General features: G+C 43.0%; 15 protein-coding genes across 18 annotated transcripts in view; 9 read left to right on the forward strand and 6 right to left on the reverse strand.

Moving 5' to 3' along the window:
- The window catches only part of LOC308174525 (thiosulfate:glutathione sulfurtransferase), a 3,050-nt gene extending 1,707 nt beyond the window's left edge, over nt 1-1,343 (reverse strand). Inside the window, exon 1 of the mRNA XM_080549614.1 lies at nt 1,136-1,343. Coding sequence (XP_080405740.1) covers nt 1,136-1,286 — 151 coding nt within the window. The 5' untranslated portion in view covers nt 1,287-1,343. The remainder of the gene's footprint in view (nt 1-1,135) is intronic.
- Nucleotides 1,344-6,752: 5,409 nt separating this feature from the next.
- LOC308174929 (lipocalin) lies at nt 6,753-11,683 on the forward strand (the record flags this gene model as incomplete). The annotated part of the gene is made up of 6 exons (XM_080550040.1): nt 6,753-6,848; nt 8,081-8,220; nt 8,324-8,403; nt 8,741-8,854; nt 9,754-9,855; nt 11,619-11,683. The coding sequence occupies 6 exons, from the start codon at nt 6,753-6,755 to the stop codon at nt 11,681-11,683; spliced, it is 597 nt and encodes a 198-aa protein (XP_080406166.1).
- On the reverse strand, nt 11,265-18,639 carry LOC308174599 (zinc finger X-chromosomal protein). 2 transcript variants are annotated; one of them, XR_013937925.1, is made up of 9 exons: nt 18,478-18,639; nt 16,487-16,583; nt 15,928-16,296; nt 15,594-15,743; nt 14,867-14,995; nt 14,522-14,656; nt 14,127-14,270; nt 11,765-13,943; nt 11,265-11,647 (listed from the first exon to the last, which is right to left on the reverse strand). XR_013937925.1 is itself a non-coding variant. In XM_080549699.1 (8 exons), the coding sequence occupies exons 2-8, from the start codon at nt 16,551-16,553 to the stop codon at nt 12,619-12,621; spliced, it is 2,319 nt and encodes a 772-aa protein (XP_080405825.1). In that variant the 5' UTR covers nt 16,554-16,583; nt 18,478-18,639; the 3' UTR covers nt 11,265-12,618. The 2 variants fall into 2 exon arrangements, 1 of the variants encoding a protein (XP_080405825.1); XM_080549699.1 differs by having other exon boundaries at nt 11,265-13,943.
- Nucleotides 18,428-22,714, reverse strand: cUnhxorf58 (chromosome Un CXorf58 homolog; the record flags this gene model as incomplete). The annotated part of the gene is made up of 9 exons (XM_080550041.1): nt 18,428-18,433; nt 18,521-18,706; nt 20,317-20,419; nt 20,612-20,832; nt 20,947-21,078; nt 21,262-21,367; nt 21,780-21,874; nt 22,371-22,485; nt 22,704-22,714. The coding sequence occupies 9 exons, from the start codon at nt 22,712-22,714 to the stop codon at nt 18,428-18,430; spliced, it is 975 nt and encodes a 324-aa protein (XP_080406167.1).
- A 423-nt stretch (nt 22,715-23,137) lies between these two features.
- Nucleotides 23,138-28,651, forward strand: apooa (apolipoprotein O, a). 2 transcript variants are annotated; one of them, XM_080549816.1, is made up of 10 exons: nt 23,138-23,199; nt 23,879-23,980; nt 24,074-24,193; nt 24,751-24,783; nt 26,117-26,171; nt 26,318-26,413; nt 26,981-27,072; nt 27,225-27,320; nt 27,479-27,544; nt 28,413-28,651. In XM_080549816.1, the coding sequence occupies exons 1-9, from the start codon at nt 23,191-23,193 to the stop codon at nt 27,533-27,535; spliced, it is 660 nt and encodes a 219-aa protein (XP_080405942.1). In that variant the 5' UTR covers nt 23,138-23,190; the 3' UTR covers nt 27,536-27,544; nt 28,413-28,651. The 2 variants fall into 2 exon arrangements, with proteins under 2 accessions (XP_080405942.1, XP_080405943.1); XM_080549817.1 differs by lacking the exon at nt 24,751-24,783.
- Nucleotides 28,652-29,318: 667 nt separating this feature from the next.
- On the reverse strand, nt 29,319-31,950 carry LOC308174571 (diamine acetyltransferase 1-like). The gene is made up of 6 exons (XM_080549667.1): nt 31,725-31,950; nt 31,528-31,579; nt 31,278-31,361; nt 30,207-30,308; nt 29,710-29,750; nt 29,319-29,588 (listed from the first exon to the last, which is right to left on the reverse strand). The coding sequence occupies exons 1-6, from the start codon at nt 31,788-31,790 to the stop codon at nt 29,421-29,423; spliced, it is 513 nt and encodes a 170-aa protein (XP_080405793.1). The 5' UTR covers nt 31,791-31,950; the 3' UTR covers nt 29,319-29,420.
- Nucleotides 31,951-34,059: 2,109 nt separating this feature from the next.
- On the reverse strand, nt 34,060-37,501 carry prdx4 (peroxiredoxin 4). The gene is made up of 7 exons (XM_080549803.1): nt 37,252-37,501; nt 35,558-35,675; nt 35,147-35,263; nt 34,903-35,025; nt 34,545-34,675; nt 34,273-34,307; nt 34,060-34,190 (listed from the first exon to the last, which is right to left on the reverse strand). Exons 1-7 carry the CDS (start codon nt 37,460-37,462, stop codon nt 34,140-34,142), a joined length of 786 nt encoding a protein of 261 aa, XP_080405929.1. The 5' UTR covers nt 37,463-37,501; the 3' UTR covers nt 34,060-34,139.
- A 1,901-nt stretch (nt 37,502-39,402) lies between these two features.
- pdha1a (pyruvate dehydrogenase E1 subunit alpha 1a) lies at nt 39,403-48,158 on the forward strand. 2 transcript variants are annotated; one of them, XM_080549635.1, is made up of 12 exons: nt 39,405-39,512; nt 40,495-40,515; nt 43,034-43,102; nt 43,455-43,628; nt 44,321-44,447; nt 44,988-45,079; nt 45,194-45,286; nt 45,487-45,642; nt 45,855-45,926; nt 46,414-46,481; nt 46,798-46,906; nt 47,028-48,158. In XM_080549635.1, the coding sequence occupies exons 1-12, from the start codon at nt 39,456-39,458 to the stop codon at nt 47,190-47,192; spliced, it is 1,203 nt and encodes a 400-aa protein (XP_080405761.1). In that variant the 5' UTR covers nt 39,405-39,455; the 3' UTR covers nt 47,193-48,158. The 2 variants fall into 2 exon arrangements, with proteins under 2 accessions (XP_080405762.1, XP_080405761.1); XM_080549636.1 differs by lacking the exon at nt 40,495-40,515 and having other exon boundaries at nt 39,403-39,512.
- Nucleotides 48,159-48,727: 569 nt separating this feature from the next.
- rps6ka3a (ribosomal protein S6 kinase a, polypeptide 3a) lies at nt 48,728-58,523 on the forward strand. The gene is made up of 22 exons (XM_080549721.1): nt 48,728-48,993; nt 49,394-49,435; nt 50,357-50,476; nt 50,673-50,754; nt 50,910-50,990; nt 51,332-51,411; nt 51,538-51,644; nt 52,072-52,109; nt 52,319-52,461; nt 53,035-53,105; nt 53,201-53,289; nt 53,642-53,706; nt 53,946-54,048; nt 54,158-54,282; nt 54,426-54,551; nt 54,642-54,731; nt 55,150-55,308; nt 55,525-55,686; nt 56,016-56,092; nt 56,260-56,377; nt 56,872-57,012; nt 57,397-58,523. Exons 1-22 carry the CDS (start codon nt 48,931-48,933, stop codon nt 57,517-57,519), a joined length of 2,205 nt encoding a protein of 734 aa, XP_080405847.1. The 5' UTR covers nt 48,728-48,930; the 3' UTR covers nt 57,520-58,523.
- Nucleotides 58,524-59,499: 976 nt separating this feature from the next.
- LOC308174714 (eukaryotic translation initiation factor 1A, X-chromosomal) lies at nt 59,500-63,373 on the forward strand. Its single transcript, XM_080549818.1, has 7 exons — nt 59,500-59,646; nt 60,948-61,031; nt 61,266-61,369; nt 61,684-61,734; nt 62,232-62,313; nt 62,502-62,593; nt 62,910-63,373. Exons 1-7 carry the CDS (start codon nt 59,631-59,633, stop codon nt 62,913-62,915), a joined length of 435 nt encoding a protein of 144 aa, XP_080405944.1. The 5' UTR covers nt 59,500-59,630; the 3' UTR covers nt 62,916-63,373.
- A 1,348-nt stretch (nt 63,374-64,721) lies between these two features.
- On the forward strand, nt 64,722-79,084 carry map7d2a (MAP7 domain containing 2a; the record flags this gene model as incomplete). Its single annotated transcript, XM_080550042.1, has 16 exons — nt 64,722-64,764; nt 66,588-66,698; nt 66,940-67,017; nt 67,479-67,642; nt 69,136-69,235; nt 70,493-70,582; nt 72,988-73,121; nt 73,222-73,337; nt 73,672-74,057; nt 74,238-74,388; nt 75,404-75,584; nt 75,772-75,876; nt 76,415-76,465; nt 76,796-76,844; nt 77,657-78,338; nt 78,829-79,084. 16 exons carry the CDS (start codon nt 64,722-64,724, stop codon nt 79,082-79,084), a joined length of 2,697 nt encoding a protein of 898 aa, XP_080406168.1.
- Nucleotides 79,085-81,527: 2,443 nt separating this feature from the next.
- LOC308174637 (uncharacterized protein) lies at nt 81,528-94,260 on the forward strand. Its single transcript, XM_080549741.1, has 9 exons — nt 81,528-81,603; nt 83,007-83,075; nt 87,563-88,297; nt 88,606-89,289; nt 91,846-91,970; nt 92,112-92,229; nt 92,791-92,860; nt 92,999-93,091; nt 93,363-94,260. The coding sequence occupies exons 2-9, from the start codon at nt 83,023-83,025 to the stop codon at nt 93,567-93,569; spliced, it is 2,085 nt and encodes a 694-aa protein (XP_080405867.1). The 5' UTR covers nt 81,528-81,603; nt 83,007-83,022; the 3' UTR covers nt 93,570-94,260.
- Nucleotides 94,261-100,205: 5,945 nt separating this feature from the next.
- On the reverse strand, nt 100,206-104,923 carry lipia (lipase, member Ia; the record flags this gene model as incomplete). Its single annotated transcript, XM_080549863.1, has 11 exons — nt 104,871-104,923; nt 104,022-104,091; nt 103,266-103,636; nt 102,973-103,081; nt 102,766-102,867; nt 102,569-102,658; nt 101,925-102,092; nt 101,589-101,678; nt 101,328-101,436; nt 100,938-101,111; nt 100,206-100,290 (listed from the first exon to the last, which is right to left on the reverse strand). The coding sequence occupies exons 2-11, from the start codon at nt 104,071-104,073 to the stop codon at nt 100,206-100,208; spliced, it is 1,350 nt and encodes a 449-aa protein (XP_080405989.1). The 5' UTR covers nt 104,074-104,091; nt 104,871-104,923.
- A 15,391-nt stretch (nt 104,924-120,314) lies between these two features.
- Nucleotides 120,315-123,126, forward strand: rbm11 (RNA binding motif protein 11; the record flags this gene model as incomplete). Its single annotated transcript, XM_080550043.1, has 5 exons — nt 120,315-120,407; nt 121,116-121,278; nt 122,143-122,215; nt 122,324-122,420; nt 122,806-123,126. 5 exons carry the CDS (start codon nt 120,315-120,317, stop codon nt 123,124-123,126), a joined length of 747 nt encoding a protein of 248 aa, XP_080406169.1.
- A 1,763-nt stretch (nt 123,127-124,889) lies between these two features.
- On the forward strand, nt 124,890-133,810 carry tmprss15 (transmembrane serine protease 15; the record flags this gene model as incomplete). The annotated part of the gene is made up of 24 exons (XM_080550044.1): nt 124,890-125,007; nt 125,362-125,501; nt 125,614-125,681; nt 125,763-125,899; nt 126,331-126,450; nt 126,636-126,744; nt 126,886-126,995; nt 127,340-127,477; nt 127,949-128,098; nt 128,201-128,306; nt 128,553-128,724; nt 128,840-128,984; nt 129,206-129,295; nt 129,600-129,725; nt 129,925-130,068; nt 130,374-130,484; nt 130,748-130,883; nt 130,990-131,085; nt 131,267-131,316; nt 131,458-131,683; nt 132,213-132,394; nt 132,506-132,601; nt 132,888-133,027; nt 133,649-133,810. The coding sequence occupies 24 exons, from the start codon at nt 124,890-124,892 to the stop codon at nt 133,808-133,810; spliced, it is 3,072 nt and encodes a 1,023-aa protein (XP_080406170.1).
- Nucleotides 133,811-135,000: the final 1,190 nt, after the last annotated feature.

Consider the following 135,000-nt stretch of genomic DNA (forward strand, 5'->3'; position numbering starts at 1 on the left):
ACACAGAAAAGACTTTCATTTTACTGTTGGGAGTTTTAAGTCTTTCTACTTAAATGTAGAAAAATGTCTTATTGAAATAATACTTTTCTCCTACACACAGCAATGTCAGTAAGGACAATATGTAGGATGAACATTCGAGAACATAGTGTTTCTTCTAACATAGGGTTTCTTCTAATATAGGGTTTCTTCTAATAATAAGTATACCGTATCGGACCTCTATTTAGGCCTATATCTCTACTGTCTACATATGACTGTAAACTCTGTCTAAACCCTACGTGTGCATCCACTGCTTGTAGGACATTACAATAAGATCTATTTCAAGTTAGCTATTCAAGTTAATGATCGGAATAAAGATCTAGTGGTTTTAACAGCATATAGTAGGCCTTCTGTGTGTCTGTAAAAGTGGGTAGGTAGAAAGCACCTTTGGTACAGTTAACAGTCAATCATAATCATCATCAACCATAAACTAAGGAATAACTAACTATGGAATATTGCGGTAAGAAAGTGTGCATCAATCTTGTTGGGGATTATGGGATGTACAGTGTCAGTGCCCATGTTTCAAAGTAGATTCGACTGTGTTGAAACCTTGAGCTAAAGTCACTGACTGCTGTGGGTCTTTACTTTGTTAAACATTGACTGAACGGTCGATGACCTACCGTAACAACATCTATAAACTAAGATTGCTCTCCGCCACTTTAACGGACTAGTATAGTAGGCATAGCACCATCTATGAGCACGAATTCATTTCATATTTTTTGTTATATTATTATATAATCACAACATAACACCCCAATGAAAAAACAACGTTATTACGATATGAGTTAAGGCGATGGTAATTAACATTTTATTTATTTTTTAACAAGTCGTGAGCTTAATGATAAGGTTCTATCTCCGTTTAGGGCAGTTCAGAGATATTGAGCGTCAAAGTTTTTACATTCCATTATGTTCTGTGAGATGGAACCTTTGTATTTTATGAATTACTAACTCAAAAATGTCAACATTGAAAAAAATAACACCACACAGGCATTAATAAACACCTAATGGATCAGATTATGTAAAAAAACTCAATTTTGACAAAAATTGAGATAGAACCTTATAATTCTAACATCAGCGAACTGTGTGCTGAATCAGCTACCTGTGGTCCAAGGCTCCTTGTAAACTTCCTCAGAAGTCAAAGTACACGCGTGGTCAGGCGCGCCGGAACAGTAAGAACTCGCGTCCCGTGTCTCCGCGGCCAGTGGCACCAGCAGCGACAGCGCACAGACCCTGAACAGTGTCGCCTGCATCCTCAAACCTGAACAGTGAACACTACTAAACGGTACATTGTCCAGAGGTTTGTAGTCAGCCACAAGCGTACGTGTCGAAGTGCATGTCCCTCTCTCTCTCCGCCCTACCTAAGTGGGAAAGGAAATCATTGATGACTCAATTTAAGTATCATTTCCTCTATTTCTTTTCATTTCATTTCAAACCTTTATTTATTCTCGAGGTCACCCTCATGTCCAATGTCGCCGAGACATAGGCCGACAGATTATTCAACAAGTTATTCAACATTAAACATTGATCAATCAAAGAATCAGTTTACACGGTAAACATTTCAGTGTAATATTGGAGCGACTAGATTTAGCCAAAAATCCAAAGTTGCTGAGAGACGCGAGCAGGGTTTGGGTGAAGTTGTGTGACGCGCTAAAACAATTCGCTTGAGATAAAAAGGTACGTTTAAGGCATTTATTGAATATAAAACAATCAAGCTCGATGACGTAGGCTACATAAATCCATAAGCGATCAAAAACAAAGAATATCAAACAAATCGTAAATGAAATGCGGTCAACAAAAATACAGCGACCCTGTCCCCCCTCTCTCTCCACTCCCGCCATACAGGTAAACAGGTGCTTAAACTAACCTCAGGTAGGCCCGCCCATAATCATGTGACTTCCGGAAGGGTTATCAAACAATAAACAAACAAATCAAATAACTCCCAAATCTTTTTTTTTAATGATTAATAGTTTTTTGTTATTTTCAATAACCAGACAATGAACAGACATCCATCACAAGTAACAGTTGACATCCATCACAAGTAACAGTTGACATTGACAATAACTCACAAATCATAATAAACCCATTAGCTTTTGTACTAAATACTAAATACCCAACCCAATACATATTCATGGCTCCTACAGCAATATTAAGGAAGGAGATATATTACTGTACACTCAGATAGAAATGTGCCGCACAGAACAGACATTATTCTCTTTCGTATAGAATAGGGAAAAATCTCAGCCCTATACTACTGTACATTTCTATACTGCAACATTTAAAAATGATAACCCAACCAAATGAAGGAGCATCAGGTTGTACCTCTTCTTTTGGAAAACATCTTCCCACATTTGGTGCCCAGTTCTTATGTCACCCAAAATAGGGGGCCACACCCAGTGATGAGAGGTGGTTGCCACCTGTAATGATAGCACAAGATAGGCTAATGGCAGCTTTTACCTGTGAATACCACATATTTTAAACCGAAACACAGATAGTTATCTCTCCCTCTTTGGCCTTGATGAGGGGAATACATAAGAAAGGAGAGGTTCTGTCTGGAGGAGGGAGGAAAGAATCAGTCGAGGAGAAGGTGAGCAAGAGATCAGGACTCCAGGATGAGGTCACCGCTGTTAGTTATGGTTTTGGTGGTTTGTCTGCTCATCATAGAAGTTGGTGAGTATGGTGGATGATATATCGGTATTCCATAGTATTTATGATATGTAAAGGTGCATATTGTGTACAGTACACTTATTATATAGCCTACATGGCATGACACATGTCAGGGCCTTGGTGTAAATGGGCACAGAGGAGCATAATCAGATGATAAAGGTGACCGTTTTTTTAATGTAAAGTGGCATTGTGAGACACAATCAGAATCAGAATTCTGTGTAGAAGTATATTTGCACATACAGGAAATTGACTTGGTGAGGTTGGTGCATAGTATAAAACAATAAGCAAAAAACGAAGATGAATAAATTATGTAGTCTGTAAATTAGAATACTGTACATTTAAAATAATATTAATTACACTGTCAGTGTTTGTTGACAATTGACAGTGACCCCCTTCCCCTGTGTTGTATCCTCAGATGGAAAACGCAGAGGAAGCAGAAACAAGAAAAAGGAGATTTCAGCGCCCAGAGGAGTAAATGGGATTCAAAAGGCTTTCGGTGAGTCAAACACCTCATCAAATACCTACAGTACAGTCCATACCTCTTTTAACCTCTTTCTGTCTATGTGACTCCATGTGATTGCATGTGGCACTGGGTTAGGATTTGAACTAGTTTGAGAGCCTCTATTACGTTTTTATGTCCGTCTTATAAAGTTTCCTTCATGTTTGTGTCTGTTACAGAGTTTGCTGGCAACATAAATACAGAAAACAGTGGGCTGATAGATTTGGGTGAGGATAGTGCCCCATATTACACAACATGTACTGTATCTCTGTCCATTAAACCGTGATTAACCTGTTTTTAGGACTTTAAAGCGATACTCAACATTAGAGTGGACCCCACCCATCTATTACGTCCTTCTTAATAATCTCTAGATATTTGTATACCATGATGCTCAACTGGTATACCTGAATTAAATGATATTATATTAACCACACATTCACTACTGTTCTTTCCCCAGCGACAATAACAGAGAACACTATTGTGAATGAACATTTGAGATGTAAGTAACACAATGTTGCATTGCATAATGTAATGAAAAGCATATGATAGAGAGCACAATTATTATGATGCTATTGATCCGACTATTAATAGCGTTTCTTTATTTTCTTTGTTCTAGTGTCTACCCAAGGTGAGTTGTGTCACTGTAATGGAAACCATACATACATGCAGTACAGTGTTTTGTTTTTACATTTATTTGATGTATTTTCTGTAGTGATGAATTGGCTGCACAAAGTGGTTGACGTAGGTGAGTGATCTCTATTGTGTGTTTGTCTCTCTGTCTATACTGTGTTTCTGTCCATCCATCAGCGAGTAACACAATTATCTCTGTTAGGTAAAGGCATTGCTAACGGGGTCTGCAGGACAGGTGAGCATTGTGTAGTTGCAAAAGACCTGCTATTAATACTCCATCAAATACAAACTAAATACTTCATAGCTAAGGGATTCTTGTTATTATCCTATGAGGCCAGAGTGCAATACACATACTGTTCTCTCGTTTATCTCTTTCATGTCCTTTATCTCCACAGTCAGACATTTCTGAAGGATCTAAAGCAGGTGTCATGGCTGTGGGATGAGTAAGCAAAGAACGCCCTCCTCATCCATCCATTAAATATACTGTACAACCCTCAATCAGTCTGGAATTTTCTTATATGCTCTAGTAGTATAAAACACATTTTTAAGGCACTTGAAGTATAGCACTAGAGTATCTATGAGTATGTAGAATAACGTATAGGCCCTTTTCCAAGTGTGAATAATAAAAACTCATACTCTTATTCTCTCTATAATTTAGGAACACAGTGTCAATACTGTAGATGGACAGCAGAGGGCACCATTCCTATGAAATATGCTACGGTGCATCTGGGATAGCATTAGAGCTTGAGAGAAAAGTAGATAGGTACTTTATTGATCCCGAGGGGAAATTAGGGTGTTACAGCAGCATCACAAACAACAACAACAACAACAAAATAAAGTGATAGAATAAAATAAAACGAAAATAAAATAGACATCTGAACAAATATGGAACATTATATAAAGTAAGAACAGTCCAGTATGATTTAACATCCTCCGGCCTGACTCTGATCACCCCAATCGAGCCAGCCGGAGTTGTACAGTCTTATTGTGGCAGGCTGGAAAGGACATTTCAAGAACTGGAAAGAATATTTCTGAATGTAATTAATGAGTCTGCTATCTAACAATATGAACATTGTGGCACTTTTACCTACCATAACTGATGACTGTCAGCTCTCCTACATTACCTACCATAACTGATGACTGTCAGCTCTCCTACTCAAAGCATAATCTATCTAGAGAAAGTATAAGGACAGAAATGTATCATGGCATTGATAAACGTGTGAAGTGGTTCAGTTGATACAATGCTTTGAGCTCCATTTGAAATGTTGAATGGAACATGTGTTCATTCCTAACTGAGAAGTAACCTTGTCAAGATCATTAAAAGCTCTTTCCTGTCTCTGTTATTTTTATAGAATGTTCTGAATGTGAGAAACTATGTTGTCTATTATCCTCAATCATGTCTTTGTTTTGATCCATTTTGGGGAAATTAACCCACAGATGTGTAATCAGTTTGTGCAAATCTTCCATAGTCGTATTTCTCAATATGCAGATTGATATTGATCTGTCTCAATACCACCTACCTGTTTAAACTGGCAAGGTATGCGGGCTGCAGGCGAGTCTGTGACATGGACCTGCCCACACCTGTCTCAGGTGGTCTACCTCCAAGTGTCTGCTCTATTCCACTGTAGTAAATCAAATCAATGCTCAAGGCATTTCATCATTTTCAAATAAAGTTTCAGTAAACTCTGTTTGCCAGTGGTTAACATTCTGCTCTTACTGCAGTTGGATGTGTGTATTGGTATGTTAGTTGTGTGTTGCCATGAATGAGATAAAAGCAGACAGCGAACCGAAATTCGTCTGGAAACTCATAATGAGGTGCCCCTTTTACTTATCAAGCGAGGGTTTATTATTATACAAAATACAAGATACAAGATCATTTAGGCACATAACTGAAGTTGGTTGAATTCCTATACAGCATGGCAATGAGACAAGACAATACATAGCCTACAGTATGATATAACATTATGCACAATGATGCAATAATATGCCCAAGATGTGCAAGATTATCAAACAGAATTCAACCCCACTCAAACACACACTCACACTCACACACCCACACACACACACACGCACCAGGGAAAGACAAGCGTGTGTGTATTAGTGAAAGCTCTGTTTACTATCTAAAGTGCTGACAGTTGAATTTGATTCACCAGTTTTCAGCCCACAGAAATCACTGGAGGGGTAGCCACAGCTTTGTTTATGACTGTCTGTTTGTTCTTTTTGCTGTGGTTATTTCATTTTCTAAATTGATTGGCTGATGCTCACAAGAGCTTTCAGGCGACGTTTCATGCAGACTGCCACACACTCTTACACAAATGACATATGTACACATACAGACTCATGATAAATATAAGATCTGTATCGCATATCATTCAAGTGAATGTGAGCTTTACTCACTTACTCAAACTATGTGGTTTTAAAGGATTTCATGGTCCTGCGTAACAAAGTAAGATTCTGAGGTCTTGGGGACGCCCTCTCCTGTTGAAACCTGCCCCAGTCCAAACACCAAGTTTTTTTTTTGGGAGGGGTCGATATTAAGAAGCAATTTTACGAAGCCCTCTTTCTACCCATGGGTCTTTTGTAACTTGATGGGTGTTCGTGTGACGTGGGGCCATGGTGGGGGGGGGGGGGGGGGGGAATGACTGAGGGGTAGGTACCTGGCTGTGTGTGTATGCGTGTGTGTGTATATGTGTGTGTGTGTGTGTGTGTGTGTGTGTGTGTGTGTGTGCGCGTGCGTGCATGTGTATGTGTGAGTGTGCGTGCATGTGTGAGTGGGAGGGGTATGACTTTATGTAACCCCATGCTCTGGTATATATAGGGGTGATAGGTGTTAAAGAAAAGCAGATATCCAGGTCGGCTCTCTTCTCCCATCAGCTTCTTCTCCTTTCCAGTTGTTAGAGATTGACCCTGCTCTGCTGAGGCCATGACGGGCATGCTATTGGGAGTGCTAGGAGCACTGCTCTGCTCCTCGGTCGTCACCGCGGAGGTCATGCCCCAAGGAGACTTCAATCTACCGGGGGTAAGAGAGAGAGAATGAAGAGATAAACAGATGGAAGGAGGATGGAGACATAGAGGAATCAGGGATCAAACAAAACCAGAGAAATCAGGGATGAAGGGATGAAAATAGAATAATGGTTCAAAACGATGGTTAAAGAGAAAAAAAAGAGACTGAAAGAGAAATTTGATAAATGAGAAAATAAAGTTAAAACAAGAAATTAAGAAGAAGGAGAGAAGGGTAATTTAGTGATGATGTTTTCAGATGGGCTACTAGGGAATGGGTGGATGGCAGTGCAACATTTAATTAGGAAATAATTCAGATGAGAGGCAAAAAAGGGTTAACAAAAGGTATGTGAAAATATTACTGGAACTTGAACTTAAACCTGGAGCCTAACCTTGAAAATATGGAGCTTAACATGACATAGTAGTAGTATGTAAGGAATGCATGTTAACATTTTGTTCATGGTTATAATGACATTCATTTTCATTATTCCTTTACAAGTATATGTTTTGGAGGTTTCATATTTACAAGGGGTTGTAGGTTTTGACAAATTATGTTTTATAATACAATATAATACATATCTGGAAACTTTTTAATTTTGATATGTATATCAATATTTACAAGCAATGCTGACCTAAATTATTTTACTTCTGATCACATGAACAGTGTTTATATCATGTGTGATTTACGAAGTATATATTGGATATGGTCTTTTGCTGATTACATCACATGTATTAATTAATTAATGTTGTTCTTACTCAGTTTGTCATGGTAACTGTAACATAGCAATTGTATCATAGCAATTGTATCTGCGTCTCATAGCCCAACAGAGACATGAATGTGGAGGTGAGGGTTCAAGGGTACTTTATTTGTCACATGCACAGAAATACAAAGTAAAACATGCAGTGAAATGAAATGGCACTTATCACTCAACACTGTGCCAGAGAAGAAAAGACAATAGTAACAATAAAAGACACAGGACATAAGGGACATAAAGTGCTGAACATAGAGTGCTGTGCAGTAACAACAGTATCCTGCACTAAATAAATAAACCAAATTCTAAAAAGGCAGTAGCCTAGTGCAAGTAACAAAAGGAACCAATTAAAAGAATCTAGAATAATTTGAGAAATAAAAAGGTGTGATGCGGTCCTTCTGCTTCTAATGGCTTGCGTTTAGCATGCGGACGGCCTGGGGGAAGAAACTTTTGAAGCCTTTCTGTTTTTGCCTGTGATGTGGTTCATGTACGCCCACAGGTGGCAGGAAAGTGGTATCTGATCGGCTTTGCCACTAACGCCCAGTGGTTCGTCAGCCACAGGAGTAACATGAAGATGGGCACTGCCATGCTGACACCAACTGGCGACGGAAACCTGGACATGGCGTACGCTAGCCTGAAGTGAGTGTGATCAGGAGAGACAAGACAGAAGACACTCTCAGAGAGATATGGGGTGAGGGGAGAGATGTTGATGTCTCATACTGTCGACTGTGTTTCTCTGTAGCCCTGACGGCTCCTGCTGGAGGATGAACCACCTGGCGCAGAAGACAGATCTTCCTGGGAAATTCATCTTCAAGAGCGAGCGTAAGTGTAGAGCACACATTCGAGCATGGACACACACACACACACACACACACAGAGACACAGACACACACACACACACACACAGAGACACACACACACACAGACACACACACACACAGACACACACACACACACACACACACACACAGACACAGACACACACACACACACACACACACAGACACACAGACACACACACACACAGACACACACACACACACAGACACAGACACACACACACACACGAACGCACCCACGCATGCACACATATAGAGTACATAGTGTTAGTGTAAGTGTTATATTGTAAATTCTCATCATATCTCTCTCATCTCTCCAGGCTGGAATAATGAGAACGATATGCGCGTGGTTGATGTTAAGTATGACGAGTACGCCCTTATCCACACCATCAAGACCAAAGGAGGGGTTTCAACTGTGCTCAATAAACTATATGGTAAGATCCTTTCCCCTCCTCCATCATATCGTCCCAGTGTAGGGGATAACTGTAGTGATAGAGCCTTCCTGAGAACTGAAGTGTGGTCGTCCTGGACCCAGGAATCCGTTGGATTTTCTTGGTCAACATACACTCACTGAACACTTTATTAGGAACACTATACTAATACTGGGTAGTGCCTCCCTTTGCTCTCAAAACAGCCTCAATTCTTCCATTCCAAAGATGTTGGAAAATGTTAGACTCATTCCTTCGAGATTCTGGTACAGGATGACATGATTGCAACATGCACATTTTTTATTATTATTTTGGAAATATTGATTTTTCAGGTGTACTTTCAAGCTGTAAATCTCCCTTTCTACCACCTCCCAAAGGATCAGATCCGGTGACTGGGAAGGACACTGAAGAACACTGAACTCATTGTCATGTTCATGATACCAGTTTGAGACGACTTTGCTTTGTGACATGGTGCATTATCATGCTGGAAGTAGCATTCAGCATAGTGGCATTCAAGCAATGATTAATTGGTAATAACGTTACCCGTTACCCGTGATTGGTAATAATAACGTTAACACCCAAAGTGTGCCAAGAAAACATTCCCCACACCATTAGACCACCTCCACCATATTGAACTGTAGACAGGTATACAGGTGTTCCTAATAAAGTGTTCGGTGAGTGTATATGGTGCTTTGAGGTGTGTGTTGTATCATTGTGACCTTCATAACCTGGGTCTTCTAATAAGTTTACAGTGGCAGAAATAGACTGAATAACATTAACACAGTAACGATGGCACCATCCCCACACTTTATTCTTTGATCTCTTCCTCCCTTTGAACGTTAATTGTATTGTCAGCCATGAACGCATTGCATATTCTTATGGACTTGTCTGTGTTGTGTCCACAGGCCGTGGAACAGACCTGACCAACGGTGTGCTGGAGAAGTTTAAGCAGTTCTCCATAGACACAGGGATTCTGCCTGACAACATTGCTGTCCTCCCTAAGAATGGTATACCCATCTGTTTATTTTTTCTTGACTTTTTTTTCCTGAAGAGCATCAATCGTGAATACAGCATTTATAAAAAAGTAAAAAGGTACATATATCCTCTATAGAAAAGACTTTTGATAAATGCTAATACTAAACACCAAAACAGCATACAAAGACTAAAAGAACTAAAATGGCACGACCATAAATAGACATAAATAAAATTAAAACAACCAAACAAAACCAAAAAAACATCAGTCAGGTAATCTATAACCGTGTCAGTAATGGATACTAATAGAGTACAGTATAACACCCACACCACAACCAGCACAATATTGCTACCCCCTCTAAACCGTAGGAGCTACTTCAGTCCGTGGGAATCAGTGGGCAATGTATCCTCTGAATGAATATAATAGGAAGAAAGGACCCCATCATTTCTCTCATTTATTGGAGGAACCACTTTTCTAACTTAAGGAAATGAAGGATGTCTTTTATCCAGTGGGTATGCGAGGATGTACCCGTCTGTTTCTGTGGCGCATGTTTGAGTTGGACAGTATCTCTTGATAAGACTTAAGGGCTCTGCACACAGCGTGCGATTTCTGTTGCGCGTCAACGTTCCATTTTGAAGTTTGAATGGAAGTCTATGAGAACATCGCATCGCAATGCACACGGCCCCGCACGGCGAAAATTCGATTCCATTCATAACAATGGAAATTATGGAACGTTGACGCGCAACAGAAATCGCACGCTGTGTGCAGAGCCCTTTATGGTGTGTTCGTTGGAGGTCTCATATGAACCCTTTCCTCTACTCCAGATGAGTGCCCCGCTGCTTAATTGCAGCTCTGGTCTTCCACCTCCAAACCAACGCTCTCCTGATCCTTCATGGCTTTGCAACGTGATGGACAGGCCCCATGACACCTGTGGCAACCAGACACCACCTTTAACTGCAGCGACCCCATCAGCCGACACCTCCATCTGCAGCGACATTACTTTAACCCTGTGTTGTCAACAAGATTAGCTAGCTAGGCAATCTTCTACCCTCTGCGTGTTTCCCTTCCCTGATTTGTTGCAATAAAACCCTGCGTGGTGCTTTCAGTTGGTCAGTCATTCCACACTTCAGCTGACTCCAGTATGAGCAGAGTTAAAACACCTTTGGTCCTAACCTAGCTCCACAGAAGGCCTGAATAAATGAGATGCCATGTGAACCCAACATTCTAAAATATAAATGTTCCCTCACGTTCACCACCTCCCCCACTATGTCTACGATGGGTAACAGTTCAATAGTGATCAGTTGAGCTACTTGACATTACCCCATTACATCCGAGACAATGAATAAAGAGACACACATGCAGGTAAAATACTTTGCTTTTATTATCGTTTTCTTCTCCTTTTTAACAAATACGTCAAGTACATCCATTACAACACAGTTCAGTTTTCTCCTTTTCTTTGTCAAGTGTTTACATCTACACACTTTTTACAGATTTGTGTACAAAACAATAATTTACGTCCCATAGAATTCTAGTTACACTGAACTATACAACAAATTTCAAAATGATAATGAAATAAATATAAAAACAGAACTGATCACAGGGGGGGGAACTGTCAGAGCCAGAGTACAATTCACACCACCAATCCATGTTATTTCTTGCATCTCTACAATACCTTCCTCTTTCCACTGGCATAAGTTGATCTGTGTGAGTACAGGAGAGTTCAGTATTCTCTGTTCATGAGCCATAATGTCAGTGGTACCAGATATACCCTCTACTTCGTGCATCCTCTCTCTGAAGGCCTGGTGCTGCACACTACCATAGACATCCTCGCTCTGAAGGCCTGGTGCTGCACACTACCATAGTCCTCACTCTGAAGGCCTGGTGCTGCACACTACCATAGACATCCTCACTCTGAAGGCCTGGTGCTGCACACTACCATAGACATCGATCTGGTGTCTGATGATACAGGTTTATGAGGAGTACCATGACACAGGGGGGCGGGGTCAGAGCACCAGGAAGCACAATAGATACATTGCTATAGTGTCCAAACTGACATATCCCTCTTAACACATAAACAGGCACTCAAACACATTCAACAACACGCACACATACTCTCAGTCTCTGCGTTAAAAAAAAACGTAATGACGATTCACAAGCTCATTACTGCATTCATAATCCTCAAGAATAAATTGGCAAGTGCTATTAAAAATTGAATTCATGATCTTCAAACTCTCTCGCTCAGTGGGTCATGACCATGATCATTTTTCATTTTTTCAGCATGTACATTACAAACATTTTTGTAAATCACATTTTCGTCTTTGTTGTACGACCAAAACAAAAGAAAGGGTAGGACTAAAGGATCGAAAGAATTTCATAACAACTGATTGTTGGCTGTGAAGTAACAAAGAAATGATGTACTACTATCTACAAATACTTGAGACTCTTTGCACATTCTGCCATGCACACTGACACCAGCAGGGGAACATGCAGATAAAGTGCAAAGTCTGTACAGGGTGTCATCACCTGACTCCATAGGCCTTTACGTATGTATAGAAAAAGAAAAATGTCTGTTGCAAAATTAAAAAGGTGGAAAAGAACAGAATCGGCTCCCTGTTACTGCTACAAACACACACACGCATCTCTCTATTCTCTCTCTCTCTCTCTCTCTCATACATGTTATGTGACCAGTCTCCATATATGAGGTTGCAGTGATTATGGTGTGATCGTGGCTGCCTTAGTGTGGTTGTTGTGGTGGTGGTGGTGGTGGTGGTGGTATGAGGTTTGGCCCCAGTCAGGGTCACTCTGCCTCCACCAAGTCCTTGTGGTGGCGTACAATATGCTGGTTCTTCTCTGAAGGCCGGCGGAAGCCCTTCGAGCAGATCTCACAGCGGTGTGGATAGTCTTTCGTGTGGATGGAGATCACGTGCCGCTTGAATCCCGAGGCGTCCCCAGTGCTATAGTCACAGTACTGACACTGGTACACCCGCCTCTCTCTGGGCCCTCCTCCTCCTCCTCCTCCTCCTCCTCCCCCTCCTCCTCCTCCTCCTCCTCCTCCTCCTCCTCCTCCTCCTCCTCCCTTGGCTATGGCCAAAGTAGGCGAGGCCTTCTTTTCCACCGGGTCAGGGGTGGGCACCCCTACAGTCCGACCGACCTCACTCTTTTCAGGAGAGTTGGCCTGCTGTTGCTCCTTGGTGTGGACAGACAAGATATGGCGACTGAGCACAAAAGGATCCCCGTTCTTGAAGTCGCAGTGCCGGCATTGGTGCAGTTTCTTGGCGCGGTGGGACGCCGAGTGCTTCTTCAGTTCCGACGGCCGGTGAAAGCCTTTGCCACAGACGGCACATTTGTGCGGGTAGTCCTTGGTGTGTACCGAGATGATGTGGCGTTTCAGGTCGCTGGAGTTGGAGCTCTTGTGGTCACAGTGGGCACAATGGTGGGTCTTGATCTCCTCGTGCGTCGTCGCGTGCTGCAGCAACTCCTCCTCATCCGCGAACGTCTGGAAGCAGCGCTCGCACTTGTAGGGCATCTCTTTGCTGTGCTTGGTCTTCACGTGCGTCTTCAGGTTGGAGGAATCGGCCGACTTGTAGTCGCAGTAGAGGCAGGAGTAAGGCTTCTCTCCTGTGTGCGTGCGCATGTGTTTCTTCAGCTCAGAGGGGTGCCGGAAGCCCTTACCACACTCCACGCAGATGTGAGGAAAGCTCTTACTGTGGACGGCCAGCAGGTGGCGATTGAGCAGACCTTGTTCGGCCGTCTCATAGTCGCAGAATTTGCACTTGTGCATCTTGTTGGCTTGGGGAGACACGGGGGGGTTCTTGGGCTCGCGGTGGTGGTGCTGCAGTCGATGGGAGAACAGCGCAGCCTGCTGGTGGAACTCTTTCCCGCACATCTCGCATTCGAACGGGGCCTTGTTGCTCAGCGTGTGCACCTCCATGTGGTTATGAAAGCTGGCCTTCTTGTTGGTGGTGAAGTCACAGTCGGTGCACTGGTACTTCTTCCTGGTCAGGACCTCTTGGTGGTGGTTTTTGGTGTGGCGCTTCAGGAAGCCTCGCGACTTGAACTTTTTCCCACAGAGCATACAGGGGTACACTGTCAGAGGTTGACCATATGGCCCAATAATGATGGCTAGAACAGGAAACAGAAAGAGGGAGAAAGCCCAAAATGAGGAAATAGACCAAATCAAAACACAACAAAAAATAATAATACAGGATTTGTAATTCTGCAATAAAAATACATGTGAAGACTTGTGTGCTGGATAAATTTGACCATTTTCCAAAACCAGTTCTGTGCTATTGAACAATTCTGTACCTGTCTGGACCTGCCGAGGTTCAGCCCTTCTCTTGTTCTTGTTCCGCTGCCTGTTGATCTTGTCGACTCCGTCGGATTCGTCGATGTGCAGCAGAGCGCTGGCTGCGCCGTTCCTATTCTCACAACTCTCACTGTCTTCAGCACCTGTGAGTGACATGACATTCACACCGTCTTAGACCCTCATCACCACGGCAGAGCAGCATGGCACTCTCCACCATGTCAATATCGTCATATCATCAAGTATAGGTATATCAATAATAAACAACCATTCGGGGCTGAAAACAATCGATTTTGTAAAAAAAAAAAAAAAAAAAAAAAAGAAGGTATTTCTATTTAGACCCAAAGTCAAAATTATGTTAGTGTGTGGTAGGGTTAGGGTGTGTGGTAGTACTGACCATATGCAGCCGCCCAGGCCACAGGCATGAAGTCCTTGCTGAGAGCAGTGCTGTCATACGACCGCTCGTGACTCACTGGCTCCTCCCCCCCGACCACCACCTCCATGTAAACCTCATCAGATATCTTTGATGTAGCTGCAGAGACACACAGCACAGGTTACAGCACAACATTGGAACAATGCACGTACACACACACAAGCATGTGCCCGCCAATACACACAAAGATGATAGACAGAACAATGTAGCTTCATTCCCGCCTAAACTAAGTATACTTGCTTTTCCTTACATTGAGTGCAGAAAAAAATAAAACAAGGGGTCAAGTGCCTTTGTGTTTTAACTACTTACCATGGTCCCCTTGAGTGTGGTGTGAATCCCCTACTGACATGTAGACCATCTTCTCTCTGAGGGCCCGGCCATTGGAGTCCGTCAGTGCGACACCCTCGTTGTCACCGTCACTGATGTCCACCGTCTCTCCTACAAAGACGACCACACTGAGTTGATGCTAAATGGACTGACCTTTTCATAGCGCCTTATTCCAAAGCGCTTTACAATGGCCTCTCATTCACCCATTCACACACGCATTCACACACCAATGGCGGCAAGGTACCATGCAAGGCGCCGGCCCGCTCATTGGGAGCGATTAGGGGTTCAGTGTCTGGCCCAAGGACACCTCGACATATGGCCAGCCGGGGGTTCGAACCGCCGATCTGCCGACCTTGCGATCATTAGACGGCTCTACCTCCTGCGCCACAGCCGCCCCTACTGATGCTACTATCAGTCACCAACAAACGGTCAAAGAATGGGCTGCCAACTGAATTTCTAAGTACAGGCTTTCTTCTTTATACGGTATTCATTCAAAAGGACCATAAGGTCATCACTACCTAATTGGCCCAACTCAATACAAGTCAGAATAGTCAATAAATATACCTTTCTCACGCTTTCTCTCTCAGAACAAAGATAACAATGTATAAAGCATTATCAAAATGTGAAGATATACAAACGCTTTCTCGTTACTGATCGTTTACAGTGGCAGAATCGTTCCGGAAGGGTCTAGTTGGAACTTTGCTCTCACCCATGTCATCCTCCCCCGAGTCGGCCTTGAAGATGTACACCTTGATCACCTCCTGCCCATCCTCGTCCTTCTCCACCTCCTGGTCCTCCGCACCCCCGTCCACAGTCACCTCCGTCCCGTCGTCTGACACCATCTTACCCGCCTCATCCACTGGAGGAAGATAGGGAGAGAGAGACAGAAAGAAACAGAGAGAGTGGGTTACTACTAATCATCACAAGTCTGTCTGCGATTTTCGAGGTGATTTCAGTAACATGAGGAGAGTTCTATACAAGAGTGCGGAAGAGCCAGGGGAGCGAGGAGTGAGGAGGCGGAGAGAGTGGCAGCTGGTACTCACAGGATATCATCAGATAGTCTCCGCAGGCGTCTGTGTCCTCCTCCTCCTGCTCTGGGTCCAGTCCATCCTGAGCAGGCCCATCTGCCTCGAGCACATCCTCAGGGATGTCCCCCATGGCAACGCCTTCCTCATCCCCCTCCAGTGACATCACACAGGTCTCCACGGCAACCTCCTCTTCATCATCCTCCTCCTCCTCCTCCTCCTCATCGCAGTGCACATACTCCGAAACCACGTCCTCAACAGCATCCTGGATCACCAGTTCTTCTGGAGCGAATCTGTGCACCGCCATCCTCTCCCCTTCCACCCCTGACACCAGCACTGTCTCCTGCAGCTCTACCACAAACTCCTCCCCTCCAGAACCCCCCTCATCTGGGACACAACAGGAAGTGAAGGATTTACTATGGAAACCCCTGCTGCTGGCATTCATTAATACATTTAACACAAATCTAACGTACAAAAATTTAAAAATAGAAATAATATGTTTGTATCTCCCTGCATAGATAAAATACAACATACTAGTACAACAGAACACAGAACACACACACAAAGTGTAAATTACCTGATCCGTGTAATATGATTTTAGGCTCTTGAGAACGCAGTGCAACCCTTGTCTCGTCCTCATCCATTTTCCTTACACTGCATTTGTCACTGCAAAGCTAGAGACATAATTGACCAGTTAAATCACAGACTAATAATGGCCTACCCGAAATGTGAACCATAGCCTCTGTTAAAATCATTCGATTCGCCCCATGGGTTTTGGGGCATAAACCTGGCTATTCACATTCAATCTTTTTCTTTCATTTCTCTTTAAATGCAATCAGGTTGTGGTCGTCGCAAAATTGCAAGAGCCCCAATTATTAAACAAACAAAAAAATGTTTTATTTACCAATCAATCAACTGTTTGGAATGTGGTACTTCCTGCACTCCCCCGAAACAACATACATGCACTGTACACACCCCAGGGAGAACAGAGCTCTGGGCACAGGGTGAGCAATAATCAGCACCCAGGAGCAGTTAAGTGCCTTGCTCAAAGGCACCATGTCAGTGGTAGGAACCTTAGATATGAAGCCACCAACCCTCCAGTTACCAGCTCACATCTAGCTCCCTCCTGGGGTGGGGATCCAACCAGCAGCCTGCCAATTAGCCTACTGGCCAGCCTCTAATTATAGAATCATAGAATACAAAACAGGAGGACGTCCAGTAATTAATGTAACAATGTTAATATGATCATGGGGTTCTGTGAAATGGTCCTAAAACTGTATTCTTATTTGAGGGCAATTTAGACAAGCCTATTATCACCTATATTGATTGGCCATCATTGCACAAAGAGGATGGGTAGTTGTTTAACTAAAATGGATAGATCATCATAGGTATACACGAATCACAAAACAATATTTTGATGTAGCAACGGAACTGACGAGAGCCGACTTCGACTATGCAAATGTGATCGTGGACAGTAGACAGTCCTGCAGTCCTGCTGAGACAACGAGCGGTTATCCATCGAATTACAGCGCAACGTAAACAAAGGTACAGGCGTCGGTGGGGCGATGCAGCCAAGACTGCATTTCATTTCATTGCATTTGTACATGCTATCCCCCCACCCCCCATGGTCAGCTCTGACAGCAGCGGTGGCGCACAGCGGTGAGGGAGTGGACGTCGCATCGTTTGGTGCATGATGCTTTACTGAGGAGGGGACAGACTCACATGCAAATTCATGTCATGGGACATAGGCTACTAAAACTGAGATACATTTTTTTTTTTTTTAAACGGCTCAGCACAGAAAGACAACAGACACAAATCAAAGGTCGGTAAATAAGAACATTTACCAAATTATGAGGCGACCTTGATTTTGTGCAATTGTTGCAAAACTCGAAAGCATTGCAATATTATAGCAAGAGTCTGATATTCTAAATGTGGCAAAATACGGCCATCGCTGTCTGTCACAACAAAGGTGTGAAACAAACCGCGCGCACACACATGCGTAACATTGTAACAGCTGATCATCCCACCCACACACACACACACCCGTGATACATTGTAAACATCGCAGACAGTAACATTTCCCTCGCAGGCCCCCCCTGAACCCTGAAACGCGCTAGAGGCACCTCAGATCAATGGCCTATGGCCGCTCGGACCAGAGCCCCTTCCTTGCTAAACGCTTTATTCCACTTCCATACGTGCGCCATTTTGAGATGCAGGGACGAACATTTTCGGCTACGTTAGGGTCCATTGTCTACTAGGTCTTGATCAAATGCAACACTGTGATTAGAATCTCAATGCATATATTTTTTTTGCATACGGCGATCATTTTACTAAAATTATTTTGTTAGTCCCTTCAAATGTGTCTGTCTGGGCGGCCTATAATATAATGGGGCCTTCCTTGAGGCCCGGGCCTAAACATACGCAAGGCCCAACCCTGATTAGCCTCTCGTATCTCTACGCTATTCAGATAGAAACCCCGACTAATTCAACATGCATCTCTCCACATACCATGCAATTTCTAAGTCTGCATAAAAAATAAGGTGCATCTCGCAAAATAACCTTGCTTACCAGAGTTTGGTTGGGTTGCACGGAGTGGCCTTAAATCCCCTACTCTCGATTTGTTCAGGCCGTCAGGTTTCCCCAGTCTCGGGCAGGATTCGGTCGGGAGTATTGTAGTGGCTGGGCGGGCCGCCTCGCGCAGGGAGGGGAGGGGCCGAGCGTCTCTCGGAGCTCCACAGCCCCCAGCTCCTCCAGCGCCGAGGCCGCCGTCAGCACGACACGTCACAGCCCGAGAGTCCTAGGAAAATGCGGAACAAGTCTGGTAGTCACAGGCAGGCCCATGATCTAGACTAGAGAGTTCATTCAAACAGCAACCTGTGACAGAGTCTCATTATGGAGACGACTCTGTCGCTGCGACTACTAGTTAGTTTGCATGCCCATTATAATACTGTGTGTTCTGTTCGTTTGCTTCATTTCCCTCATATACAGTATGTTAGGCTATTTACCAAACCCTTAGTATTTTCAGCGACATTTGCAGCAGGCTTTAGTCAAAATCTCATAGGCCTAAAAAAGTATATTCTTGCCTGGCGATCATTTTATGGCTTGATGATCTTCGCAGAAGATGAAGGCATCTATTTGGATCCAGTTGCCCTTACCTTACTCTAATGTAGCCTACCATATAAATGAATTTGATTTGATGGGCTATCATTGATGTGAATTGGGGGACAATAGAATTTGATGAAGGTCTTATTGTGCATGTCTACTCTATTATCATGGTGAGCTTCAGTGTACCATTCTGGGGTGCACTTCAGTTCATATTTAGGTGTTTGAGTGGATAATGTATGGATAATGTATAGCCAGAGGTGCTTTAATGATACTGCATTAAGGCTTACCATAAATGTTTATTTCTATCAAACACAATCCACTTTTCACTCATTTGCCTTATGTCTCCCCAGCAATAAACGACAGTCTACAATTTAATCATTCTGTGTCATTTTATCTATTATCTTCTTAGAATGACGAACACCCATATTTGTGTGAAAATGCAATAATAACAATAGTCGTCGTTGTTAGCAGTGTCTTTTGTGTCTTTCTCAAGCTAATGTTCTAGTTATGTTTCTGCGGTGGGCCCAGTGTCGATGACATCCAAAGCAAGTTGCTTTGACCACAAGCAAAGTTCCTCTGCTTCCTCCTCCCACTCAGAATCATCAGAGAGGGAATATTCTCTCAAGTCTTCCTCCTCCTGCACCAATGGTACAACTATCGTTGCTGTTTTAGGTTTTGTGAATCCTCTCGCTTTGTTATTCTCCTGCATTCTCCTGTTTTCCACTGGATCCTGTCTTCCTTGGTTGCTGTTTTCCTCTGTAACCTCATTATCCTCATCCTGTTGAAATAAGTAGAGAGGACTGGATCAGGTCAGGGTGTACCTTACTTGCAAGTGGTGTCCTTCTCCATGTTATGAAAACATGTTTGGAATAAGTAAACCATTATGTGTGTGCAGTGCCAGTGTACACCAAAGGTGTGGTGTAGTTGCAGCCCTAGTGCTTTCTCATCCAGTCCCTTTAGGTTAAACAGTAAGCCAGGAAAAACGTTTGTAAATAACAAAACAAAATTTAAAAAGGTTACTCAACCAGGGGGGTATTCCATCAACGTCACTAAAGGACATTCCAGGCTTATTTTGATAAATTGCGCAAGATATATTTTAAAATACAGCATTCTTTTGATAAATCTCGTGAGACTTATGAAAATAAGCCTGGATTTTCCTTTAGTGACGTTGATGGAATACCCCTCAGGTCCATATCCCAATCACCTAACTATCAATACAGTTGTTATTAAGTCATTACTTCTCCTAATTCTGAGTATTATCCATGACTTAAAATCATACATTGGGATTGGATGAGGACTCACCCCAAGTTTATCCTTAGCTTGGATGTACAGTTGTCTCATGCGGGCAGCAGTGCTGCGTGCACGGGCTGAGCGCCGACTTGAAGAAGGGGGCGTAGCAGGAGACCTGCAATCAAGTAGAGAGACAGATAAACCTAAAAAACATCAATCTGTCATAGGTAATAAACCCATAGTTACTCTCATAATGCTACTTTCTTTACATACAGGCCAGTCATAGACTAATGTAGATCTAAAAACACTAAAGCTAATAGAGCCAGGGGCTTTAAAAAGAGGACCTCCAGCTTGTCTTTGGGCCTACCTGGGCATCCGAGTTATCCCTCCTCCTACTAGAGTGCGAGGCCCCTGAAGCACTGACAGCAGCAGCTCTTGCCTAAGTCTATCGGCCATAGTGCCCTTCCCATCTGTATTCAAGCTATCCCAGCGAAGGACGTCCCGTGACAGTCCCTGAAGAGAGAGGGACCTCCAGCTGTTCTCTCGCCCTCCTAGATAGGCAGGCAGCTCATCAAGATGACTGGAGTACTATGGAAGCAATGGTGGGAAGAAAAAGCAATGTCTAATGAATTTTCCATGTAAAAATGGTCATTGGTCAAAAATATTTTGGCTGCATAATTGTCCACACCATGTTTCCCTCACCTGCATATAGTCCCTCATACAGGTGATATCGGATGTGTCTGCAACCACCCTGCCTTGCCTCTGGATCTCGTCAGCAATAATATGATTGAAGAATGTCCTTTTCCCCATCATTCTGCAGGTGTCTGTTGTGGCCTGCAGGGAAGCCCAAATTGGTCAGTGATACTATGAGACATTGGGCCAGATAGGGATAGATTTTGAGGAGAGTCCAAATAATTTTGTGGAGAGTCCAAATGCTGTTAACGCTTATAGACTGTGGAACAAGAGTAATAACATAGTAACACTGAGTCATATTTTAGGGTTAACTTATAGGTTTACCTCATTAGACGGTCGGAACACTTTCCTTCCAGAGATATACTGTCCTCTTCTCCCAAGTTGGAAGATCTTGAAGACTATCAATGGGGGGAACTGAGAACCTGTAAACCTGTCAGTCAAAGTAATGACCAATGACTAGTCAGTCAGGTGCCATTTAGGAATAAAATGCTCCATCGACTGTTGCTGTCAAAACTGGTAGAGGCCATACAGCACAAAATAAAATAAATTGTAAATGTACACCATGTACAATTTATTATATTTTGTGCTGTATGGCCTCTACAAGCTTATGTGTGGCTTTTATTTTGGCACTCAGCAATTTTATTTTGGCACTATTATTATTGGTTGTGTTTCCAATGAGCATGGGCTTATGGGTAGAAGGGGATTCTTCCAGGCAAGACCTAGCACGTTGAGGTGTCTTCAATTCCCTCTACTGTCTTTTATTCATTTGACCCCTTTCTAAAGTTTGGTGGTATTAAACCATACCTTGGGACCTTTTGGATAACCCACAGTATTACACTTACCTAAATCTGACACTGCAGTGCATGCTTGGATCTCCAACCAGATCAACTTCTCTGGGGCTGAGTTGGCGGAGAATAGCAGTCGCACGGCAGTGCTCCTATAATATAGCATCACAAAAGGAGACAGATGACCACATCACTTTTGAACTTCATAACCCACAATGAAACCTATAGTGCATCCAAGAAGTGAATCAGTTAACATTTTTGATAAGCAAAGCAAAGTTGCAGAACAGTAGGCTATCTAAAAAGCACAGTAGGCTATCTAATAAATATGTTTTAATATGAAAATGAGATGAAAATAGATGCTAAATCTGAATTAATCTGATCTGAATCTAAATCATTTACAGATCTCCAGAATGTCTTCACATTAAGTCAGGTCTATAGCTATGAAATAACCCAATGACCCCTGTCTGAAACATGTTTGGGCATGGTGATGGTGTGAGTGTGACGGGTGGTGTTGTTGAACGCTGCCCAGCACAGACAGGCAGACAGACAGACAGACAGACAGGCAGACAGACAGACACTCACAGCAGCACGGACAGACAGACAGACAGACAGACAGGCAGGCAGGCAGGCAGACAGACAGACACTCACAGCAGCACGGACGGTCTGCAACATCAGTTGAAAGAGTCGTCGGTCGTTGTATGACCGCCAACACGCTTGGATCTTTCTCGCGGCAGTGGCACGTACATGCTGCTTTTGATCGAAGCTGTTTGATGTAAAGAAATTCCAGTATAAAATAACAGAAATTCGAGTAAAAAAAAAAAAGGCATGTGTATCAAAAACATATAAAAAATAATAATATATATTTTAACATAACATAACATATTTTAACATGTGTATCAAAAACATATATTTTTAAAAAACACATTTTTTGCAAAGGCAGTCGCAGTTAATCAATGATTTACTCTTTCGAGACCACCCTACCCATATTCCATAGCAACTTTGTAGCTGACAGTGGCACAGACTTCCTCCTGTGACCTGGTTACCTGCCGATCAGTAAAATACCCTAAATATTAACCCTTATTATCCCTAAAATACCCTAAATATTAACCTGGATCTGGTATCTGTGTTGTTGGGGAGAGTTGCTAAGGTTACTGGGACTACACGTGTGCCAAAGTCAATGTTCAATGCAGCCGAACATTGACTTTATTTTATTATTAATATATTTTATTTATATTTTATTATTTTTATTGAACATTCGATGACCTAATCTCAAATATATTTTGAGAAGTGAATTGTTTTTTGTATACAATACTGTGTATTATTCCTCAGAGATCGCATAGTAGGGCATATTGAAGGAAGCGATTTTGTCGGATTGGAATACGTCCTTCTTTGCGGCTTGAAAAACGTGTCTGTCCCATCTCGGACACCGTAAGGCATTTGAGATTGGCTGTATTCTATTAATAAGATAATGTACAAGGTGAGCATTTAAACTTGAGTTTCTATCTACTGCTGCGTTAAGTTAAGGCCTTCGTTAATTTAATCGTATTCAGGGCAATTCGGATTTGTTGTCGTATTTCTTTCATGTACTATTTGAATGCACTATGTCATGTACTATTTGAATGCAATTGCACTAAACTTGGGTCCGTCTACCGGTGACGCAAGGCGAGGGCTTCTAAGGACAGTCACTTACCTGTCAAGGACATTGAAAGAAGTTACCATGTGAAGCGAAATCTATAAACAATTGTATAGCCAGTAGTGCATACCATTGTTTATTGATGTACAAGAAATAACGGATTATCTTGTTTGTGGCATTATGTAGCGGTTAAGCAATTGGACACGTTTGGTTTGTCACATGCCCTTTTTATAATATGATTAACCGTTACTGTTTCTTGACGCTAGATGGAGCCATCGATCCTTTGTATGTCTTGAGAGACACTATTTCAACTCATTTAGGTAGAAGCAAATTCCTAAGTCATAATCACACTCACTCTTCTTCACCCACTCTGCCCTTTGCAGGTCCTGTGTCACATTATATTGGTTACGTATATGCTCTAGATTGAAACACATAAAAGGTATAACACACAGCTCACAGCTTCTGATCTTTCGTCTCTCTTTGTGACTGTGAGTGCTGATTGTGAACACCCACCCCCCCCCAGGTAAGAGCAGTGAATGCTGTGCCCGGAGCTCTTGGCCTGATGTCAGGGATTGTATTTGCTGCTGCCGAGGACAAGCCGACGGTCAATCTAAGCACAGATGAGGTACTGCATTATGCACAGCATCTGTAACAATCCTGAAGAACTATATGAACCTACATGAAATAACTGACCCATGTCAAATGGTGTGTGTTACAGCTCTCTCTATACACTACACCCCAGCAGAAGTTTCGGTATGTGGAGCCGGAGATAGGGCATTTGGAAGAAGGCCTTACCACTCTTGGGAACATGGTTGAGCCCTATGCCACCTGGTGTCAGGTACTTTGATAACACTACTCATTTGTGACTACTTACATCAGGAGTAGTCTCCGCACTCAGATGTTTGGTGTTAATTTCAATACTTTAGGGAGACTTACCGTCAATCTGATTACTGATCATCACAATGTCCAATATTGACACTATCCTCACTGCATGGTTATAATAGAGCTTCATAAAGGCCTCGATTATGTGAGATGCATGCTCTGCTCTTTGCTCTGCTTCATCATCACAGCTGCTTCATCATATTTAGAATTATCCCCATTTCTGTCATCTGCAAAGACTGACTGTGATTCGTTGTGGCTAGTAAATATTTGGTGTGTCGATGTGTCACTGCATTTCTCTGTGATCAGTTGGTTGGTTTCCCTTTGACCAGTTGATACAGGTTTTTAGTGGAACTTGTAGAATCTTTATTGCGTTTCACTTTGGCACCACTAGAACTTCACTGTGGTTCCAATGCTGTAATCAATAATCATTCCACATGTCTCCTTTGATGTCTCTGTTATGATTGTGCTGCTCTGCATCTGCCTCTGTCATCACATCCTCTGCTCCCCTTTCAGCAAACACGCCATAGTGCAGTGGAAAAGGTTCAGGTACTCACACATAAACACACACACACGCACGCACACACACACACACACACACACACACACACACACACACACACACACACACACACACACACACACACTTGTGTATTAGCCTGCCTTACAGAGGGACATTCAGATCCAGCCTAATAGACTGGCAATTTTCAAAACCCACTCAGCCATTGTAATTCTGCCAGTCTCTGTTCTTGTTTCTGTTCTCCGTCAAACGCTTCTGTGTTTGTTCCTGTCATCATTGCTACTTAGTCATATGAGCTCAAACCTCTTCCCCATTGGCTCTACTACCCTTTATGTGAAAAAAATAAGCAGCGCATGTGTTTTTCACTACAGTTCCACAATGGTGAAAACTTTATTGGTAGTTAGTACAGCATACAGTAGCATATCTGACAGTCGGTCAGAGGTACGTACGTACACAATGTACCAACTTTTGATGTCCAGTAAATGGATGACAGAATGACCTGTGCTTTAAGTACTAAAGACCCATTTGGAAATAGGGATTGTATAAGCAGTAAAATGAACCTTTGTACTGTGGTAATTATGACTCTATTGCAGGTCAAATAAAGTTAAATTAAAGTGTACAAAGCTACATAACTGGGTGTGATTGCTAAGGAGATGACATGTCATACTACCAGTCACACACAGTCAAAACAGTACCAAGCACTGACGAAAACGAAACAACACTAGCACGCAATTAGTCTGGTCAACTTTAATGGAAGAATACTCAGTATTGCACTATCAACTATTTTCATTCAATACACATACGTAAATCCTGAAACGTAAATAACATGTTCAATTGATTGATTTGATATTTCCTACTAGAATCCCATATGGGCTAAGAAAAATTCAGCTTACAGTGTGTGAGCATAATTGTACAATATGGCAGTAGCAAAAATGTATATAATAGAGAAAAAATAACAATGTTATATAATATATTCTTAAACATTCAATGAGGTCACAAGTTACATTAAGTTCCCAATACTTGTAGTACTCTAGCAACTCTGACAACGTCATACATTATTAATTGCTTTGTAATGTCTTAGTAATTGAGTTTATCAGTTGGTGTTATCACACCATTTCACTTCCACTTTCAAGTTCATATCATGAAATTTACCTTTGTAATAAAATGTTAATGTTCAAGGGACTTGTAGTGTGTAATATGAGATGATGTACTTTAAGTATACAAAGTGCAATGCGGTTGACTCACTGACTGCCAAAGAATTCCAGAACGCTCGTGACCATTTGGGCGACTTTATTCATCCTGGGCAGTAAATGAGTTAAAGGTGTAACTGTGTCCTGTACTGTCCTCTCCTGTGGAATGCAGGGCGCCTACGGAACAGTGAAGCCAAAGGTTGATAGTGTCATCCAATTTGGAAATGGTAAGAGACCACAAAGCTGATGATAGTTCAATAAATACACATACACTGTAATGTTGCACACACATCCATATCATATCAAATCATACAAACGCATATCGACATTGCACTGCAAGTCCTGGTAATACCCACATTTCCTGTTGTTTCAGACAGCTACACATACCTTAAAAACCCTCCTGCTGACTTCTACCCCCAGGCTGGGGTCATCGGCTTTGCTGGTATCCTGGGACTCTTTCTTGCCAGAGGTAAATTGGGGAACAAGAAACAATGCAGAGCAGCATACTGCTCTCTTTCTGTCCAAATGTCTTCCTCTGTAATCACATATGTAAAGCTTCCTGGGGTAAGAAGGTGAATGTCTCTGAATCAGATCTCACAGAATCTCTCTGTATCATGAGTCTCTCCTATGTATATATATTTATTTATTTTTACTTTGTTTATTGGATTTTTTCGAGAGCATACAATTGTGAACATAGCATTTATAAAAAATAAAAAGGTACATATACTCTCAATAGAAAAGACAAGAAAAAAAGACGAATGACATAATACTAAACACCAAAACAACTTACAAAGAGTGACAAAAATAAAAGAACACAACCATAAACAGACATTAAAAAAAAAACTTCAGTCAGGTAATCTATAATAACCGTGTCAGTAATGGACAATAATAGTCAGTATAGTAGCCTATCACCCACACCCACAACAAGCACACTATTGCTACCCCTCCAATTCACAAGAGTTACCTCAATCCGGAACGAGTGGGAAATATATCCTCTGAATCCCTGTCCTCTATCTGTGGCTGTGCTTTACCCTAGGCTCCAGAGTTAAAAAGCTGATCTACCCGACCGGGCTCATAGCTGTTGGTGCCTCCATGTACTATCCCCAGCAGGCTGCAGGCATGGCCAAGGTGAGTGACCGTGACTCCCAGTGTTGTGATATTGACAGTGTGTGTGGAAGTGGCATGAAATGATAATCTGATATGAGCTCCTAATGTGTCTGTATTCTGTTTGGGTTAAACATGCTTTTCCCCATTGCTCCCTTCCCCCCCTCCCTGAACAGAAAACAGGAGACTCAGTGTACGATTGGGCACTACAGGGCTATGTTGCCATAGAGAATGCGTTGAAGAAGCCCGCCAGCAAACCAGTGGTGGAGAAGGTGAGCTCTTCCTGACCTGATCACATAAGAGGATGAGATTCTTACTGATTGACAGTTGTGTGCTGATCAGCACAACCTGGATGAAGGTTGTCTATGTGTGGTGTCTATGTGCAGTGTCCAGTTTGGAATGTCACATCCTGTCATGGTTCCTCCCACAGTCAGTGATCAAAGAGAACGCAGAGGAGAACAGCGCTACTGCAGAAGCCCAACCCTGATCACAGCAGGTACAACCTTCATGTTCAGCTTAACATTAATGCACAATACCAGAACTCAACACAATATTTGGTTCAATACACATATACTGTATAGACCTATAGATGTATTTAACACCACAAAACCTGGTCCTAAAACACAATCTTATTGATTATAAATCATTTATACATTTACCAATTCAAATTCATTTTAAAACAAAGGTGGAAAAAAAACGAATTTCAGCAATGTCTCAGCAGAAAAACGTTGTACTATGGTAGTATTGCACCTGTTACAGAAAATATGATTACTTACTAAATATAAATCAAATTAATCTAAAATATTAAAATTCAAGAAGGTAGTTACAACAGCAAAACTTGACAACAAAATAATTTACAGTGATCTATGATCTCCTGTCACATGACATTACTGATTCATTTGTGATTAGACTGGTTGTTACTTGAACTGTTGAGCGATGAGAGTTATAATGTATGGAGTAGAGAGATTCACTATACTGGGAGGAATATCTATATGCTGTAAGGAAATAATTCAGTTTTGTTTGTCAACACTTATTCAATAGGTGTTTGTGTCTTATGCAGAGTGAACTTTTTGGCAAAAAGATGGTTAAGATTTGCATTTTGTGTGAAAGCAATGAGATATGATTAACTGTTTTGCTGAAAATTGTACTATTGTGCTCATAGTATGTTATTGCTCTGAACTTCAGTTTCATACACATGGTGTAAGTAAACTGTCTGGGAAAAAAAAGTAAGGAGATGAAATCTGATTTTTTGGCGCAGCAAGGAACAAATCTGACAGAACAGTTGTAAAACATGTGCATGTTGGGCAGTTTTTAACAAAACATTGGCAGAAAAAAAATTCTCACACGTTTTTACATGTTTGCAGGTACGGTACCAGGGTCATCTTAACAAGGATTACAGTATTCACAGTCTTCCCAGGTATTGCAGGTGTATACTACCGTATGTCATGGACATGGACTCACTCTCATTTGCAACATCCTCGTGACCTGCTTTTGCACTAGCTCTGTCCCCCTCTCAGAAGAGGGCAGGGCCTGGTTTTAAACTTGATTGTGGTTCAGCTTTGTGATTTTGAATGTATTTATCTAGACCGTAATAAAATCTATATTGTATAAAGTTTCAAAGCATGGTTTCTAATAATAATGCCATAGGACACTAAATAACAAAGTATAGTATTGCACAAGCAGGGCTAGGCATATCTCAGGTCAAAGCTATTTCACAAGAAACTCACAAGCTCTGACCTCCCCTCCTCTAAAAAAACAAGGAGACATGTCTATATCTTATATAGACTTTGTGAGAACTAACTAACTTTACAGTTTTTGAATTCCGCTTGAAGTTTATGAGGGTTATGGCCAGCTCATGTGATTGGCTGGTGTCAGTAGAGTTCATTCTTCTTAAGAGTTGAACTGTGAACACTTGACTTGTCTTTTATTCATTGACATATAATTTAAAAAGAACATTGACAATGACGTCAAACTGTCGCACCTCAGGGTTAGATTCAGCTCGTGACTGTCTGGTGTCAGCAGAGTTCATTCTTCTTCTTTCCTTTTCCCCTTCATCTCTCTACATCTCTCTCTCTGTAGTGTGGTCAACAGTAATCATCAGACACAAGTGGGTGAAACTCACTGACTTGCAAGCAGCAGATTTTAAAGAAGCAATGTGTTTAGAGTTTCACATCCCCTACAACGAGTTTGGCGTTTCACTTCCCATACAAACATCATTAGCTTAAGGTTAACGGCTAACGGTAGGAATAAAAACTGTGAACACTTGTCTACTACAGTACTTTATTCATTGAAATATAACAAAAAGAACATTGACAATGGCATCAAACAGGGGGGATTTGTCACATATCAGTAGTCGTCTGCCTCATTCAGCTCTATTTGGCAGAAATATTCAGCAGGTCCTGTTTTTCAATGGCAAAGAGACGCCAGCCCTCCTCTTGGGAGAGATCCGAGGCTCCGCGCCGCTTGTAGAACTCAATGGACGGCTTGTTCCACTCTGCTACGATGAAGTGCATGCTGCTGCAGCGGGTCTTCACTGCCGTCTGACGAGAAGCCAGATAAGACCAGGTCATCATTTAAGGCATTGCAGTAGAATAGACTTAGAGTGGTAGAATTAGACTGTAAGTGAACGGATTGGAAGAAATCTAAACTATATCAACTTACCTCACTCAGCAACTTCAGGATATCAGACCCGATGCCAAAACCTGAAAAAAAGGGCCAAAGATTACAGACAAGTCACAGAAACATGGACAATAATGTAGAAGCAACATTAAAGTTGAAGTTTAATTTTCCATTAAACTAATAAAGCAATGTGATAAAATGCTGCCTAAGTTTATTTATATTTTAATATAGCATTTTACATGATGAAAAGATAGGTGTTCCTCTGTTCAACTAGCCACTCCTTCAATGCAAATACCCTTACCCGACACAAAGGCAAGCATGTGACCTTGTCACAGCAGGATGTCATATGGCACTCAGGAGTAGTTTGTGTATGGCTGAGCTAGCATATATGACCATAAATATGAACTTTTAGGTCTTGCTTTAGAACTAAAGTAATGTGATTGACTTTCCTCACAACACATCCAAGATACTTTATGTTGACCCCAAAGAGGAGATTCATCGCACCACCAAACATTACACATGTGACCTGCCAATCTTACCCCTGAACTCCTTCATGACGTAGAAGTCTTCAAGGTAGAGCAGCTTCCCAATCCAGGGGTCGTAGGTGAAGTAGTACATGGCAAACCCAATCACAGTGTATCCTAAAAGGTAAACATGGTCCAAACATGATTTTAGAATGATTGCAAAGACAGTTAGTATGGTCCATTGAAGAAATACAATGCATGTATCATTGTTTTCAATCCACATAAAAAAAAAGAGTGCAAGGATTATATTGAAACTACACCCCTACAACACCCTGCTTATAACTGTGTCTGGACTTGTGTTATGATGCCGCACATTGAGAGAATTAGAGGCGGTTTCAAAACTAGTTAGTATGGTAAAGTTCGACTCGTTTGGTTGTTACATTGTATTTTTTCATTTGGTCCGGTTCCTTTCACATTGCTAAATTGCAAGCGCACCACAGCACAGTTCTATCAAATAATGTCCTGATGCAGGATCGTTCGCTCATTGGCCAGAAATGTACCGGGGGTTCAATAAACAAATCGTACACTATGAAATCCCACACTTCGTGACGTTAGAATTATAAGGTTCTATCTCCATTTTTGTCAAACTTGAGTTTTTTACATAATCTGATCCATTAGGTGTTTATTAATGCCTGTGTGGTGTTATTTTTTTAAAATGTTTACATTTTTGAGTTAGTAATTCATAAAATACAAAGGTTCCATCTCACAAAACATAATGGAATGTAAACACTTTGACGCTCAATATCTCTGAACTGCCCTAAACGGAGATAGAACCTTATCATTCTAAGATCACGACTTGCCAACAAGAAACAATGGAGCAACTTTGTTTAACATGTTTTTAACTTTAATCCACAAATTGTTTATGGAAGGGGACCTAGATCACCCTTTATGGTGGTTAGGATTGTTTGTTGCGCTCCCAAGTTCAGGTGGAGTATTCAAACCTGTCCGGACTGAGCAAAAGGTTCGCCAAGTGCGTACCATACGAGGGAAGGATGACACTAAAAGGTATGTCTCCATGAGTTGAAATGATAGTTTGCTTTACTACACTTGTGACTCTGAATAGTACAAATAATTCACAACATGTACCATCTACGCTCTGCTGATCCTTGGGGACTTCCGCAATGACGCAGTGGTAGAATGGATGATCTCCAAAGCCGTCCTCAAGTAGCTCTGAAAGAACATTGTTGGGAGAATTGTAAGACTTTAATAAGACTAATAAATACAACTTTTCACATTCAAGGTTTCTCATTCTCCATGAAAATAAACATTTAACATGGTGGCAATAATAATGACAAGTTATGATTGAATTAAGTCATTTAAAGTACAATTCAATTACCTTTCTCGGTCAATATAACCTGTTCTTCCATTTCTTCAAATTTAGCAAGTTCCTGTGAACATGAAAAAAAGATAAATTAATGATGAGGATGTAGACATCACATATAACATGTCATGTAACCTATGAAAATGTGCGTTATATGCCTAAATGGACTTTGAAAGCGTCCGGTATGAGGACATGGGCCTGGGCGTTTTTACCTTTATGAGTCGCAATATGTCTGACACGTCCTTGGGTCCGGCTTTCCGTAATATGAAATTGGCCATTTTCTTCTTTTACTCTTTTTCCCTTTTCTAACCAGTCCTCTGAATGTAAAAAGAAGCAAAATCTGTTTCTTCATCCGCTTCTCAGGAGATTACCCCCCGCTGTAAATTAGGATCCCACAAGCGGAATTACATTCGCAGCAGTCGCTTGTAGCGCAGTAACGTCCCGGAGCGCTTCAGCCTCTTTATAAGCGCTCAGGCTGTGTTCGAAATGGCATACTAGCATACTGCATACTAGCATACTCAATTAGTATATACTGCATACTACCTACTACATTCATAATAAGTATGCCAATACCAGCCGACCGAAAATCTAGTATACATTTCTTGCATACTCAAATTTCACATTACTCTACAGTGTGAACGCACTGCATACTCAAAATCTACGTCATATCTAGTATGAGTAGTATGCTAGTATGCCATTCCGAACACAGCCTCAAACGATGTCGCAATCATGTCCGGTAAGACCAACGGAAACATTAGGGCCAACAAATAACTTCTTACGTCATCAGGTCTCTCTTTCCCATTACTCATGTTATGCCGGACGTCGCCACTCTTGTCGACAGCAGATTATTGTAGAAACTAAAACTTTAAACAAAGATTTTAGATCTGATGAAACGTTGTTTTACATTAGTGTGTCTGATGGGACTGATATAACTCATTATACTGCTAGGTTTATGGTAACTGTGTTTATGGAACATTTTGGTCATCAGACTGATTAGTAGCCTAATTTAACATTATTATGTGGACTTGTTTAAGCAAGTCCAACTATTGTTCTTCAACATACTTATTAGGTGGGCTTTTAAGCAAGACCAACTATTGTTTTTCGACTGGCTTATTACTAATAATATTAACTCTTATTATATAATAATAATAATAATAATCGCTTGCTTAAGGAAGTCCAACTATTGTTCTTCAACATACTCTATACTTTTGATATAGCTGTGACTTTGGTTACTGTCAATATACATTTTACACTACAACAATTTGTGTTGACTGAAAATTCAGTTCTCCTAAGCTTGTGCACAGTGCAATTATACTGATCTGACTGAGAAGTCATAGAGCAGCCAGTAGCCCAAGGCAGAGGTTTGGTCCAGGCCGGAACTCAGAATGCAAACATGCCCTTATTTGTTGTAGCTATGAAAGAGCCAAGAAACAGACACTTGAGTAATTTCACACTGTTTGCATGATCTTCAAAGGACAGGAGACACTTGATATTTCAGTGCTCTTGATGGCTCTTCATCTCCTTTTCATTTCATTTAAATGAAATTGGTCTGGCATACATAGATAAGATACACATACACCCTACCATGCATGACTGTACATTATACAATCATGCCCATTATATAGCCATCTTAACATCTTTGTGATTGGTAAATTTCACTCTAATCTTAATCCATTGGCTCTTGGCAGCAGTAGGGTTAGGCAACTGCTGGGCACTGTTTGGGTAACTTTGGTTACTGCATATCTTAGAGTTTATTGAAAATGTCAGGGAGTTACACTTTACCCTAGATAAGGAGGGGAGGTATGCAGCTCCTGACTGTAATGACCAAGATTCACTACCCAAACTTCAGCGACATTTTCCAGTTTAGCAGAAACAAACACCTGTGACCTTGAACGACCACTTTCCCTTGTAAATTACAAATTCCTGAAGTGAGTGTTACTTTAGGGTTCACCATGAAGCTAGTCTACAGTAAACATGTTGTCCCCCCACAGCCAATCAGTGTCATTTCTGAATTTCTGTTGTTTACTATAGCACTATAGCATCTCCATGGAAAGACGCATCATTCTTTCGTCAAAATTGCACAAACACCTCCCTCTAGTGTCTCTTTGTTGTCATGGGCCTATTATTAATGTTTCCTGTCTGAATGTGTCATAATAAACAAATGAATCACTGTAGGGTCCACTTTAACAATTGACCAAAATGTAATGATAGTGTCAATCAATCTGAACTGTAGCTTTTGCTTTCCACTAGCAGCATTGGTTACTGCAGATGGAGACATAATCATTTTAAGAAAATACATACTCTGTGTAAGACACTAATATTGGAAGAACAGCTGTCCTTTTAAGCATTATTTTCCATTTAGTTGTCAGTTGTGTAGTTTATTGCCTGTTGTTGATTTCTTTGTTGATTGTGGCATCATACAAGATGCCCTGTGGTCAAAAAAGTCTAAAAATTGACTTGGAAATCACTGGAACATGGGATGTGATTATATTAAATTGTAGCAAACATGCCGTTACATTCCTAAAATAATGAGACAAAAAGCAGATTATCAAAACTCTGTTTTTATTCCGAGCTTCAACCGAAATGTTTAGAGAAATGGCTTTTGCAGGCTGGGAAAACAAGACAGTTCAGTTCAGTTTGTCAAAATACTTCAGTTTGCCCGAGGGGTCTGGGATAATCTGTGGAGAGAAATACAGTGTTAGTGTGCAAAGAGTTGTCTCTGATAGAAGGTCAGACAAACAACAGCGCTGTGAGACTCACCGTGTCCTGTCCTGGCTTCCATCCTGCTGGGCACACTGAACAAGAGTAATAATTTACAGTAAGTTACACACAAACCACAGGCAATACAGATATAACATCATAATATGATACAATTAGATTGGAAGCAAGCTTTTTTGCAAACACTTTACAAGTTTTATGTTATAAAAGGTTTGTAAGAGAACAGTTGTAACTCAATGAGTATGAGTGGTTGTGCATGTGATATGTGTTTTTGCAGTGTATGTTTTTGGATGAGGTTTAGGGGTGAACTGTACCTTCCCCGTGTTTGTCAGTGTACTGGAAGGCCTGGACCAGTCTCAGGGTCTCGTCTACAGATCGCCCCACGGGGAGGTCATTCATGGTGATCTGCCTCAGGATGCCCTTGTCATCGATGATGAAGAGGCCCCTGACGACCGTAATGACAACAAGTTTGCTTCACTTCTAAACTGCCTGATCTTTCTCAGCTTCAAAACGCAGTACCGTAAATTGCCTCATTCTTTATATTAACAGTCAAATTAATATTCTTCTACCATGATTAGGTTTAACAGCTTGGTTTATACATTTCAACATTGGGCTCTTTTCTTTAAATCGTTAATATGCCCCTGTGTATGTGCGTGCGTGCGTGTACTATACCTGAGTGTGTGTCCCTGGTCCTCAAGATAGACTCCATAGTCTTTGGCAATCTGGTGTGTAAGATCAGACAGCAGAGGGATTTTCATTGGTCCAAGTCCACCCTCCTTCTTGGGTGTGTTGATCCTGTAAATAACATAAACAAGAGAGGAGATGGGGGAACACATTGTGTGGTTCATACCCTGTGACATGCAAGTTAAAGAGCATTATTTTCAACTGAAATGGGGTGCGATGATTCAAATCTTACCAGGCCAGATGGGTGAACTGCGAGTCGACAGAGCAGGCAACAACCTCTGCATTGATCGCACGGAACTCATGGGCACGATTACTGAACGCAATGATCTCAGTGGGACAGACAAATGTGCTGTAGGGGGCACATAATCGTCATTAGTTAAATGAGAACTGAGTGCCCTCTGTAATTACTGAGAGTGACGCTTTTTATAATGCTTAACTGTCGTGATTACAGTGGGCACTGTATATTTCATTTTCCTTATGTTATGGTTATATGGTACACAGCAATACTAGTAGAACACAACACAATATAGGCTAAATCTGGTAAAAAAAAGTAAGATAGATTTGATCTCAATCTAGTTTCTCATACTAACTAACAGTGATATGTCTTAGGACATCAACTAGGCCGGTCTGAGTTGGTACTCACAAGTCCAGGGGGTAAAAGAAGAAAACCAGATATTTTCCTTTGTAGTCGGACAGTTTCAAATCCTTGAATTCACCGTCAATGACAGCTGTTCCTTCCCAGAGGGGGGCCGGTTTTGAAACTGATCAATAAGAAGAGAGATAAGAAATAAATGAAAACACATTTAACGATGTTCAAAGTATAGAAAATGAAATCACTTTCCGAGCAAATTAAGGAAAACACCCTACTAGGCCTGTCCCAAATGTCTATACATACCAACAACCCAGAACCTAAGCATTTGGTATGATTAGCCAACAATGTGCACGTATGTATTAGTATTTTGTGAGCTTAGAATGATAAGGTTCTATCTCCGTTTAGGGCAGTTCAGAGATATTGAGCGTCAACGTTTTTACATTCCATTATGTTTTGTGAGATGAAACCTTTGTATTTTATGAATTACTAACAAAAAAATGTCAACATTTTAAAAATAACACCACACAGGCATTAATAGACACCTAATGGATCAGATTATGTAAAAAAACTCAATTTTGACCAAAATGATTTGAAAACGTGTTTATGATATTGGTAGAGTTGGTGCAATGTGCAGGCTCACAGTGGAGAGTGGTCTAAAAAGGCTACATTCTATCTCTTCCACTTCTCTATTGATTTGGTAACCATATGGTAGATTGGTAGCCTATGTGAACATAATACCACAGAGGAAAACCTTCTATCTTACCCATCTTCTAAACCTTCTTCTATCTATCTTAACCCTCTTTGGTCATTTGGTGGATGGATACCTTTGGGATAAATTAATTACAATGGATACAACTTATGAATGGGAAGGTATGAGGGAAAGGAAGCCACTGAATTTACAAATTCGTGAGCTTAGAATGATAAGGTTCTACGGTATCTCCATTTAGAATGAGAAGGTTCTATCTCCGTTTAGAATGAGAAGGTTCTATCTCCGTTTAGAATGAGAAGGTTCTATCTCCGTTTAGAATGATAAGGTTCTATCTCCGTTTAGAATGATAAGGTTCTATCTCCGTTTAGAATGAGAAGGTTCTATCTCCGTTTAGAATGAGAAGGTTCTATCTCCGTTTAGGGTAGTTCAGAGATATTGAGCGTCAAAGTTTTGACATTCCATTATGTTTTGTGAGATGGAACCTTTGTATTTTATTAATTACTAACTCAAAAATGTCAACATTTTAAAAAATAACACCACACAGGCATTAATAAACACCTAATGGATCAGATTATGTAAAAAAAACTCAATTTTGACAAAAATGGAGATAGAACCTTATAATTCTAACGTCACGAATTGATAAGTGTGGCGCGCGCTTGGAGCTGGATACGATAGTTGGAGCCAAGTTTTTTTTTGTATGACGTGTCTATCTATAAATCTACAATACATGTTTAAATAGTATGCATGGCGTTCTCTATCTGACTCTTTCCAACTCATTGCTGCTCACAGTATTTTGCTTATGATTAGCTAATTATGCAGAGATGCATAACATAATAGACCATAACTGGGCAAGCAGTGCGGAAGCATAATTAGCTGTGGCTCATTTCACGATGTCATGAAGCAAGCAAGGTCGGTGCTACTTACTACAATACACTGCAATAACCATTGTGTGGCTACACTTCAATGCACTCTGATATAGCCTTTACTAGTGTGATAATACTGTACTAAACTATTATTATGCATGAGACAAACCCACTCTTTGCCTTGCTGAGGTGCAGGGAGTGATCAGACACGGGCACACGAGCCTCTCCAGGGTAGACGTGTCCTCCCGCGTAGTTATAACATTCCTGCTCCTTTCTCCCGTTAGAACTTTCCTCAGCTGCAGAGACAAACTTGGTAACAAGACAAAGTGTGCAAAGCACGTTTAAAATGTCTTTCATCCTCTTGTTATGAAGCATGACGTCCATTATTCTGTCTGGCTAAAAGCACGTCTTCTTGCAGGAAGGACTACAAGCCAGAGCTTTTTTTTGCGTGCACGCGCAGCTTCTTGGGGGCGATCCCCAAAAGTCTTTCCTCGCCTCCTCGTTATGGTTCCTCGTGTCGCATCCTCGCCCCTAGATAAAAGGAGGACAAATGCAGGACGGGAGGAACCTTAGATCTTCTCTTAATGCCTTTTTAGAAGGAGGCAAAGATGACGCAGGAATCGAGGAAAAGTATTTTGAGATTCCTTCTTGGCCGAGTGTAATGTGTCTGTCTCTGATAACCCATATATGATTGGGTTAATTTACTCAGGTAAAACTAGAGGCGGTCTACACTGACATTTTCATTTATTTATTTATTTATGAGTGGGGCAGTCCCACTCATATATTTATTTTTTTATGACAGATATAGTATAGATTATGACAGGAAGGATGGGTGAGAGAGGAGGGATGACATGCAGGATATGTCCGCGGTACATGGTCTGTGCTTAATCCACTACGCCACCTAAGCGTCCCTACACTGACATTTTCAACCTGTCACTGGCCCAGGCAGTTGTCTCCATTCTCCAAGTGCTTCAAGGCAAGGTGCTCTGAGAAGACACTCCTGGGCCGCCTAAAAGCTCAGCTTTCTCCCGAACTAGGCCCCCAGCAGCATGAGTCGGCCTACAGGGAGGAGGTCCAACATCTGGAGGTGTGGTGCGCTCACAACGACCTGGCCCTCAACACCAGTAAGACCAAGGAGATCATTGTGTACTCTCCCCCCATCTGCAGCAACTGCATCACAGTTGAAAACCGCCCTGCATATCATTGGCACCAAACTCCCTACCATCGAGTCCCTCCAGGGAACCTGGTGACGGAGGGGTGGCGGAGGGGGGCAAGTATCATCAAGGATACCTCGCACCTCAACCACGGTCTGTTTGACCCCCTACCATCTAAGAGACTCAGGAAGTACAGGATCCTCAGGACCCGTACCAGCAGGCTACACAACAGCTTCTTTCACAGAGCTGTCACTCTGATAAACAACCCCCCCCTCCACACACCCCGCTGCACATTGTACATGCCTCTTTGATATAGCTTATTTTTATACATGTGCACATTACGGTACATAAGCTACCACACTGTATAAGCTACCTTAACTGTACATAGATCATAACTACCTCTAAACTAAACTGATGTTTACAATGCTACCTTTCCACATACTGTATATTGCACATTGCACATGTCTCTTTGATATAGCTTCTTTTTATACACCTGTGCGTCAACAGAACTAGGGGCCGAAGGCCTTGGCAAACAGGTGGGATTTGAGGGCTGTTTTAAAAACTGTACATAGCTCATAACTGTATATACCTCTAAACTACCGTACATGCCTTACTGTACCTATCACTATCATTATCATGTTTTTTTCACAATATCACTATTTGCACTTCTGGTTAGTTGCTAAACTGCATTTCGTTGTATAAGTACTTGTACTCTGCAACGACAATAAAGTTGAATCAAATCTAATCTAATTCAATAAGAGCAATGTGACAATGTTGTTTTATTAATTCCGTTCTTTTGCACCATATGTTTCTTATTTTGGTCATAACAGAGAGGGAAAGGAAAATGAAGACATTGTTTTCAAGAATTAGACCAGCCAGACATTTGATCACTTTTTTAAAGCCACGCACGTACTATTGTGTGCACTTTGTTGCCTTATCACAACTCTGTCAACAGACGCTAACTAAAACGGGCCTGCATATCTGTCTGTGTACCAGAAATAAACCTACTGCCTGGAAATAACATCCCACCAAGATCCAAGCTCGTGCGCCGGTACCGGATTTTCCCACCCTACCAGATTTTCCCACTTTTCCGGTTGCACTCGTGCACCCTATCTCAATGCTCGTGCACAAGGAACTTCGTCATCTCTCGTCGACTCTCGGTGTTTTGACAGAAGGACGGAAGGCAGAGACACCTACCCACAGATCGGTGGCCCAGAAGTAGCATGCAAAAGATGCTGACCATTATCTCCAACGTGTTGAGGGGTAGCGCAAGCAGAAATGTAAGTAAAGCTTCTAGTATGTTAGTTTACATCTTGACACAGGATCGATTTGGAAAAAAGCATGCATAACCAGTCATGTCATCCTGTTTTTCCCAACGAGATCAGTTGCGTCCTGACCTTGTCCCAGACACAGCAAGGCCTCGGTCGTAAGGCTGCACTCACAGTAGCTAAGCCATCATCCATTTGATCTGTCTGGACGTTTTTATAAGTCTAGATTCTGCAATTTAGGATCCAAGATCCTGGAAAATCATATTGAGTATAAGATGTCCTGACCTCACCTCCGAAACCCATCACTGATCACTTTACTGTGTTAGCTTGCAAGATTGCTAACGTTAGCAACTATAGTGGGCAATCTAGACGAGCCTTCTTTCCATCGCAGCTTGTTGAATGAAAAGTGTTTTGTAATTGTAACAGTGCCATCAGGATAATTGTCAACCATCACTGTATTAGATATTAATTGTCAATCTAGCAAAATATCACTTGTGTAATAAATAGGGAAGGTCATCCCCACAGGAAAATATTCCAGCTTTGATTTGTATGCACATCTGGAGTCTGGACAATGTTCAAATTGAGTTCAATGAATTATAATCATTCAATCAAATTTAGCAAAGCTGGACACCGTGGAAGTCAAACCTTTATGGCACAGAATCATCATTTCGAATAAATCTGGGGTTTTCAAGATGATTGCTCCCTTTCATGATAATAATAATAATAATAACTTTATTTATATAGCACTTTAAATCAAAGTGCTTTACAAATACAATAGGTAAAAAACAACACACAATGATCACTTGTGTGTTAAGAACAGGAACATTGTAGACGAGAGTTTCCGTCTTTAGGCTATGATCATTTCATCAGTAGAAACGTTGGCTATCTATCTCCATCTATCTCCTATCCATCGATGTCTAGCCCATCTCTCTCTACCGGTGTTCTATCTCACTCTTGCCCTCTCTGGTCTTCTCTCCCATTGGCTGCGTGATAGGGAGCCCAGGTTGTGTCAGAGGTAAGATGTGGGTTTACTGTAGTTTGACAGGTGATGACGCGCAATGCCAATGTCCTTTGTTTCCCAGCTTTTGCCTAATGATTTCGCTTCCTTTTTACATGGCAAGTGCCATACTCCCACTCAGCCAATGATAGGAGTTTGAGACCACTAACAAAGACCATCTGTACATTTTTTTCTTTTATGTCCATGTACTGCCTCTTTGTGCAACTTTCATGCATTTACCATCACCACTGTTTCTCAATTGTCTTCAAGCTTTGCTATCTGCTAATCAATCCCTCAAGTTTTTGGCTGTTTGATAGATTGACTATACACTAGAACCATTCATGTACGGCTCTCTCTCTCTCTTTCTCACACACACACACACACACACACACACACACACAATTCCCTTATATCAAGGCTACAGTAGTTGCATCACATTCTGTTACTGCAATGGTATCAGAGGTTCAAGGGCCTAGTTTGTAACTTGTGACTGCTGTTTTGAAGGTGTTTGGTCGATACTAGGCTATTTTGTGTCTCTTCGTATTATGTTAGGAGTGGAAAGCAGTTTGGTTGGTGACTTAATTAGGATATAATCTTAATTAATGTGGTGACTGCGGTCAGATTAGAGATGAGTTTATGAGGTCTATTTTGTAGGTTAGATTGAGGTGTCATGTTTTGGCAGTTGTTTTCTATGGATTTTTAGACCTTCTCCAATCTCCTCCCAATCTTACCCAGAGGCAGAGGGGTAGATACAGTAGCTTTACTCAGAGCCTAACCCCCAAGTGAAGGTTAAATGGGAGTGGAATTATTCGGCGTAAAGGCAGTAGCCTAGATCAGTGGTTTGGATCAAGGAGTTATTACTTTTTTTTTTTACCCTTGAGTGGGTAATGTGGGAACCTTTTCACCTCTAGGCTTTGTAGTGACTTATCTGCCTGGCTCTTTTCTCCCCAGTACTCCATGCGCAGGGCTGTTTTGCAGCTGCTGGCTGTCCAGGGCGAGTATGCTGATATAACGTCACCGCCAGACCCAGAACCAGCACTACGACCCAACAGGCCAGATGCAGGCTCACACATAGGCCTAGTCTCACACATAGTCTCACACAGTCCTCTGGTAGACAAGATGAACAGACCACAGACTGATGAACTAACACTTACCCAAACAGACAACAATGTTGGACTTACCCCAGAAATTACGATTATTGGCAGCAGGCTAACTCCCGAGGAAGCACCCCCAGAGCTTACCATAGTAGATCCATCCCCTGCCTTTATGAGTAAACCAGAGGAGGAGTCATTTGACACTGACAAACCACTCACAGATCTAACATCACTACAACCTGTTGTAGAAACGGACTTGCTTACAACAGACCTGGCCTCATCAGAGTCAATCACCTCCTCTACCTCACCAGAACCCCTATTAGATGCCGCTTCTAACTCGTCTGAACAGTCAGACATCGTTCTTGACCCTCACATTTCAGAATCGGCTTTACAAGAGCCTCCAATAGCCCGTGATGAGCCCATCATAGGCCTGAGGGAAGTAGAGCCCATGTTATATACAGGCCCAATTCTTTCAGAATTAATGTTGTCAGAACCGTTTCAGAGTACAAACCTACCTATTCCGGAATCTAACTCACCCGAACAATCAGTCATCCTACTGGACCCTCAGACCCCAGAATCAACTTTACAAGAGCCTCCAATAGAACAGAATATGAAGGAAGCAGCTGTGGACACTGACCCATTAACCCTAGAATTAATACCACCAGAATTGCCTGTTGACACAGAACAACCTCCTCAGGGACTAGACCCCTCAGAACCAGACCGAAGCATTAACACAGACGCCCCTGACTCTTCCATATCTGAGCCTCAGCTGTCAGTGGGGAGCCAGAGCGCTGATATAACGTTGCTTCAACACCCCAAGAACACCCTCAGCTTGCCTGAAGACACTCCTTTACCAGAGTCACAGCTTGCTGTGAGTACTGGCAGTCCCTCCATATTTTACACCCCTCCCCCCCACCTATGCTTTTACTGAACTCTGCATGATCCTCTTGTAATACAGGTGCTACAAGGTGTCTGTTTTTCTCACACTATACCATGAGTTACCCTGAAGGGTTCGAACATGCAACCTGCCCAAACTAAAATGAACTCTCCCATCCTTGGTCTGTGACACAGAAATACATATTTCTTTCCCCCCCCATCACCTTCACTTTCCATCGTTCACGTTTTGATTTTCTGAAGTGAGGGAAGGGAATGATTCTGTCCTTTTCAGTCAATGAGGCATTCTTATTACCGTAGTTCAGGGGTTTTGGGATTGTTTCCTTGCTGGTTGCCAGGATACAGGATAGCGGGTACTGTGGATCATTTCAACCTGCTTTTGTGCTGACTCTGCTGGCTTGCTTAGCTACAAGTCTTGCACAGTTGATTTTTATGTTATGATTTATTTTTTTATTTTTTTGTCTCATAGTTGTTTATTTCTGTCATGTCTCCTTTCGTTTATGCTTTCAGAGGACATTTTTGCTAAGTGTTCTCTCTTTTTATTCCAGGGGGCCAGAGTCGTGGTGTCCACACGCACATATGCTGACTTCACTCCCCAGGCCACATTTGACATCAAGGTAAGATTCCATTCATACTTCACGGTGAATGTTCTGACTGCATACCTCTTACACAGTTAACTATTCTCACAACGAGTTTGATGTTTGATGATTGATGCTTTTTTATATTTTTTGCTTTTTTTTTAGTATTTCTTTCTGAGTGGGGCAGTCCCACTCATATTTTTCTTTTTAAATGACAGATACAGTAGAGATTATGACAGGAAGGATGGGTGAGAGAGAGAAGGGATGACATGCAGGATATGTCCCCGGCCGGATTCGAACCGGGGACCCTGCGGTTACATGGTCGACGCTTAACCCGCTACGCCACCTAAGCACCCCCTGATGTTTGATGATTGATGTTTTTCTCTTGTAGAAATGTGACGTCCACCGCCTGGAGGAGGGCCCGCCCCTGACGGCGACTCTGACCCGCGAAGAAGGGCTGAAGTACTACCGGACCATGCAGATCATGAGGCGTATGGAGCTGAAGGCAGATCAGCTCTACAAGCAGAAGATCATCAGAGGCTTCTGTCACCTGTACGACGGCCAGGTTAGCACACAGTCACTTCCTTCTGCACGGTTTTATCAACACACGTTCAGTCCCACGTGAAGACGTACACATGTACTGTATATGCAGAGTCTCTTCTTATGATGACTGATGAATCGATGACTCACATACTTAGGCAAATGTATTTGTTGTAAGTCGCTTTGGATAAAAGCATCTGCTAAATTAAAAAAATGTAAATGTCACACACACACACACACACAGACACAAACACAGTAATTTATACAATGCATTGTTGGCAGTACTTGACGTGTTCAAAAGGTGTGTTGGCACGCAGCGCAGAACTGTAACTGTGAAGAGGGAATGAAGGAATAACTGCCAATGGCTCCTGGTCCTGGCATAGATTTGTTTTTCTTCCTATGACTGATGGAGAGACTCTGTGAGGCTGCATATCACATTTACATTTGACATTTCGCAGACGCCTTTTTCCAAAGCTACTTACAACAAGTACATTTTCTAAGTAAGTGAATCATTCTTCATTGTTCTTCGAATCATCGTTGTAAGTCGCTTTGATGAAAGGTGTTTGCTGTGTCACATTTACAATGTCAAATGTAAATGTGATATGCAGAGACTCACTTGCACACACACACACACACACACGCACACACACACACACACACACACATGTATACATTGCTTACAAAAAGAACAACAAAGATTCTGTGTTTTCATCATAGGAAGCTTGCGCGGTTGGCATTGAGGGGGGTATCAACCTGTCAGATCATCTGATAACGGCGTATCGGGCTCATGGCTACACCTACACAAGGGGCGGGTCCGTCAGGCAGATCATGGCTGAGCTCACTGGTGAGTGCACACGGGCAAATAGGTGAAGTGACTAGACGCTCCATTCAATAGATAATCCTACAAAATCCCAAAAAATTCCAATTTGTCGGGTAGTGGTGGGGTAGTGGATAGTGAGTTGACCTGGTGATCGGAAGGTCATGAGTTCAAATCCCGCCTGAAACACCACCACCACTAGTGTGGCCTTGGGTAAGGCACCTAGCCCTAAATTACTCCAGGGAGAATGTCCCTGTAATCTAATTTTTTTCTTTGGATTAAAAGCGTCTTCTGTGGCCTGGGGTGGTCCAGCACCGCGGTCTACAGTGCACACATATGCCCATGTTGGTATGGGTTCGAATCCGGCCCATGCCCTCTCTCCCTTCTTCTCCTTACTTTCCTGTCTGTCTTCACTATATCTGTCCAATAAAATGTGAAATATGAGTGGGACTGCCCCACAAAAAAAAAAAACGGAACTTTAAAGAAGAAAAAGCAAAGCGTCTGCTAAAGGGTAAATTATTATATATACTTATTAAATGTCTCTTCTCTTCATTTGCTGTCTCTCAGGTCGTAGAGGAGGCATTGCTAAGGGCAAGGGAGGCTCTATGCACATGTACACAAAAAACTTCTATGGAGGAAATGGTATTGTGGGAGCTCAGGTAATAAACATAAAATAAAATAAAAAATAAAGTGTTTTCACACCATGGCATTGTGGAATTAATTTATTTATTTATTTATTTTTCACTTATAACCCCTGTGTATATTTTCCCCAGGTACCTCTTGGAGCTGGTATAGCCCTTGCCTGCAAGTACCTGGAAAACAACCAATTGGCTGTCAGTCTCTATGGTGATGGAGCCGCCAACCAGGTGACATACAAGTGCCTCTCATATTAATAACGAGTTTATTCTGAATGTGTGTGACTTGTATGTCGTGTGCATTGACGTGAACGAGATTTAATATGAAAATAGGATTATTACACTGAAAGATTTGATTCCATGTTTCCGACCCAACCCTACGGTAATTGTCCTGCTGAGGAAGGCTATCTGAATTGTAATGCGTTCCACAGGGTCAGATCTTCGAGGCGTACAACATGGCGTCTCTCTGGAAGTTGCCCATCATATTCATCTGTGAGAACAACAAATATGGCATGGGCACCTCAGTAGAGCGCTCCTCTGCCAGCACCGACTACTACAAGAGAGGAGACTACATCCCTGGCCTCAGGGTAGGGCACTCTACCTTACTTACTTACTTACCACAATACAATACAGCTTCAGTATCCCACATGGGGCAGTTGATCATTTGGTCCTTGCCCAAAGAGAATACAAAAAACATATTTAATTATTTTATCACACACAAAGATACCCCCAAAAATATTAGAGTTATGCAGGCTCAACACTCACTCTTGCTCTCACCAATGTCTTTCAATGTGTCCAGGTGGATGGGATGGACGTCCTGTGTGTTAGAGAGGCCACCAAGTTTGCAGCGGATCACTGCCGGGCTGGAAAGGTGATTATCAAGCTTTCAGTGTGTAAGGTGGTTGGTTCTATGTTTTATGTTTCTTTTTTCTAAGTAGCACAGCTGAGACTTTGTTGCAGGGTTCCCGTGCTGGTCTTAAAAAGCCTTAAAGGCAAAATTCCAGCAAACCAAATTTCAAGGCCTAAAAAGGTCCAGAGTTTCAGTTATTCGGTCTAAAAATGAGGTGCTAGGTCTTAAAAATGAGATCCTGCAAGGAAATCAGTCCGACCACATCTATTTACGTGGAAATGAATCAAGCTGGAACCCAAAAAAATGCCAATTCGCTTCCTTTTTTGTCTGTATGGCAGTGAAATCCCTAATTTCATCACCTCGAGGATGACAAAAAGCTATCACATGGTGTTGCGAATAGCTCTAAAATTCTATTCAAAGAGGTCTATAAAAGGTCTAAAAAGGTCTTAAATTTGACTTATTGAAACTTGTAGGAACCTTGTGTTGTTTCTTCCCCACCTGTGTTCAGGGCCCTATGCTCATGGAGCTGCAGACCTACCGTTACCACGGACACAGTATGAGCGATCCTGGGGTCAGGTAAATATCCGCATCTTTGTCATTAATATCCAACTACTGTTGTTGATGACATTGACATCATTATTGTCACATCTGTGTGTTCTGAGAGACCAATGCTGACTTGAGGATTTGATATACTATTTAATATGCTGTTATATATATAATCATATACTTCAATGTGTGCTTTCATTTGTGCACCACCTTGCTGCCCCTGCACCCTGCTGTTTCCCCCAGTAGTAGCTTTCTCCCTGCACTCTCACACCCGACTTAGTGACTATGACCCCTGACCCCTGACCGCTGACCGCTGACCCCTGCCCTGCTCTGTCCCCTGCCTCAGCTACCGCACACGTGAGGAGATCCAGGAGGTCCGCAGCAAGAGTGACCCCATCTCCATGCTGAAGGACCGTATGCTCAGCAACACCATGGCCAGCATGGAGGAGCTCAAGGTAACGTTGCACTACACTTATTGTACGTTTTTACTATTGTAAAGGTATTTGTTCCCATTTAATTTGACAGATAGAAATTGTTGACCGCCAATCTCCATTGTCCCTTTATGCTTGGTTGTAGGAGATTGACATCGAGGTGAGGAAAGAGATCGAAGATGCTGCACAGTATGCCACCACAGACCCCGAGCCCCCACTGGACGACCTGTGTAACCACATCTTCAAAAACGAGCCACCCATGGAGGTGCGTGGCGTCAATCCATGGACCAAGCTCAAGTCTGTCAGCTAAAGGCTTTCTAGGCCCACTCTTCTGTCCCCCCGCCCCGTCCCCCCCGTCAACGCACACGTTAGTCCTGGCTTACATCACCATCTCCCCCTCAGCCAAGGGCCTCTATGGACTTTTATCTCAATGGCCCCCCAACACACCCCCACACACAAACCACCCTTAACTCGAGCACTCCGCCTGGGCCAATCAAAACGCCTGGGCACCTAAAACGTTAGTACCTGGTTGGTGGAGTTCATACTTAATTGGACATAGTTCTTAACTCGGTGTCAAAACTAAGAGGAGACTCATTAACCATTTCCCTGGACATAAGGACCATTGTCTATATAATCAACATGGCTGGTTATTACTTTTCATGTTTTTTCCCCCCCTCCTTCAAATATATAACTTAAGTGGGATGTTAAATAAAGGGATTTACATAATGTTTTTTCATCTTGCCAAACCAGATCTGTGCCTATGTTTGAAAAAGGTGAATGTGAGTGTCAAGTCTCTTGGTTGTGGCTCTTCATAGCTCAAAACACAAGCACTTCAATTCTACATGGACGAAGGCTGACTAGGGACATGATACTGCACTTAACAGGGAGGGGTTCTTCAAATCATACAAAATGTAACTGCTGGCTTCATGCCTTCACTGTCTGTTGTTTATATTGTACATCCCTTCTTATGTGTTAACTTTTTTTTTCTTAAAAAAAAAAAGAAAGATCCCCATCTTTATTATTTTTAAGGTTTTTAGATATCAGCCAATCTTATTTATTGCTGAGAATATACTTTTTTTAAAAAGCAAAGTGTATTCAATCTTCCAACTTGGGAAATGTTTATTATGGGAGTCTTGGTGACTGTTACAGTGTATCATGGGCAGTGCTGATAAGGGGGGCCGCTACACTGTCCTATTCACTCTGAGGCAAAAACATCAGGAGATGCTTGTATGCCGGTGATTGTCTTTGTACAGTCTGTCAAAATAAATAAATATTTGAAAAATATTATTACGATGTCTGTTTGACTTCATTTCTGTTTGGATGTCTTTCTGTTTGTGTGTGACATACTTTTGAGATGAATCTCAAGTTGATGGGCATAGGCTTTTAGTTATTTTAACTTATTCGCCCATGCCATTTGGAATTCGTTCACATAAACATTGCACATCATTGAGTTGCTGCCTATCCACTGATCTATAAAAAGGCCTACTGATCTAAAAGGTAAGGCAGGCAGAATGTCATGCAGTGGCCAGTGGGGTTTCTATAAATGGGGGTTGGAGTAGGCCTGATGTTGTTTGCCCCTTGATAAACACTACTTATTCATATCTCGCATTTATAATTGTATATCACCAGTGATACATGTATTAACGGTCTTTTCTTTCCTTCACCTGTCTGGCCCTGGGCTGTGGGGTGGTCCCTTGTCCCCTGTTGGTCCCGCCCATCATATGACGTACACATGACGGATTCCTCAGCCTCGTTTTGACAGACAGGTAAACCCGAGCCACGGCGCCATATTGAGAGAACGGAAGTGATTGGGGTTTTGTTGCGGAAAAGTGTGAAAATGGGAGTTTCACGGAAACATTGTTAAGAAGTAAACAAGTTGTCGATCACTAGCTTACAGTTGCGATCGCGTTTGATACATTGCACTTTCTTTTTGTTTGGTTCATCCTGTTGAAGGGGTCACTCCTCCAGAAACACTTTTGTTTAGCGCTTATATCCCCACACCCTCGACAACATCAAGGCGCAACACAGCAACTCAACTCCCGTCGAAGATGCCCTTGGCACAGCTTGCAGACCCTTGGCAGAAAATGGCCTTGGGGACTTCGGAAAGCGAGGTAAAACTGTTAGAGACACTTGACAGTGGTCATATCCTGTGACATTAACAACCTTTTGCGTACAGAATCATGCACTTATTTCAGTTTGGCCCAAAACTGATTGTAACTGATATCAGCTGTCCTGATAAGGGAAGCGGATACATTGTAACAATAGCCGTTTGTTTTGTTGCACAATCTATTGAACAGAATATGCAATTATACCCCCATTTCCCATTCCACAGTTCTTGGACGAGTTGTGTTGTCTAACGTGTACAAATATAGACAAAGTTTTCTATGGATGCATGCATGCATTTGATTGACAGACAGTTATCAAAATCGCACGAGCTCTTAATGTGAAAATGAGCGTTCGGCGTGCTTGTGTGTTAGATATACCCTGAGTGCTTTCTCCTTTGTTTTACAGATTATGGAAGATTCCATGGGGGATGATGACACTGCGTGTACAGTACGTTTTAAAAAAAAGACTCCCCCTTCCTGTCTCGTCTTTGTCTCACTGTGTGTGTGTGTGTGTGTGTGTGTGTGTGTGTGTGTGTGTGTGTGTGTGAGTGTGTATATATGAGTGAGAGAGAGATCTATGGGTTCTCTAGCACCCTCCACAACAATCCAAAGTAGTATCAATTAATATGGAAAGTGCAGGGTTGAAGTCAAACACAAGTGAAAGAAGGTTTTGGCGGTTTAGCTAAAGAGCACGAGAGAGCGACAGTCAAAGGGAAAGAGGGAGCATGCTGTGTATTTAGTCATCCTCCTCCACACCTCCTCTGATGCAGTGGGAGTTGTAACTTGGCGGCATGGCAACTGGTTGCCTGCTGTCAGTCAGTAGAGTTCCCTCCCCCTGGCAGATCTGAGTAGAGAACAGTGGTCTCTGTAGTCACACACACTGCAGCTGCTCCAGACACAGGGAAGAGTGGAGCTCCGCTGGCCCAGAAGAAGGGATGGGAGATTTGGCAGAACCAGAGCCAAAGAAGGACTTCACCGAGAGCTCGGGTGCTGTACGTGGGTGTGGTGTGGTGTGGTGTGGTGTTAGGGGTGGGAAAGCATAGGAGTTTATTTCTCTGTCCTCCCACCGTAGCCTATCTGCCTCTCTGCTCTGAGTGTAGAAGGCTGAAACACAGTTGTGCCTCTTCGCTAGGGTTTTACATCAGCGTTTTAGAATGTTGTGACTCATCTGTTTACCTCGTGTATTGTTCCTCGTTCTGTACCGCTCTGCGGTTTGTTGCGCGTGCTTGTTTGTGTCTGTCCTGGCATGCGGTTTGTGTTTGTTTACAGTTTTCTCAAGTGTAGTGTATCGATGTTGTGATGTTGTGTTCTACTCTCGTGGCTGTGAGCCGTACCTGGCTCTGACTGTCTCTGACTGTGTCTCTCTCAGGATGATGATCCCTCTGTGAAGGAGATCAGTATCACACACCTCGTGAAAGAGGGTTCGGAGAGGGCTGATCCTCGGCAGTTTGAGCTCCGCAAGGTCCTGGGACAGGGCTCCTTTGGGAAGGTAAATAACTGTGCTAGATTAAATCGTGTTATATATGTGGATTAATGTTGGATATAATGTTGGATATGATGTATTATCATACTTTGGTGTGTTCGCTATTATTAGGGACCTCACTAATCGCTCCCTCTCTCCCTCCCTCCCTCCCTCCCTCTCTCTCTCTCTCCCTCCCTCCCTCTCTCTCTCTGTGTCTGTTCAGGTGTTTCTCGTAAAGAAAATAACGGGTCCTGATTCTGGGCACCTTTATGCTATGAAGGTGCTGAAAAAAGCCACCTTGAAAGGTACACGATGGTCTGCAGTGATTTGGTGAATTTGTATTCAGCGAATGTCTTTCTTGCGTCAATATGAGACTATAGTTGTGAAGTGTGTGCGTGTGCGTGTGTGTGCATGTGAGGGCATTTGTTTTAATAAGTATACTGTATCTGTATATCACCAGTGCGAGACCGGGTCAGAACGAAGATGGAGCGAGACATCCTAGTGGAGGTGAACCATCCGTTTATCGTCAGAATGCACTACGGTAAGATATCAGATGCACCGTCCAAAACTCACTTGGAGGAGTCATCTGATGTCAACAAAATTCCTTCAATATCCTTCAAATGTAACATTTCGTGAGCTTAGAATTATAAGGTTCTATCTCCGTTTAGGGCAGTTCAGAGATATTGAGCGTCAAAGTTTTTACATTCCATTATGTTTTGTGAGATGGAACCTTTGTATTTTATTAATTACTAACTCAAAAATGTCAACGTTTTAAAAATAACACCACACAGGCATTAATAAACACCTAATGGATCAGATTATGTAAAAAACACATTGGAGATAGAACCTTATAATTCTAACGTCACGATTTCTTCTTCACAGCCTTCCAGACAGAGGGGAAGCTCTACCTGATTCTGGACTTCCTCAGGGGTGGAGATCTGTTCACACGTCTGTCCAAAGAGGTGAGGGAAAATTCTGGAATCAACGAATCCTTAAATTCTTACCTACCGATATTTGGATGTTAGCCCAAGCGCTGTGTGTGTTTGCGTTGTGTTGTGTTTACCGGTCCGCGCTTCTCCATCACACAGGTGATGTTCACAGAGGAGGATGTGAAGATCTACCTGGCAGAGCTGGCTCTGGCCCTGGACCACCTGCATGGCTTGGGAATCATCTACAGAGACCTTAAACCTGAAAAGTAACCTATCACACTAATGCTAATGGATATCACCCAGAGGGAGCTTTAAACAATAGACTTCATGTTAGGGTAGCGTATACCATAATGTCAGTCTTAGAGCCCTGTCTTCTGGTGTTGGTTCCTGTTTTCCTATCTTCAACCTGGAAAATACAGGAAATGACATAATCTAAGACCACTATGAATATTAACTTTTTATAGGTTAGATTTTTTAGCTTTGGAGTAGGGGTGGGCATCGACGATCGATAATTGATCGATAAGGATCTTGGTCGATCACAAAATAAAACATTTGGTCGACCAAATGTTTTATTTTGTGATCGACCAAGATCCTTATCGATCAATTATCGATCGTCGATGCCCACCCCTACTTTGGAGTTACTCTGTCTGCTGGTGGTTGCTGCCTTGCTGACTGAGCGTGTTGTTCTTGCAGCATTCTGTTGGATGAGGAGGGCCATATCAAACTCACTGGTGAGTAATCCCCCTGCACCTATTGCATATTCATGTTTCATATTTCATATTCACACTCTGGCTGACTCAGCCACTCTACTGTTTTGCATTGTTGAGCCTTGGTATTCAACAGTGAGTATGCATAAGACAGGGGCGCATGGGAGGGACTCTTGGGGAGCTTGCACAAATTTCAGCTTGACTTGCATTCTGCCATCCTTTGTTTGTCCCAGATTTCGGACTGAGTAAAGAGTCCATTGATCACGAGAACAAGGCCTACTCTTTCTGCGGGACAGTTGAGTACATGGCACCGGAGGTCGTGAACCGCAGGGGACACACCCACAGCGCTGACTGGTGGTCCTACGGCGTGCTCATGGTGAGAGGGGCCTGGGTAGTGGTGGATTCAGATTCAGATAACGTTTATTGCTATTATGCACACATATAGGAATTTGCTTTGGCTTTACAGTAAGTGCGTTTATGCTTTTTTTCACATGTATACATGAACAAAACAAATGCAAAAAACAGGACAACACAGGACAGACAACAGTGCATTGGATAGTGCTATATATATAAAGTGCAGTGCACTAGTGGCCTAGTGGATAGTGAGTGAATTAGTGAACTGGTGATCAGAAGGTCATGAGTTCAAATCCCACCTGGGAACACCACGACTAGTGTGCCCTTGAGTAAGACACTTAGCCCTAAGCTACTCCAGGGAGACTGTAATCTCTCTCTCTCTCTCTCTCTCTCTCTCTCTCTCGATAAAAGCGTTTGCTAAATGGTAAACATATAATTGTAATGAGTCCAAGAGTAGATGGGATGCAGTCAACCTCCCTTCTCCTGTGCTCCTTGATGTGTGTGGAAATATCTGACCGATGTTTCCGATGGCAAACGGTGAGTTGCCACTGAATGGATGTGATTCTAAATTCCTTTTGATTTTTTTTTCCCCTAGTTTGAGATGCTCACTGGAACACTGCCTTTCCAAGGGAAGGATCGGAAGGATACCATGACCATGATACTGAAGTGAGTCTGTTTTTTCTAAAGCCATTAAGATTATTATACATAAAACTGTGTCCTCGATATTCCATTAAATTCGAATGTTTTTGTCTGTACCGTAGAGCCAAGCTGGGAATGCCACAGTTCCTGAGCAACGAGGCGCAGTCTCTCTTGCGTAATCTATTCAAACGCAACCCAGGCAACAGACTAGGTAATCTCTATCATTACACAATGGTATTTGGTACCATTACTTAAATAGGTTTTTAAACTGAAAACATACATTGAACCTACAGAACGCTTGAGCAACTGCAAGCCCTAGTGGATTACATGTTAGAGCCGCCCTCAAGTAATGTGTGTGGTATTTGGTGAGGCTGCATTCTCATTTTATGTACCTAAATTGTGGAATCAAGTCAACACTAAAAACCCATCTTTTTAATATTGCCTTTAAATGACTAGATTATTCAATTATGATTATATAATGATTAAAGCACTTTGAGCTGCAGTTTTTGCAGGAAAAGTGCTATACAATTAAAAGTTATTATTATTATTATTGATGTTCACAGGGGCCGGCCCGGATGGAGTGGAAGAGATTAAGAGACATCCGTTTTTTTCAACTATTGACTGGAATGTAAGTTTTCACATCGATGTGTCTGTGTCCGTGTGTACTGTTTGATTATCTTTGGGTTGAATCCTAAGTTGCAGGGGTAACTCACTTAAATCGCAAACTGAGGTAAATGTAGAGATTTGCACCTAACATTGCGTTATGCGTATGGATCTCAAGTTAGGATTTTGGCTCGTGTATTTGAACTGTACATACTGTGGTTGGCTTTATTCTCATGCTAATTCTTTTTCTTGGCATGCTTCTAGAAACTATTCAGGAGAGAAATCCAACCTCCCTTTAAACCTGCTAGTGGGAGACCTGATGACACCATCTACTTCGATTCAGAATTTACTGCAAAAACTCCACAGGGTAAAGATCAGATTATTGCGTTTCAAAAGTAATAAACAGCCGTATGAATGTACGCATTATCAAAGGGCCTAGCAGGAATTATGTGATAACTTTGTCTTGGTTCTCACAGACTCTCCTGGCGTTCCCCCAAGTGCCAATGCCCACCAGCTGTTCAGAGGCTTCAGCTTTGTTGCCATCGACCCAGAGGAGGAGAGTCATCCGTCACAGAGCACCAACATGACCTCCATAGTACAGGTACTAACACATATTGTTTTTGTGATTTGGTTTGTGGGTGTGGGGGTAATGACAGTTTTGTGTGTGTTTATGGATGTGACTCTCTCTCTCTCTCTCTCTCTCTCTCTCTCTCTCTCTCTCTCTCTCTCTCTCTCTCTCTCTAGCAACTCCACAGAAACGCGGTGCAGTTCAGCGATGTCTACCATGTGAAGGAGGACATCGGGGTCGGCTCTTATTCCATTTGCAAACGCTGTGTTCAGAAGAGCAACAGTATGGAGTACGCCGTAAAGGTGAGTACAGTACCACTGCCCCAATTCCTCACTCAAGTTACTCAATCTCAGAAGCGTGTGAGTAACTGTTGTAACCGATGCCATTTCCAGATCATTAGTAAGGCCAAGAGGGACCCAACAGAGGAGGTGGCGATCCTTCTGCACTATGGACAGCACCCGAACATCATCACTCTCAAAGATGTGAGCCATTATTACAGCAAGGCAGCTTACAACTGAGCCAGCACTGTTTTTGAGCCATATATATACAGTATGTTACGGTACATGTGGGAATACGGTACATGTGGGAAAACTAGGGTTAGGTGCTAGGGTGACTTAGTACATGCTGGCATGTCTAACCCTAACCTTAACCCTACTGAGAATGTTCATTATGTGAAGCGCATTGAGTTGCATCTTGTAAGAAATGCGCTATACAAATACAATTTGATTTGATTTGATTACCCCTACCCCTAACCCTAACCTTAACCCTAGCACCTAACCCTAACCCTAGTTTTCCCACATGTACCGTAACATATATATATATATATATACACTGTATATATGTCTATGTGAGGAGCTCTCTGTGAGACAGTGGGAGGTAAAGTGCTATGTTGACCTGCAGGTGTATGATGACGGGCGCTCAGTATACCTGGTGACAGAGCTGATGAAAGGAGGAGAGCTGCTGGATAAGATTCTCAGACAGAAGTTCTTCTCTGAGAGGGAGGCCAGTGCAGTTCTCCACACCATCAGCAAAACTGTGGAGTACCTGCATGTACAGGGGGTAAGCCTTCACCATCACTGTAATATACCCTTTAGATTGTGTCCCAGTGTGTATGGCACTATGTGTTTCTAATACTATACCACAGCACTCTGCCTTTGGCATGTTTACACCTTTTTACCTGTACAGGCAATAGGTATGATTCTGTTAGCCATCCCATGAAATATGACTCCCTCTACTCCGGTCACTGATGGATTGGTTATGTCTCCCCTTGCTCAGGTGGTTCACAGGGACCTGAAGCCCAGTAACATACTGTATGTGGATGAGTCTGGCAACCCGGAGTCTATCCGCATCTGTGACTTTGGCTTCGCCAAACAGCTGAGAGCAGAGAATGGCCTCCTGATGACTCCCTGCTACACTGCCAACTTTGTGGCCCCTGAGGTGCCTTTTCCTCTATATTGTATTTTATTATTTCGGAAGAAATGTCCGCCACTCTAAAATGTGGTACCGCTTTGATTTATTATGACGTGCAAACAGGGGGGGATCTGATGGACGTGGCGAAGATCCCAGTCGTATGATTGTACCGCGTTCTCTGTTTGTTCGTTTTATTAAATTGCAGTAGGTTATACCAGAGTTGCAGATATTAGCTAGTCAGCTTTAGAATAATTTGTCTGTTTTTTAACTGTTTTCACATCTAGATGTATTTGAACAGTACCTTGCACATGCACATCATATTCTCTAATGCAGTGTCCAATATGTGCTTTTATTAGGTTCTGAAGAAACAGGGCTATGATGCAGCTTGTGATATCTGGAGTCTGGGGGTGCTGCTTTACACTATGCTTACAGGGTAGGTTGAGTCTACTAAGAAAGCAGGTGGTTTGTCTTTTGAGCCATGGTCAGCAGTGAATTATGTTCATCAAAATATAACATTAACAAAAAAAATTGCGATTAACGAACTCATTTTATTCAGAATCAATGAGTACTTCTCAAGCATGTATTTCCCATGACACTCAGGTGTACCCCTTTTGCCAACGGACCAGAGGATACCCCAGAGGAGATCTTGGCTCGCGTCGGTAGCGGAAAGTTCTCTCTGACTGGCGGCTATTGGAACTCAGTCTCAGCCGAGGCCAAGGTGGGTCTTGAGTTTTCTTTAGTGTGGAATTAAGAGTGTGTTAGAGTAGTTGCTTACGGGAAGGCTTTTCCTTGAACTTTGGATTTTATTTTTTCAGCGCTTCGTATTTGTATTTCACGTAGTGGTAAATAGAAGAGTTATACACTATTCGGTTGTTAAGTCTGACGTCAAACGTGACGTTTAGCAATTTCCGGGTCCAAACCAGAAATTCTCCGCACCAGAGTACCAGTGTACTACAGCGGTAGAATGACAGTTCAATCGTTTTTTAGACTCGGATCTATTCATACAACAAGGGACAGCACTTTCCCGTTTTTCCCATATTTGTCAGCGTCTTTGAGCCTCGGAAAAAATAAAAGCGCTATATAAATATAATGAATTATTATTATTACTGAGGCATTTCGAAGACAGCGCCTCAGCCAACGTTGGACCCAGGAAACACGTCACGACTTAACAACCGAATAAGGAGCTCTGAACTTTGACCGTGTTGCCCTTAGGACCTGGTATCCAAGATGCTGCATGTGGATCCCCACCAGAGACTCACTGCGGCCCAGGTGTTGCGCCACCCCTGGATCGTACACAAGGACCAGTTACCCAAGTACCAGCTAAACAGACACGACGCTCCACATTTGGTCAAGGTATCTCTGAAACCTGTTGTTTCCTCAGACCTAGTATACCCCCATTCATCAGTGCACAAAACTCTTCTTTTGCCTTCAACTCAGTAGTTCGTGAGCTTAGAATGATAAGGTTCTATCTCCGTTTAGGGCAGTTCAGAGATATTGAGCGTCAAAGTTTTTACATTCCATTATGTTTTGTGAGATGGAACCTTTGTATTTTATGAATTACTAACTCAAAAATGTCAACATTTTAAAAATAAAACCACACAGGCATTAATAAACACCTAATGGATCAGATTATGTAAAAAACTCAATTTTGACAAAAATGTCGATAGAACCTTATAATTCTAACGTCACGAGTTGACCAAATAACTGAAAGACTGTTCCCTCTCTCTCCCCGTTTAGGGTGCGATGGCAGCCACTTACTCTGCCCTGAACATGAACGTGCCTCCTGTGCTGGACCCTGTGGGGCGCTCCACATTAGCTCAACGAAGAGGAGTGAAGAAGTTGACCTCCACGGCGCTGTGACACATCCCCACATGAGTATCTCACCCCAAGTAATTCTACCAGTGCATGAGGATGAGTTCCAACTGGGACTGCGTCAAAAGAACAGTGTGTGTAAAACCAAAAAGAACTGTAACAAAACACTGAGAGAAATGACAAAATATTTTGCTTGTACAATCATTTACTGCCTCCCAATCAAGTGTTACTTAACTTTTCTTTTTTTTCTTTTTTTTTTGTAACTGTATATATTATCATATGAAAATTAGAGATATTTACTTAGATATCATCAAATGTATACGGGTTTCCTTTAGGTCTATGTTTATACAGAGATTTCAGTTAAGCACTGGGAGTTGCAGGGTTTGGAAAGTGTTGCAATCGGTGCGAGATGATTTAACTTAGTTTGAGTTACTCCTGCCGAGAAGCGCGACCGTCTCATATTCTGACAAATCCCCAAATTCTACAACAATCAGAGCCCGCCGAGACTGTTAAACATGGGGGAGAAAGTGTGTGGTAACCACCTCCCTCACTCCAGGTATCTGCTGCTGCACTTTCTTCTCAGATCTTTGTGTTGGGACGGGGCCCTAGGGGTCAGTAAGGGTTCTCTTGCTTTATTCAGTCTTTCTATCTACGTATGTGTGTCCATATTATGATTAAAAAAGGGAAATATGTGAACAAGGGATATATACTTATAGCAATTAAGATTACTTTTCTAGTCAAATTTTAAGAGACAAATAAGAATGTATTTTTGTATGTGGATGAACAGACATTTTCTATTTGGTGTGCATGACTGATGAGGCCACTGGTATGTAAGGCCAGTTTTACTTGTTTTAATGGGGAAAGAGGTGAGAGGCTATCCAAGAAGCTGCTGTCGAAATGTAGGCTAACATGGAATATAATGGAGGTACTCTGGCCTCTGTCGCATTCTTCATGTTTTAACAAGCAAATTGTCTATGTGGTCCAGGAAAATGACTGCGGCTTCTTTTGATACCTTAAATGAAAAAAGTTATTGTTATGAATAAAAAATAATATCCAATCAATGATAAATGGCCTACAGTAATTCTTTACTCATTCATCCACTTAAAACCATCACACTTCTAACTTTCTGTATTGGTGCATATCCTATTAAAATGTGAAGGCTGACTTCACTCAAATAACTTTCATTATAGTATTAATACTTTTTGAGCTTTACTCGAATTTGCAGGAAATCATTTTAATTAATATGGCCATTTGCTCTGAATGTGGAAATGTAAAACTATAATAAAATTTATTTGTATAGCACTTTTCCTGCAAATGTTGCAGCTATCTCCTTTTTCATCTTTTAAGCTTGACAACTCAATTGAAATTTAAAATGTGTAGAATGACTTCCGATTTTTTACACAATTTAGACATTTTAAAGGCTTTTAAAGTTGCATAAATTAACAGTGGTTCCAATGAAAAGCATGTTCAACTACGTTGCCACTGCTTCACTCAGTATAACTCATAAATACTGGTTAACTTCTTCATTATTGATCTATCTATACCTCCCCTCTCTCAGCTGCAACATTTGCAGGAAAAGTGCTATACAAATAAAATATATTATTATTATTATAATAATACTTATTATTACAGTTTTACATTTCCACATTCAGAGCAAATGGCCATATTAATTAAAATGATTTCCTGCAAATCCATCTACCATCTAGCAATCCATCCATCCATCCAAACCACCAATCAAACCATTTGTAACTTTATTCGCTACTAAAATAAGACAAGCAAGCCCAGAAAGTTTCTTCTGGAACTTTTTTTTTTAAAGTTTAATATTGTTTATTATTGTATTATTTGAGAATGTCCTCCCTCTACGAATATATTAAAACTACACCCTTGCTTCCTTCACATAATAATCTCTGATGTCACCCGATTAAAGATCAGTAATTTTATTACGAAGGAAGAATTTGAAGTATTCGAACGGAGCCCATGACGTAGGGCCAGGCGTACACAGGAAGTGGAAGCTCAGCTAACAGGCTACATGCTAACCTGTGCAGAGTGCGACGTCGCCACAGACCTGTCCTATCCTCTCTGTTTTCATATAATAACACTAAACTCGACCAGGACCAAACCAGCCTGGCTTAGCTAGCCACCTCTGCTTGTTTAGAAACATGCCCAAGAATAAAGGTAAGCTTACTCAAAGCATTTCAATGTGGAAGTTTTATGCCAGATAGTGATGATGGTAGTAAGCTAGCTACGTTAGCTACACCCGGCCGGCCCCCATGCTTGGCAACGTGACCCAAGAAGGCTCCGAGAATGTTTAATAAAGCAGCGAAAGTCCAAAAGCTAGTTAAGATTATCACATTATCACATGTTTCACAAGTAAACACGTGGAATAATGCTGTCAGTTAGTGTGATTGTCTCTTAGTTATGTCTAGAATGTGTCACGTTGCGCCCAGTGTCATGAGCTAGCGAGCTACCTAGCTAGTGAAGCTAGTGAAGCCAGTGTAGCTTAGCTAACTGGGTAGCTTGCCGGCTTGTGTTTAACCCCGAGCCTCTCTAGCCTTTATTCAGTCACATCTCTAATTTAGAGAGGATGTTTTAGTTGATATTGTCATGGTAAACTAAACATCTGGCTCTCTGGGTGTTCACTTCATTCAAAAATGCATATTTTTGACCAATGAATGAATAAAAATGATATGTTAATTGTCCAGATTAAACATAAGAAAGCCAATAATCAAAATCGCATGTCTGTCATAATCCTTTCAAATTATTGGAGTGCTTACCCTTGAAGGATGGACAGAAATAGGGTGATTAAATCAATGGAGGCCATCATAGAACAAAGTAGTCAAATATCTGAAAAATAGCATCCCTAGGCTATTACTGTAACTTGCCTTACTAGGTTACTAACCTGCTCACTTCTCATTTAATTCATTGTTCTTGTTCAACTTTGAGACAAGACATGTCGTATTTTCATATTCTATGTCTCACAAAAGAAGTACCGCAAGGCTTTACTATTTTAAAGGCACATTTAATAAAATTCCTGTCATGCTTATTTAGTATATTGTGACTTGTGGAAACAACTTTGAAGACGACCACCACTACATGTACATCCTCAATAGTTGTTGCAAGACAACGGCACTGTTCTGTCAACAGACCTCGGTGGTTCTTATCGGTTGTTTTAGGTTACGAAATCCAACTTTCTCGATTAAATGTTAGAGAAATACCCATTCTGAACGTTTCACAACATTTTATACATTAGGAAGTGATCACCAAAGCCTGTTTTTCCCCTCGCTCTCATTCCCAACAATGTTCCTTTGGGAGAACCCTCTTTTCACAGTGGGTTCTACATGGTACCCAAAAAGGTTGTTCCACATGGACAGGAGAACCCTTTTCTAAACCTTTGTTCTAAGAGTGTACACACACACACACACACACACACAGAGGCACTCACTCAAACTCACCCTGCTTTTCCCTTCTAATTTCAGGAAAGGGAGGAAAGAATCGGCGACGTGGTAAGAATGAGAACGAGTCGGAGAAGAGAGAACTGGTTTTCAAAGAGGATGGACAAGGTGAGTCGTGGTTCTACTTTGACCTCATGGGGTCACATTCAATCTCAGGTCATTTCAACCCCCCCCCCCAACCCAACTCTGTGGTTTGTGTTTACCATGCTTGTAACCAAGCCTGAACATAATAAAAGATGCTCTTGTGTAGTGGGCAGTTCAGAGTTTAGGGTTTATTTGAATGCTGTCTCATGGGTTGATAATTCCTATGCTAAATATCTGTTCTTCTGTATCCTAATGTAGAATACGCACAGGTGATCAAGATGTTGGGCAACGGACGGTTGGAAGCAATGTGCTTTGATGGAGTCAAGCGACTATGTCACATCCGAGGAAAGCTACGTAAAAAGGTAATCTAATAAATGGCATTAGTGCTTCCAGTCGCAACATACACCATGTTTTTATTTTTTGTAAAATGTAAGTAATACATCTGTGACAATTTGTAAGGATGAGTTTTCTTCGCAATACATAAAAAGCTTTTATCGACTCGTATTATCATCATTTTGTAACTGGATTCCTTTACACACCGGTTACGTAATGCTTTGGGTTGCATTATGCTTCCATCTGGACTGTTTCCCATGCCTTTGCTGGCAGTGTTACAGTTCTAACTTTTATTGCTGAAAATGTAATTGCTGTTCTCCTCTTGCCCTTCGTCTCATGGTAGGTTTGGATCAACGCTTCCGACATCATCCTGGTGGGACTCCGAGATTACCAGGTAGAACTATGTTTTTCAGCATCATTTTGATATGAATGAAAGTCCCGAGGTCTAGAGAGGTTCAAAGACTCACGCTTACATTTCACCACCAGCACCAACCTCAGCGGCACGTGTGCGTGGCGGAACTGCTGCTGCACTTTCTGTCCCGTCTTCCCTACTGGAAGCGTTTCTACTGTGGCTCTGCTGCGGAGCTGCTACAGCCAGCCCTATCTTTTTACAAACGAGTTTGCCTTTGATAATGGCAGTTATGTTAGTTGTGCACTCTACCTCTCTTTCTCCTTCTCATTCTGTCCCTATTTCCCCCCTCTTTCACCTTCTCTGTCCCTTTCGTTAACTTAATTAAGATATCACCGGAAAAATACTGCTCACGCGTGTTGTATGGCTGTTCTAACCCGTTAACACAGGCGCCGAAATGAAACTCACACGCCACCGAGGTTGGCGAGTCCAGTGAAATTTAGCCCGTAGATTGTTCAATGGTGTCCATTTCTTTCTTGTAGGACAACAAAGCTGACGTCATCCTGAAGTACAACGCCGACGAGGCCAGGAGTCTAAAGGCCTATGGGGAGCTACCAGAGCATGGTGAGTATCTGGAACCTCACAGCAGTTGTCTCCATGACAACTTCCCTGACCGAGAGTGGGCAAAGTCGTTGTATACATCCTTTTGTTCAGCCCTTACTCAACGCATTGTCTGCTAGTGCCTCAGGGTAAGAGTATGTGTTTAATATATACATGTTGATTAATGGGGAATATGTCTTGTAACTTTCCAGCTAAAATTAATGAAACTGACCAGTTTGGACCTGGCGACGATGAGGACATTCAGTTTGATGACATTGGAGATGATGACGAGGACATTGACGATGTAAGTTGAGATTTCATGGTGCGAGTGACAGAGAAAGACACCTATGGGTAACAGTTGTGGTTGATTCATTGAAAGCATATAACAACATTTAGTGAAGTGTTTTGTAGTGAAACTATCCATGTTGCTTGAATGTCTTAGCCATTTACCACCTACATTAACATGTGTCCTGTGATTGGACAATCTATGATCTGATAACGATCAGATCCGGCTACTTTGCATTTACACCTACTGTAGCTTAATGCATTGGGGCCCCAGTGGGTGCTTTTGGGTCAGGTACAGACAACACAGATTAATGCATCTCTACTTTTCCTCCCAGATCTGATTCAGTACTCTTGTGTGCCACATCATTGATGCAGAGGAAAGTGGACTATTGTGGACTATCTACTGACAGGGGCATTGCCACCCCTGTCGTTAACCTTGTGCTTTCTCAAGTCAGTTGAGGCATGCCATTTCCCCTCTCTTGAGACGGCTTGAAGCCTGAAATCTGTCACTGAGAGTTCAGCACACCTACTTCAGACTGCATATTTTTGTTATAGTTTAAACGTATTTATATTTCCTTCCAACTCATATGGAATGTAGGCTCAAATCACGGAAATACCTGAATTTACAATAAAAACGTTAACCATTTTATATTTGGTCTTGAGATTTGTTCATCAGTATCTGTCACCACCTGCATTTTTCGGTCTTAGCTTTTCTTTATTTTTATTATCAATCCAGTTAAACAGCCTATTTTACATGTCTGTGGTCAATTGTATGTATTTTTGTGTTGAGAGCCCAATTAATCAATCACTTATCTTGATTAACTGGAAAATGAATAGAATATCGTCCTTCGTTTAATATCGCCCATAAATACATTGAGTCAAGTGTTGTACCTCATAACCAACACAATTAGGACATATTACTATTGTCTGTTTTTTGTGTTTTTCTAAACAAATGATGTTTGAAGATTGTGCTGCTCTTATAGAACTCATTTAGCACATCATAGGATATTAAAATGCCTTTCCTCCATTGTTTACATTCTGTTGATATCCTTGCATGCAGAAAATGCTGATATGCCTATCTGCTTAAATATTTGTGTGGGCAGTTGCCCCCAAGCAGTGCAAGTTTGCCAGAGCTCCATGCCCTATACCCAACATTATCGTTGGTGAACTCAGGCAAGACACAGTCTCATCGAATCCATGCGTGAGCGATGAGCTTAGGCCTGTAACTTAGCTTTGTTCTAACATCAGACTGACAGCACTGTCAGCACGTGTGAGGGGCGGTCAAGACCACTCTACGACCTGACTCGGATGTTGCGCACTTTACGTTTTCTGCGCTCACATGGCATCTTTAGACAGAGGCTGAAAAGGCACGTCTGCCTAAAACTTTGGTAACAGCTACCTACCTTTTGTCTTTTATTTTAGATTTGTGATTTAGCTTAATTACAGGTCATTGGGTCCTATGAGACGATCTAGGCCTATACACTCATGAACGCAACGTGCTTTTGAGCTTAATTCCCACTGTAGGCAATACAACACACAGACACATTTGTTTCCTACAAAACATACATTTACTACCAGTCTTCATTCTATCATCTGTGCTGTGGACCTAAGAGGTTCGTTTTACTTATTGGCCTATGATGTGCATTTGATTACAGTACAGCTATCTATGATGTAATGCGCAGCACTGCGCGCGCTGTCGAACATTCGCTCATCATTCCTCACTAGTGCGCCCTGACCAAACCCTTACTCTCTCCTCCCTCTACGGTCTATCCATCCCAAGAGTTGTCCGAGGGAAAACGACGATCACTCTGTCTTGACCTTCAAAAGAGTCGAGTATAAACCAGTGCATTGTCTCATTCAGTGACAACATCATCCTAGGACCTATACTATCCTCTTGCTCCTGCTCTGACCACCGGTTCGCCCGTGCACCGTTTGCATTCCGGTGGAAGTGCATGCATATTGCTGAGACAGTGGAAAACGGATACATTGCCGATAGCACAGCGTATGTCCTGGCTGCTGCGGCTGCTGCAGAAGCTGGCGATGCTGTTTCCCTAGGCTTGATTTCGAGAGTAATTTTTTCTGCGGCTGTTGGTGACATTGCGCCCGTACATTTGGGAGGCATCCATCCACCGCCGGTGGCCGCGATCATGGAGGAGAAGGCAGCATGTATTGCCTCCTGTGTCATGACAGGTAAGAGATATAATATAGACGGTCCATTGTTCAGTTTATCATTTTTGTGCCATGCAGCTCGTCGTTGTGACATTGGCACACACGCAGCAGAATCGCGGCATCTCCCGTGCATGTTATTGTATTCATTCATACATAGCATTTGTGGTGGTCTGTAAACCGTTATTCATAAGAATGTCAGTTATTCATAAAGATAAAGGCAAACGTTACAACATGAATAGCCTGTATAGGTGCACATACAAGCTGGCTTGGGTCTGTCGAATATAATGCCATTCATTCGCATTAAATTGCTGGACCGATATAAAAGGCGCAATGTGATCTGATGGTGGTGCAACTAAGTGTGATCAGAAAGGTGCCTATAAATAAAGCCCACCAGGAGCGTCATTTGAAACCCTGCTAATAACATAAGAACATCATGTCCAAAAAGTTATGAAAATCATAGTGAGAGACAGAGCGACTCAAATGCATCAACAACAATCTGTTTTCGAGGCCTTGTTGCAAGGGTGTCAGCTGTGTATTATGTGCGTGTGTGTATTGTCAAAATAGACACTGGCGACATCGAGGTCATTTCTCAGCATGCACAGATTACGCATCATTGATCTGCCCGGTGGCGAAAGGTGTCAGCAATATTTTTCAGGACCCTGTTATTGCCCCTTTCTTACCAAGGTTCAGTTCCGTTAATCTAATGTGGTACACACAACACTACACAAACGCGCAATGACATATTAGGATTTATTTTCGCTCCTGGACCCAGAGCGCTGAGTTTGGTGAGTGATGCAGCACTACGGGAGCAGATTATGGCTGCTGTTTTTAATCTAGTACAGAATAAATCAATGGGTCTGCCATCTGTCCTAGACTGACCGGCTAGCTTTTTTGGATTTACCTTTTGTCCATGCTGACTGTGATGATTTGTTATTGCTATAGTATTTACTGTTCATCACTGTTATTAAGCATGCTGATTGCCCCTGACTCAGAAACATAACATTTAACATCTGTATGCTGTTTGCTTAAATGTTTATGGTTTAAAGTAAGATACTATCCAAACAATGACTAAATGGCCATAACTGAAGGGTCACTCAAGACACTTCAAGATGGTGTGTTTACAAAGATTGTCTTATAGGAGAAATTAATCTACTCTTGTTTTTCTCCCTCGACACAAGGTATGACTCAACCATCAGTTGCTCTGGCTGTTGACAAGAGAACACTGAGCAATGTCAACGGTTCCCCGGCCCGATTGGTAACTCATCCTGGGAGTCCTGGAAAACACAGTAAGCTTTTCCACACACATTCACATGCTCGTTGAAAGTGCTTTTTAGTTGCTGCTCACCTGAACTGGAAAGTTACTTCACATGATCACTTTTACATAATTACAATAGCCACAACCACAATCTACAGTAGGGGGGAGTCAAGTTTGAGGTGGGAATATTGATTCACTGTCAGTCTAAAGTGATTGATGCACCACAAGCAAATTGTGATCTAAGAAAAACATTGGACTGAAAACATATTTGAAAAAGGCATTCTCAGTTAAACTGGGTGGTTAGTTCAATTTCAAATCAATCTTTATCAGAACATCTTAAAACATGGCACACCCTCGTACAGTATATTACTGCAGTCCGTCCTTGTACTGCTTGGCAACTGTGCATCGACCTTTTACACTGAGTACAGTCCTGCGACTGGCCACCTTCTAGAAATCAGCCTACCACTGAGCAAGGATTATGGCACTATCTCCCTCTGCTGTCGAGAAATGATACCGCAGTTCAGTGCCATGGCATTGGTGCTGCACTCTCCTCCAGTAAGTCATGGGGGTCTTGTCTCTTCAATTTCAGACGAGGTGATGTCCCCTCCCTCGGTCACAGAGAAGAAGTCCCAGACCAATGGGCACTTCTCCCCTCTACGTCTACCAGGCAACAACAATAATAACCATGCAGGTAAACAACGTAAGTCCCACTCTCACTGTTGTTGTTAGCTTCCCCACACGCCCCTCCCTCTTCTTGATACGCTTGATAAAGCTGCTTAAGATCTTGAAGCCTCCTCTCTTTCAACACATCTCTCCCTCAGTATCTCGTTTTCCATCTCTACTCACCTTCTTTCTGTCTAACTCGCTTCATCTCTCGTCTCTCTCTCTGTTACTTCATCTCTAACATCTTTATTTTCCCTCTATATCTCGTTTTCTCTAAGATGTGGAAGGCTATTTGAAGACAGATGACAGGATGCGTTTAGCCAAAGAGAGACGTGAGGAGAGAGAGAAAGGTTTGGGTAAGTGATGTTCCTGGGATTTGAGCATTAACATTAATGGAAATCTCACTGAAGCCTAGCGGCTTAGCAGTAAGTATCTACAATTTAGCCTGCAGAGCCTGCTGTCATTAAAAGTTCCTTGACACTATTCCACCACTGTTACAATGGTGTTGTTATTTTACATGTCCATGTCCATGTGCTTTTATGATTTTGTTCACTGGCCTTTGAGTTATGATGATTAGTATGATGTTGGTTTACTAATTGCATGTTAGGTATGTTTTAACGTAATTCCTTCGGGGTAGTTACTACTGTATACTGATAGGGTTGTGTAACTCTGTGTTGCTAAGTAAAATAGTTTGAGTGAAAGTGTAGATTTCAATTTGAGTGTTGCATGTATTCTGTAACTGTGTCGGTTCTGTGATGGTGTTGGTACAGTAAGTGTAACAGTTTAGGTGTAACTGGTGCCGTGACCTGTTTCCCAGCGGTGCGGGAGCAGGCGATCAGGGACAAGGACCAGCGGGCTCGGCTGCAGTATGAGCGCACGGTGGAGGAGCGCTGGAGGCGTCTGGAGGAGCAGAGGCAGAAAGAGGAGCTACGCAGGACGGCTGTGGAGGAGAAGAGGAGGCTGCGACTGGAGGAGGAGAAGGTCAGAACTTATTCTCTAGTCTCTCTCTCTCCTCGCACTCACCGACGTCTCTTCTCTCAGTCACCTGTCAGTCGGCAACATCATGACATGTTTTCTCTCCCCCCTCGACCTGCGCTTCAGCCCAAAATCTTGTTTTTAGGGTAAAAAAAAAAAGAGTTCCCCTGATACATTTTAAACAGTTTGTTTGTATGCACTGTTTCTCTTTTGCATGTGAATATCTGTGTTTGGACACATGCACCAATAGCTCCCAATAGCCAGATGTTGGGATCTCAGCGGAGAGATAAGCAGGGGCATATGTCCTTTAGTTCACTAACCCTAACCCTAACCCTGCATTTCATTACTCATGGTATGGTTCGTACTTAAAGTCTCCCAATCAGATACTGGAGAGACCTCCACGCAGTTATGTAACAGGGGATTTTCAGCCCCCCTCCTCTCAGTCCCACCCTGCCCTCCAGTAAACACTGGGGCCTGGAATGCTGATGTCATTGGTATTGGCATTGATCTAGGCAAATCTCAGAGACCTCAGCAGACGAATCAATGACTCTCTTGGCTGGTCCCTTTGCTGTTTTTTTCCGCTTGATCCTTGTCCCCGTTGTCCTCATCTTCTCTATGCGTCCGAAAATATCTGGATTTAACTGCCACCCAATCCAAAGCTCTTATAACATACACACACTGACTGGCACTTTCGGGAGACTGTCATTTGTTATTGTGATTTGTACATGTTTATGATCATATTTTATGCTCATCCTATCTCCCCATTTTGCCTTGGATGTAGAATTAGAATGATTTGGGGATTTGACTAATAGGACAGCAGCAGCTTATGTTCTGCAGCGTTACGTCCTACTTGCTTTTGATGCTTTAGTCTAAAGCTGGCCTCATCTGTGTGTGTGTGTGTGTGTGTGTGTGTGTGTGTGTGTGTGTGTGTGTGTGTGTAGTTCCATTTGTCAATATTTGTGTGCGTTTATTTATTTGTGTCTTGGAGAAAGATGGAAAGGAAGAGAAGTGATATAGAGATGTAGAGAAGGAAGGAGCAGGGCCAAATTGAAGTGTTGGCAACGTCACATGATGGTTCATCAATCACCCAATAGATCAGATACTGTATCCTTGAATGTCCTGCTCTGCTGGGGGGGGGGGGGTTGTCATTAATCCTTACCGTTGCTCATTTCAGAATGTGTGTGTCTGTGTGTGTGTGTGTCTGTGTGTGTGTGTGTGTGTGTGTGTGTGTGTGTGTGTGTCTGTGTGTGTGTGTCTGTGTGTGTGTGTGTGTGTGTGGAGGGTTGGAGTCTCATTAAGGCATCTCTGTGTGTGCAGTGCCTATATGTGCCTGCCCTGGTATGTAATGTATGTATTATAAAGTAGTGTGTGTACGAGGAGAAAAGAGGTGGTTATTATATGGAGTGGCTAGTCTGGTCCTTTCGGGGCCAGGGGAGCAGCTCAGTGACAGTGACAGAGTCCACCTTGTCTTCCCGGTCTCCTCCGATGGTCATCGCCAGGAGCGGCTGGAGGCTCTGATGAAACGCTCCCTGGAACGCAGCCTGCAACTGGAGCAGAGGAGCAAACGCTGGGTCTGGGGCGGCCCCGCCGGGGCACAGGGTGAGTCCGCTCTGGGGATGGAAGGATGAAGAGAGGTATGGATGGAGGGATGGATGGAGGGATATGGGATTGTAGAGGAGTAGGGGTAGTGGTGCCCTAAGTGGATAGTGAGTTGGACTGGTGATCAGAAGGTCATGAGTTCAACTTCAAATCCCACCTGGGAACACCACCACTAGTGTGCCCTTGAGTAAGGCACCTAAAGTTACTCCAGGGAGACTGATCCCGGAATCTCTCTAAATTGTAAGTCGGATGATGGGAGGGCAGGGGGACTTTTGAGAGGGACAGAGGGACGTGTTCTAATACAATCTGGCGTGTCCTTTTTGCGGCTCCTAAAGTAATAACGGCAACATGTCAGATACGATTACACGATTGGTGTTTTTCTGGAAGCTACTGTACAAGTACTGTACTGTACAATGTTTTTGTTCTCCGCCGATGTAGTTGCAAGGTCAGGCCGTGAGTCCTCTTTTGTGAGGTTGTCCCAGAGCTGTCGGAAACCATGGAAATATTAATCAGTCCTGTCTGCCCCTGGGGAAGCAAACTAGATAGTTTTTAGACTCGCCGCTTGAAGGTTCTAGTTCAGGACTAAATCCTGAGTCATGTACAAATGGTCTGATGTGGATTGAGGCCCTGTGACTGTTCTTTGAGGTCCTTTGAGGATCCCTCTGTGGTCCCTTCTGTCTCTCTGGCTCAGTTGGTAGATGCATGATGCTAACAGCGCTTAGGTTGTGGGTTGGATTCCCGCTGGGACCGTATATACTTACTGACAAATGTATGCACTCACTGCAACGTAAGCCGCTTTGGATAAAAGCATCCGCTAAATGGCATGTATTATTATAGGATTGCGGTGGATTATAGGATTGCTAGATACGTGTGTTTTTAAATGCTGGTGTGTTACAGACTCACCCGTTGTTGTTTTCTGAATGTTTAATACTGCTTGTGCGTGTGATTTCGGATTGTGTCAAAGAGTGATATAGACCGAGGTATGTGTGTGACCGTGGTCGTGTGAATGAGAGAGAGAGAGAGCCTCTCTGGCCTGCTCACCGCCCCCCCATCCTTGCTGCTCAGGTGTGCATGGGTATACAGCACACACATGCCTCGACAGGAACGGTCCCAGGTGGTCGACAGGAGCGTCCCTGATGTGAGCATGTGTGCACAGGTGTGTCAGGGGAGACCTCAGGTAAAAGCCACGAGTGGCGGCCTCGGTTCATAACGCTCTGCCTCTCTCTGCTCTGCTCTGCTCCTCCGCCCGTTGCCTAGGTGACTGTGAGAATGCCCCACTCCCTCTCTCTGCCGCCTCCGCCTTTCCCCATGACCTCGCCGCCCCCCTTCCTGCTGCCAGCGAATCCGGTAACGTTATGAACCCCCTCCCGTTCTGTCCAATTACCCCCCCCCCCCCTCCCTCCCTCCCCCCCCAACCCAGCCTTCCTCCATCCCATAGTGGCCCACTGCTCTGTAACCACTTACTGACATACTGCTGCAAGTTTGCCTTTGGCTGGAGGGAAATGAATGTCATGGCAACCCAAAGGTTAAGTATATTTCCCAGAGTGCATGTGCAACAGCTCAACCAGAAAGTGTATGTGGAAAACATGTTTGCGTGTGTGAAGAGTACATTTGTCCTACCCACAATTACTTATGCCCAACATGCACATATGTTTTTACACATATGATGCTGGTTGTTTTGCACATATGATGCTGGTTTTTATCATTGTGCAAATGTTCATGTGTATGTGTATGTGTATGTGTATGTGTATGTGTATGTGTATGTGTATGTGTACATGTACGTGCGTGCTGTGTGTGCTCTGCTTAAGTGTTTTGATGTCTTTTGGTAATAGCTAGTCCCTACAGGTCGAGCTAAAGACAGGGAGAGCAATAGAGAGGCAGGCTTTGGGGATACAGAAAGAAGGAAGGGAGAAGATGCATGTCCCCCAGTTTACATGCAGGTGACCCGCTGATTTCTATATATTGTGAATATCTATTGTAGATTATAGTATAGTATATATGTTATGGTACATGTGGGAATACGGTACATGTAGGGTTAAGGTTAGGGTTAGGCGTAGGGTTAGACATGCCAGCATGTACCAAGTCACCCTAGCACCTAACGCTAACCCTAGTTTTCCCACATGTACCGTATTCCCACATGTACCGTAACATATATACTACTACTACTACTACTACTACTACTACTACTACTACTACTACTACTACTACTACTACTACCACTACTACTACTACTACTACTACTACTACTACTACTACTACTACTACTCTATATCACTATCACTATTAGTGCTACTATCCCTGCTGCTTCCTCACCACTACCACCTCTCCTACTACAGTACACCTACCATTGCTTATGCTGCACTTTCAGATTTCACTGTCATTGTCAGAACCATCCATTTCCAACTGTCCAATCTCCCTGGTAACGGGCTGGTCTCCTAGCAGCACTGTGCATTCTGAGCCTCCATCCTCCTTCCTTTTCCTTTTGTAGCCTTCCTTCATTTCCTCCTCTCCGTCTCATGTCCATCTCATGGTCATTTGTGTTTTGTTGTTTTGTTTGTCATCCTCATCTCCACCCCCCCCCCCCCCCTCCCAACTCTTCCTCCATCGTTGCCCTCTTCCACCCATCCCTCCCATCAGCCCAGCACTGTCACCTGAACTCTCTGGAGAACCTGAGGGTCCGCCTCCACCGCCTCCTTACCCCCACTCACTCCTCCATGGCCAGGTGCCACAGTGCAGCAGACCTCCATGTGCCCTGCCACCGCTGCACAGGTAACACGCTCTCACACTGACAACACATCTGGACTGACGTGACAAACACACTGGCACCACTAAGCCATCCCACACAGGAGATGGTGCAGCATTAGTGATGTAGTGATTAGGGGACTGCATGATTTCATTCTCCATTCCATTGTGATGGGTTTCTTTTTCAACATGCCCTTGTTTTTAGGGCATTTCTGCTTTAATGGGATAGAGACAGTTTAGAGATTGACAGGAAGGATGGGTGAGAGAGAGGAGGGATGACATGCAGGATATGTTGATGGACAGAATCGAACCGGGGACCCTGTGATTACATGGCTGACGCCTTAGTGTGCTACGCCACCAAGCGTGACCCGTGATGGGTTTCTTGGAACCAAAGGATTAGTTTCATTGGAATGATTGTATGCTACAATGCTAAGTACAGTATGTGGTCCACGTCCAGTGTCAGCGATTTAGTGAATGTGTGTGTGTTTGAGGTTTGTAGATGTACATGCTCTTTGTGTGTGTCATATAGACTCATAGTGTTTGTGTTTTGGATTTTGAGGAGAAAAATATCGACATGCAGATAAGTCAAGTCTACTGTAAGTGTGTTGATGCCTGACCAAGATCCGTGATGGCAACTCAGTGGTGCTTCAGCATATACAGTACTGTTGAGGCGTCTTAAAAAGTGTGTGGATGTTTTTCTTCTCTTTCTCACGTGTTATTTTGTTTACTTTGTGCTTGTGAAGTCTATGGGTTGTGATTGTGCACATTACTCCGATTAAAATGCAGTGGATGTTCCATTGGACAAGACCAAGTAGTTGGTGTTATTGATATCGGGCAATAAGGCAACGGGTGTTGCTTGAATAGCTATACTGTAAGGTACTGTTGGAGAATATGTCATTGTAATTTTTGTATCACTTTCGACAATTTCTCAGCATCAGCTTCCTCTGTCTATTTCTTGACCTTTTGACCTCATAACTTTGGAGTGTGTCCTCCTGTCTGTCCTTGTGCAGCTCCCTGCAGCCCCCACAGGTCACCATACCGGGGTTCGCCCAGCCGCGCCGATCGACGGAGGCCTAACGGAGGAGTCCTGGGGTCTGCAGAGATGTCAGGTGGAGGATCGTTCTCCACTCCTAATACCCCCAAGGTTAGACTCCTCATCTTACCCATCTGACCCGGTGTCTCTGATTCTCAGGCGATGTTTATTTTAGACACTGAAACTCTCTTGTCTCTCATGAACTTTTTAGAAAGAGAGGTTGCGCAGAGAGAGAAGAACGGCCTCCCCGGCCATAGGCTCTCCAGTGAGAAGAGCAGAATCCCCCGCCATGCTCACCAGGCGCTCAGTCTCCCCCGCCACCCCTAAGTGAGCCTCCCCGGCCTGCTGCTGTTAACCATGTCTGTCCCTAAAGCTGTCTGTCCATTGCTCAGCTAGTTTGACAGTTGAATGTACCTTGAGTTATGTTATTATTTTCGTCCAAGGTGCTTTAGCTCATACACTGTAGAATGTTTACGGATCTAGAGAGTATTTAAAAGCTTGGATGGTGATGAGACCATCTAAAGTAAAGTACACTTCTAAAAATGGAAAATCAATCTTCAGGGAGAATCAATGCTTTTCTTATTACCAAACATCTTATATCTCAGTTGAGGAATGAACATGTTTTCTGTGACAGACGATAAAGATGTGCTTCTGGTTGCAGGTTGATGCTGAAGAGCCGTGCTCAGTCTCCCTGCACGGGGCGGCAGTACTACGCCTCTCCTACCAGGCACAGACCCAACACACCAGTTGCCGACGACAACAAGAAGGGGGAGGACAGCAGCGAAGAAGCCAAAAATCAAGACACCGGAGACAAAAACGTCCTCGTGGCTGATACCCAAAGCCCTGTGAAGTCCCCAGGAAAAAAACTGTCCAACACGGAGACCCCTGAAAAGAGACACCCCAAGACTGAGTCTCCCGGTAAGACGGCGAAGGGTGAGACGTCTGAAATGAAGGATTCCCCCGACAAGAAGAGCCCTGCGGCCGAGACTCCCGAAAAAAAGATGCCACAGTCCACCAGCAGCGACCTGAATGTAGACAAGAGCACAGGTGAAGTGACAGTCTTGATACCAATCACGTTATACCTGTGTATATCAAATTGTGTGTAGGTTCGTTAGTGCAGTGTCATCAACCCTATATACAGTATCTTTGGAGTTAGTGGTAACATTACCTGGGGGGACACCAGTTTCAATGCACTCTGTTGGCAGACTTTCTCTCTGTATGTGACAGAACCGTCGCCGGTGACACCGACAGGGAAGGCAGTCGCGGGGACGACAAACGCAGAGGAGGCGTCCCGGCTGCTAGCGGAGCGGAGGCGTCAGGCCAGGGTACAGAAGGAGCTGGAGGAAAAACAACGGCGTGAACGAGAGGAGGAGGACCGGTGAGCAAACTGCGTGTGTGTGTGTGTGTGTGTGTGTGTGTGTTGTGATAACCCTCTCACTGAGACCGTGGGGAATTGCACACTCGAGCTAGAGACGACATGAGACGTTGCGCATATTTTGCCATTTCAGCATATTTATTCCTAACTGAAAAGGGGGGGGGGGGGCACTGCCCACTCTGAGAAATGGCACTGCCGTAGTGTCCAACTTAAAAAAGGATAACGTAGGGTCCTTCCACCGGGGGGGACACGCCTGCTCGGCGTTTGGGTAGTCGGGGGGTTGCCCGGGGTCGTTGGGCCGGGCTCCGGCTCCGCCTCCGAGGTTCTGACCCCCCCGTCTTATGGGTAGTAGTGAGAGGGATGTCACAGTGTGTGTGTGTGTGTGTGTGTGTGTGTGTGTGTGCGCATTTTCGTGGATTATTAATGAGACTCAAGATAGGAACTTGCTTAAAATCTAGGTATAATATTTATTAAAGAAAATGATCTTTTACAGCTCGAGCGGACAGTCAACTTCTCAATGGGAAGCTTTCAAGGACTGACACCAAACTCTCACATAGTACATTTGATATATTGTCAACATAGTCATAACATTGATAACGTGTCTGCTGATGGAGTAAGTTCCCGTGGGACTGACAGCGAGTCCTAAACGAACTGTTTACGAACACAAGGCCCAAACAGCTCTGTGTTCACAAACAGGACAGCCGTCTGGCAACAACAATCCCACGGGAACTCACCCCATGGAAACATACTGTCACATTCTGTGTGAAAAATGAATACAAAATGAATACATATAATACATACAATGTTAAAACATTTATAAGATGAAAAAAATCCATTACAGCATGTGTGCGCGCACTGGCGGACTCAGGGGGGGGGGGGGCAGGGGGGGCGACCACCCCTCCTAGTGCCCCCACGGTAAAAAAACGTCTCGCTTAAGTGCCCTTTTGAGTGGCAAGTGACTGAGAGCATACTGTATAATGTAGAATTGTGACTTAGTATGTGTGTCTTTATCACGTAGGCTGAAGGCGGAGCAGCTGAAGAGGAGACACGCAGAGGGACGGGCCCGGCAGGAGGAGGAGGCGCGACGGGCCGAGGAGGAGAAGAGCAGACAGGAGGACCTCCGCAAGAGAAAAGAGGAGGAGGAGAAACTGCAGAGGGAGGGACAGGAGAAGGAGCTGCAGGCCCAGGTGGACAGAGAGGTCAGGGGTCATCTGCTGTATCTCCAATACTGACGCTGTGGCACTCGATGCTGTGCAATGGGGATGTATTCAATCAGCTATCTGGCTGTGTTAATGTTAATGTATTGCATGATGTGTATACTATACACAGTGCATGTGTCTCACATTACTGTTCCAAACTAGAATTCTGTATTTTGACCAATCGCAGAGGGAAGAGGCGGAGCTACAGGCTCAGAAGGAGACAGAGCACCAGCGTCAAGAGAGGGAGATCCAAAAGCTGCAGGAGGACGAGGAAAGACATCTGAGGAAGAAGGTCTTTACTGCTGAGAATTTAAAGCTACATTCTCATTTCTGACATAGAACGACGCTGTTTGTATTGAGTTATTGAATGAATCTTGATATGGGGCGACAGGTAGTCGAGAGGTTAGAGAGGCCGGCCAGCAATCGGAAGGTCGCTGGTTCGATCCCTGCCTCAGAAGGGAACAGGATGTGAGCTGGTGACTGGAGGGTTGCTATTGTCATATCTAAGGTGCCTACCGCTGAAGTTGTTGTGCCCTTGAGCAAGACACTTAACCCCTAATTGCTCCCTGTGCCCAGAGCAAAAAATACATTTCGTTTCAGTACTTGTACTCTGTGCAATATGACAATAAAGTTGAATCTTATCTTATGATATTGATGCACGTACTGTACATAAATATGCATAGAACCACAAGTATTGATACTGACTTTGCAGATACTGAATGGGGTTAAATAATGTATTAATTATAGTATAATGTAATAATGTTAAATATTAATGTTATTTTACATAATAGTGTATGATAGTTATATAACATGCTGATGCTTCCCTACAGAGAATTGAGGAGATAATGAAGAGAACCAGGAAGAGCGAGGCGGAGATGAAGGTACTGTAAGAGATGCCTGCCATTCTCATAGCTCTGCACTGCTTCAAGCAAGTGACCTGCTGTCTGCTATTATGGACAAGATTTTGTGAACTTGTCAGTAATATGCGCTCTGCAATGTGTCGTTCATTTACCAATCGTTCTCTTATTGTTGTCTGTGTGTTGTGATCTTTGTTATGATTAAATGACACCATTATTAATGTTTTGGTTTTGTGTCCTGATTGCTAACGGTCTTCATTTGAGATAACTTAACGCTGTTTGAGTTGATTGCCTTCTTAGTTGCTGTTGTTATGTAATAAATGTTGATTCAATCTCTGTCCCGTATTGACACAGAAGGAGGAGGGGCAGGTGGAGACTGTCCCTCAGCTTGTCTCACCCTCAGGTAGGTGATCTACTCCCTCGCCCCAGCCCTCTCTCTCTCTCTCTCTCTCTCTCTCTCTGTGCCTCTTGACAATGACGAAGCAGGGAAGATATCCTTGGGATTTAAGGGAGTCATTTATAAATGCTTATAAGAGCATGTTGTGTAGTTTGGCACTACCAGAGCATGATGCGTGAGAGACCCTGGTACTTTTCCATCCTGATCGGTGACTGTCCTGCATGGCTGGGATGCAGCAGTGTTTTTCCGATACCTGTCCCCGGGAGACGATCAGATTTACTCTGCATCGTAGATAGTGTTCAAGGCCGTTCGTGCAAGGTCTTGGGCTATTTATAACTGCTCTCAACAATGCAGCCTGCGAGCATGTAACTGTACCCTTGTTTTTTCCCCCACTATCACGGTTGAAATTATTCAGACTGTTTCAATGCAATTAAACAGAGGGAACAATCGTTTTATTTGTGACGAAATAAGCTGTATTATAGGACAGAGATATCCTATAATACAGATAACAAGCCCGCCTGTCTGTTTGATCTTGGAAACCCCTCTGGCTGTCCAAGGCAGTCGTGCATGAAAGGCTGCCATGCGCATGAAGCTCAGGGATTGGACCTTTTCCGAATGTGGAGCAGTGGTAAGGGACTATACTAATAGGACACTGCATTTGTCACTGCAAGCAAGATATGGTACTTAAAGATTCTGGCGTGATGCGAGGGCAGGCATGGGACTTGTGTAAAATTAGCTGCTCTTTAATTGTCCTTGGCCGTGTCTGGCTCTTTCTCAGGGAGTAGTCCTCTGCAATGTGATATTTCTGTTCTCCACAGGGGAGGTGCAGACGAACAGTCAGACTAAAGCTCAGGTGAATGTGCAAGAAAACCCAAAGGTTGAGTCTCAGGACGATGGAGAGGCCGCTGTCCAGGGCGACAAACAGGACGGTGCCCCGGCGAAGGCACAAGTCACCACACAGCTGAACAATCAGGGGAGCGGAGAGGCGAACGGAAAAGTCACTGATCAGGTGATTCTTCCACCGAAGAACGGGTGTGAGAAGGGACCGGAGGCTGAACCAATCAGCGAGCAGACGGGTGCCCAAGTGAATGGGCAAGGTTCAGGTTCAGCCCAGGTTCTGAAGCAGGAGAGTGCCTTGGCGAAGGGACAGGTGGTTCCCCGTGGGAACGAGCAAGAGAGTGCTGCACAGGTGAATGTGAAGGCCACTGACCAAATGAATCAGCTGGAGAATACAAAGAGACTAGATAGTACCCAAGAGAACAAACAGGAGATCGCCCAAATAATTGGACAGGTGAAGAAGCAGGAGGGCTCCCAAATGAATGTGAAGTTGAGCACACAGACGGTTGAAGGAGGGGTGACAGGAGGGACTGCGAGGGAGCCCAACAAACCCTCCACCGCCCCCTTGCCAGTGAACCGCCAGTCCCCTCCTCTCATCAACTTGGAGCCTCTGGATGTGAAGAGCAGTGGGGTGTATGATGAGGTGCAGTCCATGGAAGTCAGGTAAGCCGTCAGAGCAGGGGCATGTCTAATATACCTACAGTACAACGATTCATATGGAGGACGCCATACATACTGTAGTTAATTAAACCAATAAAGGCAGCAGATATGAACATCGGCATGTTTCATGTTGCCCAGGATTCCTATGATTATTACCGTAATACACCTCCAGACCACAAGGGGGATTAACTATCGTTTTACGAATCATTTTTTGACCCTCCAGCTTTACTACTGCCCTGATGACAGTATGATATGAAATGAAATGGCCACACATTAAATTCTATAGATTGTAAATGGTCATTCATTGTAAATGGAGCACTTTGAGCTGCAACGTTTGCAGGAAAAGCGCTATACAAATAAAAAGTTATTATTATTATTATCAATTCTGGATTTAATGTCATAAACATCCAGTGTGCAGACATGGATGTATGATTATCCATAAGCAGCCAGGTATTTTCCATACAAATATTGTTCCCTCCCTTTCCTCTCTCAGCCCAGTTTCTAAGGAAGAACTAATCTCCATCCCAGAGTTTTCTCCAGTAACTGAACAGCACAATGTTATCACTAATTCCCGCGCCCTGGAGGATCTGCTGGACCTGACGGGTCATGTGGCCTACCCCAAACTCTCCCCAATGGGTAACCTGGGCGACTGCAACAAGAACCTGATCGATGGTGTCTGTAGCCCCAGTGGTGACTCCAAGCTCATCCAGACACTTCATCCACCCTCACACAAGCTCAACATCAAGTAGTCAGGTACATACAAATTCACACATGGGTCAGGGTGGTCATTATGAGAAAACACATCACACATGCACATACAGTAGTATACGAACAGTATACGAACAGTATACGAACAACACACACACACACACACTCTCACACACTCATGATGACCTTTTTCTTCTTCTTCTAGCAGAGCCCTGGGCTGGTAAGCCGTGATGGAGAGAGCAGAGTGAAATCTTCTTGTTCCTCTGATGTTATTGAGGAGAGAAACCAATTCTCTGCATGTCTTGAGATGAAAGTGAACCGAATGTAGTTTTTGATCGTCCTTGGGTGGTCTTCAATCTTGAATGTCCATTCATCCTACTCCTACAATACAATCTGTCCACATAGCCTTGGACCATGGAACTTACATTACAATATTCTAAGACTTACTGTACTTGTCAGCTAATAATACCATTATAGAAAATGTATGTGTCATGCCGTGTATTACCTAGAATGCAATTGTTAGTGTATTGTCTGAAACTGTGTGTATGAATGTGTCCATCTGTGTGTGTGTGTGTGTGTGTGTTCGTGTGTGTGCGTGTGCGTCTGTGTGTGTGCATCCATGCAGCATGCATGTGTGCGCGTACACGTGTGTGACTTTGTGTATGTGTGTGTCTGTCTCAATGAAACAAAGTGCCCATGATATTTGTCCCCCAACTACCTTTAAGATATATAAAGCTACTAGTTTGTTATAATTTGAAATAATCAAAGGCTCTTATGCCATAGCTGAATGAATAGAATCACGACTGGTGATTGCACCTCCTCTCCGAAATCATCTCCATTTTGTGGTGAAAGACCCCACCCCATCTACCCATGTAGAGTATCTTATCAGTAAGTTGCCTTTGCTACGTCAGTATATTTCCTCTAATGACTGAAGTATTGCTCCTTTAATGAGGGACAGTTTAAAATGGCTATGTATTCACCCTACTGTAGTTTTGACACAGAAATTCTTCCTCCATGGATATGATCAACACTCCAGCTTATTGTCACACGTATGTATCCATCCTGCTGTGCGATTGGGATTGTAGCATGTGTGCCAGAATACTTGAACCCAGGTCTTACTGTATTGCAACTTGCAAAGTCAACATGAAGAAGCTGTACCCATTCCTCATTATAGTCTAGGTTGCCACCAACCCAACCCTCTCTTTCCCCCAGGATCTACAAAGTACTGAGCTGTGCCTGGTGACTCGAAAACCTGTCATTCAGATATGGCATTACTTTACTTATACATTAGATACAGTGATTTACATAGCCACGTGTTTGGTGGATTCCTGTTGGCGGTGTTGCTTCTGAAATGAATCAGCCAGTCAGATAGGAGTGTGTATGTTCACAGCAGCCTACTGTATGTGTGTGTGGGAGGTAACCATGAGCTCCACTGACAAATAGTACCAGACAAGATTTTTACTTGAAGACTGACAGGCAACGAGGGATATATGAAATCAGGTTTAACGCTAAAAATTAATTAATAACAATTAAAATTGTTAACAGTTCAAGCCCTTGTCTGTCATGTATCCCTAAATAAACTTAAGACGCTGCAGTGAAATAGAAAATTGAACTATTATAGACATTGTGCATGGGTCAGTAGCATGAGCATATAAAGTGGCAAGTAGGCCTGTCATTGTTATTAATAAACATTCAAACTAGTATTTGTGTGCCTTTATTGTTGTATGAAATGTAAATGGAATAAGGTAATGTTGACAAGCTCATAGTATAATATGAATACTTTTCTTAATACTATATACATTTTCCAGCCTGTATTTCCTTTATCACATGCATTGACATTAACATACTTAAAGAGCTTGCTAGCCTACTCCAAATCGAGGTAGAACCATTGCATCGGTTCCATCAATGCCAAGTACCAGTCTAAAATGATGGAACCTCCTGCTGCAGATTAGATACATTTTAGTACCCAGAGTGACACATCATCAAGTCAGTCCCACGGAGTCCTCCACACCCCCAAATGTATTGACAATAGATGACGTTAGAATTATACGGTTCTATCTCCGTTTAGGGTAGTTCAGAGATATTGAGCGTCAAAGTTTTTACATTCCATTATGTTTTGTGAGATGGAACCTTTGTATTTTATGAATTACTAACTCAAAAAGTTTAACATTTTAAAAATAACACCACACAGGCATTAATAAACACCTAATGGATCAGATTATGTAAAAAAAAAACTCAATTTTGACAAAAATTGAGATAGAACCTTATAATTCTAACGTCACGAATAACCACCAATACAAACAACAATATTCTCATCGGTAATTTATCCATCTTTAAACATTAACAAACATAAACACAGTAGAAGATAATCTCATTATATTATTATTCTCGACCCGTAATGACCCTATGATGATTCAATCACAGGCTTCCACGCCCCTGAGTGATATGTAAGCCAATACGTGACGTCACTACGCTCGAGTCCATGAACAGCAGCACGAGAGATCCACGACGACGACCTACTTTCTCTCTCGATGACAAACTACTGAACAGAAACTGAAAGGTAATTTTGTTTTAATTCGTGTTAAAAAATAAAATAATGATAACTACCGACGATTTGACATGAATCCGAGCATGTTTTACACACAAAGCCAACTATTAAAGTAGGCTCCGTCCGAGGCTCGGGTTGTAAATATCTGTTACGGTTGGGCCTTAAATAGCTTGGATCTGACTAATCCCTGCAACGGATAAATGCCTTCAAAAGATATACACGTGCTTTCAAAAGATATAAAAGATATGAAACGTGTCATTTCTAATATTCGCGTAGGGAATTAACACGGCTACAGAATACAAAACACACGACGCAAACGCGAAACTTTCATTTTCGTTTCAACAACAACGTCGTTCCTTGGAACTGTGATTCTCCATTCTGCAGGAATTAGACCGACCCTCTCCTGCTAAAAGACAGCCGTGCCCAAACAGTTGCTCACACGTAGCTAGCTAAGCTAAACAAGCTAGCCTACTAAATAGCTAAATAAACTAGCCTACTACATAGCTAAATAAGCTAGCCTACTACATAGCTAAATAAGCTAGCCTACAACATAGCTAAACAAGCTAGCCTACTAAATAGCTCAATCAGTCAACGTGTTCCCCGGAGCTCGACTAGACTATTGATGTGCCACTGTCGTAGGTGTCAGTTAAACCTATAGCTATAACCTGTTTTTTGTATCTAAACTTTGCAATGTTGCTAAAAAACCTGGTGTGTTTGTATCTTAACTTACAATGTTGCGACCTCAAGTGCTAAAGGAATGACATGTGTTAGCAGTTGAGGTCGTTCGCTTGCTAGGTTAGGCTATCTACTACTCATCATTTTGTGAGTTTAGAATGATAAGGTTCTATCTCCGTTTAGAATGATAAGGTTCTATCTCCGTTTAGAATGATAAGGTTCTATCTCCGTTTAGAATGATAAGGTTCTATCTCCGTTTAGAATGATAAGGTTCTATCTCCGTTTAGAATGATAAGGTTCTATCTCCGTTTAGAATGAGAAGGTTCTATCTCCGTTTAGAATGAGAAGGTTCTATCTCCGTTTAGAATGATAAGGTTCTATCTCCGTTTAGAATGAGAAGGTTCTATCTCCGTTTAGAATTATAAGGTTCTATCTCCGTTTAGGGCAGTTCAGAGATATTGAGCGTCAAAGTTTTTACATTCCATTATGTTCTGTGAGATGGAACCTTTGTATTTTATGAATTACTAACTCAAAAATGTCAACATTTAAAAAAATAACACCACACAGGCATTAATAAACACCTAATGGATCAGATTATGTAAAAAAAACTCAATTTTGACAAAAATGGAGATAGAACCTTATAATTCTAACGTCACGAACTATTGACTGCTGGTGCTAGTCTCTTTGGATTTACGCAACTAGTTATGGCTTAAAATGACGTTGTATCTTCTTGTCTACAGATTAATAAAGGTCAGTATGGCGAAGATGGTCCGACGTCACAAGGAGCCTCCTTCCTTCAACAAGCCCAGGTATGTACCAGTGATGGTGTGGAGGGGCCTGACATGTCAGTAATTCCTCACTACAGATATCATATGTTGTCCTGTTTTTGCATTTGTATCTGTTTTTGTTCATGTATACATGTGAAAAAAGCATAAATGCACCGACACTGTAATGCCAAAACAAAGTCCTATATGTGTCAAGCATAATCATGTCAATAATCTGAATCTGAATGTCAGACTCATAGAAACTGTAGAAGATTGTAGTGTTGATCAACTGTTTATTAATGCCTTATTAATACCTATTTCATAATACTAATAATATTGTTAATAATATAATATAACAGATATATTGGATGCTGATCATTTAACCTTTATGGATGGTGAATGTATCAATTAATCATGTTTGAGAACCTATAGGCCTAGCTCAAAGTGTGGATGTCTTATGACAGCCTATCACATGAGATCTTGACTCCATGACTGGTTAATTGATAAATGCAAGTCCCATGTTCAAATATAGGATACATATAGTCGTGTCGATATGAATGTAAAGGAGTCATTGTTGCTTTAGAAGTAGCCTATAAATATCAACTGAATGCAGTGTGGATTTGGGGAACTTTCTCTCTGGTCTTGTGTATGCAGTGTGACTCATGATTTCAGTGTGTTGTAAGGTTCCTTGAATTGATTTTGGTTTCTTGAAGTACGGTATTTTTCAGTATGCTCGATTGTGACTAAAACTAGTGTGATGGAAATCTCTGATTATTTCTCCTGCTGGTCCTCGGTGAGACTGAAACTACCAAAGATGGCAACAACACAATGTTTGTTCCTTCAGTCAGTTTTAATAAAGTAGTTTGAAAAGTACTGGCTTCCAGAATCAATACCAACATAAGGTCAGGATGATGAGCTAAGGTAGAAGCCCTGAACAGATCTCAGTCTTGACATTTATACATGATGAAACGATCAAGCTTTTACGACTTTGGGTAATCAGGGTGGGGGGGAAGGAACATGGAGCATCTCTCCTGTGGCCTTCACCAGAACAGGTTTACATCAAACAAAGACTGGTTGTGTTGCATATCTCCTTAGGAGCACCAGGTGTATTCTTGATGCATGTTATCTGCCCAGAGTGGCAGATTAATGTCACGCTTGGCACATTCTAAAGCAAGGACACATTCCTTCAGGCTTAGGATAGGTGCACTAAACTAAAGGATAAGAAACACTGTTTCAAAATAGAGATGAGGCCTGGGTCGCAAAATAACTTTGGGCTAAAACAGACTGTTGGGTTATAAAGGAAGTTCAGAAGGTTAACAGACATTCTTACTCATAGAAGAAAGTTTGTGGATCACATAACACACAGCTTAATGATTTATGACATACCTTATTCAAATGGCTAGTACTTAAGTGAGAGCTTCAACACGCAAATTAACATTAGTAGGACACAGATACATTTTACCCTTACACTAGACTCGAACCAAGATACAAAACGGGCGTCTTTGTTCTCCACCGTCAGGGCACTCGGAAGAGGATTTCTTCCCTCCATGTGAACATGTGTTTGCCTCCACATGTGACCTGGTATGCCTAAATAACTGAGTGTGGTTTATGATTGAGGTTTATTGTCATTGCATGTGTACGAGACAACGAAATGTAGTTTGTCATCTAACCAGATAATGCAAATAGTAGCATAGTGCAAAATACTAATATAATATAATGTAGACAGTGCATGGTATTACAGTATGGTTGGTATTACGGTATACATGAATATAAGAAGTGAATAACATGTGATGAACATCATTATGATATGTGCAGTATGGTATATACAGAAGGGCAATAGGTCTTGAGGTATGTAACATACAGTTAGGTCCATATATATTTGCACTCTGACAGAATTAATGTTATTTTAGCTGTTTACCAAATCATATTCAAGTTACAATTATGAATGTAATGAATGGGCTTAAAATTAGAGGAAGGGTTTAGGAATTACATCTCTTTAATATGTTGGCTACCTCCCTCTTTTTCAAGGGATGCACCGAAATGAAAATTCTTGGCCGAAGCCGAATTTAAGGAAACACTTGGCCGAATACCGAATGTATATCGGCAGTTTTTAATTTTATCATTGCATAAACTAAATACATTTAGCTTTTTATTCATGCTTCTCAAAGAAAGAAATTGAGATTGAAAAAAAATTACTTTTATTGAACATTCCAGCAGATATCAGTCTATACCAACAAAGCACAATAAATAAAATAAAGATGGCTGCGAAAAAGATGAGTATCTAAGAACTCTCCCACACTCTCACTGTAAACACTCATAATGGGTGTAAAAGGTGTCCTTTGTTTATTTATATATCTATATATTTATATCACTGAATATCTTCAACAAATTGCACTTCGTGTTCACACTGTAGAGAAAAAATGCAGTGCTACAAAAATAATAATGAACGAATCTAACTCAATGAAATGTCCGTGTTCAGTTTATGAGAGATCCAGATCGGATCAGTATAGGTATTATCTTCGCCACTAGATGGCGCTGGAACTTCATCAAAACACGCCCACTATTCGGTGGTAAACATTCGGTGTTTTCACACATTCGGCCGAATACCGAATGTGCTTTATTTTGCGATATTCGGCCGAATACATTCGGTGGCCGATTGTTCGGTGCATCCCTAAGTCCAAAAGTAATTGGACAAATGACTCAAAAGCTGTTTCATGGACCTGTGTGGGCTATTCCTTCGTTATTTCTTTATCAATTAAGCAGGTAAAAGGTCTGAGTTGATTCCAAGTGTGGCATTTGCATTTGTGAACACACAACATGCTGTCAACAGAGCTGTCAATGCAAGTGAAACAGGCCATCGTTTCATACTATATTTTTGTTCAACATCCTTGAATTAAAGCTAAAAGTCTGCACTTCAATTGCATCTCTATTGTTTCATTTCAAATCCATTGTGGTGGCGTACAGAGCCAAAATGACAGAAATTGTGTCACTGTCCTAATATTTATGGACCTAACTATTAGGGCTGGGTATCGCCACTGATTTCCCAAAACGATTCGATTCCGATTCACAGCTCGATTCACAGCCCGATTCGATTCGATTCACGATTCGATTCCATTCCATTCCGATTCGATCTAGTTACAATTAGGGATGTCCCGATCCCACTTTTTCACTACCGATACCGATACCGATACCTGGGCTTCGGGTATCGGCGATACCGATCCGATATTTGTATAAATTTTTTGACCCCTGAATATTTTTTATTTTTTTTTTCCTAACACCAGGGGAGCCACCCCTCCTAAATTTCGTTGTTTGGTACCTGTACTGTAGCAATGACAATAAAGACCATTCATTCATTCATTCATTCAAATACCTCCCCAGTATATAGTCCACACCAACAACAGTTAAATTAAAGACTGCCAGCCTTTATTAAAGCAACAAATGCGACGTGTTGTGGATTGGAACTACGGATCATAAGCTTTCAAATGATGTGTCATACATTGAAATCCGAAAAAATATGAAGTTAGAGTAATTTGAATGTTGTTAGACGTCAGGCACATAGGGTTAACCTCTTTGTAATGAAACCGGAAGCACACAGCGCAGCGCTATGCGCATTTTAAGCGCATATAGGACTCGCGTGAAGCGCTATGCGCATTTTAAGCGCATATAGGACTTGCGTGAAGGATTTCTGCGACACGTGTTTCTGTTCACTGTTTTTATTCTCTCATCGCTTATACACATAAGTTTGACTGCGGATGACAGTAGGATCGGATCGGAGCCTTTTTTTTTCTGGTCCGATCTCCGATCCAGCATTCAGGACCAATATCGGGTCGATATCCGATCTCAGTATCGGATCGGGACATCCCTAGTTACAATATACATTTTTTGCTTGAATATGAAAGAGATTCTCTGAACTAATGCTATAAATGGTTCAAGGAACCCTATAACATGTAGCATTGTTAAACATATCAATGAATTGACTCCAAAGCAGTTACATGAATGTACTTTTTATTTACATATGACTTTGCTTTTGTCCAGCTCATCTCTATCGTCACATTTTTTAAATCCAAAATGCACCCAGACATCTGACTTTAAGCCTGGTGGTGACTTGAGTGTCCCTGCCATCGCCATGTTTTTAGATTTGAGTGTTGAGACCTCACGTTGCGTGAGATATGATAAATTCTTGTAGCGCGAGATCTGGCCACGAGATCTCGTTGCGGGTTGAAGCTGCAAGCAAAAAAAAAAAAAAAAAATCGATCTCGGGATTTATGAATCGATAATCGCTCATTTTAATGAAGATCGATTCAGAATCGGGAAATCGATTTTTTGAACCCAGCCCTACTAACTATATGTAAGATGTATTAGGAAGTCCTGAGTGTGCAGCCAGTAGAGGTATGATGGGAGGGTACACTGATACTGGGAATCCATGTTCATTTTGTTGGGGGGGGGGGAGGCTACTGCCCAGTTGTCAGATATCATCAGTATGACTTATTTTCACATTCTCTGACTGGCCCCTGTGTTTGACTGTTCAACAGGCCCTACTCGGATGACTACAACAACATGCCACATGAGGAACATTATGAAGCCCGTCCCAGGGGCCAGCGAGGGTTCCGGGGCCATCCAGGAAGAGGCGCCAGAGGCAGCTGGAGAGACGCCAGAGGCAGAGGCAGAGGACACCCTCACTTTGACAAAAGGCCCCCGCTGATGGGAGAGCGTAGAGAACGACCGTTCAATCAATGGGGGTCCCAAAACCAGGATTCCTTCCACTCGCACCCTTCCCAAATGGAGCCCCATCATGGCCACAGGAGGCCGTCCCCCCCGTCCAGGCCAAACCGTCCTCCCCCAGCCCAGCATCGGTCATCTCCACACACAAGTCCTGCTCAAGGCTCCCCAGGCCAGAGGGGAGCACCCTTTCACGGGCACCACTCAGGCCACCGGTCCCCCTCGCCGTGCCATTATCACAACGACAGGAGGCCCCCTCCTCCTGACAGGAGGCCAGCGTCCACACCACCTCCCCTGGGTCCCTTCAGGGGCCCTCACATGCGCCCAAATCCTTCCCAAGACGAGGAAAGGAGCTGGGGCCCCTATAGGCACCCTAGCCCCAGGGAGAGGCAGTTTGAACGGCCGGTTCGCGGGAGAGGGCGTGGCGGAGGGCGCTGGAATGGCCGCGGGGCCTTCTCTCACCCACACAATGGGGAACGCGGTGGGCCCTCTGGCTTCCCCCAGAGGAAACCCCGCGAGTTTCATGAGAGAGGCTCATATCCAGAGAGGTACAGGAGTGAAGCTGCAGTTTGGGCTGGGTAAAAATGAATGAAGGGGGAAAAAAAGTTTAAAGTCACCTAGTCCTCTCTGTCACAGGTTATCACTACCTCCACCCACTCATACAGTGCTGAGGGAGCGTAAAAGATACAGTGATCTGGTGTTAATGCAGTGTTACTCTCCAAACCTACTTGTGTCATGGCATTTTGGTGACATTTTGCCAGCATAAAGCAAAGCTAAAACCTCCGTTTCCCACTGCACACGCTAACGGATCTCACCAATGTAATCATATTTTGTATTGTTTGTGATGGATGTGCAGGTGGCCTGCTGAGCGAGATCCGAGGAAGCAGCATGAAGAGGTAGGGAGGGAGGGCGGTGGACGTCGCAACGCAGAGTGGGCACAGGAAGGCAGCTCTCACCACCCTCCTTACAACAGAGCCCCCACATGGAAAGGAGGTCCGTCGCCGTCCTCCTCTTTCTATCAGAATGGCCCTCAGGAAAGGCCCGGTGGTGGACCACCCCGTAAGAGAAAGTTCCAGGAATGTGGGACGCCTCCTGCAGACCCTGATCTGGAAGATGACCATCCGAAGCACCCTCGGAGAGACGCCGCGCCCCCCTCTGCCGTCTTCAATGCCCCCAGGGGATTTGGCGGCCGACCTCTGTCTCTCAGGGACAAGAGTCGCATACTGAAGGGCCGCAAAATGAGAGCAGAGTCTGTGCTGAGGCTGAAAGCCCCTCCTCCGCCTCGCCCCAGAGGAGCAGAAGTCAAGTCCCAGCAAGAGGACGGTCCGCCGCACACTGCAAGAGAAGACGCCAGAGCGACAATACTCGCTCAGCGGAAGGAGCGTTTCCAAGCCAAAGCCGGCCCCCAGAGTAAGGACGCGAAGAGGCCTGTGCCACGCCAGTCACCCCCCAACAAAGATGCCAATACGAGCAAGCCGTCAAGGGACTCTGAGACAGTCAAAGAACAGGCGGAGTCTCGTCGGTCCGTGAGCACACACAGGTACGGTATCATCCTTCTCACTCTGGCAGCAGGGGCGTGATGATGTTTTAGGAGGTCAAGCTTCACAGATATCTCAATATGAAGGGGGGTGCCATCTTGCTGCCATTTACCTGAGAGGGTGAGAAAATGGAGGCACAGTGATGACCTGTAATTTCACTGCAGTCTTGCAAATGCAAATCGCTCGATAATACAGATCTTCTGGCTGGGGCGTGTGCTACTTGCACAATTCCAAATGCTTTCATGGTCAAGAGTGCTAAGAGTGAATTGAATGTTGCGCACAGTTTTTTCTTTTTCTATTTTTTTTCCTGGGCACTCAAAGTCATTCAAAGCTTCATTGATATCGGCCTATTCTAAAGCTTGATAAAGATGTCAGATGCCCACTATAAGATCTTAGAACAGTCACGTCCGTATCTATGTTAATGAAGACCTTTACCTTTGTGGCTGTATTTGGGCCAGGAGAAGCTCTGAGAAGCCTCTTGAGAGGTGTGCCGTCTCCGTCTCTCTCCCTCTGACCTGGTGGAAAGTGTAAGGAGAAGCTCAAGATGTGCTCGCAAACAAAAACCCTCTTACAGGACACGGAGCAGAGGACAGATATAAAGAGAAAAGGACTTAAAGAAGACCATGCCCTGAAAAATGAAAAGAAAAGTCATCACAACAACCAATCAACAACCAATTCCTAGTGTGTCTAGACTGATGGAACAGCGACCGATGATAAAGTCTTTAGAGAAGAGGATTACAGGGCTGTCATAAAATGTGATTGGCTAGTCTGCTATGGCATTTCTATGGAAGGAAGCCCGGTTCTTATATGGCACTAGCTGCTTGCCATCAAGATGGTGTAGAAAGGACCTCTGGGAATGATTCAGGATGACATCACCGACGACAAGAGGAAGCATAGAACTGAGGCATTGAATAAAGCGTCGAAGAGGAAGATGTGCTTTGCCAGTGAAAAATGCCAAAATGTAATTAGACTAACAAATTCTGTACAGTTAACTCCATAGCCTTGTAATGGCTTGGATTATACATATATACAGTACTACTTATTAGATACCAGATTTATTGACCCAGTTCTTAGAAATGGTTACAGTAGACCACTCTGCAAATGCACAATAGGCCTATCTATAAATTAAATTAATTTTGCCATTTAGCAGACGCCTTTATCCAAAGCGACTTACAATTACGAATTACAGGGACATTCCCCCTGGAGTAACTGAGGGCTAAGTGCCTTACTCAAGGGCACACTAGTAGTGGTGTGGTTTCAGGCGGGATTTGAACTCACAACCTTCCGATCACAAGTCCAACTCACTATCCACTAGACCACCACTACCCCACCTACCCTCCTATCTACAGGAAGGAAGCAATGGACTGAGTGTTCTACCAGAAGGACCTTTCTACAGGACTATACCAAATCTCTTCTAGTGAATACGTGCTATAATAGAAGCCTTTTCATGCATGCAAGAATACCTTGATTCGCATCTACGGAAAAAACATACACCGGACCACAGAAGTTCTCTAGGCTACACACGTTCTCTGTACAGCAAGTTCGGAGAGGACACTCACCTTACAGCTCTACAACAACGGCTGTGTCTACAATGTCTACAAGCAGTCTGGATTCCAGTGTTTTGACCAAATACCTTCAAGCCGAAGATGAACCGGTTTATCACCAGATTGATTGATTCAAAGTCTTCATTACTTACACAGCAGACAAAAGAGCAAGATCATCAGCAGAGTATCTCTGCTGGCGCTACATTTGAAGTGAAATGCTGCATGATTGAAGCGTGTTTGAAACGTCTGAGACGGCAGAGAAGGCTTGTATGGATGAGGGTGAACCGAAGAGTCAAGCAGCACATGATGACCCAATCGGGGTGAAGTAGTGAGACGCCTCTCCCCTACGTTTCATATTCAGAGACGACCACTGAGAAGATGTACAGCCTTAATCCATGAGAATAGGAGTGCTGCTTTTGTCGTATAGAACGTCTGGACCGCTATAGACAAGCACCTCGATACCCTCGGTATCACATCTGCCCCATTCCTACAGTATACATCTATTTTCACTCAGGGAATTTGTGAGGAGAGCTACTGAGGTTTCAGGTGGATTCAGGTTTCAATGAAAAAAAAACGGCATTAAGGAAGCATGAAGATGTCGTGTTCTTTTGTAAGTACCTGTGTGATGATCAGCTTTAACCATGACCTCTATTCTGCCCCGTAGAACAAAGCTTTTTTCTTAGTGATTTGTATGAATATGTATCGGCATCCCACAGAATCTTTTTTTTAAACTTTTTTCCGTCTTTTGTTTGTCATTCCATGTCCGCTTCACATTCTTTTTTGCAGTAAGCCTCAACAGAACAGATATGTTTTGCTTTCGCATGACTGTTTCAGGGCATGACTGTGAAATATCCCCCCCCCCCCCTTTTCAGGGCAATATTTATAGTAATGACATAAGTCAAATGTAATGAATTACTGCTTGCAATTGCCAAACTGACCTTTCCCAAGCTCACAGGCTGACCTGATTGAGATGCTTACCTGTGTCATTCTTTGCCTGGACTGGCCTCTCCCCAGCCCTTCTCCTATAGACAGACGGCTCACTCGTGACCTAGTTGTTGTGTCCCAGTGGCAGGCTTGGCCCAACTCCAGCTCAAAGGAAGACAGTTCCCCAAGGGACAGAGCGCCCAAAAACAAAACGGGTAACCACTGATCTTGTTTTTATAATACATGTATATTATAGCTTGTTTGATACTCTGCAATACCGTTACCTACAATAATGTTAGAAGTGCTATGAGTTTGAGGCACAGGTTTTACTCCCTTATTTTTTTACTCTATTTCAGAGCGCTATTTCAGTTCAGACGGAAAGCTTACACTGAATGAGCGCTTCTCAAAGATGCATGACTCCAGTACGTCCCCGAGAGACCAGAGAGGACGCGATCCACAAATGAAGACGCAAAGGTGCATATGAACTGACTGAGAACCATGGTTTCTGAGTTCATCTAAGATATGAAGAAAATTACTTGGAACATAACAATAGTACAATTATGGTAGTTGCACATCTCTGTTAAATTGCCTGTTAAGAATTTGATGGCTCGCCAGAGGGCCCTAGTGCCATGTGCAAATTGTCTTGCCCTGTACATGCTTCCTATGTGAACGTAGGTGGAATACATTTCTGTATTCTAAATCCTTTTTTTGATTGGTCTTATGTAATACTCTTAATATTTTGAGATACTAGATTTTGGATTTTCATGAGCTGTAAGCCGTAATCATCATCATTCAAACAAAAAAAGGCTTGAAATATGTCACTTTGTGTATTGAATCTAGAATATATGAAAGTTTCACTTTTTGAATTAAATTACGGAAAATATTGAACGATATTTCCCACGATATTCAAATGTTTTGAGATGCAGGTATACAGGTTAATGAGTGACCTGGTATGGTAAATAAAAAAACCAGCTGTGGACAACAGTAGCTAAGTCCTACTAAGAATTCACTGACATTCACTTGTTGTTTTCCCAGGCTAATGGACATGCCAGAGCAGAACCACAGACGCGGGAGGCCCTTCCATAGACCAGGAGGACCATCACAGGTGAGCAGCCTAGATGAAAAACATCATTGGGAATGTGAAAAAAACATATTAACGGGATGTTAATATGTTGTCCGGAATGTTGTGTCCCATGATGTTGGCAACATTAGAGAGATCATCATCTTCTACTCTGTCCCACAGAGACCCAACTTCCACCCCGGCGTCCCAGATGGTAAACCTCCTCTGAGAGTGTCAGCTGCTGCACCACCTGGCCAATTCAGGAAGCCTCTCATGGTATGTAGCCTTTGTAAACAAAGTAATTCTCATACTAACTATACAGCATGGTCAATAGCACTGTCCTCAGCCCTCTCTCATACTATACAGCATGGTCAGTAGCACTGTCCTCAGCCCTCTTAGTTAGTTACTTTGACCTACGTACTTGTCCACAGTGTCCAAATGCAGCATGCGCCGCTGGTTGTCCTGTCTATTCCCCTGTAGGAACTGTCGGGGATGTACACTTCTGACTGGGAGTTTGATGGCAAATTATCTTTTTGTCATTCCTTAGGGGGGCTTTGTGCCACGTCCCTTCTCTCAGAAGCCAGTGTTCAGGAAAAGCCAGAGCATCATGTCCAAATACCGCAACATGCAGACACAGCGTCAACGTGTACCCAGTAGCCACCATGACGACGAAGACGACGACGACGACAACAACAGCAACACCAGCAGCAACAACAACAACAACAACAGAGGGTCAAACTACCGCCGTTGGTGATGATCCCAATCAGTCGCTACAGTTCACTGCACCTTTCGGCTTCTGAAAAGGAGAGGACACTGATTGCACAGACCACGAACACATGCCCCCAACCGGAAGGCTCTCTTTGTGGAGACAGTCCCCAGATCGACCTCTCCTCTACAGGAGGAGCCCATCAGAAAAGAAAAAAAAGATCCACTGAATGTTTTTTATTTTTTGATTCATTTGTTTACATGAAAATGTGTTTTGAATATGCAGAATAAAGATTCACTTTCTGTACTCTTCCTGCGTTTTGTTTTATGATCACGACTGTTCTCACGTTGTGAAACATTAGATTATGAATGATTATGATTATTTGTCTTTTTATATTTGACAAATGTTTTTGTTATTTTCCTCTGTTGTGTATAGAGTCATGGGGTCTGTTAAGATGAAGCAATTTTGCGTATTATGTTTCACTTCTCCTTTATTGGGATAGACAGTCGAGATTGACAGGAAGGATGGGTAAGAGAAGAGGAATGACATGCAGGATAGGTCAACGGACCGGGGACCCTGCGCCTTAGTGTACGCCATTAAGCGCCCCCTGGTCATTGTGTTTCTAATCTGTATTTAATCATCTGTATTTTCATCATTCTCAAACTGTGAAAAATACTGATAAGATATCCTGCTCATTTAAATATATCATTTTGTTTAAGAAATTTCAAATAAATGACTGGACTTACCTAGTGTCTGTGTTCTGTGTCATGCTACATTCACATGCTCCTACAGAAGTATAGGGACTGGGTGGAGGGATCTACTGTAATCAGTCATCTTTGTTTTGAAGTCATATCCCTAGTTTAAAATGGTATAATCTGAAAGTACTACAGCTGTGCTGTGGAAAAACTGAGGTATGGAGAGCTCTGGACCTTTTCAGGAGCAGTCCCACGCCTCTGTGCTATACACTGAAGGCCCCAGTATTTAAAATTTAGAGTGAAATGACTTTTTTGCTATCCACGATCATATCTATCTGGCAGATTTGAAGTAGTGTTGATAGAATGGGGAAGTGTGTCCAAACCTCTGACTGGCACTGTATATAAAAGTATAGTGGACATAATGTAACTGTAAACGTGTAGCCTATATTTGTTAACTTTTGAGTTGTCTTTTGATCGGTCATTTTTGTCTTTCAGTACTCTTTCACGATAAGCCTGATTATAGGCTGAAAGAGATCCCAATAAACAAACAGACAAACACATTGATACAATACATATAATGTTCAAACATTTATAAGATGAAAAAATCCATTATAGGTTTAACAATTATTATATATGAATTATTATATTATTCAACAATTATATTGTAATATTTCTTTAATTTAATAACGTTCTCATATTTATTGTAAAAGATAGGGGGGGCTTAAGGGCTCTGCACACAGCGTGCGATTTATGTTGCGTGTCAACATTCCATTTTGAAGTTTGAATGGAAGTCTATGAGAACATCGCATTTCAACACACACGGCCCCGATTTTAATCGCACAGCGAAAATTCGATTCCATTCATTTTGAATGGGAAAAAGCACAAATTTGACAGTGCGACAAAACTCGCACGCCGTGTGCTTTGTCCCATTCAAAATGAATGGAATCGAATTTTCGCTGTGCGATTCAAATCGGGGCCATGTGTGTTGAAATGCGATGTTCTCATAGACTTCCATTCAAACTTCAAAATGGAATGTTGACTCGCAACAGAAATCGCACGCTGTGTGCAGAGCCCTTTAGCCCTGCTAGCCCATTGATACCAGCCATCCCTGGTTGGTGAGATCAGCCAGCTTGATCTGATCTTGATAAGCAAAAAGGTATTTGATCATTCTGATAAAAGTTTTGAAATACTGGGCCAAGGTGATCTGAAATGATTAGGTAGGTGTAAACAAGATAGTGATAGGCTAGGGAAAATGTTCACGACCTTGCATTATACTTGTCCTTGTAGTGACACTAAACGTCCTTTTAAGTGTCTAGGGTGTAGACACTAAGGGTGTCTGTAAAGGGCCTCCCTACACTGCTGTCACCACCATCTGCATTCTTTGGAGTTCACTGACAGACCGGAGTTGCTTCAGTGAGGCTTTGTCCTTTCCTTTGATTGGTTGTACAATGTAGCCATACAAGGAGAGGGGACTGGTGGTTGTGGGTGCATCCAACTGTCTCCATGTAGAAAGAGTAGAGCAGGAGAAGGCCTATACAAACAAGAACACGTTGCAAAAGGAGAGGAAAATATTAATGTGACAATTTAATTGTATATAGGTAAGGTAAAGGGGACAAAAGAGGGAAGAAAATAGAATAGAACTGTATTGAAATTCCAGTTTGACAAATCAAACTTTCATCTCAACACTCCTGTGAACTACAGAATTTGATTACTGATGGATTCCCTCAAACAGATTTGGTTTGGTTTGTGGATCCAAATAAACAAACCAAACCAAACCAAACCAAACCAAACCAAACAGAGGCCTTTAGCTTAACATTACATAAGAAGTGAAATTATTTTCTCTGATAATCAAATAATTTCTCTTTTGATTCACTTCCTAACACCAGGGCCAGTTGTTCAAAACTTTTAATCTGGATCAGAATGATCCCCATTCTTTTCTCTGATCCAGGATCAGATCGAGCTGGCTGATTTCCCCTATACGGCTCAAAATCACCCAGATAGATCTGATCCTGGGTAGCAAAAAATAATCAGGATCATTCTGATCCAGATTAAACGTTTAGAACATCTGGGCCTTGGGTCCAGTATTTCAAAACTTTTAATCTGCATCAGAATGATCCTGATTCTTTTTAGTTTTTGCTATCCAGGATCAGATCGAGCTGGCTGATTTCCCCTATACTACAAAAAAAAACTGCCAGTTAGATCTGATCCTGGGTAGCAAAAAAAGAATCCATATTATTCTGATCCAGGTAAAAAAAAAATCAATGAATACTGGGACCTGGCCCAGTAATATTCTGAAAATACAATCCAGCTTCCTCCCGACTTTTTATTGTATTTGTCTACCCCTGTGCTGTCTGTCTTCAGTGGTGTCGTCCTCAGGGAGGTGTAGCCAAAGCAGCGTCTGTGGGGCAGCCCCCAATGATATTGGTGAGCATGATTGACTGCTCCCCTGTCCTGTGCTAAAGTTAGCCCTGACAATACCACTAACATACTCTTCATGTTGTTGGGTTATAATGGAAGCCAGGGTGAGTGGTGTAGAGTTACCACAGATGGGGATGTATTGTGCTAGCAGCATTGGCCAAACAAGGTGAGTGTGACTACTGAAATATTGACTCTAGACTCTAGACCGTAGGTAGACTTGACCCTCTTACTTAGTACCAACTAGGACTCTTGTAATTGGATTCGTTTTTTTGTGTGTAAATGTCTGTAATACACTGTAACTGTGCTTATATTTTGCAGTGTTCTAGTGTTCACTGCACTTATGTGTATACAGTAACTCAGAATGGACAGTCTCTCTTTATTGTTGGAATCTTGATGAATTTTCTCACCACAAACTAGATATGGTACAGTACACGTCCTCTGGACCCTTTGTGTTTGATACGGAGGGGTTTGCATGTTGCATGTTATAGGAAAATCGAGACACCCTCAGTTTCAAATATATGACACAATAATAAAAACAATAATTCTATGTTGAAACAGATAAAGTCTAATAACACTACGGGGCACTCCGTGAATAGGTTTGAACTCACACTGTATGTAGCCAGATGCATTGGTCCTGATTCTCTGATCAACTTGGATCAACTCCAACGGTCCTCTCACGACTGTACTCACTCCACTCTGTCATCACTCTTAGATTTAGATTTTTTAGATTCTGGAGCTCTTTTCTCTCTCTCATTCTATCACTCTACTCATCACCTTTGCTGTTCTTCTCTGTCACCATGGGCAACTATAGCTCCGCCCTCACCGCTGGTAAGCCATGCCACCATTCTCAAATCCACCCATTACCCACAACATGTTTGAATATGTCAGCGTCAAACTACCAACCACAGCTTGAGGATAATGGATGATGCAGAAATGTCAAATCTGAATGATTAACATACAACCAGTATTTGAATGTTGCCCTCTGTTACTTCTATTTGATTATCTGTATGTCATGTATGTCTCTGCCTAATGGCTTCTGTTGGTGATTGTTTGTTTTTTCAATTTCTCAAAGACATTGAAGATTTCGATTCCATCGTGTCTGTCACAGAGAGGCTGAACGAACTGGCGACTTATGTTGCGGATGAAAGATTACAGGCAGAACTGCTTGCTTTGGAAAGTATACCATGCTTCTACAGACACACTAATGCATTCATCAGTGGCACTGTCACAACACTAACAGAGTATATGGTTATAATGATACATGTATAATCTTATAATCTAATACTGCGATGATACAACATTATAAGAATGTCCCCTCATTATTGTGGGTGATACCATGTAGAAGGAGTGTTTACAGTCCCTGTGGAGCGGGTCGGTTACTCACAGTGGTGTGTTTGTGTCCCGTTTGTCCTTGAGTTAAATTTAACTCTTTTGAGCTGGCACACTGAGCTGGCGAAACATACACAACAGTCTACACAACAGTCAAAGAAGCAGTTGAAAATATGTCTCTATATCTCTGTGTTTACATTTCTCTCTTCTCAGGTGTCTCAGGTGTCTCAGGCTAGCCCTGACTTACAGGTAGCCCCCTCAGTGGAGGACCATGGGCAGGAAAAGGAGAGAGAGGGGGAGGAGCTGGACATAACCTCTCTTAAATCACTCAACAACACTCAGACAGCACCTATACGCATACCACCGTTACCTGTAAGCATCTTTCCCTGCACATTCTATCCTGCAGTTTCTATTTAAATATGAATTCAATATGACAATGTTTACTTTAACACCTAGGGTTAGGGTAAATTCAGAGTTCAATAATTGGCTTCAATTCAACGCATGAATTGATGCATATTCAGGGGTTGGGGGCATTTATTTCACCTGTTTGTGCTGTTTTTCCCCACAGATGAGTGAAAACAAAGCTATTCTTCTTCCAAAGCCCACAAAGCTCTCCTTGTCCTCCTCCTCCTCCTCCACCTCCTCATTACCCCCTGGTTCCAGAACCGGCACTCCCCACCCCTTCTCTTCTCTACTCCCAGGAGCTCTCTCGGCTGTCCTGCGCTCAACCCTGCCCCCTCGTCTCACCTCTAACTCCAAGCCTAGGAGAGAGCCCGCTGCACAGGGCAGCCCCACAGTGGAACAGCTGGGAACAGAGCTCAGTGGCCTGAAGGAGGAGGTGGAACTGATGAGGAGCCAGCATAAGTATGTATCTACCTATACCGTGTGTTTATATCTATAGGGCTTTTTTACACTGCAGTTTCTTAGCCTAGGCCTAGAGTTATCCTTAGCCCTGTCTCAGAGACCCAGAGAGGCTGTCTGTCAATGGGGCCTCAATTCACACAGGTGACATGTATTGTTAACTCTGCGCTAATTGCAGTGTGAATGGCCCTTACCCGAGGTGTTCAAGTTTCAAGCCTTTTTGCATTTCCTTGACGTTGATGTGATGGTTTTGGTTTGTTGTTGTTGTTGTTGTTGTTGTTGTTGTTGTTGTACGGCACCAGTATGGCATTAAGTGTACCTCTGATTTATCCACCTGTCAGCAAAGAGATTAAACTACTGATGAATGAACTGGATGAGGAGAAAAAGATTCGCTTGTCATTACAGGTACTGTACCATGACTGACATTAGACATTTGCATTGTGATTGACTGTAGGAATAAATAACTGCATTAGCGATCATCAGGTGTTTGTGTAAGAGTTTGGTTTTAGGGCAATCATTTTGGATCCATGCTTTCAATACCTGTACTATATTATCTGCACTGTAATATACTGTAAATGGTTCATTTCTCATGTCAAGGTGTGCTGTGGTGCCTGCAGTTATGTGTTCTTGGTATATCACCTGAGGTTTCTGCAACATGAATGTGTGTTTGTATGTTTCAGGTGGAGGTGCAACGCATTAAGAAGCACATGTCTAAATGAGCTGTGCTTCTCAAAGGGCATTACATTACCATCATCAACACAGCCTGGATACAAGGTTGTCTGTCTGAAAGAAGCTTAATTCTCTCCAAATGAACATTGTCCGTTGCAATGTGGTATCAATCATTTAAATAAAAAACATGTTTATTTAAAAATGGAAATTAGGAGCATTTTGTACAGATATATTTTATATTGCTTATCATGTGCAACATGATAAAAAACAAATTGAAAAAAAGTTTGTTGTTTTGAGTACATTCTTTCGTTGCATACACACGCGTATCCTATTCCAACATCAGTCTTATTCATTTACATTCATACACATGTTTGCATACTCAACAATGGCCGTATCACGTATCTATGAATGACAGTAGCATTCACGTTGAATTAACACTCTTTAGTGTACTTTTTAAGTACAGGTGTACACTCATTAGTGTACTTTTTAACATTCTCTCAATAAGTACCTTTAGTCAACATAATTATTGTACATATCTACAATGCCCTGGTGACATATTTGAGCCTTTTTAATTTCATTGTGAGTGAGTGTATCATTATGTGCCTGGCTAATAACCCATCCTCACATGGCTCCAACTCCTGACTCCGTGTACCCAGAGAGGCTGTCTGTCCACGGGGCCTGCTGCCGCCCTTGTGTACGTCTTCACCGTGGCTCAGAAGTTGGAGTCCTCACAGGGAATGGGTCTGAACACTACCTCTCTGTTCTCCTCTAGAACGAGGTCGTAGCGACATAAAGGCCTACATGTAGCAGAGAGAGGGTGACACTGATAAGTACTGGTACAGAGAATTCACACAGGCACGACAGTTAGAGAGGTAGGTAAGAGAAATAAGCTACAAAGCTGCATTTTTCCATCTTAGTTGTGAGAGATATGACATCTGTACACAAGTCACACGTGAATGAGTCATGGGGGAAAAGTGAACGGTTGTTCAAGGTTGTTATTTCACAGTAAATAATAATAACATGGGGTGATGATGATGTGTTGAGGTGACAATGGCACAGACACTTGGAAAGGCCACACATGGAAAATGTGGCTAATCGTGAGCTTAGAATTGTAAGGTTCTATCTCCGTTTCGGGTAGTTCAGAGATATTGAGCGTCAACGTTTTTACATTCCATTGTGTTTTGTGAGATGGAACCTTTGTATTTTATGAATTACTAACTCACAACATTTCAACATTTAAAAAATAACACCACACAGGCATTAATAAACACCTAATGGATCAGATTATGTAAAAAAACTAAATTTTGACAAAAATGGAGATAGAACCGTATAATTCTAACGTCACGATGGGGTGATGATGATGTGTTGAGGTGACAATGGCACAGACACTTGGAAAGGCCGCACATGGAAAATGTGGCTAATGTAACACAAGTACACAACTGACCTGTCTTTATGCTCCAGAGGCGTGAGACGGATGCGGAGCACGCGTAGCTTATATCTAGGCTTGAATGCGTTCCTCGTGGCAAACTTGATAGAGACCTTTTGGACACCCTGGAGGTCTTTATCAAACTGGGCCAGTAATGGGGTATTGGTGTATTTCTGAAACTTAGACGCTTGACTGAAAAGAGAGGGACAGAGAAGGAGATGTTAAGATTCGATGTAGTGAGGTCCCCCCAGAGTGTGTGTGTATTTCTGTCTAGGTTCAACAGTGAGGAAATTATTGTTAGGTGGATAATGTGTTTTTGTATCTAGGTTAGGTTTGTGTACATAGTATTTGTGTGTGTACAGTATGAGTGATTGTACAGTGTACAGTATGTCTTCATGTAAGACTCACTGGTTGATTGCTGCCTTTGCCTTCTCCGTGCCATTGTTTAGTTTGATGCTGATATATCCCCAGCGTGTATCCTGGTTCCATATGACAATGTCCACCTTGTAGTTTGTCTCTGAGAGAGAGAGAGAGAGAGAGAGAGAGAGAGAGAGAGAGAGAGAGAGAGAGAGAGAGAGAGAGAGAGATGGAGAGAGAGAGAGAGACAGAGTGAGTCTACAGTGTTTACTTCGGGAGGACAACTGTCTGAGTTGATAGATATTGACTTACTGCAGAATGGGGAGTCACTATTGGTAGTGAAGAACGCCTGTGTTTGCCCCAGACTCACCAGAGTATCCTTCCACTCACCGATGTCATAACCTGGAGCAATGACATACAGACGAAAGAGTGTAACAGCCTGGTCATATCTAGTAGAAGGTAAAGCCCTTCCAAATAAATATTTTGCCCCTGGTTTCACATGGGAGTACTATGTGATTCATTCATGTCCATTAGCTTAATTAAAGCAGTGACTTTGTAGAGGATGAACACAATCATAGCTCTAAGTGGTAGAGAGAGAGACTTTAATGAGATGTTATTGATCTATCAAATGGGAGTAATAGTGCCCACCAAAGACTGGACATCCAGCTTCCCCAAATCGATCACAGTTCGTGCAGAGGCCACCCAGGAAGTCGGTGTATGAGGAGCAGGGGTATGATCTAATATTGCAGGTCTGGTTCAGGGAGCTGAGATAGAGGTACACTGACCTCTGGTGGTCACATTTAAAATAGGCTCCTCCTGGGGAGAAAATGGGAGGGAGAATTCATTATTTGTGATGCCTATATGATCACAGGAATAGATCACATACATTCAAAGTTATTGATACCAGGTAAGGTTGAGGGTGACCAAATACACTATCTACAGTATGTAAGAACTAAGAAATATGCCTATGGCCCAGTAGTTCAATACGTTGAATCCCTATCTGATCGGATCAGATTGAGATTAAACGTTTTGAACTACTGGGCCTATATGATCACAGGAATAGATCACATACATTCAAAGTTATTGATACAAGGTAAAGTTGAGGGTTAAACCAAATAGACTATCTACAGTATGTGAAGACAATCTTATTCACAACTGATGTCCTCCTACCCAAAGACAGAACTCTCAGCAGTGAAGAGCCTCTCGCTAACGAGTTTGATAGCCACACCCCTCTTACTCCAGCTGACCATGTTTCTGTTTTCTGATTTGGTGGGTTTATTCTGTACTCTTACCTGAGAAGATGGTTTTTGGGCAGCCAGGCTGGTCAGCTCCACCATTAGCATAGAAATCAATGTGGCCCAAAGGCTTCCTGAAACCCAACGCTGGTAATAGATAACGCACGTATTAAGATGCAAATACACAACATGAAACACATTAAATGATTCCTCTGGTATGAGTAAAATAGAAACATTTGTGCAGAAGTGCGTACCATCCATGTCTGTGTGCAAGACATCTACAAACTGTGCGTCTGTGGGGTCCAGGCGGTCCTCTGGGCCCTTCCCAGTGAACCCAGGCCCGGCTGGATCCAGAGCTGATCAGGAAAAACATCAGGACATATGGGAATCATATTGCGCTGGCTTTAATTTGAGAGGCAGATAAGAAACAGACATAGACTGTTTCATAGTTAGAAACTGACCTGTGATCCTCCCCATTTTGCCATTGAGTTTGGCTCCCACAAAGCCTGCAATGTGAGCTCCAAGACTTATCCCAATCATATGGATGGAACTGAGAGAGACACCGTGCTCCTGAAACAATCAAACAGGTACAACACTGTTATCACACAGAGGATACCAGAACATACTGTCATGAAAGCAGAGACACACCAGAAAGAGTTACTGTATAACACAGACTGGGAAAGAAAGACAACCATTTCACCCATAAGTTCATACCAGAATAGGCTTTGATCAGACAGGTAAGCCGAGCTCTCACCTGCATTTTCTGGATAAACGCAGTAAGGTTGTCGGCTGTCTTTTGTGTGTTGGCCACTGCAGTGAAAAAATTTAAATTCGCGGCGCCACGATTCCAGTCCACCACAAGGACGTTCAGGTCCTCCCGGACCAGCAGTCGCTGAGTGAACTCATCGATCCACTTGGGCGGAGATCCGGTGGGACGGTAGCCGTGGATGACGAAGGTGGTGGGCTTGGTGAGGTTGAACTGGGGCTGCGCAGACATGTTGTAATGGGTCAGCTTCCGACCACAAGTCACGTTGGCCCGAGTGTACAGCAACAGCTTCACATACAAGCTGGTCCCAATGAATGAGTCATGGAGGTCCAGATCTGTGAACTCATCACACTGCTGGGCTGGGGATGGAGTGAGTGAATGAGTGAGTGTGTGAGTGTGACAGAGAGAGACAGAGAGAGGGAGGGAGGGAGAGAGAGAGAGAGAGAGTGAATAAGAGAGAGAGAGAAGCAAAAATAGATATAGCATTAGGAGGAAAAACTGGTTTCAGACGTCACATGAGTAGCTTTTCCTCGAAGTGACTGTTGCATCAGTGTAACCACTACCATAAACCAGACTGACTCAACAAGCTATATTCATTATGACTGTGGGAGTATTATTATGTCCCACCCTGTGGTTGGGATGACATTGTAATAGTGCATTTAATCATGACACGTGTGTGTGTGTGTGTGTGTGTGTGTGTGTGTGTGTGTGTGTGTGTGTGTGTGTGTGTGCGTGCGTGTGTACCTTTGTATGTCTGAATAGTTCCCAGCAGCAGCAGAAACCACAAAAGAGACATCCTTAAACCTGCAGCGAACTAATGACAATAAGGGACAGGAAGAGATGTTTAGAGATAAGACTGTTGGGGAGATGGTTTACAATACAGTAGACATTAGCATACAGTAGCATTACAGTAGCACAGTAGCATTTTCAGACAGATTCCTAGAAAGTCCCTAAGACGTCAGCAGCACCCCACCTTCCCCTTTTAGAGTTTAATGTTTTGTATGCATGAAAAAGTGACACTGAAACTGCATTGTGTGTGCGTGTGTGTGTCAATTGTGTGCGGCTTAAGTGGTTTGACGCTTCCCTGTGAGTGTGTGTGTGAGAGAGACAGACAGAGAGAGAGAGAAAGTAAAAAAAAAAGCGACGTGTTAGGAGGATAAACCGGTTTCTCCCCAGTTAATGTGCAGTTGATGTTGATGTTGACCTTTCGGACACATTGACGGCAGTTACACTGCTTATCTATTTTGTGTCTTAAACCCCTCTGCGTTTGTTTAAAACTCTGATATTTTAGATACAATAGCCTAAACAGTGGTTTGTCTTGTCTTCTAAATATCCCAAACAGCTGAGAAAATAATCACAGGTTGTTGCCACAGGTCACAGGTTGCTCATGGAACAAAACAATCTATCAGACAGCAAATGTTTGATATAAACACAGAGAGAATACATATTTCTTAGCACAGAAACAGCCTGCTAATAATCTAATAATTGTATAAAGTTATAAAGCATGCTTATAAGTTGTAATCAGCAGATACAAATAATGTGAGGGAGATATTAGTGGAGAGATACAGTACATACTGTAATATAAGATCTTACCGTTTATGGCGCTGGTTCCTAGGCTCAGTGTGTCAGAGGTCCAGAGTACTCTTCATGTTTGCTAAATGTGTGTGTCTGTGTTGACTCCAGGAAGTGAATAAGGAGTGACAGTGTCGTGTAAAACTATACTCCTCCACCCCGCCTCTTATTCTCACAGGTCTGAACCGGAACACTCCCCTTTAGGCTAGGCCTAACATTCCTGCTCTGGGTTGATACCTCTTATCTCTGCAGCCTGCAATTAGTGACACGTTAAAAAAACAACACAATAACATCCCAAATACATTAATTTATCAAAACAAGAGCATGTCTCTGTGAGCTGGTCCCTAACCAGGGACTTAAAACAAGTGTAATGAACCAAGTGCTCCAACTTCAGTCTATCCTGAAGATCATTAATACAATAACAACAACAACAACAACAGCAGCAGCAATAATAATAATAATAATAATAATATTAATAATAATAATAATAATAATTATTATTATTTATTTATACATTTATTTATATAGCACTTTTCATACATAAGAATGCAGCTCAAAGTGCTGTACAATACAGTGATTAAAAACAATGTGCAGAGAAAAAGTAACAAGGAATAACAGTAAATTAGTAAAAGATTATTGAAAACATGATAAAAACATTATCTGGTCAGGACTAACATCAGGTGGTCCACCACCACACACTTGTTGGTTTAGTCAAATTCTACTAACCACGTCATGTAGTTTTAATCAAACATACAAGCTTCCAAATGTGTTCAAACATTCAGGATTATACAGACTTTAAGGTGAACGGCGCAGCGGTCGTTCAGGTGACTGATTAACACGTATACAAAACATATTTACAAGTTCAGGGACAAGGTTAAAGCAGGGGGGTATTCCATCAACATCGCTAAAAGAAAATCCAGGTTTAGTCTGACAAAGTCTCGCGAGAGTTCCTAAAGATATACAGGCATATTCCGATAAGTCTCGCGAGAGTTATCAAAAATAAGCCAGGATTTTCCTTTAGCGACGTTGATGGAATACCCCCTCAGGTCTATGGCTCATGCAACCCTACACCATGGTTAAACTGTGTACGGTACGCCACTGGCTATGAGAGTAACACTGTGGTCCATCCCACCCACCTCCCCTGCCTCCACCCGCTCAGTTGCTCAGTTGCTCTGTATTTAAATTGCCTACCGGGTGGGGGGGGGGGGGGTGATAAATTATGGGCTCCCAGCCTATGTTATTCTGTTTTTGTTTTTTTTAATCAATTATTTATTTCAAAACAGTACACATGAAAAATTCACAATTATCACACCAAACAAAAGAAGTGTCTGTCCTGACTTTTTTTCTTTAACTTACCCCCCACACTATAAACACACGAGTAACCCCCCCCCCCCCCCCCCCATGGCGATACCATTTTCATTAAACAATTATTAAACCAACCCCCACAGAGTCGAAGGTGGCAGAGAAATGGGTAGCCAAGCAGATCATCTCCCACCTCAACAGTAGTTCTTTCCCCTTACATCCCATGCAGTTTGGCTTTAGGGCCAAACACTCTACTGAGACCGCAAACTGTCTCTTTATAGAGAAAATAAAATCTCTCATGGTGGTGTTGTAGGTGCTGTGTTCCTCGACCTTAGAAAAGCATTTGACACCGTCGATCACAAAGTCCTCCTCTCCAAGCTGAAGTTGATGTACTAATGTATGCTGACGACACTGTACTATTTGTACATGGTCAGACCAAGACGGAGGTAGCTGCTGTACTTACTAAATCTATGGCTCAGGTGACGACATGGTTGAACCACTGTCGTCTCCAACTTAATGTTTCCAAGACGGTCAGCATGTTTTTTACCAAAACAAACCGTTCTGCTTAAGAGGCACATGTCATTGTCTCAGGGGAACAACTACAAGTTGTGAACGAGTTCAAATATCTTGGGGTGCTGTTAGATTCCAACCTCACTTTTAAGGCACATATCAAAAAGGTCTGTAAAATTGTCAAGTTCAATCTGTCCAACTTCCACTTTATAAGGGACTACATGTCAACAGAGGCAGCTACCATGTATGTCCACGCCATGATCTTCACACACATCAACTACTGCATAACAAGCTGGTCACAAGCAAATCCCACAACCTGCAAAGCACTCGAGTCACTATTCAAACAAACAATCAAAACACTAGACAAGAAGCCAAGACACTTTCACCACTGCACAATACTGAAGAAACACAACATTCTAAGCTGGGACAATCTGAAAGCCTACACAAACCTCTGCCTTGTCTATAACCATCCACAATTTAGCCCCACCACCACTTAACACCTTCATCTCACGACCAGGAAATACGTGTGTCTCTTATTGTCTGTGTCTGCATGTTTTTCCAGCATGTAATTCCGTTGTCAATTAAAAAATCGTCTCCCCTTCTTTTCATTATCATTATGGAGGCTTTATGGTTGTTGTAACTATTATTATTTTAATGATACAAAAAAATCTTGAATCAGAATCAGAATTTATTTTACAGTACACAATAATACAAATCTTTGGCTGTGGTTCTTCAACATTAGCTTTGCAGCAAGGTACATAATCACAACAATACCATCATCACAATAATCACAAGTAAATAAGTAAATTAAGTAATGATAAGGAATAAAGTGATAAGTGATGGTAGTCGCACTACAGCAGAATTAAAGTGCAATCAATAGTGTAACATGCTGTGCAAAGTTCAACAAGATGAACATGAAAGTGTTCAGGTATTTCTCAAGTAGTCAGGTAGTGTGCAATTCCTGTGTCCTAATGTTTTCAACATTAGCATTGCAGCAAGGTACATAATCACAATAATAAGTACATGAGTAAAGTAAGTAATGCAGTTTTCTGGTAGAGGTGGATTTTTCTTAGGTGGAAAAACAGGGGAGGGTCATGCTTTTTTCGACCAATCACAAAACAGTTTTGCAAGCGCGTCGCTTCGCGCTTGTGGGTGTGTCTAGCGCTGTGAAGGTCTGAAAAGCGGCCTAAATCTTTTTTTATTTTTTTTGTTGAGAAATCTGAATGGTGGCGGAGGAAATTCCATCGTGGCGGCCCGCCACAATGAAATGCATGTAGAGGAAACACTGTGACTCCACGGAGGCCACCGGGGTACCTCCCAGCGTGATGGGAGGGGGCAGGGCTGCTTTCCTTCGGAAGTCCACCACCATCTCCACTGTTTTCAGAGCATTTAGCTCCAGATTGTTTAAACTGCACCAGCTCTGCAGCCCCTCGATCTCACCCCTGTAGGCAGATTCGTCCCCCCCGGAGACGAGGCCCACCAGGGTGGTGTCGTCTGCAAACTTCAGGAGCTTGATCGAGGGGTGGCGGGAGACACAGCTGTTGGTGTAAAGGGAGAATAGTGCTGGAGACACGGGGTTGTCCCAGTCAAATGGAACAGGGCGACAGCCTGGCTCCACGTATTGGAGTCCAAACCTCTCCCCTGTGTCCCTGTTGGAGACCTGCAGAGCTGGATATTTAGCCCGTCCTGTCACCTTCACAGAGGCCATGTTCAGCTCCACCATCAGCAATGGGTCAAACACTGCAGGTAAGACCACATCAGGCATCTTCAGGTCCACCAGCCTCTGGAAGTGCCAGCGTGCCACTCCAGTCAAACCCTGGGCCTGGAAAAGCTCAGTGGACACCCGGTTACCTGTCACCCACCGAGCCTGGTGGAAATGGTAGCCTTCCTGCTGAGAGGTGCCCCTGACGCTGATCCAGATGGGCACAGTCGCCCCCTCACCCTTGATGTGGTTCAGCTGCAGTGTTCCCCCATACCTGTAGAGAGCCCCGTCCTCCACCTCAGGGTGAGCCACACATCATTGGGGTCTTCTTGGTTACAAACCCTGCTGACACAGCTTTGACAGAAAGTGACAGTGGGGGGGGGGGGGTAACCCAGAACTCCTCCTCCTCCGAGCAGCATCCTCTCCTCCCCCATCTCACGGAAGCTGCTCGCAGGCGAAGTAGTCTTTGAGGGGAGCGAAGAGGTGGCGAATCACAGGGACACTCCACGACTTCCCCAGGACCATCTGCCTCTGCTGCCGGTTCATGTTCCCCACGTCGGTGTAGTGCTTCGGGAACCCAAAGATCCTGGAAGGAGGGACAGATGAAACCCCCCCCAAAAAAAGATAAAACGGTTAACTTCAGGAAGTGAAATGAGATTCTGGTCCAGTCCAGTGGTTTACTGGTCACGGGTAACGACTAGGAATGTAAGAAGAGGGCCGGGGTTCAAATCCTGCCACCATCTTAGTATATACAATACTCAAATCCTCCCTCATCTATCTGCCCCTCAATTCCCAACTGTCTCTAAGAATCAATATGAAAAGAGGAAAAAAATAAAAGTGGCAAATGAGAAGAGACGCGTACTTCTCCACTTCGGTGATCCACAGCATGTCCTCCTTGCCGTTCATCAGCACGGAGCTCTTGGCCTTGCCCTGCTTCAGAGAGTTCGTCTTGGTGGTAATGGTCCGCACTTTGACGACCTGCGCCAACAGAACACAAACAACAACATAAGACATCGAGGAATTCACTTGGATACAGTGTACGTCGGAACGGGGAATAATGTTGAATTACGTCCGATGGAAACGGTGTGAAAAGCAACATGACAGCAGGTTTTGAAAGAACACAAACAGGACCGCAACAGGAACAGGAACACAAAACAGGACTGGTACGGTTACTGTTTAGGGCACAAGTATAGGACCGGCTGAGATTGTTCTGACCTTGGCTTGCCTTCCGATGCCGGTCTCCAGGCAGTCCTGAAGGCTGAGGTTGTCGTTCTGGGAGGCGATAATGGGTCTGGAGGAACACAAACACACACAGGATCAAACAACAGATTCTATCCCACAGGAGGGGAAACTGAAACCTTAAACCAGTTAAGAAAGGTCACCCAACCAGGGAGCCTGTCTGAGGTATGTCTCAGCCTGAGAAAGGACTGTTTGAAGGATTGTCTGAGACACCTGAGATTCGTAATGTATTTAGATTACACCCGAATGTATTCTTTGCTCTAGGCACAGGGTCAGCCATAGTCAGTGCCCCTGGAGCAATTAGGGGTTAAGTGCCTTGCTCAAGGGCACAATGGCAGTGGTAGGCACCTTGGATATGATGCCAGCAACCCTCCGGTCACCAGCTCATATCCGGCTCACATCACATTAGGCTACCTGCCTCCCCTTTTTGGCACACAGAAGAGGGAGGATCAATTTCATTCACTGTACACTTTCATTTTGAAATATCAATGATTTGTTTTTTGGTTAAGGTTGATGACATGTGGATCAGAGAGGCTACAGGTCGTTTGATAGTAGGATAATCATGTGTAAGTATAAGATCGTGAGCATAGAATTATAAGGTTCCATCTCCGTTTAGGGCAGTTCAGAGATATTGAGCGTCAAAGTTTTTACATTCCATTATGTGTTGTGAGATGGAACCTTTGTATTTTATTTTTACTAACTAAAAAATGTCAACATTTTAAAAATAACACCACACAGGCATTAATAAACACCTAATGGATCAGATTACATAAAAAACATTTTTTTACAACCTTATAATTCTAACGTCACGAGATGTGTAAGTCCCCGTACCTGTCCATGCCAGGGATGTTCCCCCAGAAGTACCGGGCTCTGTGGGCCGGGCTGACCTTCACAGCATCCACCATCACCGGGTTACACTGTCAACCACACCACAGTTTTACACTACAATCACTCCTAAAACTGAAACCTGAATAACAACAACACACACTGAGTTACTCCATCACAACTTGTAACCATGTAATTACTCTGATTACAACTTTAAAAGTAGAAAACAATCGCAAACAGACATCACTGTCATAACATCTCAATCCAATGTTGTTACATCACCAATGTGAAAGTATGACAGATACGGGATACAAAGCGGATGAAAAGAGGATGAAAAGAGGAGAGTGGCCGACCTGCAGGAAGCCACAGATGGCATTCTTGTCCTTGCCGGCCATGGTCACCACATTCTCAAACATCCAGAAGAAGGGCCGAGGGTCTTCCTCTCCAGGCTTCAGGACCTGGAGCAGCCTGTGGTAGTCGAAGAACAGGAGCCCGGAACCCTCTGCAGGCAGGGAGCACACAGCAGCAGGCCCTGTTACACCACCCACCCTGATACTCAACCCTGGCCCTGTTACACCACCCACCAGACCCCTGTTACACCACCCACCCTGATACTCAAACCCTGGTCCTGTTACACCACCCCCCTGACCCCTGATACTCAACCCTGGTCCTGTTACACCACCCTCCTGACCCCCGATACTCAACCCTGGTCCTGTTACACCACCCTCCTGACCCCTTACACCACCCTCCTGACCCCTGATACTCAACCCTGGTCCTGTTACACCACCCTCCTGACCCCTGATACTCAACCCTGGGCCTGGGGAGCCACAGAGGGTCTCCAGGACCAGGGGGGTCCTGGTTGTTGTCCCAGACTAGGGCTGCTATCACACCTAATTCAACTATCACCTAGTATCGACTATCACCTAGTATCGACTGATCTTCAGAACAATGATGAAGTGAATCAGGTGTGTCAGGACCACGGCCCTCCAGGACCAGGAGTGAGGATCCCTGTATGAGGAGAAAGAACTAAAGGAACCGGATAGCGGAGCAAAGAGCAGCTCATGGACAGATTCACTACTTCTCTACTTCTCATCAGTCAGTCTCACACCGCCCCCTGTTGGTAATATCTAATAAATACTACACAGAGGTAGAGAAACGCCGAAACAATTGAATCAAAAGGTAAACGTTTGAAATCACATACCATACAATCCTTTCCGGGCTGGATTGACGACGGATAAGTTGTTGCAAGGGCTTCCTCCGATGAGTAGATCAAACGGACCCCATTTCTCAACCTGGAATTGGAAAGCAAGATTGTCGTATACATTAAATATAGATAGACACAATTCAAGACACAATTCAAGGCCTACTTGAGTGGCTAATTATTTTCTGCCGTAATGGAAAAACCTGAGACCACACATGCTCATTGGGCGCATTGTACTAACAGTATGAAACGTGATTAAGCAAAACATTTATCCGTACGTGTTGTTCGGTGATCTCCTGCACGTCGCCCACATGGATGATCTTGCCGTCGTGGTTGACCTTGGAGACGGTGATGGACTCCTCACAGATCTCTGACGCCACGTATGTCTCCACCTTGAAGCCCAGGTCTTTCAGGACCAGGTAACCTGGGGTCACGTGTTATATGTTATATGGCAGAAAATCTTTGATCTCTCGCTTCTACCGCAGAGCACATAGTAGAATCAGAACAGCTAAATTAGAACTGTAGAATCAGAACAGCAGGATATTGTGTTGGTGAGCTGCTGACCTGTGGCGATGCCATCGAACAGCGAGAGGACCCTGATTGGCCGACGCAGGTTGGCAGGGATGGATGGGTACACACGGTGAGGCTCCTAGAGGGGGCAAAGGTCAAACACACTCCTTCACTTACTGGCCAATCATTCACCTCATAATGAACCATACTAACATGGCCACAACACCCCCCCCCCCCCCCTCCCCGTTGCCTGGTTCTACAAATCACGGCTCTTCATTTCGATAACATTGTCCAACAAGCCCCCTACTTCTAGGCCACTCACAAACTCCATGGCGCTGTTGTTGGCGAAGACGGTCTGAACGCGGATGCTCCAGTCCAGCCGGGGTTTGAGGGTCCCGTGGCGGCAGTCGGGCTGGCACAGGTAGCAGATCCACGGGTCCATGTCCTTCAGAGAGTCAAAGGTCCCGGGCCCCACCAGGATGTCCAGACAGTTCACGCAGAAGGAGCTGGGAAGAGGACAGGACAGGGGTGGGATGTCAGCTAGCGCACCTCATTTACATTTACATTTTTGGCATTTAGCAGATGCCTTATTCCAAAGCGACTTACAATCAATACATTTGAATACTAAGCATGTGAATCAGCAGTCCACCATTCGTTGCAGGAAGAGTACTCTAGCTCGGGCCCGGGGCCACTGATAGGAGGAAAAACCTTCTCCCTATTATCGCCTTCTACTAAAACTTTTTTTTATTTTTTTTATTTTTGATTATTACTGGAGAAACTGAGAAACAGTACAATGGGGTAACCTCAAAACCAGTCCTGTGTTTGTCAGCCACGTCAGAGTATTGACACCGTATGGGACGTCTCGCACTCTGTGTGAGACTGACAGGGTTGACTTACACACATAAAAACACTTGAAGATACGAACGCATTCCACAGACGAGGAGAGAAGAAGAGGATCGACACAAGACAACTCCCAAAGGCTGTATTGTTGCTGTGTACTCATACGGTTTGTGCGAGATCAACGTTGCTAAAGGAAAATCTAGGCTTATTTTTGATAAGTCTCACGAGAAAAGCAAAGACGCTAGGCTAACTCACCGACAGCAGCTGTCGTGGCCACACATGATGACCTGCAGACCATAGCAGCACACCGTGCAGTAGGACTGGTAGCCGTCGTCGTCATAGCGATACAGAGTCTCTTTGAAGTTGTCCTGTCGGAAGGGGAATGTTCAGCGTTACCACAATTCTAGAATAAAGTCCCTAAATTACAAGGCATAGCATGTCATACTCCATCTTACTATTTTTAATCACTTCCTCCTAGACCTATCCTATGAAGAGACATCTAATGGACAATTTAGGTACTGCAAGATAATATATACTTTAATGATCCCCCTGGGGGGAAATTTGGGAAAGCTGGACTATTATGCTGTTGTAGACAACGCAGGAAGAAAGGAAAGGAGTTGAATGTCGCTATAAGAGGGACTATTCAATGTGACTAAAACTAGACTAAAATGTAATGAATTCCGTTGACTAAAACTAGACTAAAACTAAGAAGGATAAAATTGACTAAGTGTGACTAAAACTAACATGCATTTTCATTTAAAGACTAAGACTAAATCTAAAATAGCTGCCAAAATGAACACTGCTAAATTAGAATAGTAAAATACCGCCGTAGAAAGAACTGGAAGAGAGTTCGATAGGGTTATTGTCTTACTTTGCATTTGGAACAGAGACTTCCTTCGAAGAGCGGATGAAAAATCTCAACGTCGTCTGTGCCGCAGCAAAGACAGAACTCTGCAGAAATGAGTGTGAATTGAATGAGTGTCTGATTTCACGAGTCAACCAAAGAATGAACGAGTAAGACATGGATTATAATCTTAGGATATGTCATTATTCACTAATCATTTAAAAAAGAATGATAATTTAAAATAAATAAATAAATGTGCAGATGTTGGCACAGCCTTTTACCTTCAATGTCGTTTCCCTTGTCCAAAACCTTGCGCACCATTTCCCCTGGAAAACAAATTTAAACAAACAAACAGTCAGGATGTGTCATCATAGGTAGCAGTGTAACAGTGAACAGAGAAAAACAAAAGCAAACAAATAGGTAAATACTGCAAATACAAAACATGATTTTAAGTATCTGTCCAGAGTGGATAGTTCAGTCTAAAGGAGGGTAGCTGATGCAGGCAGTTCTAAGAAGGAGTGGTGAGTAGAACCGAAGACAGTTCCATTTTGAGGAGGTGAATATTTTGAAATGAGTCCTCTGGTCTCTAAATCAATATTTTTTAAACAATTCCACAGCGGGTGTATATCTGGATGTAGTGAGGGTTTGAAGAGCGTATACGTAATCATTTCATAGAAGTCATTCTGAAGGCGATTATCAGAAATACACTAGTATCTCCGGTCTCCGGTCTCCAGATCCAACATCTTGAAAGTTCCGGCGACCTTACCTCTTAGAGTCTGGTCTGGTTGAACGTAGGCCTCGCTCTGCTCCTTGGCTTTGTAGTAGGACCTGGGTCTTTTGTCTGGCGGCAGGTACGCGGGGTCCGTCTTCTTCCCTTTGGCACCGTTCACAGCGTACGGCCCGCGCCTGGGCTCCGGGTCGACCCCACTGCCAGAGGAGTCAGACGTTTGGAAGTCTGGGTCTATCTTCTTCCCTTTGGCACCGTTCACAGCGTACGGCCCGCGCCTGGGCTCCGGGTCGACCCCACTGCCAGAGGAGTCAGACGTTTGGAAGTCTGGGTCTATCTTCTTCGGCCTGCAGACTTTCTTGCGGCGCGGCGCAGAGGTCTTGGGTTTGGGCTCCGGGTCGACGTCAGAGTCTGACTCTGGGGGCGGCCGGCTGAAGGAGCCACCGTTCTCGCCCGGGGTCAGAGACAACTTGTTCAGGCTCCCAGACACCTGCTTCAGCTCGGCGGCGGCGGGCGTCTGAACGGCCTGGCTGCTGATGCTCTCGGCGGTCCGCTTCCTCATGCTGAAACCGGACGACGTCCGACCGACTTGGACGGGCAACCTCGTCTTGCCTCTGAAAGCCTCTTTTCTTAAAGCGTCTGGATGTATCTGAAATAACAATAAATATCTCTCACACCAAACATAACTATGTTTCTGTCAGAGATGTATTCAAATGACATAAAACCCAATGAAACACAGAAAAATTGAAAAATGTACCTTTCGTGTCAAACAAATAATGTCGTCATCATCTTCGTCGTCAATGACAATGGACTGTAGTAGTTTCAGCTCTATGGATAGATATTTATATATAAAAACATGTGAACACGAACATGTTTTATTATTGAATTCAATTTGTTTTCAGAATTAATAATCCGTTTATGTGGTCAGTTTCCTCACCTATGCTTGTGTCTGCTTCAACTGGCCTGGTGGTCTTAGGCTCAGCAGCATCAGTCATGTCTATGACATCTGAAAGCAACATGATGTTATGGAAGACTGTTAAACACGACACAACACTAAGACACAATGCAAGGCATACCAAGCTGACGGTGATGAGGAGCAATCATAACATTCCAATAACAATGCGTGTGTTATTAACATTTGGACAGTTTCCCTTGTCAAAAAAGGAAATCTGCTTTGTGGTGTTGTACTGTACGTCCTCTAAACCAGTGTTTCTCAACCCTCTCCTCGGGGCGCCCCAGCCGCTCCACATATTTGATCTGTTCCACCACCAGCACACCTGATTCAACTAATCAAGTGCAAAGCAATTATGATTTGGACTTGATTAGTTGAATCAGGTGTGCTGGTGGTGGAACAGATCAAATATGTGGAGCGGCTGGGGCGCCCCGAGGAGAGGGTTGAGAAACACTGCTCTAAACGAGCAGCAGAGGGTTGTGGAGGTGACTGTTTGGTATCTTACCAGATGAGCTGTCGTCACACTCCAGTGGTTCGTCACAGTCCAGGGCGACCGCTGGCTCCTTCACATCGCTGTCCAGTAGGCCGTCTTTACCCTTTCTCTCAAACGCCATCATCCAAAATGATTTAAAACAACTAAATAATAAAAGTACCACAAATAAATGCAAATGTACAGATTAGGCTAAATCATACCTGTCAACATTGGGATTTGAAAATAAGGGATATTTTCCCGAAAATAAGGGATATCCCTCCCCACCGTCCACAAACCATACCCCTTACATTTAGACAAGGGTACACACAGTCAATCCTAACATCACCACTAGACAACCATAGGATACTAGATTAGATTTGACGTTATTGTCATCGCAGAGTACAAGTACAATACAACGAAATGCGTTTAGCATCCAACCAAAATAGTGATATAAGGGCATGATATAAAATAGAACAAGAATAGTGATAGGTGACTATATGTAATATACAGTAAGTGCAGAGGTAGTGTTGTAAACATCAGTTTAGAGGTATATACAGTTATCTATGTGCAGTTATGAGCTACAGTTATGAGCTATGTACAGTGAGGTAGTTTATGTACAGTATCTAATGTGCAGAAGTATAAAAGACGCTATGTCAGGAGACATACCGGTACCCTTTATTGAGAAGAATGTAAAATGATCTCTTGTAACAATGAATGACCATGTGATCATGTAAAACACGTGTTAGGTCTCATACTTAATGTTATCCAAGTGAAGGAGAATACTTTATAGTTCACAGGTAAAGGAATCCCCGCAGTTGTCCGCTCCTAAGTTAAATACAATTCCGTTAGGAATGCAGGCCTATCCCACCGCCTGTGTCACCCAAAGTACAACTCTACCTGCCTATTTCTCTACATACATCTTTGCACAAATGGAAGCACATTATTCACTGTTACCGTGTTGTCAAAGCGAAAGTTACATAGAAAACACATACAAGCATCGACTCCCTCTCAAAACACCTACATAGGTCAGGTTCATGCAGCAGAATGTCGTTTGCAGTTACAGAACTGCCGTTTTCTTTTAAAACATTTCGTTTCAAACTATTGTAGGGAACAACAACATACCTTGTTTGGCGTTTCTGTATAGTAGCGTCAGGCAGGTCAAATCCAGTCATTGTAAAAATGAATGAATTAATGGGCTTTATGCAGTAGACCTACCCTCAAACCCCCATCCAAAATGTTAATGAGGTGTCTGAAGGCCTCTGGGAATAATCTAGTCTTTATTCCCGTGGGGGCAGGGAGGTGAGATGTCTGGCAGTGGGCAAGTCAAGAAAAATCTATGGTTTTTGTAACCATAGTAAATATCAAATTTTCACTTGCAAAGTAAAAAATAAAATAAAATGTGTGTGTTGGGGGGGGGGGCACACATCAAGTCTGGTCACCCTAGGGCACCCTAGGGGGTTAATCCGGGCCTGATCAAAATGATGGCCACACTAAAATATCTGCTTGCCACCCACATGCCCAACATGTAAATTTTCAAGCCTGCAAACTGTGACACTTTAAAATAATGTGAAAAAATACTTTCTTGTGCAATATGACAACCCTAGTTGACTATCTGTGCAGTATAGTACAGTGGCTTGTGTACATAGCCTTTATTGATGTAAACCAGCTCCTTTTTCCTTTCCTAAACACCAGGGGAGCCTCCCCTCCTAAATTTCGTTGTTTGGTACCTGTACTGTAGCAATGACAAATAAAGTCTATCTATCTATCTATCTATCTATCTATCTATCTATCTATCTATCTATCTATCTATCTATCTATCTATCTATCTATCTATCTATCTATCTATCTATCTATCTATCTATCTATCTATCTATCTATCTATCTATCTATCTATCTATCTAATCTATCTAATCTATCTAATCTATCTAATCTATCTAATCTATCTATCTATCTATAAATCTCTAGAATCGCCAGACTTGGATATTTACAACCCCTTTGTCCTATTGTGACACAAGATGGCCAGGTGGAAAGCCCACGGCATTCAGATTCAGATTCGACCAGTTCACTTTTAACGACGCCAATTCTCACATGAAAAGAACTTGATTTAAATTATTTGTGTACACAAGGTACAGTGTGTCTCCTGAAAAAACGCCACTCCTGGCCATAAAGGAAATGTGTGGTTCTTTGTATTAGTGGTCTCTCACCCCTCTCTGGACCCATTCACACCTCTCACCTATCCCTGTCCCATCCAGTAACACACTGTGTTGCTCATTCCACGAATGCATGATCCTTACAAGTTGTACCTCGTTGTAAAGGTGACTAATCAGGCTTTCCAACGACATACATTCAATACTATTATATTTCACATTCAAATGATCCAACACTTTACCCACATCAAAACCCTTAACTACGCCTTTTCTGTCGCTGGCCGCTCCAACCCATCCCATTAAACCGGCATATTCATATTAATATATCCCCATAATCGGTTACAACGGAAGAGCATTTTAGAAACGTTTTATAGTACTACGGAAGAACATTAAACATTGTCTTTAACACCGAGAGGGGGTGCACCGTTCCTGGAGGTACTGCAATACCTGTCGATGCGTGGAGTGGACGGAGCAAGCCCCTATTCCATCTCCCTGCTCCAAAAATCAATTTAATATATGGTCCCCGGGTAGGGGACGTATCAGATATTAAACTGATAAGAACAGATTTTTTCTTTCGAAAGGTTTTATTGTAAAAAGTACAAGTACACGTTATGACATTACATGTTTAAAAAAAACATGGCTGTTGTACAGGAGCGGGGTGAAAAATGGTTTCGAGGAAGGGTAGTGATTCTCTGGCAATGGAGGTCACGGTTTAACCACAACAATAGTTTCTATATGCATTCCACTACATAATAATTTAAAAATAGTGTTTTAACATTGATAATGTAGTGCCAATGTACAAAACATCCCCAAAACACTACTTTTCACTATTCCAAACCGGGAAATTCAATACGTCCCGTGGTCACGTGGTAACCCGTCTCCAATCGTAGCGAAAGGAGGCATTTGTTAACCAAAATCACATTTACCGCAAACTGGAAATAATTACCAACCGGTTACATGTAGTAAAACGTAATGCGATTATTATGTGACATGTTTGGATAATGACACTTAACTTTTCGCCTGAAAATGATTGACACAGACACACAACGCCAACACACACACCGGAGCCGATAGAAAGACCTCTGTCGCCCTCTATTATTATATCTATTATAAGTATTTTGCTCATTGTCAATCGCCCCCTCAATAATGCTAGTTTAGTTGTCATTTCTTGGTTTTATTATGTATGCCGTCGGCTTTATTTTTATGGTTGAGCCAACAATGGCGTTGACGTGCCATAATGGTCAGAATAACCCTTCACACCAGAGGAGATAGGGCTGCTAGGCCTTCAATGGTTTTTGTTATCTGTAGATCATTTACATACGTTCGACCCTTAAAGAGAGAGAAGGAGGAGGGGCACCAGGTGTACTTCAACGGTAAGCCCAGACAATTGAATTACTGTAGCAATTTCTTTAAAACAACAAGTCTTTTGTTAGATACAGTAGAGCTTAATGTTCTATTCTATTCTAAACTTAGTACCATATTGTCCTTTTAATGTACTTTTTTCCTCCAGGGAGCCGTATAAAACATGGCATAGGGACTGCGGATTTACCATTTATTTTTGTTTTATTAATATGCACTGTCCCTTGAATAAATAAATGAATCTGAACCTAAGTGTCCTGACTGAACTACAAATACAATTCAATTATCCATCCTTGAAGTCAAAGAAGCCCATCCCACAGGCAATTGACAGTATTTCTCAAAATGGCCAGGCCTCAATTTACAGCATGGCATATGTCTTTGGTCAAAAGTGTATACTTTAACTAAAACCATAAAGACGTTACATGGTAAAGCTATGGAGTTCTTTCTTTGCAAATCACACAATTTACTGAATGAAGTTTTTGTTTTGTTTTGGCAGTCAACATCACTGATCTATCTAATTTCCATTGAACTACAGCACACCATATTATGCCCTAATGTAGCAATAATGGTTTCAAAAGCACAAAAAGTGAAGAAACTAAAAACTAATGGTACAAGTGAACACCAGGGAAGAGGTAGTGTACAACGACCCCTAGCGTTACGAATCATGCATTACTCATTTAATGTCGCAATGTAGTGCTTGGTCCATGCTATCCTTTACGGCACACGTTCATCAATGATATCTTTCTCGATTCAGCTGATTTCAGGTCCCCAGACCCGGTGAAATTAGTAAGATCCTCTCAGATTTAAACTAGTTCAATTCAATCGTTGGTTCACAATGCAGAACCACAACGAGGCAGACAAAACTGTCTTCGTGGGAAATTTAGGCATTTCAGTAAATGAGGAGATTCTGTTCGAGCTGTTTCTGCAGGTAGGCACCCTGCATGGCAAATGAATGGAGGACAGCAGGATCTGCCCAGGCTCTCTCAATACACTGTGTCCAATTCCAATCGCAGAGTGTACATTCTATAGCCAGTTTCTGAATCAATTGTGTCCCTCTAGTTTTCTCATTGTAGCCTATGAGATAAAACAAGAAGTCATAGGGAGACAGTAAACATAGCTGCTGGTTTGATGTTCTCAGACCCAAACTCCTCTGACCAGGTGACCCACTACATCATGTGTCTCTGTCTTGGCTGTTTGGCATAATGGGGCTGGTTTCACAGACAAGGTTCAAGCCTAGTCCAGGATTGCATCACTCTTGCAATGGAAAATCTCCATGGAGGATGCTTTTTAGTGTAGGATTGGTCTTATAGTCTTAACCTGCGTCCATGAAACCATGTTGATGTGTTCTAGAACCCATCAATGAGCTCTAATCTAGGGACCAGAGGTGGAGTACAGGGAAGGGAGGAAGAGGGAGTAGCATGTGTCTGCAGAGCCGGAGAACCATTTTGGGACCGCAGGTCTAGGACCCTAGAACTAAACTTGCAGTCCTAAACCTGTGGGACCTGGAACTGCTGTTGACTGGTGCTCCAGCTCTGCCGACACATAGTATTGGGAAGAGGCCCTGAAATGCTATATGCTATGACACCAGAGTTTACAAAGCTTGTGTCTTGTCTGTGTCTTTATTTCATGTCTCCAGGCTGGGCCACTGAAGAGGGTCACCATCGCGAGAGACCGCGAAGGTCGTCAAAGGTCGTATGGGTTTGTGTATTACAAGCATGCTGAGGCTGTACCCTATGCCATTGCCTTGCTCAATGGCACCTGGCTCAATGGCCGTCAAATCAAGCTGCAGTACAGCTCTGGTAGGCCAGTGTTTCACTTCCACAAACACTTGCCATTATTCACTCACAGATTCAGAAAGTCTGAAGGGAACGAGTATGTTGAATATGTTGTTAGCAGATTGTTCAATTTACAGCTTCTCAGCTTTCTACTCGCGAATACTATAATTGTGACACTTACAGATATTTAGCATTTTTTTCTGAGTCGGGCAGTCCCACTGATATTTTTCATTTTATTGGACAGATATAGTGAAGACACAGGAAAGTGAGGAGAAGAAGGGAGAGGGGGCATGTCAGCAGGGGGGCATGGGCCGGATTCTAACCCATGCCGACATGGGCATGTGTGCACTGTAGACCACGGTGCTACGCCACTGGACCACCCCAGGCCTCCTCCTGACCTTTCAACAATAATCATTTTCTCCGCATGAAGAGTGAAGGTGTTATATATTGTAGTATTATGGTCAGGACACTTACCTTGGTTTAATCATGTTTAATGACAATGGTAATACCTTTAAGTTTTAATGGCTCCACTCTGTATAGCTCCCTGCCTGAACTTTAAACAACATACTAGTATCAAACCCCCCATAGGTAGGGAAATACAGAGCGACTGAGCAGGTGGAGGGATGGTGGGTGGGACAACCAAAAAGTGAAACTCATGTAGCCAGTGTTACACTGTTTAACCATGGTGGAGTGTAACATAAGCCTTGTCCCTGAGACATGTAATGATGTTTTACATGTGTGTGTATCTGACAGACAGCGGCGCTGTTCAACTTAAAGTGTCCTGCCTGAACTTACCTAAACGAAGTTTGTAGGTGCTTGTAGGTGTAGTGTGTTATAGACAGGGCAGGTGGTGGTTTTAAGCCCCTCCCCCTTGCACCCATGTCATAGGTAGTTCTCACCAAGATGGTGGCAGACCTCAAGACACAGACGACCGCGATGACTCTTCATACAACATGTCTAGGTGAAGCACACCTGGCTATTCCCATTTAAATAGATAGTGTTCATTCTTTACGATGCCATGACTGGATTCCATCGGAAAGTGTTTCAGTGTCTTTTTTCTTCCTCATAGTGTGATGAATTGTCTCCCAGAAGCCTCTGTGTTCCACTTCTCTGGGCGTCCTGATGTCAACATCCCCTGTCAGGAACAGTTCCACTGGAACAACAAGGTGTGGACAAACATATGGGAAATTAATTGAATGTGCAGTCGAGTGACGACTGACTACTATGGGCCGCTCAGACCCTGGAGGTTTTTAAATCCCTCCTAAAAGCCCACCTGTTTTCCCTGGCCTTCCCCCCCACTTAGCCATCGTTAGGTCCCTGGCTTTTATTGTTTTATTGTTTTTAGTCCTTTTATCTTCTCTTCTTTAATTTGATCATATCTTGTATTGTATTGTGTTGCATCTTATTTAATATCCTGCACTTTACCTGTTCTACGCCTGTGAAGCACTTTGGTTCAGCTGCTGCTGTATGTAAACGTGCCATACAAATAAAGCTGACTTGACTTGACTTGACTATGAATGCATAATGAACTGTGTTTTTTGTGTGTTTTAGATGGTTGGCTACCCTATGGAGCAGTACCCCCTGAGTATCACCCCTCCACAGCCTCTCTACTACACTCCCCCCACCCCCATGTGTTCCTCTGCACCTCCCCCGACCTGGCCGATGCCAGGATACCCCCAATGTGCCCCGCCACAACCCCCCTGCCCTAGCCAGGGACAGCATCGCCTGCCGTCCCAGTGCTCTACCCAGTCCAAGAGGCAGCAGACCGCAGGTCCCCAAGGAGAAGGGGAGTCTGGAAAGCAACGCAAGCACAGGAAAAGCCGCGAGAGCAATCACAGGCTGCAGAAGCACTGGGGCGGGTGCAAAAACTGAGCACACATGCACATGAATGATAAGCACACGCATTCAGGCTTGCACTTTAGCATACATAGCACTCCAGAAACTATTATGGAATGATATTCCCCACAAGCTGAGTGGCTTCTGTGAGGATGGTTGTTACAGACAAGGCTTTACTATGGCAAAAATACTGTAATATAGCCAAAAAACATCTGCTCCTGAATATAGCCAACAACTTGCCTTTAAGCATTTCCAACTGGTCTGTTTATGTAGTTTTGTTTCCCAGTTTTGCTCTAACTGTTTTTCTGTCTGATGCGCTAGTGTGTTCAAATCAATCAATCAAATAAATGGCACTTTTCCTGACACATTGATTTATGATTTAAACATTTTGATTTATTTAAGATTTCCATCAGGGACGCACTTCTAAATGTGATAGAATTGGTTCCTTAGGCTGAATACTTCATCACTTCATCATTCTCATTTTTAGATGGATTTTTGGGGTGTATGCTGAGCCCTTTGTACGTAATGGGACTGTGAAGCATCGTTTTCTTCTTTCGGCTCTACGCTATGTTTGGTTTTGAAATCAAACAATTACTATGAGAAGTAAGTAAAATAGAGATTCTATACTCTAGTGCTTTTATTTGATGGTTTTGTGTACATATTGGTTTCACCATTCAGAAATGACACTTTTTATGCATCGTCCAGTAATGACGCAGGGCACTGGAGATTCAAGGATTGTAGTAGCAGAAATGTGTTGAGAAGAAGACAAATAAAGAAGAAGAAGAACTGTTTACAGATACTGTTGCTGGCTCATGAATTCCAATAGGCTTCATTTAATTGCTTTGTTAATAATAAACTATTATTCTAGACTTTATCAACTTTGATTGACAGCTTTAGTGAAGACTGAAATCTTTAAATCTTTCGTTGCATAACATGATGTCCTTGAAGGGATTTCCCCGTCTAAGAAGACAGCGTCAGACTGAGGTCACTATCAGAGCATGAGAAGCGGTTCTCCGTCCCTTGTGCTTAGCTGGCGTGACAACATGGCAATAGCACAAGCACAGCGCTCAGAGTTCAAAGTCTGCAGAAAGGCAGGTGTGTGTATATGAGCGATGGAGGAGATTATGTCGACTGCAATGGTATGCCTGTGTGTACAGTATGTGAGTGCTGAATGTGTATGGGTTTCCCCAATGCAGATTAAGACTAATCCTAGACTAAAAAGCATCTTCAATGGAGATTTTACATTGAAAGTGTGATTTAGTCCAGGACTAGACTTAAGCCTTGTCTGTGAAACCAGGCTTTAATTCCTGCAAGTTCATCACTTGCAGACAGAATAGTAAGTTTGCTGGGAGTTTGGCTAAATGGCAATGTTCGGAGCTGTACTCTATCTCATAATGTTTCTCTCTTTCTCCGCCCTTGTTGTTCTTCCATTATTAGTTATCACTAATGACAAGTAATAACTTATCACTTGCCATGAGTGATTATCAATGATGTGGATAGATTTGTTATCACTTATTTTTTCCCTTTACTGCACAATAAAATGTGTACTGCTGCCCCATCGCTGAGATAAAGGGCCAATCTCTCATGAATAAGTAGCCCTCCTAGTAGATCAGCCAACCACTCAGAGACTGAGAAAGAGAAACGTAAGACAGACTTTCTGAGACTCATGAGCGAGAGAGAGAGTACAGAAAGAGAAGACAACAAAAGTATACAATACTGTTCTTCATGACAGAGAAAGAGGAGTGACAGAGAGAGGAGTTAAGTATTGGCTTTAGAGTGTTGCGTTCGAGGAAGGAATTATGTCCCGTGGAATGCGCCGCTGGTCTTCCACAGAGGTGCTGCTGACTGTCGTGTGTCTGGTCCTGCTGGGGGTGTGTGTGGGGCTCACCGTCGTCACCTGGCTCGCCCTGAATGACTGTGAGAAAGACTCTGAATATATCCATCTGGCTCTTTCTTTTCCCCTCTCCCTCCTTTCGTGTAGCACCCTTGAAGATGACCATCTTCCATTCTGGCTTTTCCAGCAATCTTCGTGGTTTTTATACGCAGGGAGCATAAATTGTAAAATTTCAAACAAACCCCCCAAAAAGAAGTACTGTATATACAAGGGTTGATTATAAGATTTTTAAATTTGATCTAATGAACTGATATTCAGATGAAGCTATACAAACAGTGTACCGGTCCATAAGAAACTGATAATTTCACTTTTAGAAAAGACTCACATTTATCATTGTTGGTCATCAGTCCTGACAGGAGTGTGTGTTTTTGGGTTAGCGGACGATGTCCAATCCTGGGAGACTGAGTCTGTCTTCAGTGGGAGGCTGGTCATCCAGAAGGGTGCTGTGTTCACCGAGGAGCTGAGGAACAAGTCGAGTCTGCAGTTCAAGTCCTTGGCCTTCGACACGGAGCACTTGGTAAGAGATCTCATGCCATGCTGTACATACAGTAGCTATGTAACCCTCCTAACCTATGAAAGCACATCTAGTCTCACACATTTGACCCACAGTATCATCCTTATGATCACAGATATCTGAAGCTTATGGCCGTGGCTCACTCCGCGATCACTTCAAGGCTTGTGAGGTTTTAGATTTCAGGTGAGATAAGATAACATTATTTCAAATGACGTTGGCTAATCCTAATACAATGATTTCTGACCCTGACTCCCCATGTCACAGCAATGGGAGTGTGGTAGTGACCTTTGACCTCCAGTTCCATCAGAGTGTGGATGTGAAGGAGGTGCAGCAGCAGCTAGTGGCGGGGCTCCAGACCAGCGGAGGCCTGGTGGTTGACAACAACAGTATCCAGGTGACAGGTACTGTGTAGGTACAGCTGCAGTAGGACAACCGGTCAACTCCTCATCCATGATCATTGTGCTCACAAATATGTACAGTCATGGTGTAAAGGGATGTTTGTATTGCCTATTTAGATATGAGCTTACAGTCGTGATGTTTCTGTTTAGATAAGGATATAACTACAGCTCAGCCAACCTCACCGACCGACTTTTTCACTACAACTTCTTCAGGTGAGAACTGAATCCGTCAGTGTTTATTTGTGGAATTTACAGAATGTCAGTATATGACTAGCTGCAGGTGATAAAGAGAAACTAGTAATTATAAGGTATTCAGTGTACTGTGTCTGAGGTATGGTTATTGCTACTATCTGCTGTTGGAGTTGAAAATACGTTGCACAGTGATGGTGAGTCTTTGAGTGGATGTTAAGGCACCGTACTGTACATGTCCACAGGGAAATGTCCACCTTATCACATGGTCTGTGGGGATGGCACCACATGTGTTCCTGCCGTGCAGTTTTGTGATGGGATCATCAACTGTCCTGATGGCTCAGATGAAGATGTCACTCTCTGTGGTGAGTGACTTTAGATTGTCATGTTTGATGCTTTTCCTGCGGATACAAATTGTCCATAAATGTTTTGATTGTATAGGGTGATGCTAATGTCACGTGTGGCTTGGTAATTTGGTTAAACAATATTTATGACTGCATGAATAATATGCTAGGCTGGAACAGAGTGGTTGTGTTTCATGTCTCCATAGCAACAACTTGCGACGGACAATTCCTTCTTCTTGCGCCCTCGGGTTCCTTCCATTCTGAAAACTTCCCCCTCTCCTACGTCAGTGACACATTTTGCCGATGGGTCATACGGTACTCTTACTACTCACACCTTACTGACAGTCATGCTTTTTTCTACTGACACATAACTGTTACTTCCTTCATTTGGTGTTAAACCAATATGTAGGTTTTTATGGAGATAATGATCTGATTGGTTATATTGCTATGTTTTAGAGTGCAGAAAGGACTGGCCATAAAGATTGATTTCCACTCATTCCACACGGAGGAGGAAACTGATACACTCGCAATATATCAGGGCATAGGACAGATAAAACATCTGACACGTGAGTTGAGAACATAACTGAGCAAATGCTGAATGTACTAGTGAGTCAGCTCTTGATAAAATGTTTTAAAAAGTATCAAATATTATTAATATATACTAACTCAAATATTTCCCATTGATTGCTACTCAGTAACTACTTTTTTATTTTATTTTTTCAGTCCCACTCATATCTTTCCTTTTTATTGATAGATAAAGTGGAGAATTAGACAGGAAGGATGGGTGAGAGAGAGAGGAGGGATGACATGCAGGATATGTCCCAGGCCGGATTCTGGTCATGGTCGATGCTTAACCCGCTACGCCACCTAAGCACCCCAGTAACTACTTCTCATACTACTTCTCCTTCAGACCTGCTGTCAGGCCCCTCCCCAGGCACTGTGTGGCTTCTGTCCAACGAGGCCACTGTTGAGTTCTCTTCTGACGATTTCAACAACCTCCAAGGATTCAACGCCACCTACTCTGCAGAAGACATCAGCGACCTCTCAAGTAATATTCAGGAATTACTTCTTGTGTCATTTCTGGTGCAACATAATTTGATTTAGGGTCACACTCAAGTCACAGCGGTCTCAACACACTTTATTATACATTTTTAAAAAGCTATTTGCATTAAAAGGGGGCGGCTGTGGCACAGGTGGTAGAGCCGACATCTATTGATTGCAAGGTTGGCAGATCGGCGGTTTGAGCCCCGGCTGGCCACATGTCGAAGTGTCCTTTGGCAAGACACTGAACCCCAAATTGCTCCCAATGAGCAGGCCGGCACCTTGCATGGTAGCTTGCCGCCATTGGTGTGTGAATGTGTGTGTGAATGGGTGAATGAGAGGCCACTGTAAAGCGCTTTGGAATAAGCCGCTATATAAGTCAGTCCATTGACCATTTGAAAACCTGTCACATGGTGAAATGTCCTGACATGTTGGGAAACTACGGTATGGTAACAGTACCCCCCTCTGCCCCTCTCAGATGAAGAGAAGGTGAGGTGCTCCTTTGAGGAGGGCCTGTGTTTCTGGAGGCAGGACTCAGAGGATGATGGGGACTGGATACGCACCAATGGACCCACATTCCCCCCCTTCACAGGCCCAAACTTTGACCATACACTGGGCAACCAATCAGGTGAGTCATTACGTGACGAGAATGGACATTATTATGCTTTGTCTTGATGTAGTAGTAGTCTGATGCCACGCTCTCATGTTTCTCTCTTTCCTGATGACACAGGCTACTATATCGTCACCCCGGGAGGCCTTGGACAGATGGAGAAGGACTTCAGAATTCACAGCCTCCCGTTGACCCATTCGAATGAGTCCATGTGTCTTAAGTTCTGGTCAGTGACCCTCCCTCTCACCCTCACTATGCTTCTGTGAATCTATGCAGTTGAGTCCCAGTGGAGGTAGAAATCGGAGGACGGGCTCATTGTAGTGCATGAGGAATGGTATATGGAATGCATGGAAGGAATTCCTGATTGTGTTCCATGCATTACATGGGACCTCCACCAGCGCCCCCTGGTGGACATGTACTGTAACTGCATCCCTCTGAGCCCCTCTGGACAGCTGTTGTGTTGCTGCTGCAGGTACCACATGTTTGGAGAGGATGTGTATCGTCTGAGGGTTCTGGTGGAGACGCCGTCACTGTCTGCGGTCCGGAGCCAGGCGTCAGTCACCGTGGTGTTCCAGAGAGAGGGGAACTATGGTGATAACTGGAACTATGGCCAGATCGACCTGAATAGCACAGCTGAGACAACGGTTAGAACTCTCTAGGAATACTGGTTCCAGGCGGCGCAGGTGTTGTCATGCAGATATGCAGTATTTGGTTGTGATTGAGCTGTATCATGCCCCCGCTCCAATGTGATGTCCCTAGGTGGTGTTTGAGGCACAGAAGAGAGGTCGGGTCATGAGGAATGATATTGCCCTGGATGATATCAGCATGGCGAGGGGTCCCTGTATGGAAGGACCACCAGAGCCAACTACCGTTCCTACGCCCACAACACCACCTCCTATACCTGGTATGAAACTGTGAATGTGTGGTTAACACAGCCCTTCCACACACAACCCAATCACTTTCACACATTCACAGCACCCTCTTGTCCACAAATCAGCACCCTCGCAGTCACTCACGCTCACTATCTTACTTTCACAATCACCCATCTTTGTCCATTCACGCCATGTGTACATTCTTATTTCCCACGTGAAGGCAGGATGTCAAACTTTCTTTCCTTTCTCTCAGCTGACTGTGGCGGACCATTTGACCTGTGGGAGCCCAACTCTACATTCAGCTCCCCTAACTACCCACGTTCCTATGGAGACAACGCTAATTGTATGTAAACTACTGTGTTTTGTTTTTAAAAACAGATTACATTACATAAATAATTGTAAAATATGATATACATGTTAGGGTACATGTGGGAACACGGTACATGTGCGAAAACTAGGGTTAGGGTTAGGTGCTAGGGTGCTACGGTTAAGGTTAGGGTTAGGGATAGGGGTAGGGTTAGGGTTAGGGTTAGACATGCCAGCATGTACCAAATCGACGTAGCACCTAACCTTAACCCTAGTTTTCCCACATGTACCGTATTCCCACATGTACCGTAACATACATATCTGTGATTATCTGGGGCCAGGCCTGTGGACTCTTCATACCAGGGAGGGATGGAACATCCAGCTTCATTTCCTGGATTTTGATGTGGAGGCGTTATATGACATGGTGGAGGTGCGGGATGGGTCAGGGCCACAGTCTGAACTGCTTGGTGAGTTCCTGGTGCTGTGATAGCCCTGCCATACTAGCCTCTGCCATGTTACCTATACATGTTCAATTGTCATTGAAAAGGCATCATTTTAGTTGTAGTTTACTTTAATTGCCATTTTAAAAGCCCCATAATACAAACGCCTACATTTACATATTTACATTTATAAGCATAAATAAGCTGCTGATGTATTCTTTATCAGGTGTCTTCACTGGCAGTGCCGGCCCCTCCTCAGATGTGATCTCCACAACCAATCAGATCACAGTGATGTTCTTTACGGACAGATCAGCATATGGTAGAGGGTTCCTTGCCAACTTCACCTCCGGTTTAGCACAGGGCCTGCCAAGTAAGATTATTATTATGACTAGGATATAAGATATTCTGTTATGTAGTTAATCAATGCAATATGGTCCCAGTACTTAATGAACCAAACAAATATTGCAGATGCAGACCTATAGCTGACTTTACTTGCATGTTGAATGATATTCAAATATTGTACAGCACACATGCTCTGGCACATCTACTGGAGAGACCTGAGTTCATTCAGTACATACAGCTTAGCTTTAGATATTATTATTATTATTATTATCAAGATGCTCCTCAAAAAAACAATTAAATGACCACAGCCATTGTCATCCCTCCCATACTCAGAACCCTGTGCTGCTGGCCAGTATCAGTGTAAGTCTGGAGAATGCATCTCCAACACCAGTATGTGCAACGGTCGACACGACTGCCCTGACTCCTCTGATGAAGCAGACTGTGGTGAGTTAGTACCAAAAAGTACCAAAAGTCCCCCTGACATCACATTGCATGATTTGTGTGAAAGTTGGATTTGCATAGGTTTGTGTTACTTGGCGTTCAATAACAGAATGTAACTTTATTGGTCTGATGCACCAAATCTCTCTCCAGACTGCAGTATTGAGCTTCTGAACTAAAGCTGTATAACAATTCATGCTGGGAATGGACATACAGTATGGGTTGGACGACTGGCTCCATGGTAAACCATGGTGACCTCTGTGTTTTAGTGCATCTGGTATCAGTGAACAACAGTACGGGAGACAAGCGTCTGCGACTCCAGGTCCAGAGTACCCAGTACACAGCCTGTGCTCAGTACTGGAATGCCCAGCTCTCCAACTTCATGTGCCAATACCTGGGGTACAGGTGAGACCTTTGCTGTACCATGTGTGTGTGTGTGTGTGTGTGTGTGTGTCACTCTGTGTGTGTGTGTGTGTGTGTGTGTGTCACTGTGTTTGCTTATATTCCTTAGGGCAGGAAACGCTCTCCTCCTACCCATCATGGATGAGGACTCTCCTTTCGTCACTGTGAGTCTGACAGCCAACGGCACACTGGACCTGATTACCAGGTAAACAACCGTCAACCAACACCTACAGTTGGACAATGCTTTAGAAGTGTCTAAGTAGTATGTAACAAGATTCCATGTTGCACCGTCATTTGACTCGATGAATACAAAAACCAAGAAAGCAGCATTCAAGACATTCAACATTGATACATTTAACAACATTTTTGTTTCTATTTGTTTCTAGTGAGAAATGTGTTGGTGAAAAGGTCATATCCATACAGTGTGACAACCAACGTGAGTATGAAAAGTATAGACTATCAACATCTCATGGTACACGAACAACCGCTTACAACCGCACTCAATGACACATTGACACGATTGACACAACGAACACACTGTATAAAACACACTCTCAAGAACTCTTGTGTATTTCAGCTTGTGGTGTTCGGATGATGTCTTTGAAGATGGGAGATGCTGGGACGTCTGAGCCAGGCTTGGAGGAGTCAGAGGAGAGTGGGACTGGCAGAGTGGTGGGAGGGACCGACGCCCGCGAGGGGGCGTGGCCCTGGACGGTGTCTCTACACTGGAGGGGCCGTCACATATGTGGAGCGACGCTGATTGACAACGAGTGGCTGGTCACTGCGGCACACTGTGTTTATGGGTGAGTGTTAGGGTGAAAGAGTGCATTTTTTTTTTATGATCTTGTTTATCTTAACTGGTTTGGTTCCCAAGGAGAGTGACATGGATCCTAGACTTCCTGGCGTCAGACGAAGAGCCCAGCGTGCCAGATGTTTTATGGCTTGGTGACAACCATCTATAAAGATAGTCACTTTCTTTCGTTCCTGGCTCATTCAATGTTTGACCACAAATGTCTGTGCAGGCAGTTGTGTGAGCCCAGATCTGAATTTGGATTTTATTTGGATTTTGGGATTTTATACTTCAATATCAGAAATCATCATTATAGTGAGGAACTGTTACACCTGTTAGACTCACCTGTCTGTTCCTCAACCCTATATTCACTTTTTACTGTGTGTACTTTTTACCTGAGTGTCGCCTTCCTCGGTTCACACTTTTACACTTATAGTCGCCATGTTGCCGTGCGTTCACCATTGTTTGAGTGTCTTTCACATGTGAGTACAAAATAGCTTTTTACAAGCCATATCAACCTTAATATCTCTCTCATCCTGCAGGAAGAATATTCATCTCTCACTCTGGAACGCAGTTTTGGGCCTCCATTCCCAGGACAGTGCAGTTGGCCCTAACACACAGACGCGGAGCATCGACCAGATCGTTATAAACAAACATTACAACAGGAGGACTAAGGATGCTGACATGGCCATGATGCACCTTCACACACACGTCAACTTCACAGGTGTCCTCTCTGCATAGGCTTTATTTTACAGTATGTCAGAATGTCAGACACACACACACACACACACACACACACACACACTATAATAATATAATGTTTCTATGGATACAGACTTTATCCAACCCATCTGCCTGCCAAGGAGTGACCAGCACTTGGAGGCAGGGAGGAAGTGTGTCATAGCTGGCTGGGGAACGACCAAAGAGCAAGGTTAGTATTCTGGCGTCAGTCAATTTGGTTTAGTTTGGTTGACGCTAATTACGCAAAACGCAAGATAGCATGTGTTTGTGGTGGAAGGACATTGTTTGTGTGTTGATTTTTGGGTGTTTGTGCGTTTAAGTTAAACACCAAATACAGTGTGTGATGATGACCATATGTAATAACTATTTAGTCACGGTGATATGCAGATGAAGTGACTGATTCATCTCTTGTGTTTCCACAAATTAGGTTCCTCTGAGGATGTGGCTAATGTATGTTTGATGTTGACGTTCCCCAGGCTCAGTAGCTAATGTGCTGCAGCAGGCGGTGTTACCTCTGGTGAGCAGGGCTGAGTGCCAGCAGCAGCTGCCCGAGTACAACCTCACAGCCAGGATGGTGTGTGCGGGCTACCCTGAGGGAGGAGTGGACTCCTGCCAGGTACGTACAGCACAGGGGACAGTTGCCTTATTGTCTGCAAATTGTCCGGATACTGCCAACTATATCCTGTCTTATTCTTTTTTGTCACTAATGTCCTGTAATGCTGTCACTTTTTAAATTTTGAATTATGCCTAATTGCCTCATGAGGTAAGGTCGGATGTGTAATTTAGGGGTAATTTACTGTCTTACACTTGTGTAATGTGACGTAACAATACACTTGAAACTGAAAACACAGCACCTGGATATCAACACTCCCTCTAGTGGGCTCTTAGGGCCTGGCTGCGACTATAGAAAAGTTTCTGGTTATTGGTAGTAGTTGGTATTTGTGATTCATAAGCCACTCATGTGGTTACAGTATGTATAGCATTTGAGCATAATGTTGTTCTCAAGGTTGGGGTCAATTCCACAAATTGAATTCCAATTCAATTCTCTTTCTACGGAATTTCCAAATCGATTCAAATCCCATATCCTCTCTTCTAATTACGGAATTAATTAAATTCCTCTAAATTAGATTTTTGGGTAAATTGAATTGGCCCATGAATTTCAAATTTGGTAATTGGAATTGGAATTGATCCTAACCCTGGTGGTTCTCTGAGTGAGCCTTCCTGCCTGCTGTTCCAGGGGGATTCTGGAGGGCCTCTCATGTGTCAGGAGGACGGCCACTGGGTGCTCACGGGCGTGACTTCTTTCGGGGTGGGGTGTGGCCGCCCCCAGCGCCCTGGTGTGTATGCCCTGGTCTCCCAGTTCACTGACTGGGTCATCCAGACAAGACGCTTTTCCTGACGCTGGGAGACAGACTGGGAGTAGATGCTCTTATTTGAGAACTTGTGTTTTTAGTCTTGATAACTGAATGAACCAGTCTTTAAGCCTACTACATATAAATTGAAACTGCTTGTAAATTGTAATTTTACGGAAGTGCATTGCGTTCACAAACCCCCCGCAAAATAGACGCCTTATCTTGTAATTAGGAGATACTAATCTCCTAATTACGAGAAAAGATCTCCTAATTATGAGAAAAATGAAAAAGGTGCCACATGCACTTCCACTCAGTAGAATCAGTGCACAGCTGCGGAAAGGTAAATGATCAGCTTGTTTCTCATTTTGAGAGTTTAACAGTTGAACAGACTGTTCCCAGAAAGACAGTGGAGAACTGCACAACGAGCACAACAGCCCACTTTCAGATCTGACAGACGGCAGGACACACTATAGGGATTATTAATATGAAACTGTCTGGAATTGTCCTGAAATCTCATCATTGCCATAGTATTGTTAATTTCTATCTGATAATATCTTTTTTGTGTCTAAATGTCTTAAATGTGTCTAAATTATTCCTACAGTTTCTTCAATTAATGGTTCTGTAATCAACATGTAAATTGTAAAACTTGTATTACATCATATTATGAACTGTATTGAAAGTCTTGTGACAGGTGTGCATAGCCTTGATTATATAAGGACTGTTATGTACAGTATGTACACTGTGAAATACTGTCAAATAAAACGGAATAATTACAACTTATCATACATTTGATTCAACATTTCAACAATATTTGCTTGATTTATAAAAGTTCCAACTGGTAGCAACAGTGCCCAGAGCTTTTTCATATAATATTGAAGTTCTCTATTAAGGAATTCATCTTGAAAATGACTTACACATAAAAATGTTTAGCTATCACGCTAAACTGCAAATGATGAATGAAGACTAATATCAGTCATCTGACATTTTGTAGTCATCTGATATTTTGTTGAATGCAGTTTAGGTTTTAGACACAATAACAATAGAAAAAAAATAAAACATTTGAAGTTTGTGTGTTATTAACTGAATCCATATTGATCACAAATTCTAACACCTAACACAAAAGTGAATTCATACACGCTGCAATAAAGAACACATTTATTAGTGGCACTTCAGTCCAACATTAAACACGTATTAAAACAGACTCTTGCATCCAATTTGGCCTCTCAATATATAAATA

Source organism: Nansenia antarctica (genome assembly GCF_963989245.1).
Source record: "Nansenia antarctica genome assembly, chromosome: 20".
Taxonomy (NCBI): domain Eukaryota; kingdom Metazoa; phylum Chordata; class Actinopteri; order Argentiniformes; family Microstomatidae; genus Nansenia; species Nansenia antarctica.

What these genes read in the sequence shown, in the direction of transcription:
- LOC308174637 (XM_080549741.1), top strand. Translation starts at nt 83,023, where the DNA reads ATGGCGAAGATGGTCCGACGTCACAAGGAGCCTCCTTCCTTCAACAAG. An exon ending in CGGTCCGTGAGCACACACAG is followed by an intron (nt 89,290 to 91,845) that starts GTACGGTATCAT and finishes GCCTCTCCCCAG; the next exon opens with CCCTTCTCCTATAGACAGAC. An exon ending in AGCGCCCAAAAACAAAACGG is followed by an intron (nt 91,971 to 92,111) that starts GTAACCACTGAT and finishes ACTCTATTTCAG; the next exon opens with AGCGCTATTTCAGTTCAGAC.
- LOC308174714 (XM_080549818.1), top strand. An exon ending in TTTCAAAGAGGATGGACAAG is followed by an intron (nt 61,032 to 61,265) that starts GTGAGTCGTGGT and finishes ATCCTAATGTAG; the next exon opens with AATACGCACAGGTGATCAAG. An exon ending in TGGGACTCCGAGATTACCAG is followed by an intron (nt 61,735 to 62,231) that starts GTAGAACTATGT and finishes TCTTTCTTGTAG; the next exon opens with GACAACAAAGCTGACGTCAT.
- prdx4 (XM_080549803.1), bottom strand. Translation starts at nt 37,462, where the DNA reads ATGGACGTCATGCTTCATAACAAGAGGATGAAAGACATTTTAAACGTG. An exon ending in GCACCTCAGCAAGGCAAAGA is followed by an intron (nt 35,676 to 37,251) that starts GTGGGTTTGTCT and finishes CTTATTGATCAG; the next exon opens with TTTCAAAACCGGCCCCCCTC. An exon ending in GACCAGGGACACACACTCAG is followed by an intron (nt 34,676 to 34,902) that starts GTATAGTACACG and finishes TACGGTCGTCAG; the next exon opens with GGGCCTCTTCATCATCGATG.
- apooa (XM_080549816.1), top strand. An exon ending in TCAATCTAAGCACAGATGAG is followed by an intron (nt 23,981 to 24,073) that starts GTACTGCATTAT and finishes TGTGTGTTACAG; the next exon opens with CTCTCTCTATACACTACACC. An exon ending in GCAAACCAGTGGTGGAGAAG is followed by an intron (nt 27,321 to 27,478) that starts GTGAGCTCTTCC and finishes TTCCTCCCACAG; the next exon opens with TCAGTGATCAAAGAGAACGC.
- LOC308174571 (XM_080549667.1), bottom strand. Translation starts at nt 31,790, where the DNA reads ATGGCCAATTTCATATTACGGAAAGCCGGACCCAAGGACGTGTCAGAC. An exon ending in GGTTATATTGACCGAGAAAG is followed by an intron (nt 31,362 to 31,527) that starts GTAATTGAATTG and finishes ATGTTCTTTCAG; the next exon opens with AGCTACTTGAGGACGGCTTT. An exon ending in GGATCAGCAGAGCGTAGATG is followed by an intron (nt 30,309 to 31,277) that starts GTACATGTTGTG and finishes TTTACCTTTTAG; the next exon opens with GATACACTGTGATTGGGTTT.
- pdha1a (XM_080549635.1), top strand. Translation starts at nt 39,456, where the DNA reads ATGCAAAAGATGCTGACCATTATCTCCAACGTGTTGAGGGGTAGCGCA. An exon ending in GAGCCCAGGTTGTGTCAGAG is followed by an intron (nt 40,516 to 43,033) that starts GTAAGATGTGGG and finishes TTTTTATTCCAG; the next exon opens with GGGGCCAGAGTCGTGGTGTC. An exon ending in ATGGTATTGTGGGAGCTCAG is followed by an intron (nt 45,080 to 45,193) that starts GTAATAAACATA and finishes TATTTTCCCCAG; the next exon opens with GTACCTCTTGGAGCTGGTAT.
- rps6ka3a (XM_080549721.1), top strand. Translation starts at nt 48,931, where the DNA reads ATGCCCTTGGCACAGCTTGCAGACCCTTGGCAGAAAATGGCCTTGGGG. An exon ending in ACATGACCTCCATAGTACAG is followed by an intron (nt 54,283 to 54,425) that starts GTACTAACACAT and finishes CTCTCTCTCTAG; the next exon opens with CAACTCCACAGAAACGCGGT. An exon ending in ACATCATCACTCTCAAAGAT is followed by an intron (nt 54,732 to 55,149) that starts GTGAGCCATTAT and finishes GTTGACCTGCAG; the next exon opens with GTGTATGATGACGGGCGCTC.
- LOC308174599 (XM_080549699.1), bottom strand. Translation starts at nt 16,553, where the DNA reads ATGGATGAGGACGAGACAAGGGTTGCACTGCGTTCTCAAGAGCCTAAA. An exon ending in CTCGGGGGAGGATGACATGG is followed by an intron (nt 14,996 to 15,593) that starts GTGAGAGCAAAG and finishes TCGTCTTTGTAG; the next exon opens with GAGAGACGGTGGACATCAGT. An exon ending in GGCCTGGGCGGCTGCATATG is followed by an intron (nt 14,271 to 14,521) that starts GTCAGTACTACC and finishes TGTCACTCACAG; the next exon opens with GTGCTGAAGACAGTGAGAGT.